General features: G+C 46.3%; 6 protein-coding genes across 6 annotated transcripts; all 6 read left to right on the top strand.

Annotated features, from left to right (window-relative positions):
* Positions 1 to 1,251: 1,251 nt before the first annotated feature.
* LOC122199714 (stromelysin-1) lies at positions 1,252 to 9,336 on the top strand. Its single transcript, XM_042905005.1, has 10 exons — positions 1,252 to 1,356; positions 2,120 to 2,364; positions 2,456 to 2,604; positions 2,729 to 2,854; positions 4,420 to 4,584; positions 4,771 to 4,918; positions 5,838 to 5,971; positions 6,398 to 6,557; positions 7,628 to 7,731; positions 8,999 to 9,336. The coding sequence occupies exons 1-10, from the start codon at positions 1,252 to 1,254 to the stop codon at positions 9,097 to 9,099; spliced, it is 1,437 nt and encodes a 478-aa protein (XP_042760939.1). The 3' UTR covers positions 9,100 to 9,336.
* Positions 9,337 to 27,096: 17,760 nt separating this feature from the next.
* On the top strand, positions 27,097 to 33,783 carry MMP1 (matrix metallopeptidase 1). Its single transcript, XM_042905411.1, has 10 exons — positions 27,097 to 27,204; positions 27,635 to 27,879; positions 27,973 to 28,121; positions 28,350 to 28,475; positions 28,635 to 28,790; positions 28,921 to 29,038; positions 31,077 to 31,210; positions 32,701 to 32,863; positions 33,385 to 33,488; positions 33,674 to 33,783. The coding sequence occupies exons 1-10, from the start codon at positions 27,097 to 27,099 to the stop codon at positions 33,781 to 33,783; spliced, it is 1,413 nt and encodes a 470-aa protein (XP_042761345.1).
* Positions 33,784 to 43,602: 9,819 nt separating this feature from the next.
* Positions 43,603 to 53,362, top strand: LOC122200249 (stromelysin-1-like). The gene is made up of 10 exons (XM_042905724.1): positions 43,603 to 43,707; positions 44,333 to 44,577; positions 44,670 to 44,818; positions 44,922 to 45,047; positions 46,493 to 46,657; positions 46,843 to 46,990; positions 48,301 to 48,434; positions 51,255 to 51,414; positions 52,138 to 52,241; positions 53,262 to 53,362. The coding sequence occupies exons 1-10, from the start codon at positions 43,603 to 43,605 to the stop codon at positions 53,360 to 53,362; spliced, it is 1,437 nt and encodes a 478-aa protein (XP_042761658.1).
* Positions 53,363 to 66,977: 13,615 nt separating this feature from the next.
* Positions 66,978 to 83,059, top strand: LOC122200248 (interstitial collagenase-like). The gene is given in 13 exon segments (XM_042905723.1): positions 66,978 to 67,076; positions 67,488 to 67,617; positions 67,620 to 67,729; positions 67,823 to 67,973; positions 68,423 to 68,548; positions 69,798 to 69,953; positions 70,337 to 70,451; positions 71,865 to 71,989; positions 72,492 to 72,653; positions 73,240 to 73,344; positions 73,510 to 73,608; positions 82,623 to 82,649; positions 82,776 to 83,059. Coding segments are annotated over 13 exon segments (1,689 nt in total).
* Positions 83,060 to 91,188: 8,129 nt separating this feature from the next.
* On the top strand, positions 91,189 to 103,905 carry MMP8 (matrix metallopeptidase 8). The gene is made up of 10 exons (XM_042905927.1): positions 91,189 to 91,555; positions 93,484 to 93,728; positions 94,293 to 94,441; positions 94,529 to 94,654; positions 97,190 to 97,351; positions 99,487 to 99,604; positions 100,343 to 100,476; positions 101,057 to 101,210; positions 102,106 to 102,209; positions 102,364 to 103,905. The coding sequence occupies exons 1-10, from the start codon at positions 91,421 to 91,423 to the stop codon at positions 102,465 to 102,467; spliced, it is 1,431 nt and encodes a 476-aa protein (XP_042761861.1). The 5' UTR covers positions 91,189 to 91,420; the 3' UTR covers positions 102,468 to 103,905.
* Positions 103,906 to 104,755: 850 nt separating this feature from the next.
* Positions 104,756 to 119,225, top strand: MMP27 (matrix metallopeptidase 27). Its single transcript, XM_042906513.1, has 10 exons — positions 104,756 to 107,860; positions 108,668 to 108,906; positions 109,997 to 110,145; positions 110,235 to 110,363; positions 113,302 to 113,463; positions 113,639 to 113,759; positions 115,043 to 115,173; positions 116,223 to 116,382; positions 117,385 to 117,488; positions 118,694 to 119,225. The coding sequence occupies exons 1-10, from the start codon at positions 107,759 to 107,761 to the stop codon at positions 118,927 to 118,929; spliced, it is 1,533 nt and encodes a 510-aa protein (XP_042762447.1). The 5' UTR covers positions 104,756 to 107,758; the 3' UTR covers positions 118,930 to 119,225.
* The last annotated feature ends 23,277 nt before the right edge of the window (positions 119,226 to 142,502 follow it).

The raw sequence follows: 142,502 nt of genomic DNA, 5'->3' as shown, positions 1-142,502 counted from the left end.
GGATAGGCAAGCAGACAAAGGAAAACCAAAGTGTGGTGACAGATAAAATGTGCCCTCAGCCAACGTTTAGCAACTGTGAATTTCGCCCTCTAGGGTTTGCACTCCCTTTCGATAAGGGAGGTGGGTGGGCCGGGGAGAGGGGGCCTGAGGTCTCCCCCTGGGGATGTCTCCTGTCTTCCAGAGGAGCACCTGTTACACAGCCCACGTGAGCAGCCCTCCGCAGGTCACAGAAGAGGAGTGAGAGGAAGGCAGGGGAGGGGAAGGGAGAGAAAGGGAAGAAGAGAGAAAAAACAGGTGAGCACCCTGGGGAGACCATTCAGGGTGGCTTTTGTTTTTTAAGTTCAAACTATCTACGAATTTGAATGGAAGGTGGAGGGAAAGGGATTGGAAGAGAGTAAGAAATGTGTAGGAGATACCGACAGAGAATTCCAGTCCTGCGCAAAGTAAATCATTCGATGCTGCCACTGTTTTTACAGAGCCTCTGTTCCAGGAAGGCCACCTGTCAATAAACGGGGCACAGACCCGCACAGACCAGAAGAGAAGGATACACTCCCTTCTTCGCGATCTTTGTTCTCTCCTCCCCTTGAGCTTTCTCTCCTGAAAAACTCAGGAACCCAAGGAGATACCAATAGCACGTATTTCAAATCAAAGACTCAAAAACTGAACTCTCCCTTCCAGCTTTATTCTAGATCTTGCTTCTTCCGTTTTGACAGAAACGAATACGACTCTAGCTACGGATGCTCAGCTTTGCATTTACTCACATCTCATTACATTTGATTTTAAGTACGTTTTTCTTAAAATAAGACCGCATCTAGAAGTCCTACTCAATTCTGACTTTTTACCGAGTCAGCCTATTTCTCCTCTCAAACACCGCAAACAGAAATTGTCTAGTAAATTCCAGTCACTTTTTCTTTCCAGAATAAAAAAAAAAAAAAAAAAAAAAAAAAAGCCCTAGTTTTCATCTTACGAAGACAGGAAGCATTTCCTGGAGCTTAATCACTGTTTTGATTTGCAAAATTGGAAAGGTTGAGAGAAATTAGTAAAGTAGGTTGTATCATCCTACTTTGGATTTGGAATTTTTGGACAGGGTCCTGCTGCCATTCGGATGAAAGCAGTCATGAGTCAAGCTGTGGGTGACCTAAACCAACACTGTCGCCCTATAAAAGTCAGGGCTCCATTCGGCGGACCCAGGAGAAGGTAGGCAGAGAGGAAAGCACTAAGACGACAAAGAGCCAAGGAGAGCCAGTGGAAATGCAGAATCTTCCGGCTCTACTGCTGCTCTGTGTGGCCGTGTGCTCAGCCTATCCAGTGGACAGAGCCGCAGAGGACAAGGACAGCAACATGGACCTCCTTCAGGTAATTGAAGGACGCATCTCCCACAGGCATTGGCAGGGCCGAGTGGGAACACCACCCCTGCTTTCCATTCATAAACACACGGGATGCTTCGGGCTCACTGTGGAGGAGAAGTCCAGGGACAGGAGGTTAGGAAGTGTGGGATGTGGAGGGGTCTCCCCAGCCTACTGTGTCTCCTTTCATGCAGGAGCAAATAGAGGCCAGAAACCTTAGGTGTTTGCCTAAGATCCTGACCCCCTGGGAGCAGCAGCACTGGGGCTCGAGGGGCAAGAGTACAAGAGGAGGGTGTAATTAAATGCATCTTGCAATGGAACTTCTTCAGGTATTTTAATCCAGGGGAAGTTAAGCTAAGTATTTACATGGCTAGTGTCGTGTTCGGACCCAGAGATCTGTCCAACTTTCTCTCGTAAGTCAGGTCCCCAGGAGAAGCACAAAGTAGAAAGTTGAAGGGCTTGAATCAGTGTAACTGAAACACAAATATGCCCAAAGAAGCCTTTTGGCTTTGTGTTTCTGCCTTAAGTTCATTAGATATTGGTCTCAGCTTCCACGCCATTGTCATTGCTTGGGGTGTAGACGAAGCTCCAGACGTTAGTTGGTTACAGAGACAAAACAGACGCAAGGAAGAATCTGTAATTGAAGAATGGAATGGAATATGTCACTTATTTTGATTTTAGCCAGCTGGAGGAATACCAGAACTAGATGAAGTCTGCAGCTGCAATTTAGTACGAAAGGCTAAAAATCATGACTATACTTACTACCCCACTAGCAATACCTGGAGAACTACTACGACCTCGCAAAGGATGTGACACAGTTTGTCAGAAGAAGGCACAGCGGACCTGTCGTTAAAAAAGTCCGAGAAATGCAGAAGTTCCTCGGGTTGGAGGTGACGGGGAAGCTGGACCCTGACACTCTGGCGATGATACGCAAGCCCCGGTGCGGCGTTCCCGACGTGGGCCAGTTCACCACCTTCCCTGGCCTGCCGAAGTGGAGGAAAACTCACCTCACCTACAGGTAACGGGTCCAAAGAGGTGTTCACGTCACACTGCGATTTTACCAAGGACCATCGCAGGGGAAAATAATGTCTTCAATTTTTTTCTTAAAGGATTGTGAATTACACACTGGATTTGCCGAGAGAGGCTGTTGACTCTGCCTTTGAGAAGGCTCTGAAAGCCTGGGAGGAGGTGACACCACTTACTTTCTCCAAGATTTACGAAGGAGAGGCTGACATAATGATCTTTTTTGCAGTTAGAGGTAAAAACCAAAAACAATATGAAATGCATGCATTTATGTAGTGCTGTTGTGGGGGGTGGGGGTAGGAAGACTCCAAAGGTATTTTAATTACCTATCTTTCAAATAAAAACACTCTCTCCGTCAGATCATGGAGACTTTATCCCTTTTGATGGACCTGGAAATGTTTTGGGTCATGCCTATGCGCCGGGGCCCGGCATTAATGGAGATGCTCACTTTGACGATGATGAGCAGTGGACAAAGGATACATCAGGTGAGTCGCACATCTCTCAGAATGATTTGGGTGGGTTATTTTTGTTGTTTTTTTTAGATTTAGAAAATTCTGAGAGGCTACAAATCTTCGAGAAGTGGTGTGTTCTAGATTTCCCAAATGGCTCAAGAAGTAGAATGTATTTTTGTTTTGATCATCATTGAAAACACTTTCAGATGTCTAAAAAGTTTATTCTCTGTCTTGGTAAGCACGCTTTGGAGGCATCGTTAAAGTACTTCTTTGAGGACGATGGTTCTAGTATGATCTTAGGACCATCCTTAAGAGTATTTTCTCATTGTGTTGAATTGCAGATATCCAAGGGACCACGTGTTGCCTTGCCTCTGTGCTAAAATGGGCCCTTGATAGTGCTTATATCCAAATTGGGGGAAGTGTCTTCTATACTCTTCAAAATGGAGATGGGAGTTAAATTCCAGAAACTGAGGTCCCAGTTTAGGTTTTTCTGGTAAATCAGCCTTTTACTCTCTCTAGGTTAAGAGGAGTTTTTAGGGACTTGTTCTAAAGGGAGACACTAGCCCCCAAATACAGTGCCCAATTTTTTTAGGTAGGACGGTATTTCTCAGTTCATAGCTGTATACTTTGAGGACTGACTTCCAACGTTTTCAAACAACTGGCTAAAACAAATAATACTAACCTCTGAAATTTTCTGGGATTTATAATCAAAATGCAAACAGAATATCTATAGGGAGTACAAATGTGAGGTTAGTGCCGGATAAATTTCTTTGGTTTGATCGAATTAACAACTTCTTCCTGCAAAGTCACAAATGAGGACTTTAGTAGGATCACAAGTTACACAGATAATGCTCGCAAAAGTAAACTTCGCATGTCAAACATAATTACCCAACGATTTCCAATGTCAGCATCCTGGGTTTTTTTTTAATAATACGCGGAAAAAAATATATGAATGCAGCTAGTGTTCGTGTGGTCAAAGTCTCTTTTGTGACAAATGCTGGGCATGATTAGGCATGCTATGTTTTAGACCAATCTTAACAAGCCCTATGACAATTATCATTACTAATATTTCCAGACCCAATGTGTACTTAATAATGATCCTGGGGTTGAAAAATTATGCAGGCAACAGTCTGCATACAAAAGTATGATTGTTTAGGGTTTCAGATTTGAGTTGAATAAACTGTGATTCCTTTAACTGAGACTATAACTGGCAAACATTAATACGTTGAGACAGTGTTTAGCTTTTCATTGACAAATGAAGAGAAATATTTATGAATGTGCTAAACAAGTGGGTTGGTTCCCCTCCGGAGTACAAGAAAGAGGACCTTGTTTTCATGAAGTAAATAGGCTTCTGAGGTGGGAGAGGGCAGTAGGTGAACACACTGGATATTTTGTCTCGAAGACTGATTTCAAGAATGAGAAGCATTAAAAAACGCTAGGCTTCCGTTAAGTGTGTTATCAATCGATCAGTCAACCAAAAAACAAGGCAAAGAAGGCCCTCTGTGCTTCCAGTAAGTAAGCCAATAAAATACAGCTGACTTGTGTGATGTACATGTACTTAAGGGATTAGGAACTATTATTTATGATTTCTTAAATAGGGACCAACTTATTCCTCGTTGCTGCTCATGAACTCGGCCATTCCCTGGGTCTCTATCACTCGGCGGACCCCACAGCTTTGATGTATCCCGTCTACAACCCACGCACAGACCTGACCCGCTTCCACCTTGCCCAAGATGATGTGAACGGCATCCAGTCCCTGTATGGTGAGTGATGCTGGAAAAAGGAGGCATTGGAGCTTTGCAGCCATGGTCTTCGGGAAAGCTTTAAAATGCTGCATAAAGCATTTGCAATTCGTCTCAACGCACTCAGAGAGTGTTTGGAAAGCATAGAAATCGACGGAAGCATCCCATTTCGCCTCATGTTTGATCCCCCACATCTGTTTCCTTTAGGACCTCCCCCTATGTCATCCCCTGATGGCCCCGCGGCGCCCACGGAATCTGTGCCTCCAGAACCTGGGACACCAGCCACGTGCGATCCTGCTTTGTCCTTCGATGCCATCAGCTCTCTGAGGGGAGAAATCCTGTTCTTTAAAGACAGGTCAGACCAGAAGATTCTATTTCCCTATCTATTCTTTTGACGTACATTCTTGGCCTCTCCTTGTTGTTCCTATAAGTCACGCTTGCTTTTCAAAAGTCCAACTTCAGAATCGCAACTTTATCTTTACCTCCTTTAAAAATGGAGTCAGGAGAGTGTTACATTGAATCAATAATTTCCTGTCTGCAGGATACACATGCACTTAAGAGAACATTTCAAGCTGCACAAACAGGCAGAAAGTAGAAAGCACGTCTCCCTCACCACACTAATCTGGGTTCCCTAGGGTATCCCCGTACTCAAGGACCCCTGTACATCCTTCCAGAAGGTTTCCATGCATATACCAAAAAATACTTACACAGATACGCACATGCACACACCGGTCTGTCTTTTCAGAAATGTAGACCACGGGGCGCCTGGATGGCTCAGTTGGTTAAGTGTCTGGCTTTGGTTCAGGTCATGATCTCACGGTTCGTGGGTTCGAGCCCCAAGTCAGGCTCTGTGCTGACAGCTCGGAGCCTGGAGCCTGCTTCGGATTCTGTGTCTCCCTCTCTCTCTGCCCCTCCCCTGCTCGTGCTGTCTCTCTCTCTCTCTCTCTCTCAAAAATACATAAACATTAAAAAAAAAGAAAATGTAAGCCATGTTGTCGCACACACAGCAGTGTGCATGAATTGTAGGTATTTAGAGGTTACACTTGGCTAATTAATTTCGCCACAGGATCACTTTTCTTTGCCAGGAGGTCTGGTGCAGGCTTCCCAGGAGAAAGAAAACATATTTTTCCATTGGAAGTACACCTAATTTCTGCCTGTCATCCAGCCAGAGGATGAGAGAATGCGGGAAGATGGGTGAGGCAGGTCAATGAGAAAAATGTGCTACAGGCGAAGGTCTGGGTTTCAGTTTTCATTTCTTTTTATTCATATTGCAGACATTTTTGGCGCAAATCCCTCAGGACGCCTGAACCTGGGTTTTATTTGATCTCCTCGTTTTGGCCATCTCTACCTTCGGGCTTGGATGCCGCATATGAAGAGACTAGCAAGGATATCGTTTTCACTTTCAAAGGTAATTATTATACGATAATTTCTCTAACTTGTTGAAATAAAACCCTTTCACAGGAAAATTGAATAGGACTTCGATTTTCTCTACTATCACAAATTGTATCTACATTGTTGCTCTCAGGCAATGAACTAACTGGAACGGATGTTATTTTCTTTATGTTTTACAAATGATAGAAATGAACATAGCAAAATACATGGCTCAGAGTTGTAAATTCCCTTCTTTGATTTGTGTTCATTCATTCAATCCACACATTGTTGTTCAATGCCCACTTTGAGCCGGGGATTACATTTTTACTATGAAAACCAAAGGCGCTAACAAGTATTTCTAAAACTCAAAGGCTTAACTTTTACAAATTAAATGCGTTTATAAGTAATTAGGTAAATAATGTAGAAATAATGAAATAATTCCGTGAGTTATTTTTCTTAACAGGAAATCAGTTCTGGGCCATCAGAGGAACAGAGGTACAAGCAGGTTATCCGAAAGGCATCCACACCCTGGGTTTTCCTCCGAGTGTCAGGAAAATAGATGCCGCTCTTTTTGATAAGGAAAAGGAGAAAACGTACTTCTTTGTAGAGGACAAATACTGGCGGTAAGACGCGGTTGGAATGACTCTGTATGCAGCCTGATTAGGGACGTTAGGTTCTTTCCCTGCGGGACCCCCACCTCACTCTCAGCCCTGCTTCCGTCTCACTGAGGAGGTCGGATACACGCCTACTTTCCAACGCAGCAGCGCCTGGTAATCGGCATTTCTTAAGCGCTCCTGCCTTGAGCCCTTGTGCCACAGGCTGGACCTTCCCTCTGCTGTTGCCCCACCTGCCTGGACGGCCTCTTCTCTCCTTCGCCCCTCCCCCAAGCCCACTCACCCTAAAGTCCTGGCTCGAGTCCCCGCCCCCCCTACGGACCTTCCCTGCCGGACTCCAAACCCAGATGGATTTGAAAGAAGCCTCAAGAATCCAGGCCACAGTTTAGCATTCCTTTCCTGTGGACTCACTGCCTCCCTGGGTGTTTGTCTCATCTTCCCAAATTTGCTCTATGATTGTGAAGGGCTTCCTTTAAGCTCCGCCCCTCATTAGTGCTGCCTGTTTAAGTTTTATGGATAGAACCCGGGACTCACACAGAGGCTGATTCCTGGGCCGACCGCCCACACAACTGGGCAGACCAACCAAGGTCCAGCCCCTGAGTCCAAAACACATTCACTGTGATTTCCTTGTCACCACTCTGCCTTTTCCTAACAGGCTGCCGTAGGAAATGCAGATGTGCAGGGTGGGGAGGACGTATAGGAGTCAGGCATGGCAGAGAACTGGAGATGTGTATTTGAGATAAATGAGCCAATTCGCTTCATGTACCTGTTCATACATACCTTCGTGTCTTTGTGGTTGAAAGACGATTAAGGTTCTTTCTGTCCAGGCTTAAGAAATATGGTAACAAACATCTTCCAGATCGGGCTGTTGACTCTGGTCCTGGTGGAGATACAGCTCTAAGAACTAAGTGTGCAGTTCCATTCAAGTCCCATATTTCTGTAGTGCTAAACACGTTTGACATTTATTTGCAGTACTTAGAAAGTTTACTAGAATTCCACATGAAACCAAACATGACTTAAGAATGTGGGTAACGTGGCCTCCGTGCAATGCTGAGCTGTGTTTCTTTGACTGGCTGCAGATTTGATGAGAAGATACAGTCCATGGAGCCAGACTTCCCCAAGAAAATAGCAGACGACTTTCCAGGGGTTGACTCGAAGGTTGATGCTGCTTTTGAAGCATTTGGTAAGAGGGTACTTGCTCCGTTGGCAACGGGCCACTTGGTGTCAGAGGGAAGAGGGCAACTGGATTGATTTGTGATGACGGGTTTCCTTTAACCAATTTCCACCTCCCTCCCCTAGATTTCAATTACCAGGTCTGTACCACTTCTATGACGACTTTATATAGTACGTTGATTTGAATCAGAACAATAATCAACACAAATCCCTATATTTTGTCCTTGTGGATAAAACCAAAGTGCTTGAGAGTCACTTCCTCACCTCTAGACCTGTTATCTTTCAGATTCCCATGTCGTTATAAAACCCCTCGGGGGCGTGGCCAAGTTTCTTAACTGGCTGGCTTTCTCCTCCCCTCCATCCTGCTGGGAGATTTTCCTGAGTAGTCAGCCATTGCCCACAGGGCTCACTTGCAAATACAGTAAAACCTTGGATTGTGAGTAACTTGTTCTGCGCGTATTCCGCAAGACAAGCAAACATTTCTAATACATTTTAACCTGATACACGAGTGATGTCTTGCAATACGAGTAGTACATGATGCCGAATGTCATATGATCGCAACTGAGCCAATGGTCCTTGCAGTTCGGTTTGATGTACGACTCCTTTGGATTACAAGCATGATTCTGGACCAAATTATGCTCACAAACCAAGGCATTACTGTCATTGCTTTTGCGTGTGCACAAAGTTTTTAAAAACTTTTTTTTCCCCTAATCAAAGAGAGATGGCTGGTGGCTGGTGATCCTTCTCGAAAGGTAACCCAAGCACCATGATGCAAGAGCCGTAAAGGGTCCTGTGGTGTTTGGAAAGAGTTTCTGTGCTTCTCTGGGGCCACACGTGACCCTCAGGCTATGAAGCGAGGAAAGGGGAGGAGGGCTGTCAGGAAAAACAAAAGTAAAGAGATCACAGTTTCCACAGAAGCAGAGAGTTTTGTCTGATCAGACCTGATCAGATAACCTGATGACCTGAACCTGGCTTTACTGCCAGACTGCGCTGGAATGGAGTGCCGTCTCCAACCCGCCCAGGGGTGACCTCGGGCAAGCAGATTTTGAGCCTTCACCTGCTCATCTATAGAATGGACTTAGATATACTTCCCTCATAGGATCGTTGCAGAAATCAATGAAAAAACAATCATCTAAAACGCTTATCATCGTCCCTGACACATATTGAAACTCCATAAACGCTTTGTAATTTTCATCATCTACTATTCTGAGTTCTGCATGTTGCCAACTTCTTTTTTTGAACAGATATCCCCTTATTTCCCTTGTCCGTATTTCCAGGGTTTTACTATTTCTTCAGTGGATCTTCGCAGTTGGAGTTTGACCCCAACGCAAAGAAAGTGACACACGTGTTGAAGACCAACAGCTGGTTGAACTGTTGAGGTGTCTAGAAGCACCACGTGGGCATTTGAAACGAAGCCGATGATTCTTCACCTGAGTCTTTGTGAATCGAAACGGTTCACTTCCTGCTGCACATGCACTGACAGAGCACGAGTATAAGCTGCGTGTCTGGCCGGTCAGCCTCACCTATGACGGGCCCTTCGAGCAGGCTGCTCGGCGCGCACTTGGGTCACACAGAGCAGCTTCCCCAGGAGAAGGGAGAACACTAGTGTGCGAGACGACTGACTGTATATAGACTGTTTGCTTGTTATTTAATAAAGACGATCAGCCAGTTGCTTTATTGTTTCGTTTGCTTCGAGAATGACTCGTCCTCACAACCTTGGGTGGGGTAGGGGCGAAACAGAAGGCAGCTGAGATCCTTGGCCAGTGGTGTCAGTACTAGGGTCTCCATGCGGCAGCCTCACCATGAGCCCATCCCGAACTGAAGACAATGTGCCCCTTGTCCTCCCCTGGTGTCCGACGAAGAGGTGTCCCTATGTCCACCCCCCAGACGTCGTATGTGTTCCTGCTATACCCCAGGAGAAGGATCTAGGGAAGTGATCTTGCAGGGAAGGCTCTAGAGAAAATTGTGAAGCGGGATCCTACGGTTAGCACAAGTCACCTCGTTCGTGCACTTTGTTTTTCAGGTGGAGAAAATCCAACACACCCGCTCTTCATCTTTTCCTTTTACGTATCTGTTCCCTCCGTGGAGCCCCTTTGCCTGACCTCGTGGTCTGCTCATGTCCACCCACACATGAAAGTATCCTCTTGTACTCATTTTGTGGCTGTCTGTGCGAGAAGTCCACGGGCAAATGCTTATCCTGAGGTAGATTTGTTGCCCCTAAGTGGCATGTCTGGGCAACCACACAGTAAGAGCATACTCACACTTTAACTTGCTCATTGGGGAATAATTTGTCGATCATATTCCGTGTGCCAGGCACTGTGCTGGGTTGTAGGCATTGGAATCTCAGAAAATGGACATAGCCCTGCCCTCATCAAGATTATAATCCAGCAAGAAAAAATATATGCAGATAGCCACAAACATGTACATGCAATCATCAATGTAATACGAGTCACAAAGGAAAACCATCGGTGTCTTTGACAGAATAATAGGGAGATCTACTCTGCTTTGGGCTGCTTTGAACGTTTGAGGGAATGGCACTGGGGAGGTTTTGAGGGAGGTGTGAAACCAGGTGAGGGGATCGTGGCTGGGACTGAAGCAGTCACACTGCAGAGTCAGACAAGAATACAGAAGAGAGCAGGACTTCACGATGGGGCTGAGAAGAGAAGTAATTCCCAGATGGCCTCCTAGACCCTAAGGACAAATGTCACAGATGGTGGCAGCTTTGCTGAGGTGGGGGACGACTTGGAGATGCACAGCTTTGTGAGGAAAAGGTAAGAATTGGGAAGAGTTGCTTAGGTTTTCTAAGTTTTGAAATGTCTGTGGGATATCCAGGTAGGCCATGACATAAGGAGTCTACATTGGAAAAAGGAGGCACAGTGACTGTGGGAGGTGATGGGTGTGGACCACACCCACGGTGGTGACCATTTTGTAACATGGACAAGTGTGGAGTCTTCACCTCACGCACCTAAAATGAGTACAATGTTGTATGTCGATTGTATCTCAAATGAAAAATAGATCTACCCTATGACCCAGCAATAACACTGCTAGGAATTGACCCAAGGGATACAGGAGTGCTGATGCACAGGGCCTTTGTACCCCGGTGTTTATAGCAGCACTTTCAGCAATGGCCAAATTATGGAAAGAGCCTAAATGTCCATCAACCGAGGAATGGATAAATAAGATGTGGTTTATATATACAATGGAATACTACTTGGCAACGCGAAAGAATGAAATCTATCCATTTGTAGCAACGTGGATGGAACTGGAGAGTGTTATGCTAAGTGAAATAAGTCATACAGAGAAAGATACCATATGTTTTCACTCTTCTGTGGATCCTGAGAAACTTGACGGAAGGCCATGGGGGAGGGGAAGGGGGAGAAAAAGTTACAGAGAGGGAAGGAGGCAAACCGTAAGAGACTCATAAAAGCTGAGAATAAACCGAGGGTTGATGGGGGGTGGGGGAGAGGGGAAAGTGGGTGATGGGCACTGAGGAGGGCACCTGTCGGGATGAGCACTGGGTGTCGTATGGAAACCAATGTGACAATAATTTCATGTTAAAAAAAAAGGGGGAGGTATAAATATACAGATTGTCAGCATTTAGATCCTCCTTAAAACCATGAATACAAAAGAGACTACATGTGAGATTGCATTTTGCTAGGAATTGAGCATTTCTTTATCTCAAAATCACCTGAATTTTTTCAGTTTTCTTTTCTTTTCCTTTTTTTTTTTTTGCAGGGTCCTATGTGGTCACAACACAATTCCAAAAGGTAAAAAACTGCAAAGTTAACCTTCCTCACACCCGTCACCCACAGCTAGTGCATTTTCTCAGAGGCCACCATGGAGAGCTATTGTGACCCGGCCCCTGCCCTCATCGAGATTATAGTCCAGCAAGAAAGAGTGCATGCAAATAACCACAGGCACGTACACGCAGCTTTCAGAACTGTTTTGTAGAGACGCAAACATCAACACTGTCTCTCGAAACCAAAATGGTGGCATGCAAATTCGCACTGCTGTTTGCTATTTTCACTTAACGCATCTTGGCAACCATTCCACACAAGTACATGCTTCATCCTCTCGTTGGCCGCCGTCTATGACATGAACATGTAATTTGTGTATTCAGTCCCCTCTCGGTGACTAAATCAATACTTCAATAAATGCATATATCGAAGAAATGAAATTTAAAAATACAACGTCATCAAAAGTAAAGAAAATAAATGTAGCTGACAGAAATAGAAATATTCTATAAGGAAAATAATTTAATGATATATAAAATATACATTTGAAAAATATATTTGAATATAATTTGTTTGAAATCAAAAATAGAAAATGCATCAAATAAAATTATGTGGACTCTTAGATTATTTTCGGCTGGCGACATATCAGTAGGTTATTTTCAATATTTTACTGTCTTTCCCATACACGTACTTGTGCATCTGGTGAAAAAGTCAGCCTCCAAAGCCTGCGCAGAGAGGGAGGAGCAGGGGGCCTGGTGGGGGTGGGGGTCTCCACCCTGCAGGTCGCTGCACCCCATCTACTCCAGCAGTGCAGGTGCAGCGATGAAGCTGAATGCTGGCTGAAAGGGCACAAACATTGGCAGGTTGGGATGCCTTGGGTTATAGGCAGTAGTAACTGCTGACTGGCTTAAAAATAAGACAGTTTATCACTTTTCTTTTCAAAAGAAAAGTGTTGGTGAGGGTGTGAAGAAAGGGAATCCGTTGTGCAGCGTCGGTGGGGGTGCAAACGGGTGCAGCCGCTGCGGAAAACAGTGTGGAGGCTCCTCAAGAATTTCACAACAGAACTACCCTACCATCTGTACGATGCTACCACACTACAGTCCAGCAAATCCACTTCTGGGTGTGTATCCTGAGGAATGAAATCAATATTTCAAAGAGGTATCTGAATTCCAACCGTCGTTGAAGCACGAGTCACGATAGCCAGCACAGAAATAGCCTAGGTGTCCTCTGATGGATGATTGGATAAAGAAAATGTCGTATGTATACACAATGGGATACTATTTTTTTTTAGTTTCTATTTTGTTTGAGAGAAAGAGAGAGAGCATGTGCACAAGTCAGGGAGAGGGGCAGAGGGAGAGGGAAAGAGGGCGGGCTCAGCATGGAGCCCGACGCGAGGCTCAATCTCACAACCCTGGGATCATGACCTGAGCTGAAATCAGAGTCAAAATGCAAAAATCAACGGACTGAGTTGCTGCTCAACTGACTGAGCCACCCAGGCACCCCCACAATGGAATATTATTAAGCCCTAAAAAAAAAAAGGAGATTCTGCCATTTATGACAACACGGATGAAACTCAAGGACATTATGCTAAGTGAAATCCGCCGGACAGAAAAACACAAACACCGCATAATCTTACTTAGATGTGAAATCAGAAAAAAAAATAATTGTCACCCTCATAAAAGCAGAGAGAAGAATGGCGGTTGCCAGGGACACGGGGGTGGAGGAAATAGGGAGATTTTGGTGATGGGATAGAAAATTTCGGTTATATGAGACGAATAGGTTCTGGAGAGATGAGGTACCACGTGGTGACCACGGCTACTAACTCTGTATTGTAGACTTGAAATTTGCTGAAGGTAGATCTTCACTGTTCTCACCACACAAACCCACAATAAAAGATGACTCTGTGAGGTGGTGGATGTGTTAATTAGCTTGACCGTAGTGATCATTTCACGATGTGTAAAAATATGCAAACACCGTGCTGTATATATACCTTAAATATACATCGTTTTTATTTGTCAGTCATACCTCACTACAACTCGGGAAAAATGTTAAGAAGTAAAACAATGAAAGTAAAAATAAAAGAGCTTGAGGATTCACACTACTTAAAAGCACAGCGGTCGTGGAGATGGTAGCTTCGCTGCGATTGTGGCCCCAGCTCCCTCCCCGCACTCTGCTCCCCCTGCTGGCCTTCGGGTGAGCCGCACCTTCACCCTGGTGCTCCTCAGGGTGGGGGGTGACGCCTGTGGTAGCTCCCTGGGCGTCAGACCTCCCGCCATTAAGCAAGGGCTGACCACAAACCACACTGCTGAGCCGGCCCTGTTTGGATCTTTTGTGATGGTGGGGTCATCCTGGAACGGTCACCGCGGTGAAGAAGAGCCATCTCACCCGGCCACGGTGCCGCAGCAGTGGGGTCGGGGGAGACACTGAGGCAGAAATCTGTGTCCATCCACCACAAAGAGGCTTGCACAGGTGAGAAAGTGGGAGCACTACGTACAGATAATGCTTCGAAGTTGGGCTGGGAGGGAGGGAAACAATATACATGTTCCTTGTCCTACCAGACCCGATTCACATCCTTCTGCGTGTCTTTGCTGGTTTGGGGAACTGGAACCAAGCAACTGTTCATTTGCTGAACGCCTGGATTTTCCAGGCACTGCCCAGGGCTTGATGTGAAGCGTCCATTTAGTCTTTGTAAGGACTGTTGGGTCGGGGCCATGTTTCCATCGTGCAGAAACTCAAGTTGAGAGCGGCTCAGGGACTCTGCCAAGGTCACAGAGCAAGGAGCAGAGTCAGGACCTGATTTCCTTTCTTCCTGGTCCAAAGATCATGTTCTTATTTTGTCTAGAGTAACCGACAATAACCCAGCCCAGATGGCCGTATCTCATTGAGTTTAGACTCCGCTCTGAACTAGACGTTGTGCTCTATCATACCGCACGACCACAGAGAGGAAGCTGATTCTTCCTCAGTCCTACAATTTAAAACTCTCACGGCCCGAAGGCCAAGGTTCTTGCATCTACATCTGACATCTGGCCTTTCTAAATTCCCCTGTGCTATCCGACATTATAACGGACAATGGGGGACCTCACACCTGCTATTGCCCCCCTCTGTAATTTCCCCAAGCAATCTTGTTCCAGAAAGACTGGAGTGTGCTTGTGTGCCCACAAGCCATTTGCTCGTGTTTTTTAACACCAAGCGGAGGCCAAGCACCGGGGGGCAGACTTGTAGCCCATGTTAAGACAAGCCCAGCCCTAAAGGTGACGTGATGCTGAATCCCAGGATGATGTTCAAGAACTGGCTTGATTTCTCTTGCCTTGGAAATTCAGAGTACATTTGCATTACAGGAAGTGAGTCTAGTTTGGGGGATGGGGGAAGGAAAGCAGGACCTGGGAACCAGATTGGAACTTGGCGATAAACCCACAGAATGGTGGATTGAACACCAGTGAGAAAACAAAAGATAAAGAAGTCACAGAATCTCAGCACCTGGTGTACAGATGGTTACTATCCCAGAAGCCCATTGTCAAGGCTAGAGCCACCTCGAGACTGGTCGTGAGCCCAGCCCCTCTGTGAAGAGACTCAGGCGAAAAAGCCCGCTGAATGTTCTCCAGTGCTGCAGAACTCATCTGTGAAAGCAAGAGAGCATTTAGCTTGCCAACCTGGGTTTTGGGTAGAATTAATTCAATTCTTTCCTTTATTATATTAGCAAGAGTTACTTAAATACTTACAAATACTCTGCTTGTTTGATTTTCTTCTGCACAAAAAGATTTGGATTATTAGAAAGAACCAGCTATTTTAAAATCATAATTGTAATTTGAAGTGTTGATGAAAATATTTATGAGTGCAAATAGTATTAAACGTTTAAGGATACTTTAAAATTTTAACCGTATGAATCAATATCAAAGACCCAATGAAAGTGATCATAATTATCTTTATGCACATTTCCTAGATTGATAGAGTAACAAGATTAGAAAGTTGAATTTAAAGTCTTAAGAAACCTTAAGATGTAAGTTTTTAATAAATTGAATAGTAATTATAAGACAAGTAAAACTGTAGTAATGGGCATGCAAAAAATGCTGCCCTCAGACATTAAGGAATCCAGCTGAAAGGCTGACATATATTACTTAATCCTATTTTAATGCAGAAAGGACACAAATACCTTACATATATTATCTCATTTAATTCTCATTTACGAGGTAGGTATTGTTAAACCAATTTTACCCATAGAAGGATTGCTGTCACTCACAGAGGTTAAGCCGCATCCCCAAGGTCGTGCACATGACAAATGGCATAGCCGGGGGTCGAATCCTTCTTGTCTGACCCCAGGCTTATGTTCGATCCTCTCTGCCACCTCTCTTCTCTGAGTGTTGACATGAACTGATTTACCAACATGATTAACAGCAAGGAGAGAGCGGAGCCGAGACTGACAGAGTTAATAGGGCAAGAGTTGGAAAAGAGAGACAAAGGGGCTGGCACTTTATAGCAGGTCAATTCAACAGGGGATGGTCAGACTGATCCACGAGTGGGTATATGATGCAGACATTGAAACGTTTCAAAAGTCAAGGGCTCATAACTTGAGAAGTTCCTGTAAGTTCTGATAAGTGCTGCTCTTTTCTATTTAGATGAGGAATGTTAAGCCGTGTAATGGAGTATTTCGTGTGCATCTAAGTGAGTAGGAATATGGTCTGTTATTAATAAATAAAGCAACTGTTTCATAATTCAAGAGTGTCTGCTCATTTGTCAGTGGATTAATTCATTAAGAAATCACTGCAACACCTGACCCACAGGAAGAGATGTGGTGACTCATAAATCCCCAGCGTGGAGGGACCCCACACTCCTGAAACCACAAGGAGATTTCTGAAGCCAGAGAATATTTCACAGACCAGGCACAGGACCTCACATCAATACCCCTGAGTTCTGTGTCTGAAAATGACAAGTTAATTCTTGTATTTTTTTCTGTACGTTAACTGGTTTTGAACTTCTTTTCCCACAAAGCCCTAATTTGTCACCATTTGACTCTGAAGCAGATGAGTGTTTGTCTCAATGTTCTTAGCCCACATCAGTCCTGTGATGAATCAGGCTCAGATTACACCCTTGTGCGGATGAATGTAAGACAGGAGCCACTGTCACAAGACTGCAGGGTGCGGGCCACCAGGTCAGAATTCTGCTCTGCTAGGCACAGACAGAAATGTTCGCTGCCCTTTTGGGGCTCCCGGTGTGGGGACGGTCGGGCTGATGTGGGGACAAACATAAAGGGCAGACCCTGACGGGAGCTACTCATTTGTTTCTCTGTTCACGCTGCGGGCGATAGCAGGGTGCGGGCATTCTGCAAAGACCTTGCATCCGTCAGGGAACAAAACAGACGAAGACGTTTGGCTTGTTAAGACCGACCCTCGGGGGGAAGGCGGACAAGAACCAGAATGATGGGCTGTAAACACACTGTATCAGACCTTAGGAGAAGTGCGCTCGGGGGGGGGGGGGGGGGGGGGGGAAGAAAAACCACGGAGGGAAGGGAATTGCAAACACAGAGCGCTGCAGGCGGTAGGACTGTAGGACTGGCAACATAATGAGCGTGGCCAACGCGAGCTGTTCCCCCCTGCACCCCGAAGTAGAAAGACGAGACCCGGCTTTCAGGACACAGGGAGTCACCGTAGGCCCCCAGCCGCTGTCCGTGACCTGTGCTGCCCTGCTCCCCCTCCCTGCCCCCAGCACGCTGCTTGTGGAAACTTCTGGGAGCTTTGGGGACGCAGGAAAGCAAACCCTCAGCCGCAAATGCAAAAACGAGCCGTCTCTATGTGGCCGGGAGGTAGCCCAGCCACAGCAGAGACAGTACATCCGTGCTAAAACTCGCAGAGCTGTCCCAGAAGTGAAGACTGCCCTCACATGCGTTCTCAAGTGGCTTTTGCAGGTTGGAAACCAGGCCCCACTGGGTTCATGAGATGGAGACCGTCACCAGAGGGACTGCCCCTGCCGCCCCCGCTTTGTCGCGGGAATGTTAACCTCATGTTTCTGAGGCGAAAACCAGGGAGGGCTGCAGGGGCCAGGACCGCACGTGCTGGGCTGACCACAGCGTGTCGCACGGTGACCTCCTGGCTCTGCTGTTGGTGCCTGTACCCGAGGAGGAAGCTCATTCACACACAGTGCGTGTCCAGGCTCGTGTCCTATGTGCGTGTGCACGACCAGCCCACCTGTACATGCACGGCAAACCCCTCTCCGCATACGCCCCTAACCCTGAGCGACAGAGGCCCCCGTGCCCCTGCTCGGAGAGTCACATCCGGAGACTCATTCCGCACCGTCTCCTTGTTTGCTGAGAATAAATGGTCCTTTGTGTGACAAGGGCACCTGCTGTTTGAACCCGTGACTCACCCAGGAGAGAACCGAGGATGGACGATCGTTGGGTTACAGAACCACTTCCAGCCGGGACTGGAGGGGGGACTAGAAGACACGGTCAGAGGTAAGGCCAGGGCTGGAGCACCTCACGAGGGGGCCGGGGGGTAAAACTGGCTCTAACTCTGAGTGAACCGGCAGGGCATGGGGTGAGGGGGGCAGCGGGTCAGAAGAGTGTCCTCAGGCTGTGCTGGATGTGATTGGAGGGGACCAAGGGCAGGGAACCAGAGCCTGGGGAGGGGGCTCCCGCCTGGGCAGCGTGGAAGTGAAGGCACGTATTTGGCTTTACATGAACAGAGAGCCCACAGGATTAGTGATGGACAGGCTGTGAACCGTGAGAACCAGAGAAGGGTCAGGACGACTAAGCAGTTGGAGGAGAGGCCACCAAGTTGGCACCACCTGGGACGCTGGGGGGGCCGAGGGCAGAGCAGGCTGTGGGGGAACGCCGCGGGCTCACTTTCCGGCATGTGTTATGCTTGCAACGTGTGTGTTCATCCAAGGACAGACCTGAAGCATCACAGTCGTCAATAAAATACAGCAGGTGTATCATAATCTACAATGACAGGCTGCCTCCTCCTGCTACTTGTGAGAGCCCGGGGTTACTGTCTGTACATAAGTGTGTCTGACCTGGAGAGGGGGCAGTTTGGGGCCGGAGCGTGTAAACTCTGAAGGAGCATCCAACGATGAGCAGGTGATGGGGGAAAGAGTATCTCAGTGAGTCTAGGAGAAAACTGGGCAAACGTCAGTGAAGAAGGGAACGGATGAAGGTGACAACAGACAGAATTACGTGAAGAAAGGAGGCTCGATCGGTATTGTAGGAAGTGAGTCAGGAACACAGAGGAGAGAGGTGTCTGCAGAGGACTTTGGTCCAGGGTCCCAGAGCTGAGCCCGGAGACCTGCGGGAGGGTGTGCGTTCCCCACGGACTGGGGGTCAAGAACTCTCTGGCCGGTCCACCCAGGAAGTGAAGCCAGACTTGGCCCTCAGGCCAGAAAAGGGGTACGACCCTGACTTGACTTCTCTCTGTGTCGTTCGTTCAGTGATTTATTCGTTCCTCAAACAGATATTTACTGAATGTCTAAGATGGCCAGGCCCTGGGCGAGGGAGGAATATGCATTCAGACAAGGTTCCTGCTTATCCTCCAGCAGAAGAGACAGAAAAGTGAACGGGTGCTAGAATACCGAGTGGGCGGTGAACACGGACCAGAGCATGCACGCAGAGCTGGGGAGACACACAGCAACTGACCGTGCTTGGGGAGGTCAGGGAAGACTTTCAGAGGAGGTGCTTCTAAGCTGAAGCTCACACGGTAAATACTTCCTGAGCAAAGAGGAAGAGGGTTCCCGTCCAGGTGCAAGGTACATACCCTGTGTGCAAAGGTGTGAAGGGGATGCAGCTCGGCTTTCTATCCGCATCAGCCCCTTAGTATGGCATCCAGGAACTTCAGAACTTCAGGCCTTCTGCCATCTCACCATGTCCCGCCCTCAGCGCTAACCCCAGACAAACCCAACCGCATGGAGTTATCTATGTGAGCTGGTTCCCTCTGGCTCCTCCAGCCCTCCTGTCCCCACATTGGGCACAGGGTCTACAAGGTCATCTCGGGGTGAACCAGGATTAGGACCATGGTAGCTCAAAGTCCTACACAGGCTGATTCATAGGGGAGCAACATCCTTGGAGCAAAGCTGGTCTATGGAAAAAGGAAAAGCAGCAAACATTCAGGCTCAGGCTAAGAACGAGAGGGAGAGACAGAGACAGAGAGGCTGAACCCTCCCATTCCTCAGGAAGGCTGTCCCGAGATTGTATTCCATGAGAGTCCCCAAGCCTCTTATTGTAGATCGACTCGAATTAACCTCCCAACAAAACGATTCTTGGCTTAGACATAAGTGGGAGTGGGCACAAACCACCGACCTTCGGAGAACATGTGGAAATGGTGCTGGGGACCCAGCAAGGCAGAGGAAAATGTCTGGTCAAGGTGAAGCCAACAGCCCTTGAGGGGAGAAGAAGCAGCTGGTTCCACTACTGAAACTCCAGCTGTGGGCTCTCTGAGGGCAAAGTTTTAGGGTCTTGGGATGGAAACTAAAGGTGTCTGAAGTTGTTGGTTACTTCTTGTCATCTAAAGTCTACCAGGAAAGGCATATTTTATGATCCATGTTTCCTTACTGGAAATAAGGGAAAAACAGTAAATAACTCTGTTGCCAGAAGCCCTTCCAGCCTGTGATTCACATTCAAACTATGAAAATATCTAAACGGAGCAACCACAGCACTTTGATCCTCTGCCCTCCTGGGTGTCAGCAGGAGTGGGGTGCTCTCAGGACGATAACAGGACAGGGGACACGGAGAACTTGAGGGCTGGGAGGGACCTACCTGCTCAACTACCCCTTCAAATCTCTTCTCATTATTGCATTTCACAAGATCCCTCAGGTTCTTTAAAATAAACTTCCTCTTAATTAAGTCAGTCATTCTTTCCAATGAAATGGTTCCCCATGAAAACAAAGATGTCATATTCCCAGCTGACTTGCTCCTGAAGATCCAGCTCAGGGATTGCCTTCTCCTGAACACATTCTTTGACCTGCCCACCTTGCCTTCTGGCTGTGTTCAGTCTTCCTCTTATGCGTACCCAGTAATCCACAGTGTGCAGTAACTATCCTCACACATGTCCTACGTTGGACTGTCCTCAGTGCCCAGCACCATGCCTGCCTCTTAACAATTGCTTATTAAGCTTTTATTGAATGAATGAATGAATGAATGAATGGAGTTCAGGAAGGAAGCAATGCTTGATCCTAGATGTTCTTCAGCCAATCGGAGTCTAGCAGGCCAAGCATGGAGGATAAGGGAACAGCACATGCGGTGGTGTAAAGATATGGGGAATGACATACCTTTATCCATTTGGGGCAATCACAAAGAATTGGTTGGACTGTAGCGAAGAAAACATTTTTTTGCCTGAGTCATATTGTAAAGGGAAGAGTATTAAGAATAGCTGAAAACATGGCATTTCAACTAATAAGGGTGACAACAGAGAAAACACTCCTCAAAACATATTAAAACAGGGGCATAGAATCGGGTGATAAGTACTGGGCCTTCCAGACTCACCAGAGAGCTGCTTCAAGATCCACACCCATCCTCCGCTCCATATTGGTCAGTAGGAAAAAAGCTGCTTTGGGGGAAATCCCGCCCTGGGATACGGTCCTGAAAAGTGTCAGGTCACAGAACAAGAGCTGATTCGTAACATAACTGCATTTATTAATAAAAACTCCTTAGCATGATTAAGAGGAAACTGTTTCACTTTCCCAAGATATAACTAAAGGTGAGTATGTAATGACACATGGCTTCCTGGCCATGATTTATGCAACTAACGAATTTGCCGCCTTGCCATTTACTATTCGAATCACATCTAGCCGGTGTCAGTGAAGGTGACGATGACATTACACCTTAGAGTATGGCTGCTTCTCGGGCGAGCTTCCAAAATTAGTAAAGGAGGTAACTCACTGCGTTAGTTTATGTGCAGGTAGCCAAAAATTATGTTGACGTTGATTTGCTGTACGTCACTGCATAATAGCAATTTCTTCAAGAATCATAATTAATTTATAGATAGTTTTTTACTATCAATATTTGGCATATTGACATGTTCTCATCAGGACTCATCATTGCAATAGTTCTGCTTCCAAGAATTAAGACAAAAACGTAGGGGCTCGATTTCCTCGTGTCCAGTGTAAAATGGCCAACGTAGATGATTTTAGGTGTCTTCTCCCTCTCGGAGCAATGAATGCTCAATGGGCAGCTATTACACAGTAAGCATGATGTATATTTGCATTTGGGGATTCACGTATCCCTAAAACCGTCATGGAAAATCATAATGTTGTTGTTTGCATTTTATATGCGAGACAATGAGGTATCAGAAAGGTTAATATGCCTAAGGCCTAAAAAGCTACGAAATTGAGTTTTGAATTCAAATCTGCCTTATGTGGAGATTAGATTTCCTTCACATCACAATGCTGCCGCCGGGTCTGTGTTCTGTGTCTGTGTACATCTATTATAAGTCTACGTTTGCGATCAAGCCGCCTGGAATATCAGTCAGTGGGAGTAAATCGAGTTTGTAATGCACGCATACATTTTGGTTAATATTCTAAAGGCAAATTTATCTTCGTATTTCAAGAAAATACTAACTGCAGACCCAGAAAATGGGTTTCGGGTCTGTGAACCCTGGTTAACTTGTATCACTAGGTAGTACCTGTTGGTGCAGATACTCTCAAAGGTCAGGAGGTAATGATAATTACCATATGCAGTCATTCAATTTACAAAGTACCTGCCTGTTCAATCACATTGTAAAAAAAAAAAAAAAAGGGGCTAGGCATTATAATTTCTTTTTGCAGATGATAACATCCAAGATTGCTCAACTGTGATTCAAACCCATGTCGTTTGAGTCAAAACGCTGTGCTTTTTCTACCACACCTTTTGGAGGGGACCTGAAAGAAAATTCTCTTATCCATACCCTCCCCAAATACAAGGTGACCGTCCACGCTTCCTACAGTAGGAAGCCACTGTTGTGTGAGCAAACGCCGGTGTCGAAATGCACTTTGATCTTGGAAACGGACAGCCACATACTGGTGCCTCGGAGGAGGTGATGTGTGTTTCCATCTCCAAAGTGTGGAAGCATCCAGCCTCCCTGTGGCCACCCACCCCCACCCCAGCAGCTTCCAGGGTGCTGGAAGCCAAGCGTGGGTCTTTACGCCTGGTGGAACTGACTAAACGTTCCCTTTTCCCGTTTAAGGAAACTGCTGTTCTGTCTCATGCTTCCCTCAAAACTGGTTCCTTTCCCCTCTTCGCCAAAGATGCTGTCATAACCTCCCCCAAATGTTCTCAGGTTTTTCCACAGTTGGAAAGAGATATTGCCTTCGATCAAGTCGCTTTTGATTGCAGTCCTGAAGACACCTGTGAACTAGGGCATACAGAGCTCTTGGCAAGGTCAGGGCAAACTATGAGACGAAAAATGCAATTTTACATCCCAATATATTATCCTATGACATCTATTGTCCGTAGAATTGTATGTATATATTCTTTTGCAGGCACTGTGCTAAGTATATCTGTGTATATAAAGTTACACAGGTTTGCATATTTATAGATACCGAGTCACGAAGATCAATATATATCTACACATACATATAAAATATGCAAAACACACTGGTCCCCTTTTATACGGAGACTGTGCTAACCCCGCGGTATAAATGATGATGTAGGCTTGCTTTTGCAACCTTGGCAGAGGACAGAGGACTCCGGGGGATTTGAGGGGCTCTGTGATCTCGGGCTGATCTCCAAGGACAGGGAAGAAAACACCCCAATGCTCTGTTGCGTAGCTTGTAGGATAGAGGCTTCTAAGGGCTTCTGGCTCTTCTCTTTGGAAAATATTTCTCTAAACACCTTTATGCCCTAGTCACCATATCTGTACACATTCTCCCCTTTTGAAAGCTGTATGGCCTGGGAACATCCCTAGTTTCCTTTCCCCAAACCATGGAGGGGAACCATAACATCAGCTTCAGCAAAGAGGGATGGTGCCACATCACCGGCTTTTCAACAATAATTTCCTATGAGAACAAAGAAATGCATCCCAGCATCAAGCATATGAAGAGGTCTGCGGGGATCAATTAAGATTCTCTCAGGCCTGAGGGATTGGGTGGTGTCATGGAGACGTTATCATAGACATGACACAAGTCACGGAACCGGCCTGGTGTCTCACAGCATTTCTCCATTAGGGAGGCCAAGTCTCCATACCCAGAGCGTGTGTGACCTATCCGGTGACAGAGCACTGTGGAGGTTGGTGGACTGGAGTTGCACAGACTCGTGACAGTAAGTGCCTCCAGGTTGATGCGTCCATCATTTCTACCCGGAAGGAAACCATGACGTCTGAAGGAACCAACGGGGGCAAAGTGTCTGTCAGATGTCTGGCACACACAAAGTGATTGTCCGTGAAGCCACCATATGGCCATGGGGAGGGAGAAGATACAGATCGGGGCAAAGCTTTCCCTCATGTCACTCCCAAAACAAAAATTATTAAAACATTAAGCCTCTGGCTAAAAGGCCACTTCAAGACTTGTAGGACGAAAAAAAACTAGAAAAAAAAATGAGACTCAAATTGAATTATAAAATGAAAGAGGCTGAATTTCCAAGCATAAAAAATACGAAGCAAGATGGATATTCCAAGACTGAACTTCATATGCAAAAACACAAACATGCTTGAGTCCTTGCACAGAGCAGCATGAAGTGACCAAGAAAACCTTGGAAATAATTTGCCTATTTGGAAATAGTTGGGAGTCAGCTGACGTGGTCACACTCTCAAAAGCCCTCCTAAGTCTGCTGTTCCCCCCTGGGGGATACACGATGGAGGAATCATTTCCACAAAACTACATCCGAAAGGGGATTATGGGGGGAAAGAAAGCTCCCAGAAGAAAAAAAAAAACATTCAGACATAAAAGCAATAGAATTCTAACATGTCTTGAGCTTCTTGGAAACTATACAAAGTTTTGCCATTGCTAGGCTTTGGGTAGGATTTAATCCCCAGCTTTCTGGTCCCAATTTGTATGTTTTCCTCTCCACTTTCAAATCTCTCACACGCCAGCACTAGCCAAGGAGCTCGTGTGTTCTGCTGTGAATACCTAACTGGAAATTTCAAGATTCAGGACACCATGAGTCTTTGAAGCTGTCTGCTGAACTGAAACTTAATTTAAAACTCGTTGTTATTTTGGGAAGAGATGTAACAAAAAGCTATTTTAAGTGACCAGTGTCCGATCCCTGTCAGCATTCATGAAGTTGGAGGGAAAAACACGGCTTTTACATCGGGAGCTCTGCACCCATACCAGGAGCAGAAGGTTGAGTCCCAGCTCTACGTGCTTCCTCCGACCAGGTCCTCCCCCCACCCCTGTCCCTTCAGAGTCATGACAGCGGGCCTGTGGGCAACCTCCCTGCTGCCCAGGGTCTTGTGGGGAAGACCAGAGTGCTGGGCTAGACCTGTGGTTTTTGAACTTCGTTCCACTGGATCCTCCCTGTGGCACAGACGTCGGGGGCTTTGCTAGTGGAGAGGAGACAGGGGACCAGGTGGGAGTGAGGCAGGTGAGGCTCTGTGTCCCTCAGAGCATTGCTGCTGTCATCTGGTTTATAAGGTGATTTCCCAAAAGGGATTTTGTTTAAAGGATACTGTCATTTACAAAAGTGGGAAAACCTGTAGACCATTGGGTACGTAAGCTCTCGCCACATTGACTGTTTCAGGAGACTCGTCCTGGGTGATATCTTTGTAATGCCTTGCCCAATCCCAGAAGGTCACATGTTCTTGAGTTAACCTCGTGACCCTTGCTTCTCACTGGCCCGGAGGGTGGGGGGCATCCTCTTCACACTGACCAGATTCCCCAGGAGTCAGGGGGGATGTGCCATCCCTTGACTTTGCGAACACAACTCTGATATAAAAGCTTCTTCCAGTATTTTCCTTGCCTGTACTGAAGTCAGTTCAATCGTTGGTGTTCTTTGGTCTCAGCCCCACCCTTCATCTGATGCCCATGAGAAGGAGAGGCTTTGACCTTGGTGAGAACTTCTTCTAATTCCTCTCACGGTCTTGAACTCACACACTAGTCCACTTATGAGGAAGTTGTGGCTAGGTAATTAGGGAGAAAATGAGCCCTTTCACATCAGTCCAAAAGATATTGAAGCGATATTTATACACAAGGTGTTGTTGTTAGTGTGGTGAGGAAAACAGAAGTTGGTACGGTGAGAAAAGTCCAGAGAAAGCTGTCCTGCCAGGGTGGGAAAGGCAGGGGCACCGTCAGGTGCTGGAGGGGAAAAGAGGACCCAGGTGTTTCTCAGCTTCGTATCTCATTAAACACTTTGGAGGAAGGAGGCTGGGGTGTGAGCAGAGGAATCCACAGACTTAGATCAGCTTTTCTCACCAAGGGCCAGAAGGATAGCCCCCAAGACACATATTCCCACATGGACACACAAATGAACATTTTCATGACATAGCCATGTATTTATTTCAATATGCATACAAAACTAATAACCATTAAACGATGATTTTTACAGACACGGTAGCCTATAATGAGGCAAACTATAACTTAAGGAAAAATACAAAAGTAATACGCCAGGTGGCACTAAGATTTGGCAAAAACTATGATAGAGATAGGAGGGTTAGTGAACGGTAGGAAATTTAGGGTTGGACCAGCTCTATAGTCTCGTGCATCTGGCACTTCCTGGTAAATCTAATCTGAGCAGCGTTGTATGGACTTCTGTTAAAGCCACCTTAAGATATCTCATACGATGTCTGTTTACTAATTAACTCCCTCCCGTGGGAACTGGTGCCCAGAAGATGCTGAATACGATCATGTGGATGAATGAATGCAAAGATACGTGAACGAATGCATACATGAGAGAATAATTGCAGCCCAGCCCTAACGAGCATGTGCTCGCATCAAGGGGAATGAGGATGATTAAAAATAAGACAGCAGAGGGGCCACAGGTGGCTCAGTCCGTTAAGTATTGGACTTCGGCTGAGGGCATGATCTCACAGTTTGTGAGTTCGAGTCTAGCAGGTGATGAGCTTGAGACCCAAGCCCCCGACCCATCAGGTGAACCCCACTTCTCTCTCTCTCTCTGCCCCAGCAGACTCAAAATAAGACAATAAGACTTGGTCTTTGGCTAGCCCCTGCCTCCTCTGGTACATTGTGACAGGTTTCAGAGAAGGGTCATATTTCTCCCATGATGCCAATGGGCAGTGTCTGCACAGGGTGGGAGTTATCTCACCAGACCTGTGGACGAGGGCTTCTGAGCCAAGGTTCTCAAATCCTGGGCCCACGTAAAGACGGAGACCTTGGGCTATGGAAATAGTATACTAGACAGTTTGGCAAAGGCAAAAGGTAGCAAAGCCTACCTTTTCACATGATCATGGAATACTTACTCTACGATTTCTGACAAGGCCCTGTTCAAAAAGGACAGACAGGAGCTGGAGAAAACCAATGTGTCTCCTTCACACACACGGACTGTTTGATATTAATCATAAGGTTGCGACACCGAGTGGATCCAAATAATCTGTGTGGCGTCACCATTTCTGATAATTGCCGGAGGTATTCATCACTAATCAAAGAGGATGTTATGCAATGTGAGCCAGCCAGCCTCCAGCTTTCTGGAAACACAGACTATATAAAGAGGGAGCTTTTCCTAGTTGAGGTACTTCAACAGCAGGCAGGTGGAGAGCATCAGAGGCCTTCACCAGAGAAGAAAAGCCAAGGTCAGCATGGCCAGCCTTCCGCTGCTGCTGCTGCTGCTGCTCTGGGGCGTGGGGTCCCACGGTTTCCCAGCAGTGACCTCAGACACACAAGAGAAAGATGTGGAGATGGTCCAGGTAAGTGCTGAATTTCACATGCCAGAAACGCAAGAGCCTTTATCTGCATTTTCCCATGGCTTTATAGAGAAGCAGTAGTAGCATAAAGGGGCTTAAGAAATGAGCTTTATTTATTAATAAATAAAGGGTGGGTTTCTTACAAAAAGAAACTTGTGGTGGGAAGGGTCCTCTCCCCAGAACAGATTCTTTTCCCTTTTCCAGTTGGAGGGAAGCAAGAACTAAAGGAGCCAATTGTAATTCTGACTTCATGCTAATGAGAGGTCGGGAGATTCCTACTCTGAGATTAGTTTCCACCAATAATAAGGACCCTGAAATCCAAACACAATCTTTAGAAGTGGCTCTCCACTTCTGCGAAAACTTCGTATTGTCAATCTTCAGAGATGAGAAAGAGTTCTCATCCGGTGGTTTCAGTACTTTTATCTTTCATCAGAAATACCTGGAAAACTACTATAATCTGAAGGACGATGGGAAGAAAATGGTAAAGCAGAGAAACCATAGCCCAGTGGTTGAGAAGCTGAAGCAAATGCAGAAATTCTTTGGGCTGAAGGTGACTGGGCGGCCAGATGCTGAGACCCTGCACGTGATGCAGCAGGCCAGGTGTGGGGTGCCCGACGTGGCTCCCTATGTCCTCACTGAGGGGAACCCTCGATGGGAGCACACAGACCTGACCTACAGGTAACCAGAACGGGCACCAGAGCGAGGACTCTATTCCCCATCAGAGCCATGACAGAGGAGGTCTGACATGTCTCTGTTTTATTTCACGTGAAGGATTGAAAATTACACACCAGATCTGTCAAGAGCAGAGGTGGACCGTGCCATTGAGAAAGCCTTTCAACTCTGGAGTGATGTCTCACCCCTGACCTTCACCAAGGTCTCTGAGGGTCAAGCAGACATAATGCTATCCTTTGTGTGGGGAGGTAAGCCCTTCTTGTACCAGGAAACTCTTCTCACCTTCCCTTTGCCTTGACCCTAGATCCCTTCAGCTGCTGGAGGACCTTGCTCAAGAGGAGTGTTGCTTTTACAGGCTGAAGGAGGGACTATGCCACACTGGGTGGGAATCTGTTGTCCTCTCAGCAAAGCTGACCCTCCTGGGTTAGCCGGAGTTAGAACCAAGAGGGACACCTGTTGAATTCTGTTTCTGGCAGATCACCATGACAATTCTCCCTTCGATGGACCTGGAGGGAACCTCGCTCATGCTTTTCAACCAGGCCCAAATCTTGGCGGAGATGTCCATTTCGATGAAGACGAAAGGTGGACCAACGACTTCAGGGGTGAGCCAGCTAATCCTGCCTCTCTTGATCCCCCCACCCCTCCTCAGTTCATTGTAATACTGGTTGGCTTAACTAAAAAGGTGCATTACTAGAAGTATGTATTTTTCCACTATGAACACCCTTCAAAGAATTACAAACAGGGTCTATTGGAACTTTTAGATTTCAACTTGTATCGTGTGGCCGCTCATGAGTTGGGTCATTCCCTCGGACTCTCTCACTCGACTGATATTGGGGCTCTGATGTACCCCAACTACATCTACAGTGGTGACGTCCAGCTGTCTCAGGACGACATCGATGGCATCCAGGCCATATATGGTGAGTGTGCAGAACAACACTGGGGACGAGGGGCCGTTAGAGCAGCCGTCCGTGGGGACCTTTAAGAAGCTGGCTTTGTGGTTCATGCAGCTTTCCAGCAGAACTAACTGCAGATCTCTTTGTCCTTTAGGACCCTCCCAGAATCCCATCCCTCCAACAGGCCCCCAAACCCCACAACCGTGTGACAGCAAGCTAACCTTTGATGCAATCACCACGATTCGGGGAGAAGTGATGTTCTTTAAAGACAGGTAGGACGTCAGTTCCTCTTTGTGTTTTGTGTCTGTAACCACAACAACGCTCATGACTAGGGGAACCCATACGTTATACTCTGCCCCACATGTTATTTGTCTTATGCTTACATGCATAATTATAATTTTGATTAAGTGCAAGCAATTACACACATTTGCACAATGTGATGAACTTATGACAACTTTTCCCCCCACATGTGTTCTGTTGTTTGGTGCTCATAAAAAAAAAAAAAAAAAAAAAAAAAAAACATTGAAGTAGAAAATTCAGGAAATATAGTCCCATTTTGCAGATCAGTAAAGTAAGGCAGAGAGAAGGAATGAGATCCTTTTGGCGCACCGAGTGGTGACAGAGAAGCAACTGAGCTTCTGGCTCGTACTGACGAGCTCTCTTTGTTAATGCCCACTCTCGTGATGAGATTCACGTTAGCACTTCGGTAGGAGAAGCCAGTGGTTTCCACAGCACCGTTATGCTGATGGGGGTTTTGTAGCCACCCTTAAATGTCACCCCTCTATCCTAGTAAAGATGCCCCTCAAAGCCTGCGATCCCCAGAGACCTAGGGAAGGACAGGAGCCGTTGTGGGGAAAATCCCCAAGAGTTCACGAGAGCCCTCCCTCGAGCACATATGTGGGGTCACGACATGCTTCTCTCCTCACAGGAGGGTCCTGGACCCCCCAGTGCGGTGTGTGGCCTCAAAACATCCAGGGCTCCCTCCCAAGGAATAGGCCCGCTCTCTGTGTCATCCTGATTCCTAAAGGACCGTGTAAATTTATAACATAGTCCTTTTTTGAACGATGCAGTCCACAGAAAGAACAGCCCTGAGGAAGGACCAGGGCTTTGGCCCAGAAAGTAGGGGTGCTTTGATGGGCTCACTTCTCAGCCGCTCTTGCTAGAGTCGTGTCCGTGCTGTTTGACTGCTCTGTGGTCACATCCACCCCAGAATGCAGGGTGTTGGTCCCAAATGCTTTCCACCCTCTTCTCCCCTATAGATAAGGCTGCATGCAAACCATATAGGGTGTGGCTGAAAGCTAAGGAAGCAGCTGGCTTTAAAGGAAAGCTCTGAATAGAGCAGGACACCCCTAGCAAAGCAAGTGTTTGAGGGATTTCTTCAAGGAACAGGAGTAAGTCTAGGATTTGCAGGAACTCATATACCTGTGTCCTTTGTCATTTAAGTGGCACCAAAGCAGGAAGCTGTGGGAGGCTGGAGATGGTAGCGGATTTGCCCAGGGCCTCACCGCCAGGCAGAGGTGGGGCCGGACCACCACTTGGGCTCCTGACTGCCGGGCCCATAGTTCCCCGTGGCCTGCAGTCCGGAACCTTCTTCTGCGGCCGCGTTACAGTCTATGCTCTTCCATCACCCAGTCCCTGTGGACTATAGGACCGACTGTGTGAGCCACCAGCCTAAGAGGACAACGGGACCGGCGGCCAGCTCTGAGTTTAAACTTGACCTTTGCCTTAGACACCTCCCTTCCCCTCCCTGACCCCTGTCTCTCCTCTGTGAGGTGCGAGCAGCACACTCTCGTAGGGTCTTGTGAGGAAAGGCGTGACGGGGGAAAGGGCCTGGGCTGGCAGGGGCACGGATGTGGCTATGTTCTGCCACAGGCTCCTTGCAGCTCCGACGCCAGCTGTCAGACGGAATTGGTGCAAGCTGGTTGTCAACCACAGCCATTATTTGAGTAACTTAAATCATATTAATACCAAAGCCACTAAAGATAAGTGACACGGATGGTTGTGTAGTCACTGTGCTGCAGTTGACTGTCCAGGCTCCTGAGGTTGTTTGTGCCAGACGTGCGTGGACGGCAGCAATGCTCTGGACTTACCAGTGCGCTCCTGGGAAGCCCCAGGACTCTGCCGTGGTGCTGTCACCGTGCAAGGGAGTGGACACCACGGGCCAGGCTTCCCCACGGCCGCCCGGGCCCCAGCCCGGACGACGGACGTTCAACATTCACCAGGACCCGCTTGGCCAGCAGTAAACTCCCTTAGATGTCAGCCCACGCTTGCTCCCCATTAGCTCAAATCTCTTTACTTTTTAATCATCAGGTTCTACATGCGCATAAGCCACTACTCCCCGGACGTTGAGCAGAATTTCATTTCTATTTTCTGGCCAAACGTGCCAAATGGACTTGAGGCAGCTTATGAAGCTGCAGAGAGAGACGAAATCCGGTTTTTCAAAGGTAATGTTTCTGCGATGGTTCCATTCCGTGGATTAATGTTTCATCCGCTTTGGGGCTGAGATAGAAGACAGTTGTAGCTACTTTCTCTCCATGCACTTCGGGAAATCTTGACGATCTCGCTTCTCACACCGGTGGGAGCTCATCACCGTAACTAAGAACGATACAGTGCAGCTCTGAGTTGTTTTCCATAAAGAGCATGTGACTACAGATATCCGTGTTCTGCTGGTTTATGAACCTGGAATTTTGAAAATGTTTTCTGTGTGGGGCTCTTTACAAATCTCCCCTGGAGGTGCTCAGGAATGAAAACGAGAGACTGAGGCCAAAGTTAGAGGATAGCACAGACACATGAAGGGAGGGGGAGGTATCGTGGACATCCCTGGGGCGTCTGTTAAGACCACAGACTCTCGCTTAGCCTGACATCCTCAAGGTCTGTCCACGTCCTTCAGCTGCCATGTACATTAAGGGATGAGAAGTCCTGAATCATCATGAATTGAATGTGACAAGCTTCTTTGATTCTATCAGAATGAAACGTAATCCAATGATGGGCTCCTGGCTTTGAAGACACTATGGCCAACATCACTATTTCTGCAAACAATATATGCAAACATTAAAGTACTTGATCTAGTCATACACTCAAGGCAAAGGATCGAATGCAGTTTAGGTGGACAGAAAACTTGGAAACCGGCTTTCAGATCATGAAATTAAATAGGAAATCAATTAATTTAATTTAGTTATTTAATTTTTAGAGAGGGTGTGTGTATGTGAGAAGGGGAGAAGGGCAGAGGAAGAGAGATTCTTAAGCAGGCTCCAGGCTCAGCACAGACCCAATGCAGGGCTCAATCTCACAACACTGGGATCATGACTTGAGCCAAAATCCAGAGTCCGATGTTCAACCAACTGAGCCCCCCAGGCTCCCCTTAAGTAGGATGTCAGATGCACAAAGTTTCAAGCTGCTTTTTCATAAGGGGTAAATGAGCATATCTGTGCAATGAGAATAATCCTGGCTTCAAGGGGAAGACCAGTGTTATGTGACATGGGGCTTTTTAAGTCTAAATACATAGATCTGGACACAGCATAAATGAGTGTTTGGAACTGTATTCTAGCCAGATGCAATGGTTTTTGCTGACAAAGGCTGCAAGTCATTATAGACTGTGAGTCATTACAACACTCTGGCCTTTGGGAAGCCATTGGCAGGAACTTTCAGAGTCGAGGGGAAACCGCAGAAGTGAGCCTGGTGTCACGGAGGTGGCGCGATGAACGCTTGGGCCATTTCCAAGCTTGCAGCAGATGCAGATATTTAAAAAACATACTGATTTAATAGACCTTGGTTACAAAATTAGCTTAGGCATCTTGAAAAACCTCCCCGGATGGTTCTAACATACAGGTGAGACAATGCTCTGGCATGTGTGGCTAAGAACTTAGCTGGAAATCAGCCTACCGTCTTCTGGCGCCCTGGATAAGTATTTTCATCTCTGTTTTTTGATTGGCAGGCGATAAGTACTGGGCTGTCCGGGGGCAGGATATGCTGTATGGATACCCCAGGAACATCCACAAATCCTTCGGCTTCCCCAGAACCGTGACGAGCATCGATGCTGCTGTGTCTGAGGAAGAAACTGGGAAAACGTACTTCTTTGTCGGTAACAAGTACTGGAGGTAAAGACCGAGGACAGAAAGTGGTAGTGCACCAGCTCTTTCTACATAGAGGGAACATTCTAGATTGAACCTTGCCCACGGGAGTCTCATACTGCCTTGACTAGCTGCCATTTCTGTGAATGGCTGTAGCAAGTATCCAAGGCTATTCTTAAGAGATCATTGTGCAACACCCCTACTGGGAATCCAGGGAACACGTGGGGCTACATTTGAAAAAGGACACCTAAGAAGGAGGACATTTATCTTCACAGGGCCCTTCCGCCAGTAGAAATGTATCTTTGATTGCAGTTTGCCTTAATGGGATGTCGTGTGGTACTTCCCGGAGAATTAGAATTAGTGGTTGGCGTTCAGAGGGACCTTATAAATCTTTTCCATCCAGCATCCCATATCACCCTCCCCCATACCACACAACATCTCTGCAGTTAAAAGTTCTTAAAACATTCCTGTTGCCAAATTCCCTTTGATGACTTTGCGAAGTCTACACATTTGATGCATTCTGATGCCTCCGATTATTTTTTGACCAGGTATGATGAATATAAACAATCCATGGATGCAGGTTATCCCAAAATGATAGCAGATGACTTTCCTGGAATTGCAAGTAAGGTTGATGCTGTTTTCCAGAAAGATGGTAAGTGAATATATGAATATATTTCCTCTATGTTGTTGTGATAGAATAACATCAGTATTGTTATTTGGGGGATGGCAGATGCCAAAAATATTCTCACAAATGACAGGGTTTTTCAAGAATTCAAGTCAAGCCTAGAAACCATTTGTATAACATAGTAAGTCTCTTTTCTTTTCTTTTCTTTCTAGGATTTTTCTATTTCTTTCATGGAACAAGGCAATACGAATTTGATCCTAAAACTAAGAGAGTTCTGTCTCTCAAGAAAGCTAATAGCTGGTTCAACTGCAGAAATTATTGACCCACTGTTATAGCAGAAAAATATATTTCAGGAGCCTAAGGAAAGTGTCTTCCTGGAGAGCCATTTGTTTAAAAGAAATACAGAGCTGTTAGGTATAATCTTATTTATACCTCATTCTACATGCATTTTTATGCTTTAGAATGCAATGTATTATGTACTGCTGTAATTTAGTTCCACAACTGAGAACTGAGTTCATGGGTTATAGATTCAAATGGGCCATTTCTGCAAAGAGGCTCTTTTCCAAAGTAGAAGACTCTCACCCTGATCTTGGAGTGCAGCTCTTCAAGAACAGAGACCAGAGATACGAGCCTTTGCCAGAGGAAAAGCAGTCCCCTAACATCTAAGCAGCCACTAGAACATCCTTATATGCAAAGAACAACTTTTGTTACAGAAAATAAAGTGTTTTATGTTTGGAATAAGCCATGAGTATCTCTACTGTTTTATAAACTTTCTAGTACATTTAAGTCATTACTTTGTTACTTCCTGGTGATAAAGCCATGCTTACAGAGACTAGTTTTCAAGTTTGAAGTGGGAATAGGCAAACTATTCATGTGGGAAGTGAGGGTGCACAGGAAGGTGGAATATTCTCCCGTTTTCATGGAAGTTACATCATACGCAAGAGGTTAAAACCGATTTCCCGTGTCCCATGTCAAGATTCCAAAATTGGTTTTAGGCAAAAGCATTGACAGCCTGGTAGAGTTGTTTAAGGGCATGTCCCTCACCCTCTGAGCATGAGGGAAGGCTCTGCTTTCCTAAGGTCCCACTCCTTGTAGCCACGGAGGAGGGACGGGCAGCGCCATCTAACTAGTCCTGGCCAGCAGATTGTGCCCAGAAGGGACCCATAATGATGTGGAGAACAAAGGCAAAAAGAATTGAAGATAAAATTAAATTTCCTTATAACCTGCAGCCCATTGACCAATAGTTGGGTCAGGCAGAGTAAGACACTCCTCCAGGAAGTGCCAACTGTCTTCATGATAAAGCTTGGCTAGAGTAAAAACAACCGTAGCTTGATAATATCTAAGCCTCCAGTATTCTGTGAGTCTTTAGCATGTGAAAGTCCCTTTGGAAACGTCCCCTTGCCTTTACCGCCCTCCCCCAATATAATCAGTCTCTCCTCATAATCCCAGGGAAGCTCCTCCTGCCCCTGGGCCCTGTCCCCATGCTTTAATAAAACCACCCTTTGCACCAAAGATGTCTCAAGATTTTGTTCGTGGCCATCGGTTGTGAACCCCAACATTTTCCACATCAAATATCACCTCCAGATGGAAACACAATTGTAGGTGCACATTTCTCCAGTGGTACCCTCTTGCTGTGGTGATCACGAAAGCACAGCCAGAGCATTCACGACATGGAAGAAGCCTGAATTCTCACCACTCAAAGCAATCACCCCAAACCTCAGTAGATTTTGCTTAAAAAGCTTTGATTGTTCTAAACTCCTAAGATTCTAAATTTTGTTCAAGCGGCATAATCTAGTTATTCTTTATGTGGTTTATCATGCCTAATTTGGGAGGGTGTTCATGTAACTAGGAGTCCCACAAGTAGTATCTGAGCCCTGCAAGTTTTACGATGAGCTCATGGGTGTTCATGGTATTGGTGGACTTTCTGGTACGTAGAAGAGGCTTGGGAATATTTTGAGGTACTCATGATTCTGGGGCAGGCAGTTCTCAGCTCAATAATTTGGAAAGAAGTGTAACCTCTCCTTTGCCCAGGTTTCTTTCTTTCTAAAAAACATGTTGATATTGAAGTATATATAAGGTAAATACAGATAAATGCACAAATCCTAAGTGTTCCTATCCGTGAGTTATCACAAAGTTAGCAATTCCATGTAACTCTCACCCAGATCAAGAAATAGAACATCACCAGGTACACAGCAATCAAGACCCTTTGATCACTGCTCAAGTCTGTGTCAGCTCAGTCCACTTGAATAAGAGCCTGAAACAGGAAGACTGGGAGAGAAGTGTTCTGAGGAGAAGAGTGGACACAACATTTGAGAGCGAGGAAACACCTACAGAATATGGTCCCAGATTGCTCCAATCTAATGATTCAAAACTTGAATCACAGCTAATCCCATCTCAAGGCAAAGGGACCAGCTTTTGTACCCCTGTGTCCTCAGTCATCAGCCGAGGTCTGGTTTGGGGGAGGGGGGGAGGGTGCATAGCTCCCAGGCAAGATGACTTCTCTTTGGCAAAGAAATGGGACAACTAAGAATTGCAAGCCACCAACCCTTGAAGAAACAGGAGGATGGGTACACTGGTGCTAATGGGGGTCTGGAGACACGACCAACCATGTGTCCAGTACATTCTCCATTTCCCAGAAGCAACCATCATGCTGACCTGGAACATCTGAGATTAAATCTGCCTGTTTTTGAACTAAATTAGATCCAGTATATATTCTCCCGTATCTCCCTTGCTGTGTTCAACATCATGTTCCTGCACTTCATCCACTGATGATGGACTTTGATTTGTGACCATTTGGGGGCTCTCATACACTACTGCTCTTATGTAGGCACTTCTGTTGATTTTATACCTAAGAGTGCAATTGCGGAGTCATCCAGATTCCCAGTGCAAACACCCTCTTCAGATTCTCCCTTGGCCTCCTGTCTTGTGTTCCAGCCACAGCAGCAGTGACTGGTTCTGTCCAGGTTTTAAAGCAGCTTCTAAGCCTCTAGCTGTTCTCATCAGGCCTCTGCTTTCTGCTCTAGGGCTCCTGGCCTTTCCTGTTGGTGTTGCATCAAGCACTGCTGTGGAACTCACTCAGAACACAAGCAGTCTGTGCGAAGAGCAGTCACTCGTGGAACAATCATTGTACCAGTGCAACAGACACAGATGAGTAAATGGATCTCCCTCTTTCCTCAGTGGGATGTTCCTAAGATGGATTCCAAGTGGGTCCTTAGTGCCATTCTGAGCAAGATATTTCTCATCTCTGCCTGGCTGACAATTCATCTTTGTATTGTCTCTTCCACTTTCCCTGTTTTGCTCTCCCCAACCCTCAATCCAGGCCTCCCTCCACATCACATGCCTTAATAGTCACTTATCTTTAAAATTTTTTTCAAGTTCTGCTTTCTGAAAATACCAGATTAAGTCCATTTGTACTAGAAGTGGGGCAGTGATAACCTTGGTATGTAGTGTCATCACAGTGGTGGAGATTCTCATCTGTGGTTGATTGTGAAGGAATAAAGGTGAATCATGAGTAATGGGTGATCAGTTGGCCATAACACCTGAATGACATGGCAGGAGTGGTGGTTATAGGAAGTGGCGAGCGGGCTGGTTAACCACCCTTGGAATTTGATAAAAAGAAAGTAATTAGTTTGGGGCAGCTAAATGTCAACTGAAGAACCACTGTGAAAGTCAAAAGACATTAATGGCATTTAAGGAAATTCTCATCTATTGCAGGCTGTGCTGAAAATCAACCCCAGATCTAATTGCAAATTTGGGCACTTCCTAGCTGGAATAATGGGGGTACCAATCTGAAAATATGGAACACCTAAATTCTCCTGAAAGTTCCACATGGGCAGCAGTCCCTTTGCCAGAGGAAGGCAACGTCCCCTTGCATAGGGAATCAACAAAGCCCTTACCCGAGTCAGTACCTCACAAGATAATGTTAATCCTCCTCTCAAATTCCTTCCTTCACTAGTTCCCAAGCAAATAACTAGGGTCAGGTCTCAGTATAGTTCAAATTCTAGCTATGGCAGGAAATTGCTTACAAACCAAAGGCATTAGAGGATATGGCCCTTGAGTGCCGTCAGGAACTAGGGGAACATGTGTGAGAATGGACTTTAAAGGCATTAGACCAGGGTGGAAGGATGTAAGCCTGGACTGAGAAGAATTTATTAACATGGTGCACTCATTCTGGGCTCAAGAGTCAGTTTTCTGGCAAGGAAACTGGGACTTTGTCCAATACTCAGCTGACATAAAGTCTCTAATCTTGAATGCAATGATGTCCTACAGTGTATGAGGTAGAGATGCCAGCCCTTTTTGTAGCACAGTGTTAGGGAATGAGCCAGAAGGCACCAGGAGATGGGAATCTTGAATGGATTTATTACATGAGATTGGGGGACCCACCCCCAGATCCTTTCTGGTCCAGATGGCTCTCCATTCATTGAGGCTGTACAGAATGCACTAGTGAGGGGATGTACTGGTGTCTGAGATACACAATGATGGTTGCTCTCTGTGGGCTGGGGTGACAGTATGAAGTGTTGCTTGGAATTGGGCTCTCTAGCATCATAGGGATGCTGTGATTTCAGGATGTGAAGGGCAGGTGTCACACCTAACCATCAAAGGCAAGGTAAACCAAAGCAACTCTCATTAACATGGAGACTAGACTAGGACTAGAAGGCCTTCATTTCCACAGATCATGTGTTTCTAGCAGTAAGTAGATAAGTACACGGTAAAGGTACTGCTGAACTGATATTTTAAAAATTAAAAACTGCCAGTATCAGTTACTGAAACAGAAAAATCCTTCTCAATTTCCAAATCTAAAAAGATTTACAAACTCAAGCTCATTGATTGCAGAGGAGTCTAGGTCTCCTTGAAGAAGGATCCTTCTTCATACTTATGTATTTGTATGGCTTAAACAACAGAAGTTTACTTTCTCATGATTCTGGAGGCTATGATTTTTTTGTTGGTTGGTTCTATTTATTTTTGAGGGACAGAGCATGAGTGGGGAAGGGGCAGACAGAGAGGGGGACAGAGGATCTGGAGCGGGCTCTGCCCATACAACAGAGAGCCCGATGTGGGGCTCAGGCTCACAAACCAAGAGATCATGACCTGAGCCGAAGTCAGATGCTCATGTGACTGAGCCACCCAGGTGTCCTGGAGGCTGTAATTCTGAGATCAAGGTGTTGACAGGGTTGGGTTCTTCTGAGGCTTCTCTCCTTGGTTTTCAGATGACCATCTTCTCCCTGTTTCTTCCTGTGGTCTCTCCTTTGTATGTACTGGTGTCCTAATCTTCTCTTCCAAATACAGACCCCAGTTATATTGGATTAGGGCCACTAATGACCCCATTCTAACTCAGTTGGCTCTTTAGAGACCCTATGTCCAAATTCAGTCCCATCCTGAGGCATGGAGGGGCTAGGACTTCAACATATAAATTTTAGAGACAAAATTCAGCCCACAATACGCAGCCTGTGTGCCTGTGTGTGTGTGTGTGTGTAGTAAATTATCCCACAGAAGGACTTGTGTCCATTGACCAAGGTAACTGTGCTCTGGGGAAAGAGAAACATCCAGATTTTTCAAAAACTGTATACTAGATCTGAACTGACAATGACAAAGAGGTCACAAAACAGCAACTTGATCTTCTAGTTTAGAAAGGAGCCTTATGATACACCTGAAACTAAGAGTATACTGTATGTTAACTAACTGGAATTTAAATTAAAAACTTAAAAAAAACTAAAGAAGCCTTATGAAAGTTTAATGAACAAAGTTCTGACTCAAGCTCATCGTGGGTCCAGTGGGTCCATGGACACATCCTATGGCCATTTTCTTGGTCAAACTTTCCTCTTGGTTTGCTTACTTGTGGAGTTAGAACCTTATTTGGGAAGGATCAAATGAAAGCCTCTGAAACTGCTCCTCCCTAAATTTTCTGGCAAGATGATAACTTAGAAACACCAAAAAAAACAGTACCACATCCTGGAGGATTGCATAGACAGGTAATAACATCAAAGACTTCAAAACAACAAGGAGAGTGGTCCCTATTGCAACTCCATTCGATTTCTCCCTCTGGCCCCGGCACACAGTGGATGGATCATGGTGGGTGATGGCAGACTTCTGTAAACTTAACCGAGCAGGTGGCATGCCCTGTGGCTATTGTATCAGACACAATTGCTTTACTGGAGCAAATCAAAAGAGCCACAGAATCTCAGCATGGAGTGATTTAGGAGGAAGGTCTGAAGATTTCCCTTCTTCTATGAGCCCAGATGCACTTTGAAAAATAGAGTATTGGCTTCTTAGTGTTTTGGTTCGGTTTTAGCCCCAAATCTAACTTTTCCAGTTGGAAGCCTTGGGAGAATTTAGAATTTAGAATTTACCATGATAAGGGGAAATAGTAGCTTTTTTTTTTCTAGACCTCTTCTATGCATGTTGAAGAGGCAGCATTCTGGCCAAGAAATTGCAGCGAAAGCCAGATCTGCTCTGCTCAACTCTCTGTGATGTTAAGCAAATGATCTGGACTTTCTGAATCTTCATTTCCTATCTGTGACAAAAGAAACATAATGCAGGGTTTTCCTGAAGATGGACAAGTCTACGTCACCCAGCAGAGACCTGTCACATAGAAAATATCAAATAAATGAGAACTGCCTGTTCCTTCCCACACCCTCCTAAGCCCAGAGTTTTTCATCACTGTTACTTGCCTCACTAACAAGTTTCTTTCTACCAAAAAAGCACACGATACTAATGACCCAACCCAACAATGAACCAGAATCCAGATTGAAAATACAGTAACATTATTTTGCATATCCAACAAGTATCAATAATAGTGCTTATTATAGGTCACCATGTATAATCATGCCTCTGAATATTTACAAGAGGCACTGAAGCCACAATTCTGAAACTTGTCTAACCCCTGCTTTGACATTTTGCCTCCTTAGCTGATAGTCTTTATCATGTCAGAAACTTGTTATTTAAAATACTTACCTAAATACCAGGAAGGAAATACAATGGGTGAAAATTCAGCAGTAAACTATGTTCCCACTCTGCAACAAAGGCTATTTAAAAGCATGGGAAAGGAAGTGGGCTTCTCATTGTCCTCACCTGTGACCCAGGATGATAACCGCAACCTGTAATAATATCAAGACTTTCCAATGAAATAAGAAGTTGCACATTATTGTAGCTGGTATCATGATACAGCTCATTTAGGGTTATGTGTGTATCTACAGTCTTGGAATCAGAGGTTGCTGGATGTTGAAAATTGATAGGTAACCAGTTTTTCCAAGAACTGGACTGTCCCTAAGTGGGGAGCGTCCTACATTTCTCAGGCTTGGTTACAGGATAAGATGAATCATAGACAGGTTCTATCTGGATGGCATCCGTACAACCCCCACATAAGGGTGCAGGCCACACTGAGTCCATCTCTCGCCCCCCCCCCCCACCAGTGCACAGGTGGCATCCACCTTAGAGAACTACCCTGTGACTGCACCACTGTGCCCCTTGCTTCCTAAGAGCTGGGGATAAGGAGCAGAGAATGGGAGAGAGGAGGGAGGGGAGAATAGCTGTGTGGTAGGGCCGCACAGTACCTACCACCTGGGTCATCCACCCAGCTGCCTTGTCAGTAAGTTACCCTGAATAAAACTCCACGTGAATGGTGCGCAGTGGCTTGCCTTGTTTTTTGGCATTACAGTGACTTCTCAGGCTGGAGGATACATCACTGGCCTCCCTCTGCCTTCCGGCACCAGAAGGTCAGGTGATGGACCAGGTGGACACAGACCAAAGGAAAAGCCCGGATTCACAGGATGGTCAGAGCGTTGAGAAGACAACACAAGCTACGGAGGTCAGTTGAAGGCCCTTTCCCAGGTGTCGAGAATGAGAAAAACCAACAAAAAGTGTACAAAGGTGAGAGAAAGGCATTGGGGGCAGAACAAAGGTTCGAGCCGAAAGGCTCGTTGATGGAAATATAAGTTGCAGTGGTTAGGATTCTGAGTAATCACTTATCACTTGTTTGCTGGTTTACTTCATTTTTCTGATCCTAATCTACACCACGGCATTGTTTTGAGCATGGGAAATAACACACTTTTAGGGCCTGGCATATCCCTAGAAAGGTTTCTCCTTTCTTTAAGGAGCAGTTCTATACTTGCCTGACCATACACACGCTTTAAGAAGCTTGACAAAGCCACGAATGACTTACAGACAAACCTATAGTGCTCTTCCCGCCCCAGGTCATCAATTCCTTCGCAGTGTGGTGGGTGAGTGGAGGACACGGTACACGCCAGCACCGCTCGTGTGAGGCCTGTGCTGTGGTGTTTCGACAGTTGTAATCACAGCACTTACCACCACATCAATTCTCATTGTGTCATGACCACATCGTAAGATCCATCAACAGGACGCTTGACAGCAATAAAATTATGACTCAGATAAAGACGAGGACTCCCAGAGTGTGCCCCATCTGTGCCTGGGACCATTGCCACGGAGCTGTCAGGCCAACAAGCTTTGTCTGGTAAGAGACTTGTTCCAAGCCTAAAACAACCTCCCTGCGAGTCGGGTTACATCCACCCTGTTTCTACAGAGGCCAAAACAGTGGTCCACAAAAACGATACTCTAAGTCCCACTTAGATTGCTCTAAGTCCCACTGACTTTCTCAGAGCCCCATGTCCCTCATTCTCCAGCTGAGGTCCGTTCCATGCCACTTTGGTAGAGCTGACCCTGTGGCTCCATCAGCCACAGGTGGACGGGACTGGCTCAGGGCAACCCCACGCTTCTTCCAGCTCTGTCTGCCTCGGTGGGGCTTAAATGGCAGGTGGGCTGATGGGTGATTCCTGCACACTCATGAACTTAGACTCCTATCATGTAGAGTTAATTTGTCTGTAGCGAGAGAAAATCTTAATTCTACTCTACAAGAATTTTAGGGCTGTCTGTATTAATAGGTTAACTGGGTAAAAATAAGGTATTGCAGACGTATGATGTGAAAAACACTGCGTTTGGCTGAGAAAAGGAAAGAGACAAAGTGCTGTTTGTGTGCAGAGGTGAGTGGCTGCATGGGGAGGGTCTGACATCATTCCCCGTGACATATCTCAGTCCGTCTTCTTGCCCTGTGTACTTGCAGACGAGGAACCGAGGAGGTTTTTCTTAAAGCCAAGAAGGTAGGAGGTATTTCCATTCCAATTTAATGGGTTTTTACGGACTGGTTTCTGTACAGCCTCCATCCAGCACAAGCCAGGCCACAGGGGAATCAGTACGTGCTCCGTCCTCCCCTCTGCGGACCTTCCTTTCCACCACCTGCTTCCTTCCCAAGCAAGCCCCACCCCAGGGACAGCAAATCCATCTGAAAAGCAGCGGTGACTGGGTTTTACGACTCAAGAAATGAAATAGCTCTTCTAATATCTTCTAGATAACAATGCCCACATTTAGACCAAAGTGGTGCCTGTCCTTTATTTCCATTCATCTACTTCTACCTAACCTTCTTATATTTGAGTTTAAAATACAGTCTTTTGTTTTTAACATTTATTTATTTTTGAGACAGAGAGAGACAGAGCATGAGCGGGGGAGGGTCAGAGAGAGAGAGGGAGACACAGAATCTGTAACAGGTTCCAGGCTCTGAGCTGTCAGCCCAGAGCCCGACGCAGGGCTCAAACTCACAGACCGTGAGATCATGACCTGAGCGGAAGTCGGCCGCTTAACCGACTGAGCCACCCAGGCGCCCCAAAATACAGTCTTTTTAAAAGAAAAGGTCACTGCTTCCAAATGTCTCTACATATGATGTGTTACTAGGCTTTTCAGCTACTTCTCAGGAAACACACAGAGGTGAGCAGTTCTTTATTTTTCCTCTTTCCAAACACAGAAACCATTTCTTGAAAATTAATCACGATTACATTACCCAAGTTGAAAAGTTGAAGGGAAGGGAAATTCTGATGTAGACCAAATCACCTTTACCATTTCTTGGAAATTAATCACGATTACATTACCCAAGTTGAAAAGTTGAAGGGAAGGGAAATTCTGATGTGGACCAGATCAGCTTTACATTAAATTTTTAAGAATATTCTTGATGTTCAGATAAAATAAAAACAACACGAGCATGAATCATGCTCTTCGGATATAAGCACCATCACCCTAGAAAGGGACAGCCCCTGGAGGGTAGATACCCAAGCCAATAGTCAAGATATTTTCCTGAGCTATGAAGCATCCTGCAATCCTTGTGCTGTTTTGTCTGCCAGTCTGCTCTGCTCATCCACTGAATGGAGCAGTGAGGGAAAAGGACCCGAGCACGGATCTTGTCCAGGTACATCGTGATGGCGGCCACTGCAGCCACTGGCCAGTCCCCCAGGGAAAAGGAAGCTGCCTGCTTGGTCTTGCAACACAAACTAGGCTGGTTTGATTGTCAGTCACTGTGTTGGACTAAGGTAGCATCGGACACCTCGAGTGCTAGAGGTGGGTGTCCCTACGTTTGAGCAGAGAGGGAAGAGAGGTGCAGGAAGGGAATAGGGACTAGAAGTCTGAGCTCCTCGAGGTTGTATGAACACACTGGCGGCTGCTTTGGCGCTAAGGGGAGGAACAAATGGGAAGTGCTCGAAACTTCTCTGGCTTTAGAATTTCTTTGGTGGAAATAATTAGGGCCGAGGAACATGCTCATTGTGACTTTCCAATAATTTCAGGTAATACTGTTCATGTTGTTACTCATCGTGTTTAGGCAAAAGATTTTATCCCCGTTAAGTCTTGAACCAGGAGTGGAGTAACTGTATATTTCTGCCCCCTTCCTGCCTTTAACACCGTTCCTTTGCTCTAGGTGGACAGACGTCCTTTACACTCCCTAGATGGGTTGCTGACTAACTCATGACCTGTTCAATAAAGCCAGTTTGATCTTTTAAATTACGCAGTGAAGTTTTTGTTGTTTAACATCCCACTAGCAATACCTGGAGAACTACTACGACCTCGCAAAGGATGTGACACAGTTTGTCAGAAGAAGGCACAGCGGACCTGTCGTTAAAAAAGTCCGAGAAATGCAGAAGTTCCTCGGGTTGGAGGTGACGGGGAAGCTGGACCCTGACACTCTGGCGATGATACGCAAGCCCCGGTGCGGCGTTCCCGACGTGGGCCAGTTCACTGCCTTCCCTGGCCTGCCGAAGTGGAGGAAAACTCACCTCACCTACAGGTAACGGGTCCAAAGGTAACAATCACGTCACACTGCGATTTTACCAAGTACCATCACAGGGGAAAATAATCTCTTCGATTTTTTTCTTAAAGGATTGTGAATTACACACTGGATTTGCCGAGAGAGGCTGTTGACTCTGCCTTTGAGAAGGCTCTGAAAGCCTGGGAGGAGGTGACACCACTTACTTTCTCCAAGATTTCCGAAGGAGAGGCTGACATAATGATCTTTTTTGCAGTTAGAGGTAAAAAAAAAATTACATGTATCATCTATCTGGCGCTTACTGGAAAAGGGCATAAAGAAATTCTAAACGCTTGTATTACCATTATTTTTTTTCCCTCTGCCAGAACATGGAGACTTTATCCCTTTTGATGGATCAGGAAACGTTTTGGCTCATGCCTATCCACCTGGCCCTGGTTTAGATGGAGATGTTCACTTTGATGATGACGAGCTGTGGAGGAAGGATAAATCAGGTGGGCACCAGGTTCTCTGGATGGTTTCAGGAACAACGTCTAACGCTATCCAAGAATAGTTAGATCATTCAGTATGAGCAGTAAATGTAACATCCTAATAACTAAAATTTGTGATGGTTTGAGTGCTAACAGCCAGAAGCACTCGTGTTTCAATCATCATTGATGAACATTTTCTAATGTCTGTGTTTGCTTCCTTGCTCCCAACAAGCACAATATGGGAGGCACCATTGAATCTTATTTCCACAGCTCAGGGTCCCATGGAGCTTTTTTAGGATCAGCATGTTAACAAATGCTTCTCATTTCTTTAACTAGCAATGACAAAGGTAGAAGGAATTGCACTGAATTGGTTCCAACCTAAAATGTGCCCTGGGGTTTCTTCTTTTCTTTCCATTTGCCTCCTTTTCTCTTAAAAGATCAGCAAAATGCCAGAAAATAAAGGAAATTGTTAAGTCATCTCTTTAAGGAAACATATAACTATCTTTACATTAGGAGCCTTTTCTTTTTCTAAATTAATTCTGAAAGACTTTACTAAGTTTAAACACAATGACCAAAATTAACTACATTTTTTTTCGAGGGGCTTCTAAAGTTTGGAAACACACAGTTGAACAACTGTTATTTTCAAGGTGGGTCGGGATGTTCGGTGCAAATGCAAAGAGCATCTTTGCTGAGGGTACACACGTGCCGCAAACAACGATCTTACTTTATTGGAACGACCATTCTTTTCTGCATAATTGCTTGGAGACTTGCTTAAATAATTTCTACTATTAATTTCAATAAAAATTTTTAGAAGGTAAAGAAAAGCTGAAGCCAGCTGTGTTTGTGCTGCAGAAAGCTGTTATTGGACATATTTCTATTCTAAGCTAGAGATTGTACCTATCCATTGGCACTGACTGCAGAAGACGTTTGTTAACCACCAAAAATTGTGTGATTATGTTTGAAGAAGAGGAAGGACAAGTCAGATTAAGTCCTCACAGGAAATGACTAGTTTTGTGTAAGAGTGGAGGAACATGGTGAATACCCTGTGATTAATTTGAACTTAGGTTACAGCTGGCACATGTTACTAAATTTGAACAATAACTAACTTTGTATTTGTAGAGACAATGAAGAGTTATCTGTATTGACATGTAGTCTTGGTACCTCCAAAAAATTATTTTGGAAACAATGTTTATCACTGTCAGTCTAGGCAAAATGACCAGGTTTTCCTGGCTGAAGAGAAAACTGGGGAGGAGGAATATGGTGAAACCATCTCTTATTATATTGACTTCAAGTCAACCTTGAAAAATAATTAAATTTCTATGAAGTATGGAATATGCCAATCAACGAACGAATCCACAAATAAGGAGAATAGTACCACGTGGTCCCAAGGATAGTCACTGGCATGTGTTTATACATATGTGTTCACAGAACAGCTTTTCAATTCTGAACATTTATGGTTTTTCAAATAGGAACCAACTTATTCCTCGTTGCTGCTCATGAACTCGGCCATTCCCTGGGTCTCCATCACTCGGCCGACCCCACAGCTTTGATGTATCCCGTCTACAACCCACGCACAGACCTGACCCGCTTCCACCTTGCCCAAGATGATGTGAACGGCATCCAGTCCCTGTATGGTGAGTGATGCTGGAAAAAGGAGGCATTGGAGCTTTGCAGCCATGGTCTTCGGGAAAGCTTTAAAATGCTGCATAAAGCATTTGCAATCCGTCTCAACACACTCAGAGAGTGTTTGGAAAGCATAGAAATTGACGGAAGCATCCCATTTCTCCTCATGTTTGGTCCCCACATCTGTTTCCTTTAGGACCTCCCCCTACGTCATCCCCTGATGGCCCCGTGGCGCCCACAGAATCTGTGCCTCCAGAACCTGGGACACCAGCCACGTGCGATCCTGCTTTGTCCTTCGATGCCGTCAGCTCTCTGAGGGGAGAAATCCTGTTCTTTAAAGACAGGTCAGACCAGAAGATTCTATTTCCCTATCTATTCTTTTAATGTACAATGCTTCGAAAGGAAAGCAGAAACTTGACAGAAATATTTAAATAAGATATTTCCTCTACACTTTACAATCATTCAGATCTGGTTCTTATTGCATTTTATCATCTCCTTAAAGTAGCCTGGATCATTTTTTTTTACAGACGTACGAAGGATGATTCTGGGTCACTAGAATGTAAGCCAGGTGAAGGCACGGGGTTCTCTCTGTGTTGTTCACTCTTTGATCCTGGGGGCCTATAACGGGCCCAGGACATGCAGTGTGTAAGGCGAACAACTGAATGACTAATTGGTGTATTTAACTATCATAAACCAGGTAACTTCTACTTCTGGAAGTCGAGCTGTACCTTGACCTGTGCTAACAAATACTACTATTTAAATTGATTAATTTGAGAAAAAGTGATATATGTTTCTGGCACAATATTAACATAGCACCAAAAGACACAGAAGGAAAAGCGAAATCTCTCTCCCGTCTCTGACCTAGGTAGTCCCTATTCTCCCCGTAGGTTCAACCACTGCTAACAACTTCCTTCGTCTCTTTACAAAGCTATTCTATTCACATACAAACATAAATGGGTATGTTTTTTCTTACTTTTTAAAAAAATACTAATGAGGGCATAATATACATACCATTTTATGGACTTCTAGAGTGGTGTAGCTTATCGATTAAATAAAAGTTACTTAAGAGACAGCCTGTGCAGGAAATAAATCTCCAGGGGAAAAGTGCCGTCTCTGTACCAAGCGGTAAAGACACATCTTCATCCCCAGAGATGGGATGTTTAGAGCCAAGAAGGCTGGGTAAACAACCCTTGCTACTTTTTACTATGTGCTCCCCCAGCCCAAAGTCCGTTGAGGATTCCTTACTAATTAAAGATCCCACAGTTCAGTTCTCCTTGCTCTGTCAATGCCTCACAGATTTATGGTTTCTTTGTCTCGAAACTATGACAATTCCCTACGTCACTCACTTCTCTGGGTCCCAATTTCATTATTGGGCCTCCACATGCACGTAATACAACTTCGGTTTTTTTTCTCTGGTTAATCTGCCTCACATAAATTTAATTCTACCCGAAGGTAGAGCAGAATTCTCCTTCCCTTCAATGGGCACTGAGCTAAGTAGTTATATTACCATGGATTTCATCACCTTGGATCATAGGAAAGAAGATGGCCCAGTACAGACTTCTGAGTTGTCATTGATGGAAAGAGAGAGAATATGTTCTTTTATATATACACTGAAAGGAGAAAAACAATTGTAATTAATTTTTATGTTTTCCAGATATTTTTGGCGTAGATCTCGCTGGAACCTTGAACCTGAATTTCATTTGATTTCTACATTTTGGCCCTCTCTCCCATCAGGCTTGGATGCTGCCTATGAAGTTAATAACAAGGATACCGTCTTTGTGTTTAAAGGCAAATAAGATATAAGAATTTTAAGCTGTTGGAAAAGTTCTCTTGCCAAAATTTCACTGACGTGAATTTTCTCCATTATGTTAAATTTTATATGATTTATTACTGCAAAGACCTAGTGCCAATACTTAGACAAGATGTGTATAAGAACATTCTAAGTTTTACTTTCCATTATTCAATGACACTGGGGCACCTGGCTGAGTGTCCAAATTCTTGATCTCAGGTCAAGTCTTTTTGTTAAAACAATTTCTTTTTAATTTTTTTAATGTTTATTTATTTTTGAGAGAGACAGACAGACAGAGTGTGAGTGGGGGAGGGTCAGAGAGAGAGAGGGAGACACAGAATCTGAAGTAGGCTCCAGGCTCCGAGCTGTCAGCACAGAGCCCGACGTGGGGCTCAAACTCACAAATTGTGAGATCATAACCTGAACCAAAGTCAGATGCTTAACTTTGGCTGAGCCACCCAGGCTCCCCCAAATTTTTTTTAATGTGTACCTATTTTTGAGAAAGAGAGACAGAGCACAAGCAGGGGAAGGGCAGAGAGAGGGAGACACAGAATTAGAAGCAGGCTGCAGGCTCTGAACTGTCAGCACAGAGCCCAACACAGGGCTTGAACCCACGAACAGTGAGATCATCACCTGAGCCAAAGTCTGATGCTTAACTGACTGAGCCACCCAGGTGCCCCTCAGCTCAGGTCTTGATCTCAGGGTCATGAGTTCAAGCCCCACGTTGGGCTCTATGCACTGGGCATGAAGCCTGCTTAAAAAAAAAAATTCAATGATACCTAAATAATAGAAGCTACCCCACGTTCATGAACAGGGAAATAGTAATAATGTAATGTAGGAAACATAGAGACAGTGTAGTAAAAATATCAACTTATCTATAAATACAAGATATTTTCCATTCAAATGCCAAAATAGTTTTCATGGAACTTGACAAATCGGTTCCCTAACTTGCGTGGGAAAGCAAAGGCCGAGAATAGCCAGGGTACAGCTGGAGGAGAATGAGCCAGGGAGGACAAGCCAGGGAGGACGAGCCAGGGAGGACGAGCCAGGGAGGACGAGCCGGGGACAATGGCCGCATGCTGGAACTGGAGTGGAGAACACCGTGTCAGCGTGTTGACACTAACAGGCGGCCAGGACTCTCTGGCCCTTTCTCAGATTTTACACCTGCTGGTTCAGTCTCTTCCACTGTGAATATGCTCTTTGAGTTCTTTAACTTCTGGAGTCAGCGCTGCTAACATATCTTCCTAGGAATGTGTCCATTCTGTCCATTTTCAAATCGACTGGGATGAAGCTTTCTGAGTATTATTTTGTTATTTCACCTATCGCTGAAGTTCTGTTGCCTTTCTCCTTCCTGCTCTTGGGTCTTTGTGCCTCTCTCTTCGCCCATCTCATCGGATAACAGGATACTTAACAATTTCATTCGGCATCTCAGAGGACTCTCAGCTGTGTCATCCCCTCTCTGCATTTTGATTTTCTGTCCACGTCACTATTGCCCACGTTTTTGCTGTTTTTGAATGTATTCTGTTACTGTTTTTTATAACTTCAGTTTGGTACTCCCAGCCCTTTCTTCTTTCCTGGTATAAACATTTATGCCTAAAAATATCCCTGTCTTCTCAACTTTTGTTCCATTCCTACCAGTTTTGATGTGTAGTAGTTTCATTGTGTTCATTTTTAAGTTTTTAGAAATTTTTTTCCATTTTTAATTTTTCCCCTTGCTTCAGAGTTATTTGGGAGTGTTTGTAAACATCAAACTCTGTGGGGATTTTTAAAAGTCAGGTATTTCTGACAATCTCACTTTTATGAGGAAAAAATGAAATCACCTGAAGTTGCATTGGCTACTGTAAATGTTCTCTAACTCTGAGGCGTTGCTTTCACCCGGTAATTTATGTGACACTTATTTATCCTTGCAATGTGCCAGGCAGGGTACTTCTTAGTGTAGTTCAAACCCGAAAGAGGCTCCTATTCTGGAGAGGGCAGCAGGGCTGAAATCGAACGCGTTAGGAATAAGAGCTGGGATTGAGGGGAGCTCGCAGGTGCCATGGGGGACAGCGCTGGCCCTGCATCCAGGGCTCAGCAAAGACCCTGGGACGGGATGATGGTCGGGATGAGTGCTGACGGAGAACTTTGTTGTGTGGGAAAGTACCGAGTGTGTAGAGTGGAAAGGCCTTCAAGGAGGAGGGACAGTCTACACAAAGGCAAGAGTACATCTGGAGCTGCCCAGACAGGTGCAGGTCATTCGGGTGAGGCAAGACAGACACACGACAGACTGTGTTTTAGGTCAGTTACCCTGGCAATAACGTTAGGGAGGGATTCGGGGCATGGCAGGGGGTGTGATGAAGTAAAAGCAGAGAGACTGATGAGCATTCAGTGTCCTGATTCACTCACATTTGGGTGGCTTCCTAGGCTATTCATAAGAAGCACAGTCTGGACTAGTGACCATGTGGGACCCAAGAAAAGTATCCAATAAGTACCTGACTTTGTGATATGCAGTTACAAGAGGGTTCCTAGGTAGAAACTCAGACCAAGGAGTCACCAGCAATTTTAAGAGATGACCAGGACGAGTCACTGTAATTACAAACTGCAATCAACTGTATTATTTATAGATAATAAATATAAGACCCAGAAAGGACAGAGACCAGAGTTAACTACTCATTCATTCATTCACTCATTCAGGGAATGTTTGCTAAATACTATCACCTGGGCGTTGGGTTAGTGGTTGGAACTAAAACCAGAATTTCCTGTTTCCCACAACAATGTGCTAATAGCTTCTCTAAAACCGCAAGGTTTCACTAAAATTTCTTGGCTTCCTTTTTTCAAAGGAAATCACTTCTGGGCCATCAGAGCAACTGAGGTACAAGCAGGTTATCCAAAAGACATCCACACCCTGGGTTTTCCTCCAGCCTTGGGAAAAATAGATGCCGCTGTTTCTGATGAGGAAAAGAAGAAAACGTACTTCTTTGTAGAGGACAAATACTGGCTGTAAGACGCGGTTGGAATGACTCTGTAAGGAGCCTGGTTAGGGACGTTAGGTTCTTTCTTTACGGATATCCTCCCTCCAGTCCCACCCTCTAACTTGGTCTAACCTCCAACTTCCTGATTATGGAGAAGACGGCTTAGAGTTACCCCACTTCTCAGATATAATATAGGGCTCTCAGAATGGCTGGTCCCCGGGTCATATATCCAGACAGCAGAAGATATCACGAGAGGCCACCTGAGGTCCAGACAGCAAGCCACCATAGGAAGCCCAGGTGTATCAGGCTGTAGAGACATGATCTACAGGGCAAGTGTGATAACCAGAGTTTGTTTTTAGCCAAATGATTAATTCACTTCTCATCTTATGTGTATGCAGTCCTCATGCATTTGTGGCAGAAAGGCACTTGGGCTCTGTGTTGAGGCTCAGAAACTTGACCTCAGACATACAAATGGAGCCCCGATGGAATAGCATGATATCCTTGCCTCTGGAGTAAACGTTGGTTTGTGTGCTAAGCTTACGGTCTAGGAAAGTTGCACATTTTTGTAGTCCTGAAAATGCTTACCACTTCTTTACCCTACCTGAGAATTATCTGGGATTCCACACTGGAGCAGTAACATTATTTCCTACTGTTGTATGCAATGGGGCCTCTGCTTGATGTTGATATCATACTGTCGTATGTAATGGGGCCTCTGAACAATGTTGGGCTGTATTTCTTTCACTTGGTACAGATTTGATGAAAATAGCCAGTCCATGGAGCAAGGCTTCCCCAGACTAATAGCTGATGACTTTCCAGGAGTTGGGCCGAAGGTTGATGCTGTATTTCAGGAATTTGGTAAGAAGGCACCCACTTCATCGCCAGTGGGGACACTATGGGGCATTTTATGGAATCAAAATGATGTGGAGAGTCAATCTTCAAATCATTCAGTCTTATACCCTTTATTCTCTCAACTTTTGAAAATTTTAACTTTTAGCTTACATTTATTTTTCCTGGATACTTTCCAAGTCTCTGTTTCATACCTGCACATAAAATGAAAGGGTGCTTCCTCACACCGTAGTCAGTATTCATCAGGTCACTATTTGGTAAAAAAAACACAAGCAAGTATGAGCCAGGTTACTGATGGCAGGCTGCCATTCTCCTCTCTCCCGTCCCATCCCAGGGGGCCTTGTGTGGCCTTGTGTTGAAGTCTGTAGTTGCCTACATTGAGTAATTCATTTGTAAATAAATAGTAGTCTTCCCTTATGCTCAAAATACACAAAATTCAATTCCTGGTCTTGGCTAGGTGGGATGGTGACATGTGTGCTTGTTCTGAAGGCATTTTGGAGGGAGATGCTGGGGCTCGACAGTCATGAGGCGTGTGATCTTATTGCTAAGGTATCTTGACCTTTGTGCATACAGAGTAGGAAATGACCTCCAGTGCTTTGTGTTGTTGGCCTGATTCTCCTGGGTCCAGTTGCCTCCCAACCTGCACTTTAGGACCTAGAGGGGGAAGTGGGGTATTTAAAATACCATAGAATATTGTCAGTATGGAGGCAGTACAATCCAATGTTTTAGAGCCCTGGCTTTGAAGTCAGAAGAGATGGAGTTCTCTCTCCACCTTTCATTAGAGATGTTACCTTGCAGAAATTGCAAAACCTCCCTAGTTCTCATTTTTACCCCCATTCGTGACATCTCACACTTTTTTAGTTAAGAGAGAAGACATAAAGCGTGTAAGCACTCAGCACAGTGGCTGGCGCAGAGTAACAACTGAATAAATGCCGTTCGTTATTAGTTCCCTCTCATTCTGAGCTTTGCATGTTACAAAATTGATTTATTTGAAGAATGTCTCATCATTTTCCTCATCTATACTTACAGGATTTTTCCATTTCTTCAGAGGACCGTTACAGTTTGAGTTTGACCCGAATGCCAAGATGGTGACACGTGTATTGAAGAGTAACAACTGGTTATATGGTTAAGTGAGAAGTGAAAGAGATAGATTCATTTTAAATGAATCTAATAATTATTCACCTATTTTATTTTAAGTCAGAGGGATGAATTTTTCCTGTGTGTGCAGTGGCCAAAGAAGAGGAGCCTTGCAGGCACTTTCACGTGTCATGGAGCATTTATCTGGGCCACTTCACTTGCTGTTGAATTACATTGACTAGAAGTTGGATACATCCATGTGCACTAGTCAGAGAACGTATTTCCGTGGGTGTTTTATTTGCTTCTTAATAAAGATTTTTATTTTTGACCTGTTCCTTCTTTGTAGAATAATTCATTTTTAATATAAGGACCACAGGGTGGACTGAGCACTTAACAGCTGTTCTGCTGGTAGGTGTAATGGAAACACACGCTCCAGGGATGTGGCATATGGTGGTCATGTACCCTCTCCCATTCTCTCCACCAACAGGATCTTTATTTTTACCTCCCAGATATCGTAAGCATTCCTTACACATCTAAGGAAGAAAGAGCTTAGCCCGTAGTTGTCCAGTAGGACTGGGTCTGAACAATGTTGGAAAATAGAATTCTAGAATATTGGAGCTTAAGAACCTAGCAAATCATCTACTGCATGTTATCACTCACAGGCATGGAAACAAAACTAGTTTGGAATCCAGCCACCATTTTTTTTCGACTTTTCTCTCCTCAGAGAGTCCCCCTTAAAATTTCTTGAGGGCTTGTTTAGTGGTCACAAACTCCTTTAAGTTTTGTTTGTCTGGGAAACTTTTTATCTCTCCTTCTATTTTGAATGACAGCCTTACTGGATAAGGAATCATTGGCTGCATATTTTTCTGATTCAGCACATTGAATATATCCTGCCACTCCTTTCTTACCTGCCTTGTTTGTATGGATAGGTCTGCTGTGAACCTGATCTGTCTTCCCTTGTAGGTTAAGGACTTTTTTCCCTTGCTGCTTTCATGATTCTTTCCTTGACTGAGAATTTGGTGAATTTGACTATGATATGCCTTGTTGATGGTTGGTTTTTGTTGAATCTAATGGGAGTCCTCTGTGCTTCCTGGATTTTGATGTGTGTGTCTTTTCCCAGGTTAGGAAAGTTTTCTGTTATGATTTGCTCACATAACCCTTCTACGTCTTTTTCTCTCTCTTCATCTTCCGGGACCCCTATGATTCTGATGTTGTTCCTTTTTAATGAGTCACTGATTTCTCTAATTCTTAAATCATGCTCTTTTCCTTAGTCTCCCTCTTTTTTTCTGCTTCAGTATTCTCCATAAGTTTGTCCTCTATATCACTGATTCATAGTTCTGCCTCATCTGTCCTTGACACCATGGCATCCATTGGAGATTGCAGCTCAGTTATAGCATTTTCTATTTCATCCTGACTAGCTTTTACTTCTTTTATCTCCACAGAAAGGGATTCTAATTCATTTTCAATGCCAGCTAGTATTCTGATTATTGTGATTCTGATTTCTGGTTCAGACATCTTGCTTGTATCTGTGTTGATTAAGTCCCTGGCTGTCATTTCTTCCTGTTCTTTCTTTTGGGGTGAATTCCTTCATTTTGTCATTTTAAAGTAAGAAAAGGAATTAATAAGGTAAAAAAATTAAAATTAAAAAATTAAAACAACACACACACACACACACACACACACCAAACAAATGATGCTAGATCCTAGGTGTGTTTTGGTCTAGGTGTTGAAAGGACTTTGATAGATTGGAGAAAAAGAGGGGTAGGGAAGGAAAATGTTTGAAATTTTGAAAAAATGAATACAAGGAAATAGAATAAAATGAAATGATGGAAGTAAAATACAATTTGAAAAATTGACAAAAAAGTAAAAAATATAGTAGAAAAAAATTAAAGAAAATATTTTTAATAAAAATTGGAAATAGAAATAACCTTTTTCTCTTTCTGTATTCAAAAAAAAGAAAAGAAAAAAAGGAGAAAAAAGAAAATTGAATAGATGGAGTAGGGAAAAGACTGAAATACGATCGGAATTACATCTGTTTCCCCTAGAAGTCAGACTATGAAGTGCTTTATAGTCTGTAAGCTAAGCAGGCAGGAGAGACTCATGTTCCTGAAGAGAGAGGTTGGCCCAGTCAGGCAGGACTTAGTGTAACGGCTCTGTTATCCACTAGATGGCGCTGCTTAGTTTACAGGGGTGGATTGTTATGATGCCTGTAGGTGCATATGCGCATGTGCTGGAGTGGTGAAAATGGCGTCACCCAGCTACCCAGTCTCTAGTATCGGAACTCTGTTCTCCACGACCAGCAATCGGGCACCCGTCCTTTGTCTCCGGCTTCCGTTCACTCCTCGCTTTTACACTGTCCGTGACCAAGCCTTCAGGCTGCCAGGCGGCACCTCCCTCCTGAGTTTTATCTCAGATGCAGCTGTGTTTCCCGCCCCCTCGCTTCTGAGGGACTGCGGCTTTGACCAGCTCAGATCCTCTGCCAGAGGGTCTCACTGAGCAGTGGCTGGAGCCAGGCACCCCCAGGAACATTTTCACGATCCTGTTGCAGCAGCGCCTCAGGGATTATGGAAAATCACAACACGCATCTGGCACCAGCCTTCGCCCTTCCCACCAGAGCACCGCCAGGTATCAGCTGTGGAGTTGCAGACTCTACGCTCCCCCTGTTTATAGTCTGAATGGAATTTAAACCCTCTCCTTTCTCCTTTCTCCCTTTTTAGTTCAGTCCCTGTGTCTGTTCCCACTTTTCCACTTTCTCTGTGGCTGCTTTTGAGGGGGGGCGGTGATTTTCCCAAACTCTCCCCCCAACCCCATCTCCGTCCTCTCTCCACAAGCAGAAACAGCTTCCAGCCCTCTGTGGCTTCTCTCTCCCCCAGTTCACCTCTCCGCACCATGTACGTGCAGAGTTCTGTGGTTCAGGTTGTGCAGATTGTTGTGTTAATCCTCAGATCAGTTTTCTGGGTGTGCAGGACAGTTTAGTGTTGGTCTGGCTGTATTTCATGGATGCGAGACACACAAAAACTTCCATGCTGTTCCTCTGTCTTGCCTCCTCCAGCTCCAGCCACCATTTTTGAACCCAAGTGTTATTTCAGTGGTGCTCCCTGACTGTCCTGGAGACCAGATATCTCATTTCCTTCTCATTCTTTCATTAAAATATTCTCTCATTACCATTTTGTAGCTGGCAGCTCCTGAGCGATAATAGCTCCCATAGACCTGCCAATTGTATGGTTTTGCTGAAGTGGGTTTATCATCACTCAGTTATATGCGTCACACCTTTCCAGGTACCCTACAGAGACTTGGTCATTCTTTTATTGATTCACCTACATGACAGGCACTTTCTTGAGTACAACATGTAGGACAGTGAGGAAAACATTTGACCCAACCTCTTTGAGTTCTGCCTGGTGGGAGTAAGAAATCAAAGAACATGAACACAAATTAATATATAATTATAAATAGTAAAAATATTATTAAAGAAATGACAGAATGATAAGGGAGAGTAATGTTAGGGGTGGGAGGGAGCTACCAGCTAAAGCCCAGTTGTTCCAAAATGTCCCTCTGGGACAAGAACGAAGAAAAAAATGCATAAATTCCGTTGGCCAGGCCAGTGGGTGGAAGGAGATCCAGCATTCTGGGAAGAGAAAATGCACAATAATGTCAAGGCTCCGAGGTGAAAGAATCTTGCCATGCTCCCAGAATTGAAAGAAGGTGGGCGCCTGAGTAGTGTGTTGGAAAGTAGTGTGTTGGGAAGTTGGAAAGTGTGTTGGAAAGTGGAGTAAGAAGGTATCAGGCAGGAAGGAAGGATCCAGTCACGTCTGATGTATTAAAGAGCTGTATTGTATTTTAAGTGCATTATGGATTTGCTGAAGGAGTTTTTAAGCAAAAAACCGACACAAGCCAGTGTGTATGCTGAGTGAGTTCCCTAGCTGGAGAGAATTGGAAGGAAGTCATTTTGCAAGTTGGACAACACATTAAAGGAGGTGATGGGGGACTGGGACATGTGATGGGCATGAGCTGTGTCTTAACATCATCTGATTCAGCAACAGGCTATCCCTGAGGGCAAAGAAGGTGTTCACAGCAACCGCTGGGTTCCCAGCATGAGTACCGGGAGTAGCAGTGACTCCAGGGTAGTTGAGGGGCACTGGGAGGGGAGCAGTTTTGTGAGAGATAGTTAAGAGTGAGGAAGAACCATCTCACTTTCCAAAGTTAGAAATTCCTGTGAGATAACCAAGTAAAGGCATCAATGGGCCATTTGATGAAGGAGTGTGGAGCCCAACACAGAGCAGATGATGCTGTGGGAGATTGGGGTGTCTGTGAAGTCATGGGAACAGGTGGGCATGCTCGGAGAGCTGCAGGGAGGAGAGGGTGGTAAGGGACCAAAGTCCATGGCATGAGTGTCACCCAGGCTAGACCACACTATGCTGTGCTCACGAACAGCTCCCAACTTTCTGCGGGTTAAAGCTAAAAGCCCACCATGGTGTCCTGTTGGGATTTCTACTCCAAGTTGCCTCCTTCCAGACCCAGCAGATGGAATGGCCACCCCCTCGAGCTTTGTCTGTTGCTGTGTGGAGGGAAAGGTTGTTGCTGTGTCTCACCGACTCCCAACTCTGTGCGGATATAACAAACATCTTTCTGTCTGCATTTCATTGGCCAAAGGAAGTTCACTTTGCCTCATCGAATGCCATGGATCCACACATAACATCCTGTCATGCGCCTGAGGGGAGTCGGAAATACTTAGTAATTAACCACAAATCATCACCACAGGGGATTGTTTCGTTCAAAAAAATGTAACATTTACATTTTTTCTTCAAGTATTTCACATTAGACTCTGAACTGGAAGTATAATGGACCAAAGTCCAAAGGAAGAAAGCATATTTATTGAGTATAAAGTTTTTCTCCCTCCAGCTTCCCCAGTTGTCTTTCCCAGCACCGCTCCCGTCATCTGTGCATCTGTTCTTACTCCCGTCATCCGTGCATCTGTTCTGTGCCACTTACTCCATGCAGTGTGGCTGCGGTGTCCCGGGATGGTTTGAGTGTAGACGGATTGGCAGGTCTTAGGGCCATCTCCAGTTGTGGTGTAAGAGTTGTGTCCATTACTGTTTGGTCTCCATGCTCAGAATAACAGCTGTATCCTTCAGGCCGGATTCTCTCGTGGGGCCCAAAAGCCACTGGCCTTATCTTTCCTCCATCTGTTATCTCTGTCCATACCATCTGTGAACTGTGCCTCATGGGCCACGCTACGTCCACCACTGTGGGAAGGAGAGAGGACCCCACACCCGGGACTGGCTCAGACTTGCGAAGGTGGGGGTGCTCAGTCCCAAACTCATCGTGCCGCAGCCAGCGAGCAAGTGAGGGCACACTTGATGTAGAGATGACAACATTGACATTTTCCACTGAGAATGATATGAAGTGAGAAAGTGGAAAGTGGATGCCTATATTTGGTTGAGGGGTAAGGAAAAAGTGGACTTTCAATCTACAGGCCCCATATAAGGTGCTTTATTTGTGCAATCCATTCAGGCTTCATAAAAACAATAGTAAACAGTAATGTCTAACTATTGCAGGAATCAGGCTCTGGGGGATACACTTTCCCGTGATCCACAACTAGTCAACAGTCTCACCGAGATCCTACTCCAGACCTCTGTGGGTCAAACGTCTTGCTCTTCTTGAGGCTAGATCAGAGACCTCAAGTCAACCCACACTAGTTTAGCTTTGTCTCCATCATGTGCTAGTTAACGTCTTTGCTTTTAAAGGCACACAAGTTCATCGAGATTGTGGTTCTCTGAGATAGCTGCACTAAATGCACAGGGTGTTCCTGATTGTGTAGACCTCAGCAGATCAAAACAGGGGAGGACAGTTAGCCCTGAGACAAAACAAGATTCTGACTCACCCTCAGAACTGGCAGACAAGTGTTGGGCTCATGGCCCTTTGTGCCATGTGTGGAACCCTTTAGATTCTTGGAGACAGGAGAGACTTGACTCCTATGGTTCTGCTGTTCCCTTAACACATGTGGCCTTCCCAGGCTTGTTCTTTCTTCTGCCTTCCCTGGTTCAGATAACAGCACAAACTTCTTTTTTTTTTAACTTTACTTATTTATTTATTTATTTATTTATTTATTTATTTATTTAGAGAGCATGAGCAAGGGAGGGGCAAGGAGAAAGGGAGAGAGAGAGAATCCCAAGCAGGCTGTCCACTGTCAATGCAGAGCCCGACACGGGGACTGTTCTGGTGAGATCATGACCTGAGCTGAAATCAAGAGTGTCACACTTAACCCACTGAGACACCCAGGTGCCCCACCACCTTCTTCTTACATATTCATCTTGGAATCTTCTCCGGCTCACAGGCCACATTCCCTCAGTTGCCGTGCCGTCTGGATTCTGCATGTGCCATGTGTAGAGAGAGCAAAATAAAGGGCGTCAGCCAGAGAGTGGCAGATGGGATGGGAGGAGGCCACGTGGGAGATGTTGTTCAGCCTTCGTAATTGTCTAACTGCATGCTGTGCTCATGCTGCCCTGATTCTCAACCCTCTCCCCATCTCTACTTGCACAACACCGACCATCCCTCATGGCCTGGACCGTCTTCCACCTTGTCCATGCTATCCTCCCACGCAATATTAACTTCTGACGGAGATTCGCGCAGTCTTGAAATCAGTTTAAGCATAACCACTCTCTTAGAGCGAGACACAGCTCCAGCAGGTGCCGATGAGGAGATTCAGTCCAGGGCAAAAAACACACATCCAAAAGGGGTATCAAACCGAGGCGGGTCATAACCTAGTCAAGCACGTGAGCTTTCAAGTTGTGGTGGAGACACCGACAGCAGGAGGACCGCTGGGCAGCGCAGCTGTAGGCAAGCGGTACCAGGAAAGCCGGGTGGCAATCAATTAGGACCCCCGTCGGCCAGAGTCCAGCACTGATGTTCAGCTGGCAAGGATTCCCAGAGAGAGGCGCATCGGAGGTTACTGACTGACCTCTGGCCAGTTTTGGTCCAGGCGATTGGAAAAAGGATGGTGGAGAGAAGGAGAGGCACCGTGAGTGGAGAAGGAAAGGGTTGGGATGACATCGTGTAGAACCACGTGAGGAAGTTACACTGGGGCCAGGCCACCTACAAAGTAACCTGGGGGTTGGAGAGGGGAGAGCAGCCTGGGGAGCAGTGTCACCCCAGCCCTGAGGTGAGACAGAAAACCTGGCACGAGCTCTTTATGCCTCACGTACCAGGAACAGAGAGAGTGGAGCTGGTCCACCTACGAAGCCGGCCTTGATTGCTCTCCAAGTGGGTGCCACACCAGGGACACAGGGCACAGAGCACTGCAGACAAGGCTCTGTGTTGTGGATGGAGAAGCGAGCGGTCTGGCTGATCTGGTACCAAGCACCCCAGCCATGATGGGGGAAGCCCATGGAGCTGTGGAATCACCTAGAAGGGGCTCCATCCCAATATCCAATACTGAAGGGTCACTGCAGGTCACCGAGAGGAAGAAACATCCACACGGAAAACCAAAGAGCAAGGATTTAGGAGCCAAGGGGAAGGGTGGTGGCCCAGGTAGGGAGCAAGGAGAGTCTGGGGAGGCGTTAGGACCTCACACTCTGAGGTCCTAACAATACCTGCAGTAAAGGACCAGTTTCTTAAACTTTCAACAAATTACACACCAATATTTTTGTTAAAATGAATTGAAAATGAATTACTAGGAAAGTGAAATGTCAAAGATTTTAAGAGGGCTCAGTTTTTAAACTACTCGATTCAATAGACACAACTCACTGTCGAACCGCGAGAACTTCCAGACACTTGTTCTCCTTTCCTGTGTTTAACGACAGGAGGGTGACCAACAGTTCACGGGCACAAAGAACACTTGGAGCAGCCCTGACCTACGGTTTGCAAGTGAAGAGATGTATCACGGACAGGGGGACCTCGGACTCTCCTGCCGAAAGCACTTCCCGGGTGTAGCCGGTGTTCAGACTCTTGAAAACCAGGTCTGGAAACTACCCATGCACCTGACTGAATCGTCACAGTTGAATCTTCCAGACCCCCACTTGCTAACACCAGGGCAAATATTCTGAGAGAGAGAGTGGGGCCCTGGCAACTGGAACGGGGAGAGTTGGGGAACGAGCTGGAAGAAGTGATGGGGAACGAGCTGGAAGAAGTGATGGGGAACTCACTCTCCCTTTCTACCCCTTCTTCTAAGTGCTTATCACTGGGTGCCATGCAAGTCTTCTGACTGACTATAAACCCTCTTTTGTGCAATGTGACGGACTTGATTAAAAACATAAACAACATAAACTTGATTAAAAACAAAACAAACAGAAGCTCAAACAAACCACAAAGGCTATCCCCACGCCTCTCTCCCTTGTTCTCCACGGCTCAGCTCTGTTCTCCCACGTGTGTTACACACATCGCGCCCAGGGGCTCCTAAAATACTTCTCATGTTCCACTGTAACTTCTTGCCTCAAATTTATCCCATATCAGGCTGCAACCTTCTTGAATTATTTACTACTCTAACCTACTCAAGGGCACAAGGATTGACATGAAGCAGGTGGTCAATACCAGATTGTTGAGTGAATGCAGAAATGGGTCCAAAGGAAATAATGCTGCAGCTTACAGTAGAGACTGGGAGTTGTCAGGCCACAGATCTGAGGGGGAAGGGCATTCCAAGGGCAGGGAACAGTATGAGGAATGGCATAGAGGTGTGAGAGGACATGCCACGCTTGGGGACTCGGAAGATGTTTGGTTAGAGTCCAGAAAACAGTAGGCCCTTTTGATGCACATTGTGGAGATCAATGTTTGAAGCATTCAACTTGTCAACTTATAATTAAGAGCCTGAGATTTTATTCAATATATGAAACAATTGAGTTAAAAGTTTCCACAGAGTTCATGTCTGGCTTTACCTTTTGTTTTCTAGGATTCATTCATTTACCATTCATTTGTTCATTCAATAATCATTTAATCACAGCATCAAACCCATTTTTTTTTAAACAAGCAAAACTTAAGCTGAAAAAGAAGGTGCTCAGCTAGGACACACAGCCTATTCCATTTCTTCAATCCCCCAGTGCACCCACACTATTTTGGTAAGTGTGCGGGGGAAGGAATGGCCTGTCCTCTGAAAGACATGATCAAGGGAGGTCATCTGGTTATCTGTTGTTGTATACAAATAAACACACTCTAGCCTGGGTGGCTCAGTCAGTTGGGCAGCCGACTTCGGCTCAGGTCATGATCTCACAGCTCGAAGGCTCGTGGGTTTGAGCCCCGCGTCGGGCTCTGTGCTGACAGCTCAGAGCCTGGAGCCTGCTTCCAATTCTGTGTCTCCCTCTCTCTCTGCCCCTCCCCTGCTCATTCTCTCTCTCTCTCTCTCTCTCAAAAATAAATAAACATTAAAAATAATAATAAAAAAATAAACACACTCTAAACCTTAGGAGCTTAAAACGACGATCCCTCATGGTTGTGTGGGTTGACTTGCAGCTCCCTACTGCTTGCTCAGGCTCACACGTGGTTCTACTCAGATGATTACTCGGGCTGGGGTCATTGCACGCGTCTTCCATAGCTTGTCCGGTGCCTGCCTGGAAGGGCGGAAGTTACCAGATCCCGCGCCTGCAGCCTCTCTGGCTGGGCTGGGCTCCCTCAGGGCATGTGACCTCAGCAAAGTCACATCTTGTACAAGGACGCTCAGGGCTCCAAAAGCAAGTGTTCTCAGACAAAAACCAAAGGCTACCAATCTCTTACGGCACTGCACCATTTCTGTGTTATTCTGATGGCCAGAGCCACCACGGAATTCATCCAGATTCAAGATCAAGGACACAGACCCGATCTCTCAAAGGCTGGGGTGGAGGAGAGCTGGAATGCTAAAAACTGAAGGCCATTGTTTATCTGCCACACAGATACTTAAGGATTCGTGCAAATTCGATCCCTGAAAAGTCAATAGAGCACACAGCTGTCTGGGGGAGAGTCTTTCCTGGAGCCTGGACTTGATAAGAGATAGATCAGTTGATACCTGAACCTGATTTGTAAATGATTGTATCAGTAAGCTTTCCTGAAAAGATTCGAGGGGCGGCATTGCGCTGTCATTAGCTAAACCACAGGCTTGCTTATGTAAGATACGTGACTCAAGGCACAGTTTATCTCTCTTGGAAGCATGTTATTTTGGAAAGTATTCCTTATTCCTAGTATCGCATTACACTTGTGGTGATGATGGTGACGATGAAGGAACACGTGACCACACGGCTGTTTCTTGGGCGAGGCTCCCAAAGTCATAAAGGAGATGATTCAATGCAGAGTCTGTAATGTGGATACAGCTGAAAGTGTTTTGTCTTTGTTTTGTCTCGCTGCAGAAACAATTTGTTTCAGGGTCACACCTCCTTTAAGGGGCTGAAATCCACCTTGGCCGATCTCACCCATCCCTTGAATCACTTCCAGATCTCAGTTTTCCCTTCTGTCATGTAAGGAGGTTTAACTGGGTTATTTTTTAACAGATGTCTTTCCATTCTAAAAAAAAAAAAAACATCAGTACTCACTGAGCAATGTATCTCAGTGTGACAGGAACTGATACATACACATCACACACATTAGTGAGCGGGACTCTCCCGAAAACCTTTTAGGGAGATATTATTATTCTTGTCTCTGTTCTCCTGCAAAGGAAGCAGGCTTCACAGGAAAATCCGCCAGCCACGTTCTGCATGCCCAGTAGAGAAGACAGTCAGGGTTCACACTCCTCTCTGCCTCTCACCAAAATCTTAATCCTTCCAGTTTATTTTTATTTGAGTACAGTTGTGCACTACTGATGGGAATGAACACTGGCGCAGCCACCGTGGTAAACAGTATGAAGGCTCCTCAAAAAGTTACAACTACAAACACCCTATGATCCAGGAATTACACTACTGGCTATTTACCCCAAAAGTACAAAAGCAGTAAGTAGGGTTACACGCACCCTACTGTTTACAGCAGCACCGTCAACAACAGCCAAACTGTGGAAGCAACCTGAGTGTCCATCGACTGATGAATGGATAAAGAAGATGCGGTGTATACGCAACGGAATATTACTTGGCCATCTTGCCGTCTGCAGCGACGTGGACGTAGCTAGAGAGGATGATGTTAAGTGAAATTAATCCTTTCCCTGTAAAGGGCTGCCTTCCATCCAACATCCCATGAACCCATGATCATGAAATTATTCAGATTTTCAGTGAAGCTACTTAAGGTCTCAATCACTTAAGGGTTGTATCAAACTTGTCCTGTGTTTTCACTACTTTAGTTTGTACTCTCTCTTTTGATGTCAGAGAGATGCTTTGTGAGCAACGCTTCACCTTTGTAATTCCTGATGATAGGGGAAATCTACCAGGGAAATAATAATTATCACAATTTCATCAGTACAACTGAGGGAGGATTCATTAATATAAGTTCGCTTTTAATAACCTGGAGGGAGAAGCGTTATAATTTCCTTGTTTATAACTGAGCATCATAGACGTTAAGAAGACGGTCTGTGTGCTCAGTTTACAAGGGATGGAGCTGGGATTCAAACCCCAGCCCGCTGACTCTCAGCTGGGCTTCATCAAACGTGCTGCTTGGAAGGTATCAAAGTGCCAGCTCCACCCTTACCCGTGCGTGACTGTCTTCAGACCCCAGGTTGTCACTCTAGGGAGCAAACCACGAAAACCAGAAGGAACACTGACTTAGAAATCCATTCATTCTGGTCCTAAATCTCAGGTATGTGTCACCCCAAGGAGGGTCATCTAAGTCCCAATTCCTTGTCACTTGTAGGTGTTTGGGGAGGGATTGTCCTCCCTCGTCATTGTACAGATATCCTCTAGGATCTTGGTAAAAAGCAACGCAGCATGAGCTGAAGTAACAGGTGAATTGCTGAGAGCTCTCTGCAGGACTGCGGCGCCCATGTGAGGGAAACCATGTGCCCTGATTTGGGAGACATTTCAACTTTCGAATATTGTGCTTTATGGTCTGCCTTTGCTCCTGCGGGCTTGACATCACGTGCCTCGATTAGGAGTACACTAGATGGATTCCCTCAAAGCGTAGACACTATCTGCCAGCATCATGCGTTGAGCAAATTCTGGGCCAAACACTCAACTTTATGCTGATTTAATGTGCTCCAAAGAGACTTGAACTTTCAGTCATCTGTGTGGGAGAACAAAAGTAAAACCAGTCAGTTCTCACTAGTCATAGAATACAAAGCATACTTCTAGGTCTGTGTCAATAAAATTAAATAATATAACATCATGGTTTGGTTGGAGGCCCTGTGAATCAATATTTAATAATGATCTATCTATCTATCTATCTACTTATCTATCCATCCAACTATCTTTCTATCTGTCTTCTCTCAGTAACTCATTCAAAAGCCAAGATGTCTGCATCATTCGCTGAGATGTACTTAGAGCTTGGTTGCCTGTTTTGTGTTCGAAAGACCTGGGTCGCAGACCCTCCCCAGCCAGGTGGTGGCTTTGCAACCTCAGGCCTGTCCCCTTAATTATTGTGAGGAGCTAGCTTCCTCATCTATCAGGTGGAACTAACGATATCCACCCTAAGTGCTCTATAGAAGTGTGGCGAAGACGAAGTTAAGCTCACGTTGTAAAAGGCACGAAGCTCTGCGGACGTACGTGTGGTACTTTTCATCCGGTGCGCATTTGACCAAGAGTTGACTAATTGACGAAAAGCAATAGATCAAACTAGTTGGCCTCATAGTAAATTAGGACAGAGGCATGAGTAACCTAGACAAATAAGACAACAATGCATCATGTGAAAATTCCTCTGTCCAAATTGAGGCAAATTCAGCAAAACAGAACATAATCTGTTTCATAATCAGAACCTGATTCACAGAAAAGGGATCTGAAGGCAGGAAATCAACACACATTAGGGAAGTCATAGTCTGGATTGCAGCATGACTAAGAGCCCACAGAGATGCCCCGGGCATCCCCATACATCTCAAACCTCCACGCGGGGGCAGACAAGTGAGGTCCTGGCTCGTCCCCGCCGAGGCTCTTCTTCAGAAGAGCCGCACCTGCCAGAGAAGGTCGGCTCGTGTGAGGGCGGCGCCCTCATCAAGGGTGTGCCCTAACTCGGAACACCTTCCGGATTATTTCATAAGGCACACCCGCGAGGAGACGTTTCTGGCCGCACACGAACAAAGCATGGAGACAGCGCGGAAGCAAAGTGACCTTCCCTCGAAACACCCACTCAGCAGCCACTCGCACTCTCACTGGCGTCTCTTAAAAAATTATTCCTCCCAAGGAGAGTAAAACACACTGAATCTCATCATCCAGGGAAGTGTTTTTGCAGATAATTGAACCTGTGAACTTCAGCTCCTTCGTCCAGTCCACACTTGCGGGTCCTCTCCGAAGGGCCCACGGCGGGAGTGACTGCAAACTGTCCTTGCAAAGGAACCAATAAGAGAACTGTGTGGGGGGAAGTGTGTCTCTGTCGATGTCCTGTTCGATCATAATCACAAGATTGTGAAGACAAAAGGAAAGATGAAAGGTTACCCCGCTTGAAGTCACGATTTTTGAAAGTTGAGCCCACCCGTTGCAAATCAAGAGGATGCGGCTCTTCTGGGTAGATGTGCATCAGCTAGCCTTTGTTTTTCTGGGGCTGCAAGGACCCTACAAAAGGGGGAGCCCTAAGGCGAACACCCTGGAGCAGCAGGAGGTGGGGGGCGTCGGAGGTCTTCCGCAGAGAAGGACAACCTAGGTGAGCATGCCCAGGCTTCCCCTGCTGCTGCTGCTCTGGGGCGTGGGGGTTCACGTCTTCACAGCACCTGCTGAAACACGAGAGCGAGATGACACGATGGTCCAGGTGAATGCTGATTCCCACACGCCATCCTCACGTTTTCCAAGGTCAAGGTCTAGAAGCTCAAGCAAGTCTGGGATTCATTCTGGGGTAACTACTTTCTCTGAAACAGATTCCCTCATAACAAAATGAAACATCTCTTTACACATCTGTAGACATTTCTTTGGAAGAGGGAAACAGAGAGAGAGAGAGAGTCCTGACTACCTTAACACTGACTTCACAGTGTTATTATTTATTGGTAAGCCTCATAAAGGCTATGAAATCATCACAGATGCAGAAAGGTTTTTTCCCCCCTCTTTGCCCGAAATCTTCAAGACAAAAGAACTTCTCTATCCCCACAGTGAAATCCTGAAGATTTTCAGGAAGTAAATGAGAAGGGTTTCACGTTTCGTGTTTCGATATTTGCCTCCTTATCAGAAATACCTACAAAAGTACGACAACTTGAAGACTGGAACCAACAAATCTGGAAAGCAGAGAAACAGCGGTTTAGTGGTTGAGAAGCTGAAGCAAATGCAGAAATTCTTTGGGCTGAAGGTGACTGGGCGGCCAGAGCTGAGACCCTGCACGTGATGCAGCAGGGCTGGTGTGGGGTGCCCGACGTGGCTCCCTATGTCCTCACTGAGGGGAACCCTCGATGGGAACACACACACCTGACCTACAGTTAATGAGAACGGGCACCAGAGCAAGGACTCTATTCCCCATCAGAGCCATGACAGAGGAGGTCTGACATGTCTCTGTTTTATTTTACGTGAAGGATTGAAAATTACACACCAGACCTGCCAAGAGCAGAGGTGGACTGTGCCCTTGACAAAGGTTTTCAACTCTGGAGTAATGCCTCCGTCCTGACCTTCACCAAGTTCTCTGAGGGTCAGGCAGACATAACACTATCCTTTGGGGAGGTAAGCCCTTCTTATCTCCCAAATCCATTCTGGACTTCACCTCCTGATGCTCGCAAGCCTTCTCCACTGGGCTAAGGATGTTCTGGAGGGGTGTTGATTTCATGGGCCAAAGAAAGGAAGCTTCAAAGATCAAGAATAGCTTTGGGGGGCACCTGGTGGCTCAGTCGGTTGAGCGTCCAACCTCGGCTCAGGTCATGATCTCACTGTCCATGAGTTCAAGCCCCGCATTGGGCTCTGTGCTGACAGCTTGGAGCCTGGAGCCTGTTTTGGATTCTGTGTCTCCCTCTCTCTCTGCCCCATCCCCACTCATACTCTGTCTCTCTCTGTCTCAAAAATAAATAATTGTTATTATTATTTTTTAAGAATAGCTTTGGGCTCTTTGTCACCGCCCTCACCTTCCCCAGGGAAGCCAGACATAACGGGGATCCGCCCCTGCTGTCCTGTTCTTCACAGATCATGGTGATAAGTCCGACTTTGGCAGAATCAGAAGCCCGCTTGCTCATGTGTTCCCACCAGGAAGGGGCATGGGAGGAGGTGTTCATTTTGATGAGGAAAAAACATGGACCGATGACTTCAGAAGTGAGTCCACAAATTCTTCCTATTTCCCCCTTTTATGGGTCAGTGTTTTTCTACAAGAATGCCTTTAGTCAAGTGGGCCAGCTTTGTGATCAGCCTTAAATACTTTAGTAAACATAAGCTTTTATTAAAACTATAATTGCTTAGAAAGCCAATGGGAACTCTTTGATCTCATTTATTTTTTTTAAATGTTTTATTTACTTTTAAGACAGAGAGAGACAGAGCATGAGTGGGGATGGGGCAGAGAGAGAAGGAGACACAGAATCTGAAGCAGGCTCTAGGCCCTGAGCTGTGAGCACAGAGCCAACACAGGGCTCGAACGCAGGAACAGTGAGATCATGACCTGAGCCAAAGTTGGACGCTTAACCAGCTGAGCCACCCAGGCACCCCTGGTCTCATTTATTTAAAATAAGGGAATATTATTTCTGCAAGTAATATCATTTTACCCACAAAAGTACGTTACTCTAAAAATGTTGCTGGGATGTTTTATTTATTTTTTTTTTTATTTATTTTTTTTTTCCAACATTTTTTATTTATTTTTGGGACAGAGAGAGACAGAGCATGAACGGGGGAGGGGCAGAGAGAGAGGGAGACACAGAATCGGAAACAGGCTCCAGGCTCCGAGCCATCAGCCCAGAGCCTGACGTGGGGCTCGAACTCACGGACCGCGAGATCGTGACCTGGCTGAAGTCGGACGCTTAACCGACTGCGCCACCCAGGCGCCCCGATGGGATGTTTTAAATCACACTGTCACAGATATTATTACATACCCAAATGGTTATTTTTGGTAAAGTGATTTGGGAGAATTTTTCTTGGTGCTTTCCTATGTTATCTAAATTTTCAGAAGTAGACATAGAAGATAATATAAGATTTAGGAGCAGAAAACAATAATACATTTCAATAGAATCCTATTATTCCTCTAGAATATAACACTTTCTACCTTATTTTATGATAGTTATTAATCAGTGGGATTTTTCTTTGTCAGTTGAGTTTCTTCCGGGAATTATACTAGTCCAATCTCAGAAATTCAGACTTTCCTCAGCCCACCTAAAATTATTAAGACATTCTTCTTTCTTTGACGAAACGTACACACACACGTATACCCCACACAGACATACCACCAGCTACACACCAAATCTGCACAAAGAAAGTCAAAAATAAAGCTTCTGAGGTTTGGATGTTTATATTTCCCTCTTGGGTTCCTCAAAAGTGCATTCCAGTAATTGCAAACATGTTCTGTTGGTCTTTTTAGACTACAACTTGTATTATGTGGCGGCATATGAGTTGGGCCATTCCCTTGGACTACTCCATAGTGATAACATTGGCTCTTTGATGTTCCCCAGATACATCTACTATGGTGATGCCCTGCTGTCTCCGAAGGACATCGATGCCATCCAGGCCATCTATGGTGAGCACAAAGTAAAAATGCTGGACAAACAATTAGGGGTCTAGATGTGGGTTTCAAATAAACAGCTTTCAGCTGCGTCCTTTAACAAAGAGCCTTCGTTCTGTGGGGCAACTGGATGGCTCAGTCAGTTGAGGATCTGACTCTTGATTGTGGCTCAGGTCATGATCTCAGGGTGGTGAGATCAAGCCCTGGGTTGGGCTCTGTGACGAGTGTAGAGCCTGCTTGGGATTCTCTCTCTCTCTCCGCCCCTCCCCTGCTTGCTCTTTCGCTCGCTCGCCCTCTGTCTCTCTAAAATAATAAAAATAGAGGCTTCATTCTAAATGTTTTTGTGTTAACATAATATGCCAACTTAATTTACTTCAGAACTTCTATTTCTTTTTTAGGACCTTCCAAAAATCCCATCCAGCCAAAAGAACCGCCAATCCCACAAGCCTGTGATAGCAAGTTAACATTTGATGCTGTCACCAAAATTCGTGCAGAATCATTCTTCTTTAAAAACATATAAAAAAGAAAGAAAAAAAGAGGGGCCCCTGGGTGGCTCAGTCAGTTAAGCATCGGACTTCAGCTCAGGTCATGATCTCACGGCTCATGGGTTTGAGCCCCACGTCGGGCTCTGTGCTGACAGCTCAGAGCCTGGAACCTGCTTTGGATTCTGTGTCTCCCTCTCTCTCTCTCAGCCCCTCTTCCACCCATGCTCGCTCTCTCTCTCTCTCTTTCTCTCTCAAAAATAAATAAACATTAAAATTTTTTAAAGAGAGAAAGAAAGAAAAAAAGAAAGAAAGAAAGAATTGAAGAAAGAAAGAAAAAAATCACCATTAATACTGATTTATGCTTTTAAGTTGTTCTGACATTTTTGTTGAACGGTCTCTGTTTCTTTAGCAATATATTTTAATTGGTCATTTTAATAGTAGTGCATTTGCATGAAGTGATTTATTCTTCGAAAATTTTTATCACAGATAAGGGGCACCTAGCTGGCTCAGCCAGAAGAGCATACGACTCTCGACCTCAGGGTTGTGAGTTTAAGCCCCACGCTGGGTGTAGAAATTACTTAAACAAAAATAGAAAGAAGAAAAACAAATTTTTATCATAGGTAAGTCATTCAATCACCAGAAAATTCATAAAGTCAAAGGTATTATAAGGCTTCCACTCCACACTGGCCCACAGGCAAACTTGTGGGTTAGGCAGACAGACAGATCACAGGCTTGTCAGTAATGGAGCTGGAACTCGTCTTCCAACTCCTTTCACCAACCCCTGAGATGTGAAACTCCTTTCACGTTTCTGCTGTCTGGGATGATAAACGTGTTAGTGAGTAGGAACAAATAGGTTCTTCCGAGAACACTGCTCAAATCAGATGTCTACACCGCGCTGAGGGCAATGTAGTCTAGGGCCCGAAAAGGAAGGTCCAGGGGATGTCAAGAGCTGAGAGGGACTGATGGGGGCCAGTGCCGACACTGCAGGGGGCTTGGTGGTGGGTCCAGGGACTGCGAGCAGCAGCTGGGCCTGCTAGGAGGCTAACGAGGAGGTTCTTTCCGGGACATGAGCCCTCTGGTCCTTCCCAAGGCTGGTGGCTCACTGTATGCTTCCATTTGGTGTCTATGGTCTTCAGAACACTCCCGTCAGCCCACGTAGGAGCCTGTGCTGAGCTGTCACCCTGGTCCCCAGGACGTGACACAAACGCGGCAAAACTCCCAACCGGAAAACCCTACAATGGAGAAGCTTGGTCGGAGCCTCTCACACCTTCTTTAGCCTCGTCGGTCGGCCTGTGTCATCTGCTGGCATGTAGGATCTCTGTGAGATGAGACATCCCGCACGCAGAGGGCCCAGCATGTGGGGGGCAGACTCGTGTCCAGGGAGAAGAGCTGGTCATCAACCCAGGCTGCCGCGCTGACAATCTTTTCCTCTCTTCTGAATCAGGTTCTTCCTACGCACAGGTGTCTTCTACGAAACAGTGGATCCCGATGTCATTTCTGACTTAGGTAACGGAGTAGACGCTGCTTATGAAGTTGCTAGAAGAGATGAAGTTTTATTTTTTAAAGGTAAAGCTTCCGGGGTTTTTTTTGGTTGATGGGCTTATGAGTTACATGTTTCATCAGGTTTTTGTTGGTTGTTGAAAATTAAGGGGGCCATTTCCATAAGTCAAGAATCTTGAAACAGATCTAACGTGTGTGGAGAAAACAGGAGGGTTTATATACACACGAGGTCTCACGCTGCCTTCTTGTGAGGAGGTCGCGTGTTTGTGCTCATACTGCGGCATCATGACTGATGCGCTGATGTGCTGGAGATGTTAAGCGAGCACATACCAAGTCCTTTGCCAGGAGCTGAGAGGGGTCTCTCGGGGAGACGCCATGGCCGCAGGACCCCTGTGCATCTGGGGAAGCCAGCCGCCTGCACCCCGGACAAATGCCTGGCTCGGGGACACCACACTTGGGAATAAAACCCTGTATCCACCTCTCGTGAATGAGTGTCTGCGGGAAAGCCTGACTACTGTCCTCAGAGCCCTGGGCACAGTGTTTTCATGCTTGGTTTTTCTGTTGACAGGTGGTAAATACTGGGCCATCAAGGGGCACCGGGCACTGTATGGCTATCCCAGGGACATCTACAGCTCCTTTGGCTTCCCCCAAAGGGTGAAGAAAATCGATGCTGCCGTTCACGAGGAGGAGACTGGGATGACGTACTTCTTTGTTGCCAGCGAGCATTGGCGGCAAAGACAGGCAGATCACTCAGCGGAAGGAGTTGCCTTTTTAAAAATCATTCTCAAACCCTGCAGAACCTCCATCCTCCCTTGGTGAATGGACGCAGCTAGACCAAGAGTCACTCGGAAGCCTCTCTGTTATCGTCACGCCATGTCTGTCCTTGCGAGGCAAGGGACCTATAGGATGGAGTTGAAAAGGACGATAGAAAGCGGGAACAGAAAGGAACCTTCTTTCCCACGGTAGTTCTCCTTGATAGGGCAGACAATGGAGTCTGAGATAAAGTTTGAATCAGATTTTAGGGTTGATGCTGCTCTAGTCTGTTCCAGTCTCCCATAACCCTATTGAACTGGGACCCTTGCCAGTTGAAACCTATTATTTCCATGCTGGCAATGCACCCACTCACAACTGTCTACAGCGGTGGTTTTCTACAAAATGAAAATGAAGGCAGCCCCCACCTCTCAGATTTATTGTGAAGAGTTAAGGAAGCAGTATACTTAAACCACTCAGAACAGTGACTTGATACTTAATGCTGAGTATTACTTATTGTTATTAATCACACATTCTGAAATTTCTAATATATTTTTTTTTTACCGGGTATGATGAAAACACGCAGTCCATGGATGTGGGTTTTCCCAAAGAGATAACTCAAGACTTTCCCGGAATTGGCAAAAAAGTTGATGCTGTCTTCCAAGATGGAGGTAAAGATGTCTCCCTTTCGTGGCCATAGAAATGACAAATGTACTGTTCCTTAGATATGAAAGCAAATTGCCTGTGTGGAAATGGATATTTTTTTTCAAGAGTTCATGTGTAAAATCACCATCTATTTGTCTCATAGGATCGTTACCTTTCATTTTCTTCCTAAGATTTCTATTTCTTTCGTGGAAAAAGGCAGTACAAATTTGATCCTAAAACCAAGCAAATTTTGACTGTCCTGAAAACCAACAGCTGGTTCCACTGCAGAAGTAAATGATGATTGACTATCACAAAGGAGAAAAGAAAAAATACCCCTGATGAGCCCAGGGGAGGTGTTTCCCTGAGGACCCAGATATTTCAGTATTTTATTCTTGTCTCTCGGTGATACTGAGGCACAGGCATATGAGTACAATCTGATTTAACCTCGATCTGGAGATAGTCTGGGTTAACGAGATTGTACTCCTTCACGAACTTCCACACCGTAGCTTGACCTGAGTGCTGAGGGTCTCATGGCTGTAGCTCATCCCTAGGTTTACCTACAGAAAAGCTTTTTGTCAATATTCTATGATATTTTAAGTAATTATGCTTCTCAAGATAACACCTTCTCACATGTTGTGTCTGTAAGGCTAGGCAAGTTCACCATGAAGTTTGTGGGAGGACAGGATGTACAGAGTTTCAAGCACATTCCTTTCTCATGGCGGAGGCATCACCTGAGGGGAAGGGGCTGGTTATTGACCCACCTCTCTGGTTTTGATTATAAACTAAGCCTTAGGTCAAATAATGGAAGGGATTGGGACTGCCTGGCTGGCTCAGTCGGTAGAGCATGTGACTCTTGATCTCGGGGTGGGGAGTTCAAGCCCCACATTGGGCATAGAACTTACTTAGAAATATATATATATAAAGAAAAGAAAGAATAAAAATGAGCAGCTTTTTAATAAATAATCACAGTGGAAGGGATTTACTGAGCTTTGGCTGGGGGTCCCGGAGGGAGCCCTGGATTCGGTAGGTTTATGTATATTCCCTCAGCCCTATTGAGGTGACTTCTCTCCAATTTCTCAGTGACAAAGTCCAGAGCCTGAAGCCAGCACATAGCCTCAAATTTACTGCAGAAACATGAGCGGGCTGCTTAGACTTCTCCGCTATCATCCTAGCTATCTTCATCAGGTTAGGAGCTGGTCCCCGAACAGTAGCCTGAGGGCTCTTGTCCTCCAGGGAGTGTTCCGTGCAGAGCACTCTGAGTGGGTCACATTATGCAGATACACTTTGCAGAGGCTAGTGATTGCTGCTGAAAAACAATCGAGACCGTGCAAATCCTCTCTTCTGCTCTTACAACTGATTTCTCTTAGGTTTCCTGATGCTGCTCTGTGCTCAAGGTGCCTCGATTTTATAGTGAACTATTTGTATAATGTTTGTGGTTGAGTATTTTCTTTTTCTGTTTACCAAGATAATAAATGCATGCTCAGTAATTCTGGGCAAGATGGCAAGCCGCCTGCGGGCTCCTTCCTGTGAATCAAAGGCGCAGAAGTAAGGGGAGGCCGGTGAATCCTAGAATAGACGCAAGCGGGGAGAAAGCCTGAGCGGCATGGGAAGAGGAAACAGCACCGCGATGGGTGAGGGACAGCTGCCTCCTTGCGGGGGCGGGATTGTGGAAGCGGGTTCTACTGCTGCCCCTTCTCTCACGCGTTGCTGTGGACCCCACATAGGCACGGCAGGCCTGGAAGGGGCAGGACGAGCGAGAGACGAGGGGTGAGGTCAGGGCAGTGACCCTATTTCACGCTCAGCGAAGGCTCAGGTCCCTACAAGGCCCTCCAAGCCTGCTCTCTCTGCACCTGGTTGTCTAGCGTTCTCCCTCTTGGTTGCTGCATTCCAGCTGCACTGGCTTCTTTGTTATTTGTGGAGCGTGTGACATGTATTCGGACCTCAGTGCCTTTTCACCACGATTCCCCCAAATACTTGCATAGTTGAGTCCTTCACGTCTCCTGCAACTCTGCTCAAATGTCCTTCTCAGGGGGCCATCGCTGGCTGCCTCTGTCACTAGTACAGTGTGCACCACCCCTCCACAGAGACGCGGAGTCCTGACTGTCCTACACCACTCTACAGTGGTCACCTTCTAGCATATTCTGTAATTCAGTCTCTCCTTACATCTGGTGTTTACTGCCTGTCTGCCCTCTACAAAGCAGGCTCGTGAGGACAGGGGCCATTGTTAGTTTCTGTTTGATGTTTGTCATTGTTATAATTCGGGAGCCAAGGAGGTACTCGCAAAAAATTAACAAATTAATACAGAATTGAGGCGGGATGCCAGCGGAGCCGGGACGCCAGTAACAAGGTGTGGGGTCAGCTTGACCAGCTCCTGAAGGACCCGGCTCCCCGTCCCCCCAGCCCGGACACGGCAGCGGCTCCCAGAAATGCTCGGAGCCGGACACAGAATTTCTGAGCGGTTCCTGGTGGGGCGGGACCCACTGATGAGGATGAGAAAAATGAGAACAGTGGAGTGCGGACTGTCTTACCAAACATCTGCCCCAAGCTGCTTCCATTCTATCTTGGTCCAGCTCGCAGAGAACACGCCAGGACCCAGGCCTTAAAACCATCCACAGGGTCCAGGGAGACTGACAGTTTTGTGGAAATACGAGATCACAGGGGAAATGTGTGTTTCTAATACCTACATCTGACCAAGGACTTGGACCCAGTAGAGATAAAAAGTTCCTACAAAGCAATAATAAAATGACAACCCAAGTAAAAATACACAGAAGTCTTTTTTTTTTTAATTTACATCATTATTGCCTATAGTGCAATAATGATTTCAGGAATCGAATCCAGTGATTCATCACTTACATATGACACTGAGTGCTCATCCCGACAAGTGTCCTCCTTAATGCCCTTTGCCCATTTAGCCCATCCCCCACCCACAACCCCTCCAGCAACCCTCAGTTTGTTCTCTGTATTTAAGAGTCTCTTATGTTTTGTCCCCTCCTTGTTTTTATATTATTTTTGCTCCCTTCCCTTATGTTCATGTGTTTTGTATCTTAAATTCCTCATATGAATGAAGTCCTATGATATTCGTCTTTCTCTGACTAATCTCACTTAGCATAATCCCCTCTAGTTCCATCCACGTTGTTGCAAATGGCAAGATTTCATTCTTTTTGATTGCCGAGTAATACTCCATTGTATATATAGACCACATCTTCTTTATCCATTCATCAGTCGATGGACATTTGGGCTCTTTCCATACTTTAGCTATTGTCGATAGTGATGCTATAAACATTGGGGTGCATGTGCCCCTTCAGAACAGCACATGTTTATCCTTTGGATAAATACCTAGTGGTGCAATTACTGGGTCATAGGGTAGTTCTATTTTTAGTTTTTTGAGGAACTTCCATACTGTTTTCCAGAGTGGCTGCACCAGTTTGCATTCCCACCAGCAGTGCAAAAAAGGTCCTCTTTCTCTGCATCCTCGCCAACATCTGTTGTTGCCTGAGTTGTTAATGTTAGCCACTCACATCTAATGTTAGGTGCGAGGTGGTTTCGATTTGTACTTCCCTGATGATGAGTGATGTTGAGCATCTTTTCATGTGTCTGTTTGCCGTCTGGATGTCTTCTTTGGAAAAGTGTCTATTCATGTCTTTTGCCCATTTCTTCATTGGATTATTTGTTTTTGGGTGTTGAGTTTGATAAGTTCTTTATAGATTTTGGATACTAACCCTTTATCTGATATGTCATTTACAAATACCTTCTCCCATTCCGTTGGTTGCCTTTTAGTTTTGCTGAGTGTTTCCTTCACCATGCAGAAGCTTTTTATCTTGATGAGGTCCCAATAGTTCATTTTTGCTTTTGTTTCCCTTGCCTCCAGAGACATGTCGTGTAAGAAGTTGCTGCAGCCAAGGTCAAAGAGGTTTTTGTCTGCTTTCTCCTCTAGGATTTTAATGGCTTCCTGTCTTACCTTTAGTTCTTTCATCCATTTTGAGTTTGTTTTTGAAAAATACACAGAAGTCTTAATCAAATCAAACTCTTCATAAAGGAAGACATATAAATGGCCAATAAACACATAAAAAAGTACTTAACATCATTAGTTATCAAGAAAATAAAATTCTTATAAGGCATTACTACAAAACCACTAAACTTATTGATATGAATGACTGAATACACTCAATGAGGAGCTAGAATATCTATACCTTTCCTACGATATGGAAGTCACTCACAAAGTTAAATATTTACCTACCTTATGACCTCTTCAATATATTTTCCCGGGATAAATGAAAACACAAACCTACAAGAAGCTTGCTTGGGAAGGCTCGTAGAAGCTTATGCATGTAGCCCAAATCTGGAAAGAGTATATTCACATGGTACAATACCATAAAAAAGGAGTATAAATGATCTACGAGTATACACCACCACACAGATGAAGCTAAAAACTATTATTCCAGGCAAAGACTACATATGCTTGGTTCCATTTGGATGACCTTATTGATTAGGAAAAGTAATCTGTAGGGAAAGAAATAAGAACAGTGGTTGAGTCTAGGGAAGGATTCAGATCGGGTGAGAAAGGCCATAGAGATCTTTCTAGGGCGATGGAAATGTTCTAGTTCTTCATGGGGGGGTGGGTTACATGGGCAAGTACATTTGTAAAATTCACTGAATTATGCACTTAAGACTTGTATCCTTCACTGTATGTCAGTATCTCAAAAATATTTAAACCAAAAAGAAACTAACAGAAAAAAGAAGTCTTAATCATTAGATAACTACTAAAATAATTAGAAATAGTGATTTACAAATCTTCCCCCAAACACTGGCCCAGATAGTTCTATGGATTTTTTTGTGCAAAAATTCATTTCAAGGAACAGATGGCTCCAATATTACATGAACTCTTTCAGAGAAAACAGTGTGTATTCTACTATTACACACAGCAAATATGGACACACTTCACTCATTGTCCTATTAAATAAATGCAAATAAGACAAAATGGCCTACATCATTGATGCTTATTCCACATAGTCTTGGATACCTGGCTGACAATTAGGACAAGGAAAAAAAAACAAGAAAAAAAATAACATGAGTTATAAGGATCAAAAGGGAAGAGTCCAAATTACCATTATTAGCAGGTCATTTGATCACTTCCACAGAAAAGCCAAAAGAGGGGCGCGTGGGTGGCTTGGTCGGTTAAGCGTCCGACTTTGGCTCAGGTCATGATCTCACGGTCCGTGAGTTCGAGCCCCGCGTCGGACTCTGTGCTGACAGCTCAGAGCCTGGAGCCTGTTTCAGATTCTGTGTCTCCTTCTCTCTCTGCCCCTCCTCTGTTCATGCTCTGTCTCTCTCTGTCTCAAAAATAAATAAACGTTAAAAAAAAATTAAAAAAAAAGAAAAGAAAAGAAAAGCCCAAAAGATCAAAACTCCTCAGACAGGTCAGACCTTTCAGTGTTCCCAAATATAACATCAACGCATCAAAATCACTTATGCTCCTACACATTCACAATAAACAAGTAGATAAAATATAGAAAATAAAATACTGATAGCTACAGGAAAATCTATAAATCTAGGAAGTAATCTAGCAAAAACAGAGTAAGACCTCAATAAATAAAATTTTCAGACCCCTATTAAAGATAAAACAAGAAAAGCTAAAAAAAAAGAGAGAGAGAGAGAGAGAGAAAGAAAAGAAAAAAAAAAAGCTGATGACCTACTACTCCAAAGATGACCAATTTTCCCCAACTTAATTTGTAAGTGTAATGAAACTTCAATTAAATCCCAACGGGATTCTTTAGGAAACTTGAAAAACTGATTTTGAAGTGTTTACAAAGAAATAAAAGCAAAGACAGAGAGAGTCCCTCCCGCCAGACATGTTACAAAACCACTGCGTCGCCAGGCACAGAATGGATACAGAAGCAGAGATAGAAGGAAGCTAACAGAACCAAATATGAGTCCAGAAACACATCCTTGGTGTGACAGAGGTAGCGTCACTAACTCGAAGGAAAACAACGGATTATTATACGATGCCCTGGAGAAGACTGCATGGAATCCAGGAAAAAACCCAGATGCGTTAGATCTCTCCTCAGGTGTTCATGATTTATACATTTCACCACGTGTTTCCGGTCCTCTCCTGCTGGACACAGGGAAGGGTTACACGTTCCAGCCCATTTGCAGTGTTTTGGGGTCAGATCACTAGTTCTGGACAGTGAATTGGCAGTGTCCACCAATGGCGGACGTGTGAGACGAACCTCTGTTGCTTCGAGAGACATTAAAGAATTCAGGGCTTGGGGCGCCTGGGTGGCGCAGTCGGTTGAGCGGCCGACTTCAGCCAGGTCACGATCTCACGGTCCGTGAGTTCGAGCCCCGCGTCAGGCTCTGGGCTGATGGCTCAGAGCCTGGAGCCTGTTTCCGATTCTGTGTCTCCCTCTTTCTCTGTCCCTCCCCCGTTCATGCTCTGTCTCTCTCTGTCCCAAAAATAAATAATAAAAAAAAAAAAAAAAAAAAAAAAAAAAAAAAAAAGAATTCAGGGCTTCTAATCCTAGAATAATTTAGCCTATCCTCTCTGATATAAACCACGTACAAAATTAAACTTCAAATGGATTTAAAATCTCAACGTGAAAGACAAAACTCTAAAAATAATTGTAAAAAGGATAGGCAATTTTTGCCACCTTAACATGGGGAAGAAGGTCTCCAACAACACCAAAAACGCTGAAGCTCTATGGGGTGGGGCTGATAGGTTCGACCACATCAAAATTTCGACCGTATACCCGGGTAGCCAAGAGCAGGTAAAGGCATATCCAACTGTGCAATCAGAAAAATAGGAAATGTAGACAGGTTGTAGATTTCTACCCATCGAAATGGCAGAAATTGGAAGTTCTGGTAATCCTAAGGGCTCGTACAAACATGGGGGGTGGGGGAAAGATGTTCATTCTAGCTGGTGGCACCACTCTGCCTGAACCCCAGTGATTCCACTGCTGGGTGTTCATTCCGATCACCGTCCGCAGGAGAATTGTCAGAGGGTGACCGTTAGAGCAGGGTCGGTGACAACAGGGAGCTGGCCGCGGCCTGGGGACCTTTGCTGGGAGCTGACCAGGGGGATGGGACACATCCCCGCACGCGATCGAAATATCAGAATACCACACAGCGGTGGGGGGCCGCACACCAAACAGCACCAGACCAGCAGGGACTGACTCGAAGGCCAAGTGTGAGAATGAAGAGCCAAGGCCAGTGCCATTTATAAAAATAGAGAGTTTACACACAAAACGGGGCCATATGCTTTTCAAGAGATACGTGCAAATTTACATGAACCTTTGGAAGGAAACTGGGAGGATATATATTAAATACATTAGGTATTTGGTTTTTGTTCGGTGGCAAATCCTTTTTTAAGTTTGTATTTAAATTCCAGTTAGGGGGCGCCTGGGTGGCGCAGTCGGTTAAGCGTCCGACTTCAGCCAGGTCACGATCTCGCGGTCCGTGAGTTCGAGCCCCGCGTCAGGCTCTGGGCCGATGGCTCGGAGCCTGGAGCCTGTTTCCGATTCTGTGTCTCCCTCTCTCTCTGACCCTCCCCCGTTCATGCTCTGTCTCTCTCTGTCCCAAAAATAAAATAAAATAAAAAACGTTGAAAAAAAAAAAAAAAAAAAAAATTCCAGTTAGTTAACACAGTGTAATACTGGTTTCGGGTGCACAGAACGAGACTCAACACTCTGCACGTCACCCGGTGCCCGTCACAGCAAGTGCCCCCTTAATCCCCATCACCTGTTCCCCCATCCCCCCCCACCTCCCCTCTGGTGACCATAAGTCTGTTCTCTATAGTTAAGAGTCTGGGTCTCAGCTGGCTCTCTGTTTCTTTTATTTCCTTCCATTTGCTTGCCTGTTTTGTTTCTTAAATTCTGCGTACGAGTGAAATCACGTGGTATCTGTCTTTCTCCAACTGACTGGCTTCACTTAGAATAATCCTCTCTAGCTCCATCCACATTGCTGCAAATGACATTTCATTCTTCTTTTTTTTCCTTTTTTTTTTTTTTTTTTTTTTTAGGTAGGCTTTACTCCCAACAGAGCCCGACATGGGGCCCGTCCCGGGGCTGGAACCCACAACCCTAAGATGAAGACCTGAGGTGAGATCAAGAGTCGGGTGCTCAACTGTCTGAGCCACCCAGATGCCCTAACTTCATTCTTCTTTATATCTGAGTAATATTCCATGGGGGGGGGGGGGGGCGTGTTTTAGGTGTGGTGTGGGTAAAGAAGAAAACAGTGATAAAAATAATAAAAGGAGTAACATAGACTAGTGAGGATAGTACGGCCTGAGGAGGAGAAAAAAAACAGAAAATAAGAAAATGGAAAAAATGGAAAAGAGAGGGGAAGAGGAGAAAGAAAAATTGAAAGAAAACTTTAAAAGCCCTAAACATTCCAAAAATAAATCATTTATAACGTTACCACCCAATGTTAAGCACCGTGAATATTTTGGCTCATAAACTTGTACTATTTTGATGCTTACGTTTTTCTTTATGAATATGAAAACACATTGTACCCAGGTTTCTATCGCCTGGATTTTCCTCCTAGCAAATGTCATGATATCAAGTAGCCTCTATATCATATTAAGTGAAAAAAGTCCTTACTGACCACCTACTATGTGGATGCTGCTTTATGCGCTTCGGCGGCATTGGCAACATAGCGAGAGCTGTCTTCATGGGGTTCACACTTCTGCTCAGGGAAGACAGACACAGAGTCAACGTAATTTAAAAAGAAAGCCTGTAGGAGGATGATACACGTTAAGGGGGAGCACGCAGGACGAGGGAAGGAAGAGTGTTGGGCACGGGGGTCCGCCGATCCCCGTAGCGTCGCAAGCAATAGGGTGAGCACTCACAGACCAGGTGTCCCTTGAGGGGAGACTCGGAGCACAGGAACGGGGCACTGATCGCCTGGGGGAGCTTGCTTGGCACAGGTCACCAGCCAGGGGGGACGCCCCAGGAGGGGACAGGCACCCCGGTGCACGTGAGAGCCGCGTGGCAGCGTGGCTCCGGCTGAGCGAGGAAGCCAGGCGTGGGAACTGAGGCAGCAGACGGGCCGAGCGGACAGGTCACCGTGGGCCGGTGTGAGGACTTTGACTTGGAACCCGGACGCCAGGAGCCAGGAGCACGCTGACCAAAGCAGTGCACGCTCACTGCTGCCGGAACACACGCCGCGAGGCACCAAGAATACAAGCAGGAAGCCGGGTGTCCGGGCACGAGATGACTGCGGTTCAGACCATGGTGGCAGCAGGGGACACACGTGACAGAAGGCACTTGTAGGTGTCCTGTTCTCCTCACAGACATCTCTTTTCTCGCAGGTTCTACTGGGCCCTGTCCTATTGGTGGTAGGTAGTTACTAAGCCTTCAACTGTTATTTGACGGACAAAATGTTTTCCTTTTACCATTTCCAAAGCAAATTGTGACTCACTGGGCCTCTGGGGACCTGCATATGAGGTCCACCTGTGAACCAGCATCCACTGCATTCGCTGAGCTGCTCTTGGTGAGAAAGCTGCGTGGCTTGGCAGCTGGGGGGACAGCCTGTGTGCCGGCCACCCCGTCACCCGGAGACCTGGCCCGGCAGCTGGGGGGGACAGCCTGTGTGAAGCACGTTCAGGCACTGAGTGCTGGCCACTGCGTGACCACGTGTGGCCTCTCAGTGACCTTGTACAACTGCTACCTGCAGCGTGACATCAAGAAGATGCTCTTCAGTCCCCGAGGGACAAAACTGCTTCGGGACTCCGTGGCTGCTCCGTGAATTCCCTGCTCTGTGTTCTCACCCACAACAAACTGCGTTTGAACGAGCTCTGGCTGAGTCCCTAGTGCCCAGTCGTCCAGCTACCCTGCCTTGTTCAGAGCCTGGCCCGTCCTCCCCAAATGAGATGGTGGCGGTCTGTGCTTACGTTCCCATTCAGGGGCTGCCCGAGTGGACTCTGGGCGCCCTCTCCTGGCCTCGCACGGGCGTGACCAGCTCCAGCCACACCAGGGGGTACTGGTGTCCGGCATCCAGGTTTCCATGGCTTCCACGAGCCCAGCTCCGGGGTGTCTGGCATTTTACACTGGATACACCGGAGTCCTGGAAGCTTCTCCCGTAACTCATGGCAAGCTCCCGTATGTGCCACGAACACACAGAAAACTCCCTGTGTGGAGAGAACAACGCGATGACAGCCGTCACCTCTGGCGGAGGCTTAGGAGGATCACACTGATCTGTCGTGCTTAGGAGTGTTTGAAATTGCTTTTCACAGAAACGTGTGTGGTCCTGTATTACTAGAATATTTTCAACGATTTTTTGTGAGTCCTGTGAACTTCAGTTTATGACCTGCTTTCCATCCGCTGCCTCTAGGACGCACGGCTGTCCTGGGAGATCGTCTCTCACACGACTGACAGAAAACGGTCACTCTCGCTCCGGGTGCCGGGCGGTGGGCTGAGCGCCTCCCGTCACACCTGCACCTGCCTGGAGTCTTTACAGCGTTCCGGCCAGGGGGGCACCACTGAGGAGACCCAGGCTTCGGGATGGGACCCCGCGGCAATAAGTGGCTCATCAGGGATGTGAAACCGAGGCGCAGAGACTGAGGAACCTGTCCAAGGTCAGGTGAATGGAGGTGGGGGGTGGCGAAAGGTCAAACCCAGGCCTCCAGACCTTGGCCCCACCTGCAAAAGAGAGACTGGCCGCCTGTGAGGACACCAGGCTCTTCAGTTCGGGCTCCACCCCCTTGCCCTAGGCAATCACACTCGCAGAACTGGGGAGAAGGAAGAGCCAGAAGGTCCCCGTGGGGAAGGTCCCCATGGTGACCTCAGTACACCATTTAAACAATCCTGAGATGACAGGTCAACTCTGGTCCGTGACTTCGCTGAGCTCCAACAGAAATAGCTTCGGAGGGGGCGTTATAAAACCAAACCTGGGCCCCCAACTCCATTTACCTGTTAGCTGGGTGACCTTGAATCACTCGCTTAACCTGTTTACATGAAAGTGACTTTGCAAAGGCTCTGAGGACAACCCCTGACCTATAACGGGTGTCCAGTAGACATTTACGTGGCACAGTCTTCCTATCCAAAGTCAAACTGAGGACCGGGGTGGATGCAGGTGGTCCTGGGATTTTAGGACATAATCTCCTCAAACCCCAGGCCAACCCACAGATCCTCAGGCGCAATCACCCCACACAGTTACTAACCGCCTCCCGCTGAAAATGTTCCCTTTGAAAATGATGGCCTGCGGGAGGCGGACAAGAGCCCCCAAACGCCCGAATTCCAGGATGCCTAATCCCTGAAATCTGTGAACACGTTTGCTTACGTGGCTGAGCAGACTTTACAGGTGTGAATAAGGTTGAGGACCTTGACGTGGGGGAACCGCCTGGGTTATCCAGGTGGCCTCAATCCAATCGCGCAAATCCTTAAAGTGGAGAAACCCTTGCTGGTCGGGGCAGGAGGTGAGGCAGGGAGAAGAGGTGGGGAGAAGCAGGCTGGCTGGCTTTGCAGCCGCAGCAAGGGGCCACGGCCAGTGCAGGCCGCCCTGGAAGCTGGGAACATCTCCTCTGGAGCCTCCAGAAGGGACCGGAGCCCTGCTCACAGTTGGGTTGTAGTCCGGAGAGGCCCCCAGCAGATCTGTGACCACAGAACGGTGAGATGATCCAACGTCTTGTTTCAAGGGCACCGAGCTCGTGGGTAACTTGTTAAAGCAGCCAGAGGAGGCTGGGGCACTGCCCGGGACACACCAGTCGTCAGGGGGTAGGCTGTGTTTTTCTGGTATTTTAGGCAGAAAAAATTAGTTGAGATTCATTGACCCAGACGAGAACAGAGTCTAGTGGGGACTTTGCAGGTGGGAGGCAGAGCTAGTCCAGAGGGGTTCCCCTCGACCCAGGCGGGGACGGGCTGGGGGGCGGGGGGCAGGGGGTGAGGAGCAGGGGTGCCGTGTGATGGTGTGAGGGTGTACGGAAGGGGGCGCACGGAGCAGGGGCGCCGTGTGATGGTGTGAGGGTGCACGGACGGGAGTGCACGGAAGGGGGCGCACGGAGCAGGGGCGTGGTGTGAGGGCGCACCGAGCAGGGGGCGCTCAGAGCAGACCCTAGCCCCCAAGGAAGGCTGACCGCAAGGACAGGAGCTCGGGGGAGGGGGGGGGGGGGGTTCCGCCCCAGGGGACACCCGCTGCTGGCAGACAAGGACAGGCCGTGTGGCAGGGTGCCTGCTGCTGCAGAAACGCGGGCACGTCCGCGGACACCGCGGGGCGGTTCCCAGGGTCCTGGGGTGACGGGCGTCACAGGTGACGTCATCTCGCGGGATAGCTGGGCGGGAGGCTGGACACTAGACGGGAGAAGCTTCAGGAAAGACTCCGCTCCGGAAAAAGGAAATCAGAAACCGCAGCCACAGGCCAGGCCGGCTGACGGGAGGAGAGGGACTTTGGGGAGATCCACTCAGCGGCTTCCTGCCTCCAGCAGAGCCGCCTAGAGAAGTGGCATCGTGCCCTGGTGGGGACAGGTACTGACCATCCGTGCGGTCTCACCCTCCCCACGCTCCGCCTGGGAGGAAGCACAGGCTGGAAGACCGGGCAGGGGTGGGGGTGGGGGGCTCCCGCTGCCGCCTGCAGCCATCCTGCACGCGCATGGCCGCCACAGCTGCTCCTGTGCCCCACCTGTCACCCGCGGGACCACCCCCTCACTCATCGGGGCCCTGGATGTTAGCGGTGTGGACGCCCCAGGGCACGTGTGTGACGCGATGGTACCTCCGGCCTCCTCCACGTCCTTCCTCCCCATCCAGCCTGCCCCCCAGAGCTGTGTCTCCTCGTCCTGGAGGAAGACCCAGGTCACCATGCCCCTCACCCAAACTCCATCCCCCCCGGGTCTGCCCTGGAGGCTGTGGCCAAGGTTACCTGCACTGACTCGGCTCAGGAACCGACGGCGGCGGCTTCTCAGCGGCCTGTTGACGCTCAGTCCTGTCCCTCCACCGCTGGGTTCCAGCCACCACTGCAACTTGCTTGTCTTAATAAGCTGGACACACATTCACCAGGAACCGTGTTAACCCCCTGGTACAACCCAACCTTCCTCCTCTCTCCTCCCTAACCCACCGCAACCCATCCACCCCAGCCTCCATCCCAAAATCCAGCCCACGTTCAGAATTCACCTCCTGGGCTTTGCTGAGCTCCCCAGTAGGATGTGACTGTTCATTCTTTTCAGCCCTGGAGGTGTGATGGTCCCCTCTCTTGTCACATGTTCTCAATCCTCTTTGCAGCAAAGATTTTTTCTTTTCTTTTTTAAGTTTTTTATTTATTTTTTTTTTGAGAGAGAGAGAGAGAGAGAGAGAGAGAAAGCACATGTGGGGGAGGGGGCAGAGAGAGCGAATCCCAAGCCAGCTCACTGTCAGCACAGAGCTTGACCCTGGGTTCCCGCTCCCTGAGAGCATGACCTGAGCCCAAGTCGAGAGTCGGACGCTCAACCGACCGAGCCACCCAGGCTCCCCACCGCAAAGGTCCTGAACTCCTTTTCTGAGTCACCCGGGATGCTCTCTAAATTGGCACATGCCTGGGAACCTCCCCAGAGACTCGGGCGCAGCAGCTGGAGCGGGGTGCACCTATCTGAGTTTAATGCACATCCTGAGGGTCAGCCAAGAGGGAGAACGGTTACCTCGTTTTGAGTTTTTCCTCCCTGGGAGCAAAGGGGAGAGATGCTTGGAAGGATCCACAGAAAGGCCCATTTGGTGGCATCTCTGAACCTCCTTGCCCTTAACTTTAAGATAAGGATGCCAACCCCTACTTCCTCGGGTGGTTATGAAGCTTACGGGAGGTGAGAGAGACTGAACACCCGAGACCGAGTCCAGACGCCCCACGCACACCTTTACCTCTGCCAACGGCAAAGACCGCTGGCTCGGCACAGGGGTCATTCATGATGATTGGAGTGATTTCTATCCTAACCACTTGTGCTCTGCACAAGGAGTTACCACATGTCCTCTGGCTGCACCGGGCTCTGGACACGGACAGAAACTGCATGGAAGTTATTTCGTCACTCGGTGGCTTAACCGCGAACACTTCTCTTTCTGGAAAAGAGCTTTTCGACACTGCGACCTCGGTTCGCAAAATGGAAGCGCGGCCACCGCGTTCATCCCCCAAAGAGGACACCGCCCTGGAGGGTGTCCACAGGTGGTCACCTGCAGCGTCTCCTCTAATCGTCCTGAGGCCGTGCGAGGTGTCCAACGTGTGGAACTCACGACAACAGGAGAGCTGTGAGGAGTTGCACGAGTAGGAAGTGGCAAAGCTCAAAGTCGAGCCCACTGGGCACAATGTCAAGCGCAGTGTTGTTTACGCTTCACCACAACCGACCCCAACAATCACCCTGCTAACCGGCTCACGTGTGTAGACCTCCATCCTGATCACAGAGTTAAAATGCGTGAGGCACAGGACGCGTTCCTTGGCTGCTATGAAGCAGATTAGCCGTGTGCCACGCGGGGTATACTTCCAGGCTTGGTGACCTTGTTTCCTACCCCAGATCACGTTCCTGTTAGCAAACTCCCACTCCACCTCAAAATTCAGGCACACATCCACATGTCCGGCTTTCCCTGCCACCTATGCCCATCCCGGCTGCCTGGACCCATTTTTTTTTTTTTTTTTTTTTAATTAAACAGAAAACAGACTAAATCTTGCAGTTTCGGTTCTTTGGGGCTAAGATGCAAAAGCGAACTACAACAGTACAACTTGCGGTCGCTGCTGGGGGACAGCATATCGGATCATCAGACGAGGTTGCTGCCCAAGACGGAAATAGGGAGACCCACCATTGCCTTGGATCGTCTGTCCAGAACTTAATTTCCTCCATCTTCTTACTCAATCCCAAACGCCTCTTCTACAGAAGAAAGCCTTCATTTTCTAACAAATTGTTTGCTTTTTTTTTTTCCAAGTAAGTTGACTTAAAAGGCAAATAGCCCCTAAATTCACACTAAAGTGTAAATGACTGACAGTCGACCTTTCCACGTAGTACATTTTCTGAGGGTAGAGGGCCTGAAAGCAGTGTGGGCTCCAGGCATCAGAAGGGGTGAGACACGGATGGCAGGCAGACAGGCAGTGGTCACGTGTGAAGGAAGGACTCAAAACCTGGAGGCCCAGAAAACTTACGTCGTCTTTTCCACCTCTCGTCGCAGCTCCAGAAGCGTAGGTGACAAACGACAGGAGCATCTGGTGTAGAAAATCATGATTCTACAAGTCCACACGTAACCATGTGTTCACGGCATCGGGCCCTGCCACCCTCTGTCCCCACACAAGGTCGTTACGGTATTACTGACTGTATTCCTCACCTGTGCTTCCCATCTCCAACTTATCTCTTTGATAACCATGGGTTTGTATCTCTTCCCCCTTTACCCACCTCTTCTGTCTCCCCGTCCCCTTCCCTCGGGCCACCCCTCATCCTCCATATTTGAGTCTGTTTCTGTTTTTGTGGTTGTTTGTGCATTAGGGTTTTGTTTTTTTTTTAAGGTTTAAGGTTTTATTTTTAGGTAATCTCCACACCCAACATGGGGGTCGAACTCACGACCCCACGATCCAGAGTCACATGCTGCATTGACTGAGTGAGCCAGGCACCCCTCATTTGGTTTTTTAGATTTCAAATATAAGTGAAATCATATGGTATTTGTCTTTCTCTGTCTGACTTATTTCACTTAGCATAATACACTCTCGGTCCATTCATGTTGTCACAATGACAAAATTTCATTCTTTTTTATGGCTGAGTAATATTCTATTATATATAATTATCCTATTATATATAATTTTTCACTATATATTATATATCTGTATTATATATATCCCATCTTCTTTATCCATTCATCTATCTACAGACACTTACGTTGCTTCCATATTTGGCTGTTGTAGATAATGCTGCAATAAACATAGGGGTGCATATATATATTAGTGTCGTCCTTTTCCTTGGGTAAATACACAGAAGTGCATTACTAGAACATAAGTTCCTTCTATTTTTATTTTTTTGGAGAATTCTGTCTAGCATAACCTTTATACAAACACCACAAGTTTTGGATTCTTGCATAAATCACTGACCAGGATGTTCAGAAGAAAGTGCCTTTAGGAACCTTGTAAACAAGCCAATGCATCAAAATATCTCAACACAGGGTAGACCAGTGTTCAGGAAACCTTAGTGGGCAGAGGATTTGTCACTAGAGATCTAAACTGGGGGAAGCGGGGCACCTGGGTGGCTCAGTCGGTTAAGCGTCCGACTTCGGCTCAGGTCATGATCTTGCGGTCCGTGAGTTCAAGCCCCGCGTCAGGCTCTGTGCTGACAGCTCAGAGCCTGGAGCCTGTTTCAGATTCTGTGTCTCCCTCTCTCTCTGACCCTCCCCCGTTCATGCTGTCCTCCCCATCTCAAAAATAAACGTTAAAAAAATACTTTAAAAAAAAATAAACTGGGGGAAGCTACATCCTGATTAAGTTGTGCGCCTGGGACGGTTGACATGATCACGACCTTAGAACGGCTTGAAAAACCCGAGGAGGTTGCACACGCATTCAGGGCCTGGGCTTCTGCAACTGTGCACGTTTGCCTCGTGTTTGCCCTTCAAGGTCCAGTTCTAGCTCGACCTCGTCCATGAAGCCTTCCTTGATTCCACCTTCCCCCACCATGGCTTTGTCCTCCAGACTCCCATAGCATTTCATCCCAACCCCTCTGACCTTCTCTCCCATAATCGAGTACCCGTCACAGCACCTGGCATATGCTGGGTCACAGGAAACATTTGGGTGAATGCAGGAATCTACACCAGGAGCCTTAATCTGCTGCCCAGATATGTTCTAACCTGAGACGGATTTCTTTGGATTTTTCCAAAGCTCATGAGAAACTTCTAGAGGGACCCGAACTAAGTACTATATAGCATCCCAAACAAAAGCCTATTTCCATATCAACACATGTCCTATGTCGTAAACATTGGTCATGTTGACAAACACATTTATACACCACACACCTGTCCTTGCAGGATATATGTAAATATATGTAAATGAACACACGCAAAGACTGTCTAGTGACATGATCTACATGTATATGAGAATAACTGTGACCAGGTGACATGATTTAAAACCTGCCCAGGGGCCCCTCAAAACCAGTGCAGCCCATTTGCAGCCACAGGGGCTGAAAATCCTCTCCCCACGTCTTTTCCCTGGGGGCACACGCACACACACCGTCTCGTCCTCCTCGGTGAACACAAGCCAGGGTCCCCCAGTTTGTTGCAGGCCTGGACCGGGTGCTCATCGTGGGGCAGCCGGGCTCCCAGGTGTGGCTGCTGGAGTGCCTGCCCGCTCGGAGTCTCAGGACCCATCGCTTGGATTGAGTCCGAGCCACCTCCCACCCCCCTCACTCAGTGCATGACGTACAAGTTCTCTTCTCCGGATCTGATCTCCTCTGCAAAATGCAGGACATGACAGCATCCCAAGGCCGTGCGAGGATGGCCGGACACAACAGATGTACATCAGGTACATGTGGGACGTCGTACGTACTCAACACACTGTGTACGCTTATCATCATCACTATTGCTTTCTTTGTCCCTCCCATGGAAAATCCAGCTTGCAGCCTGGGGATTCTCTAATACACTGACGCCCAACTCCATCTCCCAGAAGCTGCTCCAGGACCCCACACGGGCCCTGCTTGCTGACCACACGCCCAGCCACGCTCTCCTCACATCCAGAGAGTCTCTGGGATCCCCGGCCCCAAGATAACTACCATGAATCCAACAACACCCCTGCATAAATTAACCCGGCCCCAGCATCTGCCACACCTAGGAAATGGAAACCCACAGGTAACTGCTGTTCTCGAACTTCAGGATCAAGCTTCCCTTCCTTCCCCTAGACCAGACAGCTTGGCAAGAGTAAATCTCTGACCAAAAAACCCCAAGAACAGAGAAGAGCAAGTTGCAATTGTTTTTCTGTTGCAGGACACCGCCAGCCCACCGTGGAGTCCCACATCACGTTGTGGCCTTGCACAAGTCTCCGAGCATCATTAACCCGTGTTGCTTCATGTTGCTGATGGGGCAATTGTTCAAAACACAGCTTTTATAAGAGACCAGAAGAGGACCGTGAGGGACATCCGATCCGCTGAACTGGAGGGTACCCAGGAGGGGAGGACCCTGCCCCAAGGGCCAGAGCAAGGCCAGGATGGCGGTGCTTGTGGGAAAGGCCATGTTCAGTCTGACGATGCTTCTGCCTCTGCTCTCATTCCTCCTGCACCTCTCCAGGGCCTTTCCAGTACGTTGGGAATCCCCGGAAGAGGAGACCACGCAAGTCGTTCAGGTAAGTTGACAATCCGGCAGGCGCGTGGTTGACGTGCTGCTTATTAGGAAATCGTGTGGGTTGTTTCTTCTTTCTAGTTAAATCAGCCGGAATGGAATTGTGCAGTTGCTTTGTTTGAGCTTAAACGTCTCGTGTCAGGGGTTTGGAGGGCCCCAGGCGGGGCTCTTCGAACCCAGGAAAAATATTGCTGTTGGGCTCCCTCCGGCTGGGGAGCCGTTGAGCAGGAACGGTTTTAATTGCAAGACTGAATGATATTCTTTCTCGCAAACCTAAGATTCCCCCGTTCGCTTATATGCAGCCCAGTGACTCCATGTCCGGTGTTGTCTGTACGGACTTGTCTTCGCAGCCAAAAATCTCAGGGGGACTAGAGAGCATGAGGACAGGAAATCAGAAGGAACTAGAAAGCAAGGCGTAGTGCAGTGAGACTTTCTACTCCAGATTCTGAGGCTGTCTACGAACTATTCCGGGCACCATCAAAGCCAAACCCATAGCTTTTCCCCTCATCCCACAGTACAAGAGTCAGACCACATTTTGAAGAAGCACCAGGAACGCTGTCACCGATTTGTCACGTGCAGTTTTCTTAGCGTTGCAGTTGTAGAAAAGCATTCTTTCTTTTGCTTTTTCCCTTTGCTTTGTTCTTGAATATATCTTGCAGTGAGAATACTAAGCCCCAGGCTAATAGCTAGAGCTCACGGAGTGCTTACTCCACACAAGACACCCCGCTAAGCGTTTCTCCAACACTATCTCATGTCAACCTCACTGCAGCCCTACAAGGGGGGATTATTGTTCCCACTGTGGACACTCAAGTGAGTCTTGAATGACTTCTGTGATGCACCCCAAAACTCAGTTAATCTAAGGCAGAGCTAGTATTCGAACCCCAGCCTCTGTGAATCCCCCCTTCCCCATTTCTGTGCTCTGTCATGTGCCCCTGGCCCCTTCCAGAGGATCTGCGGTGGATAAGAGGCTAATGCCGATGATGGTGCCGTTGTCCCAAACCTATCCGGAGCTCTCGTGAAACTGTCTGTTCTCACTTGTGAAGCATCCAGAAGGTCTGGGACTTGAATGGGCGTCTCGGCAATTTCCCTCCACGCACGCACTTGCCTTTCTTAGCGACAGGGACTAAACCTTCTCTAGAGGAGCAAAAAGATACGTAAGAGAGACTCTGCATTGATGCAACTGATACCTTAAAACATCAACAAATGCGGGGGCACCTGAGCGGCTCGGTCAGTAAACGTCCAATTTCAGCTCAGGTCACGATCTCGCGGTTCGTTAGGTGGAGCCCCACATCCCACTCTGCGCTCACAGTGTCAGCAGCGTCTCGTTGGGGTTCTCTCCCCCTCTCTCTACACCCCTCCCTCCTTTTGTCAAAATAAATGAACTTAAAACACTTCAAGAAATCAGGAAGGCCTAGCCAGTCTCCTGACTGCATACGAGCATCTTGCATGCGGCCTTGGACCTCAACCCTTACAGAATACCTGTTTTTATGGTTTTTATTTTTTTTTTTTAACGTTTATTTATTTTTGAGACAGAGAGAGACAGAGCATGAACAGGGGAGGATCAGAGAGAGAGGGAGACACAGAATCTGAAACAGGCTCCAGGCTCTGAGCTGTCAGCACAGAGCCTGACGGGGGGCTGGAACTCACAGACCGCGAGATCGTGACCTGAGCCGAAGTCGGCCGCTCAACCGACTGAGCCACCCAGGCGCCCCATACCTGTTTTTATGTATAAACATTCCCGGGAGCTCCGAATGGAGGGGCCGTGCTGACCAAGGGACAGCGTTCTCTCAACGCCGGGCTGCGACTCTGTGTTTGCTCCCGTGACTACCAGCTTGTTAGACGGTTGGGAGTGACTTAGGAAGGACGCCGGGAAGCCCGGAGCACCGACGGAGGTGACTGAGCGAGTCCCCTCACGTGTGTGTCTCGGCCCAGAGTTACCTGGAGAGGTTCTACCAGCTGCCGCGGGGCGAATACCGGTCCGGACGGAGCAACGGCACCAGTGTGGTTGTGGACAAGCTCAGAGAGATGCAGCGATTCTTTGGCTTGAACGAGACGGGGAAGCCAGATGAGGAAACGCTGGAGATGATGCAGAAGCCGCGCTGCGGGGTGCCTGACAACGGGGACTTCATGGTGACCCCGGGAAACCCCAGGTGGAAACATACGAACCTGACCTACAGGTGAGTTTCCCGAGCTTCGGGACGCGTTAGGGGTGTTCGCGAGCGTGTGTGACACGCCAGGCGCTGCCCCAGGACACGGGACCCACGGGACCCCGTGTCCCCACCCCGGGGAGACCAGAGTCTAGTGAGTGAGGCCAGGGGGGAAAGAGCAAAGGCCCCACAGGCTCTCCTCACCCCAAAGCCTGGAGTTTTCGTGCTCCTCCTCCAAGTCTAAGGGACGATGGCCACATCAGACTGTCCCTCTGTGAACCCCCTTCAGGCCCCAACAAAGGCTTAGTCATTACTCCCCGCGTATCCCGATGAGAACGATCTCCGTCAAATACCACGATCTGCCGAGTCCCGAGTGAAAGGCCCTACATGTATTGAATCCCCCAACAGCCCTCTGAGAGGGGAGCTGTGTTACGATCCTCCTCTTAGGAACAAAGACACCGAGTTTGAAGATACGGAGGGACTTGTCCGCAGCCCCGAGCCCTCATTAGACCCTGTCCAGGGGCAGCGCATCATGTCACTGACCCCCAGGTGGATGAGCTCAGTGTGGTGACACCCCTTGTGCTCATTTTGAAGGATCCTGAAGTACACCACGAAGTTGTCCCAGGAAAAGGTGGAAACTGCCATTAGCACAGCCTTTCAAGTATGGGCTAACGCATCACCCTTGACCTTCACCAAGATCTCGCAGGGAAAAGCGGACATCGATATCGCTTTTTACGAAGGAGGTAGGCCCTCCGCCCTCGAGCTCAGTTTTACTTTCACGAGCTAACTTGAGACTCGGCAAGGACCTGATACGGGTTGTTCTATTTCAGATCATGGTGACAATTCTCCATTTGATGGACCCAATGGAATCCTCGCTCATGCCTTCCAGCCAGGCCCAGGTATTGGGGGAGATGCTCACTTCGATGAACAAGAAACATGGACCACAAATTTTGAAAGTAAGTTAACCAAGGGCATGTCCACATGCAGCTTCTGAGTGAACTTTGTCATGTTAGCAGCACCACGTAGATACATACACACATCCAAGGGGTTTTAGCATTTCAAACCCACACAAATGGACCTTTTTAAAATTTCCCTACCTCATATTAGGTCAATTTAGGTTTTTGAAAAGCCTAAGGCTAAGTACTGACCTTGTTTCCTAGGATAGAAATCAAAAGGCTACAGACGACGGGTAAATCCAGCCAGTCCTGTTTGTATAAAGTTTTATTGAAACAAGGCCCCCTTGTTTATGTACCATCTATGGCTGTTTCCATGGCACAACAGCAGAGTTGAGTACCTCCTACAGAAGTACTCACAGAAATCACAAAGCCTAAAATATTTACTATCTAAACCTTTACAGAAAAAGTTTGCTGACTACTGCTTTAGGGTGTATCTTTCTTTTCATATTCTGAAATTTAATGATGTTTGGAAAAGGCCCCTATTTTTGGAAATCCAGAAACAGTTGGGTTCATTTAGAAACCTATCCCACTTGGAAATGAGCCGCCATCTTTCTTGTCAAGTTATGTCATCTTTGTGGAGCTCTTCTTCAGTGGTGTGTTCCTGGGGACAAACCAAACCTTTCGGGAGAAGACTCATGATAAGAGTCAGATCACCTGAAGGGAAGGATTGAGAATAAGGACAGGTGTATCTGGACCATGTGGTACTTCACAAGGCCACAAGTAACAGTACGCCACAGAACACATTCTAGAAAGTAGGAAAGGAACCTTTTATCCTTGCTTGGGACCTGTTCTTCCCACCATTTTCTCAAAGAACCAAGTTTCTCCCACCAAGTTCTCAAAGAACTTATTCTACCCAAGTCCCTGTGCTAGGAGCTGCCTATACCCTAAGACAGATAACACTCTCTGCTACTTAGAATTCCTAGAGCCCTCCTTACCGGTCCACATGGTCATTCCCTCTTAGCTGAACTAAATGACACAGGTTCCCACCTGGGCTCTTTACCTCAAGTCTCTGCTCCCTCTAATTTTTCCTAGCACGGCAGCAAAATTTATATTTGGAAAGCCTATCTTGGATTACATTACTCTCCTACTTAACCTTGCAGTGTTTACATTTTCTGCAACAAATAATATCCAAATACCTTTCCTTGGCATTGAAGCTCTCAGTAGTTTTACACCCTCATCTTTCATGGCTGTCTTCCTGTGTCGCATGCTGCAGCCACCTTGTGCATTCACCGTTCCCACATGACAGTACCTGCTTTCCAACCTCCCTACATTTGCTCACATTGTGCCCCAAGCCCCCCCTTTCAAAGTCTCTTTCTGTGCTATGTCACATGCCACCCCTCTGTTGTCTTGCAGCTGGAAATGAGGACATTCTCCTCAGAATCCCAACAGTCTTCGTGTCTCTTTCTCTAGCTGCTCTCCTCACTGTTTGGTGCTATCCAAGTTGTTGGCATTCATCTCTCCTTCTAGACTGTGCATCATGACAAATCCCCCACATCTGTTTGCCATTCAAGGCCCAACACTCAGAGATGTTTTTGGAGATGCATTCATGATTGCAAAAATACAAGGACGTGATGGTCAAGACAAAAATGTCTCGGAGCATGGGTAGAATTAGTGTAGGCTAATTGTCAATAGGAAGTTGAACGTTGTAGTTGGAGAATGGGGCTTGCCCTTGTACCTGGATTTGACCCCAGCTCTACCACTTATTATTGCAAGACCCGTAAGGAGATACCTGAAATCTGTGGGATTCAGTTCCTTTACTATAAAAACATTTCTAACAATACTTCATACAAATGTTGTGAGGACTAAATAGTATTATACTTCCTAGCATATGGAAAGTACTCTACAACCCTAGTTACTAATGTATAAGAGATAGGTGTGTAACAAAATGCTCAGCCTGTCTGTGAGATGGCCAGACTGAGAGATTCACATCACGAGTCAAATCCTCATGTGTCTGCTGGGCAAGTGAGGAGGTCTTGGACTTGGCCAAGGAACTTGGGTGCTAATTGCCAGGAGCGTGAACCTTGGAATTTTGGGTTCCCAACTGGCAAAGGCACTGTGCTCCTGGAAGTTAGAGATGGGGGAAGGAGCAGTGTTTGTCTGTTTCTGGAGGGGAATCCTTGAAGCTGCTTCGAGAATTCAGAATCTGGGAAGAGCTGGTGCCCGCTGAGACTCTACTGAAGCTGAGGGCTTGGGAGGCTGGAGAGGGCTGCTGAGCATCAAGAGACCATGGTGGCCCTGCCACCATGGTCTCCCAGCCTCAGGTCCACACTCATGGAGTACCAGAATCAGAATAAAGGCAGCTTTTCTTGGCCCTAAGGTTTGATGCAAAGCTCACTTAATCTGAACGTGTAACTCCTACCTTGACTGATTCCAATCTCCATTTCTTCAGAAGCCTGCAGGGAAAATGCAAAAGAAGGCTTGGGCAGTGCTCTTTCTCCAGGAGCTTTTGGCTTGGAAGCTGCATTCCTTGAGATCAGAATTTCCTCCACCCTTGGATCCACTTGGAGCCATTCACCACATGTGCTTGCATTGCAGATTATAATTTGTTTCTTGTTGCTGCCCATGAATTTGGCCATTCCTTGGGGCTCTCTCACTCCACTGACCCGGTTGCCTTGATGTATCCCATCTATGCTGCCCGTGAACCCAGCACCTACACCCTCCCTCAAGATGACATCAACGGCATTCAGGCCATCTATGGTAAGGTTATCGGAAGAACACTGTGGTACACGGCGAGGTGTGGCACATCAAGGATGTTCTTCCCGGTCTTGTCTGTGGTGGTGGAAGTTGGAGGGCTCCTGGGGTCTGTCAGGAAGAAGGTACTGGTCAAATTTGGTGGATGTGCGCCATAGACTAACGCCAGGAAGGGACACCACTGAATTAGAAGTGCGTGTGGCAACAACAGATATGGGTCTTCAAAACTTTGTGCTTCGTGGAAAAAAAAAACAGAATGATGCATATCACACAGTGTTTAAATTACACAGTATATGATTCCACATACATTAAAGTGCATATAGGCAAAGAAGGCATTTCAAGAAACATGCCAGCAAGCAGATACATATTGCCCATAATAAAAGTGTTGTCTGTGGAGAACAGAATGGGAATAGCAGTGGAGGATGCAGAGAAAGAAACATCTTTTAAGGACATGGCTGATGCTCTCAGGGAGGGACACAGACAAGCCCAGATCTTATACGTCTCCTCCTGCTGCCTTCCTGGTCTCTAGAGGCTGTAAGAACGAGAAACCCATGAGAAGGTAGGAGGGTCTGTAAACCAGTGTGGAGCAGAGTTGGGGACAGCAGCACAGAACCAGGCACACCAGGAACCCCAGCTCGGGAACCTTCTCATGATGATAGAATTTTCCAGAAGGACGAGACCTGCTCTATCCTCCCCAACTCCTTTCCCCAAAAAACACCTCCTTCCTTTTCCCATCAGTGTTTTAAATTCTCTCAGCTACTAGCATAGCCCTTCATTCTACAATGAAAAAACACATGAAAACACAAATACCCATAGGAAAAAAATACTGCTAAAATATGACTTAGGTTTATGCTACAGGTTCAAGGACCAATACCAGTTCCCTTCCTGAAGGTGGGTTTGGCGGGGAAGCAAGAAATGGATCCTGGGTGACAAAAATGTGGAAAGAACCAAGAAGGGGGAAAGGATGGGATTCGGATTTTAAAGTGGAGGGCGGGGAGGGGGAGACATAGAATTCAAATTGTCTTACTTCACAACTTGACCTGGACCTTTCTCTCTAAAAATCACCATGGTTGTTTAAAATAATGATAATAACTTTAAGAGGGCCGAATGTACATTCCCTTCATTGCCTTGTGAGATAGTCTGGTAGGGTTTCTCTTCATGCGGAAACCCTTCCCCTTCTGAGAAGCAATGGGGTACTCCAAGAGCCACACTGGATTGGGCTTTAAAAAGCTGCTTCTCCTTCTCCTCCTTCTCCTCCTTCTCCTCCTCCTCCTCCTCCTCCTCCTCCTCCTCCTCCTCCTCCTCCTCCTCCTTCTCCTCCTCCTCCTCCTCCTCCTCCTCCTCTTCCTCCTCCTCCTCCTCCTTCTCCTCCTCCTCCTCCTCCTCCTCCTCCTCCTCCTCCTCCTCCTCCTCCTCCTCCTCCTGTTTCTTCTTCTTCTTCTTCTTCTTCTTCTTCTTCTTCTTCTTCTTCTCTTCTTCTCCTCCCCCTCCTCCTCCCCCTCTCCTCCCCCTCCTCCTCCCCCTCCTCCTCCCCCTCCTCCTCCCCCTTCTTCTTCTTCTTCTTCTTCTTCTTCTTCTTCTTCTTCTTCTTCTTCTTCTTCTTCTTCTTCTTCTTCTTCTTCTTCCCCTCCTCCTCCTCCTGCTGCTGCTGCTTCTTCTTCTTCTTCTCCTTCCCCTCCTCCTCCTCCTGCTGCTGCTGCTGCTTCTTCTTCTTCTCCTCCTCCTGCTGCTGCTGCTTCTGCTTCTTCTTCTCCTTCTCCTTCTCCTTCTCCTTCTCCTTCTCCTTCTCCTTCTCCTTCTGCTTCTTCTCCTTCTCCTTCTCCTCCTCCTCCTCCTCCTCCTTCTTCTTCTTCTTCTTTTTCTTCTCCTTCTCCTTCTCCTTCTCCTTCTCCTTCTCCTTCTCCTTCTCCTCCTTCTCCTCCTTCTCCTCCTTCTCCTTCTCCTCCTGCTGCTTCTGCTTCTTCTTCTTTTTCTTCTTCTTCTTTTTCTTTTTCTTCTTCTTTTTCTTCTTCTTCTTCTTCTTCTTCTTCTCCTTCTCCTCCTCCTCCATCTCCTCCTCCATCATCTCCTCCTCCTCCTCCTCCTCCTCCTCCTCCTCCTCCTCCTCCTCCTCCTCCTCCTCCTCCTCCTCCTTTTTTAAGGACCTTCAAGCAACCCTGTCCAACCAACCGGACCAAGCACACCCACAGCCTGTGACCCCAGACTGACATTTGATGCCATTGCCACACTCCGTGGAGAAATCTTATTCTTTAAAGACAGGTATGCCATTAAACTGCTTCTTCCTTTGACTTACTTTCCTGGCATAACTTAGAACTGGCTTCTAATCAAGTCCCACTTTGCACATTACTCAGCTTTTCCTTTGAATTCTGTGCACATGCCCCTTATTGGAAAGGACTGTGTTTTCTGGGTCACTCGAAACATCCAGGAAAATTTTTTAAAAAAGAAACCCTCCAACAGGCATAAACATTCATGTGTTGGTGGTAGTATCACAGACATGGGCTCCACACATGGGTTTACTAGACACAAAACCTCACCCAGTCCCACCCACCCAAATTCAGGCCAGTAAGTGGGAGCTATCCCTTCATAAGCTGAGGGCAAATCATCTCCCTGGTTGAATTTTTCAATTTTCCATTGGCTGCTTTGTGATTGCATAACCACAGGCTGGGCCTACTTGTACCACTTTTGCTGGAATACTCTAGATATTCTCAGTCATTTCTGTAGGGACAACGAGACTAATACAATGAGACTTGCCAGGGTGTGAGGAGGGGACAGGACAAAATGTAATCAGATAAGGTCATGCCTGTGACCTCCCCTAAACACTGAAGCGCCCCCCCCCCACATGAATGACATCCTGTAAAGCCCCGACCCTGTGCTGGTCACCGTGCTGGGAACCGTCCCACCCTCTCGGGGACCGGGTAGGGGCTGCACTGGTGCAGGACCCAGAGAAGCTGCCTACTCGGGCCACCGCATGCGGTCCTGTCCTTTGTGCTCTGCCAGGTTCTTCTGGAGAAGGCACCCCCAGATGCCAGAGGTGGAGCTCAACTTCATCTCTCTGTTCTGGCCAGCCCTGCCAGACGGCATCCAGGCCGCGTACGAGGACTTGGACAAGGACCTAGTTTTCCTATTTAAAGGTAACTGCCTAGGGTTTCATCTTATTTAGGTTGTCCCTGCAGGGAAGGGAAGGCTTCTCTGCAGCTCCCCCCACCCCCACCCCCACCCCCACCCCAGCTGAGAGGAGGTGAGCCGATGACAGCAGGTTATGCTGGCCAGACTTGTGTCAGGAGACCCGGGTTGGGTCCAGTTCCTGCCGATAACCACTGTGTGCACTTGAGCAGCTGTTCCCTCCTCAGGCCTCAGTTTCCCCATCTACAAACTGAGGAAACCTTACTAGACCCCCTGAGTGCTCTGTCAGCCCCATCCCCAGTATAATGTTCTCAGAGTCCCCAAGGCTCTAATACAGTCTCTGCATAGGAGTGTCAGGACGTAGGAAAGACCCAGCTGTGAGGCCCTGAATGTCAGGCTGAGATGCTGGAAATTTTGTAGGTGCTGGGGAACCACTGAGGCTATTACAGCCCAATGAACTTGACCACCTTTGTCCGTTAAAGACTATTGTTCCCTTGCTGTTTCTATGATGATTTTACACCAAGAGGTGGTATCGATTTTAGAGGAATCGAAGAACCCTATCTAACATAAAACCTGAATCATTGGCAGGCAGCCAGTACTGGGCTCTGAGTGGCTATGACATTGAGCCAGGTTATCCCAAGGACATCTCAAACTACGGCTTCCCAAGCAGTGTCCGCGCAATTGATGCCGCTGTTTACTACAGGGGAGAAATCTTCTTCTTTGTAAACAACCAGTTATGGAGGTAAGGTAAACTATTTTTTTTGGTTAGAGGTTGAAATCTGTATTTACCTTGTCTATAACCACTAACAACCAGCGATCTGAGGATTTAAAAAAAAACCCAGGTGATCTTTCATAGGCATTTTATTTTCATAAAATCATCAGTGTTGCCATGGCCTTTGAAAATGTCATTTTTATAAAGTCAAAAAGCTTCACAATGGTATTGAGGATTCTATGTCAGGGAACAGAGCAAACCTTAATATGGTTCCAGGAAGGGATGCAAAGAAAAAGGCTAATTCTGTTATGAGTTAATTCTAACACACTCAAGAAAATGCTGTTTGGATGGCCTGAAAAATGTGCTGTCCACATTGGACTTATCACCTCACTACTGGGGGGAAGGGGGGAGGAGGAAGAGGAGGAGGGAAGGGAGGAAGGCTGGTTATGCACCAATTAAGTAAATCCACAGGGAATACAAGCTTCTCTTTTTGAAAATCAGGTCGTGATCTCACAGTTTCTGAGTTCGAGCCCCACGTCGGGTGCTGTGCTCACAGCTCAGAGCCTGGAGCCTGCTTCAGATTCTGTGTCTCCCTCTCTCTAGCCCTTCCCCCAGTCACACTCTGTCTGTCTCTCTCCCTTGAAAATAAACAAACATTAAAAAAATAAAAATAAGTAAAAAAGAAAATAACATTGTGCTAGCAATCAAAACCCTGTTTTAGAATTAATGCGACCCACCTATTTTCTAAATAGGAATGTGCCCTTAGGTAGAAAAAAGTTAACCATTCTTAGGCCCAGGAAATAAGACATAACAAAGACTGAATGAGAAAACATGGGTGAAGGCACTTTGTAAAGTATCTGTACTTTAAATAAAACTGTTATCATTACATACTATATTGATACATGGGACATTTTTGTTTCATCAGATACGATAACCAAAGAGAATCCATGCAAACGGGTTATCCCAAAAACATAGCAAGCATCTTTCCAGGAATAGAAAGTAGAGTTGATGCAGTTTTCCAGCAGAATCGTAAGTAGAAAAAAAACCCTGATAATAAATTTGTTTACAGTCGTAAAATAGCACGTTTACGTTTCAATGTTGTATGGGAACAATTTTAATTGAAAATGTCTAAGACCTTCTACAAGCTAATTCAACCCTTGATCTTTTTTTGCTTTTTGGGCAGACGTCTTCCTCTTCTTCATCGGACCCGCATATTATGCGTTTGATCTTAGCGCTCACAGGATTACTAGGGTTCAAAGAAGCAATAGATGGCTTAACTGCAGATAATGCTGAAGCAAAGTCACACGTGTCTGCATCAGTTTCCTGCGAATGGAAGGAAAGTCTAGTTTGCAAATTCATTTTACTGTGTCCTATTTATACTTTTCTCACCCATAAGTAATGTCTGCTGTCACTGTCCTCACTGGGCCTGTCTTCCATGAAAATGCATTTGGAGTAGTCCAGCGTCTACAGGGCTGATTTAGTTCTCACCTATTCCAGCTCAGGAGAAGAGATGAAGCCTTCCTGGTCACCTCATTGCTCACTATGTTGTTACTTATCTGACTTCTAGAATGCTCGTGTATACCTGAGGCTCCTTAAACATGTCTTAATTATATCTGCTATGTACCGTTCAGCACTGGGTTCCAGTGAGACATAGAGCTCATGAACAACGTAAACAGAACCTCTTGCCTTTACTGAAAACGTGGTGCTATTTTCCAGTCTTGGAAAAAAATCCTGTTGACCCATGTGGTGGGTTGAATTGTGTCCCTCCAAGAAAGAGATATTGAAGTCCTAGTCCTAGGTGCCTATGAATGTACCCTGTTTGAAACTAGAGTCTTTGGAGATGCAGTTAGTTAAAATGAAGTTATCCTGGAGCAGGGGGGTCCCGGAAGAAGAGGGTCCCCGCACACACTGAGGGGGACGGTCACGTGAAGGTAATACAGGGCCTGGAATGATGCATCTACATGCCAACAACGGCCAGCACCCATCACAGGCCAGCAAGAGGCAAGGAAAGATCCTTCTCAGAGCCTTCAGAGAAAAGAATTTTATCCTCCTAACACCTCAATTTTAGACTCGTAGCTTCCAGAACTGTGATAGAATAAACTGTTTTTTAAGCAACCAAGTTTGTGATGCTTCCTTCTGGCAGCCCTAGTCCGTCCAGCAGCCAGGACAGAACATCTGCACTTGAGAAAATGAGTCAACACAAAATGACAAAGTTGATTATTGTCACCTTCCCCCGGAAAGGAGCAAGAAGGGCAGTACCACTTCCTCCTCCGCCTCCTCCCTGCTCTGTCCTTTTAGATTCCAAGCAAAAGGGCTAGTAGTTGGATTTCTTCTTCCCCATTTCTTTTTTTCCAGGGATACTCTGGGGGGCACCTGCTACCAGTAAGTGGGATTTACTGCACCAACACAACAGTGCTGGGCACAAAATACTGTGAAGCTCACTAAATTAAACTGAGCTTGGATGCATACATTTGATAATGGTTCTTTCCCACCAAGAACTGTAGGACTTCAGGGACCATACTGGCCAACCAAGACATCAAGATCATTATAACACCATATCGGCAGTTGTTAGAACGTAATGCAGATTATCACACGTTAAATGAGTGCATTGTAAACTATATTTATTACCAGCACATTCTATTTTCTTATTCTGCTAGTTTTTAAATCCCGCAGATAATTAGTAGAATTTGGTATCTTATTCTGGTTCAAAAATTATTAAATGCATTTAAAATAAATATATTAAATGACTGACTTGTGATCCATAATTTCTTAAGATGCTACCACATGGTTCATATAAAGTATAAAAAGGAATAGCAGATTTTATATTTGCAGGCACTTACTGTCTTACCAGAATTATTACATTGACATTAATCTTTCAGATACCCTTTTCATTTACAAAATATTTTGTAAAGATCCGATTTTCTTTACAAATTCCCTCAAATATGTCAGCACATTTTTCTCAACTTACTTTCCGAGATGAGAAAACAAACTAGGATGTACTGTCATTCCATTCGTTCATTCATTCAACAGTAAGTAATCGCAGACATGCCCCAGGTACTGTGCTAGGGGAAGTGAGAGAGAGAAGAGTAATTCATTGCGTCAATATAACAAGTGCAAAAGAACCTGTAAGAACAGAGTATTTCATTTTTTTTTAATTTTTTTAAAAGTGTATTTATTAGGGGCGCCTGGGTGGCTCGGTCGGTTGGGCATCCGACTTTGGCTCAGGTCATGATCTCACAGTCCATGAGTTCGAGCCGCACATCAGGCTCTGTGCTGACAGCTCAGAGCCTGGAGCCTGCTTCGGAGTCTGTGTCTCCCTCTCTCTCTGCACCTCCCCTGCTCATGCTCTGTCTCTCTCTGTCTGAAAAATAAATAAAAACATTAAAAAAAAATTTTTAAGTGTATTTATTAGAGAGCAAGAGCTGGGGAGGGGCAGAGACGAGGGAGAGAGAATCCCAAGCAGGCTCTGTGTTGTCAATGCAGAGCCTGACGCAGGGCTCGACCTCCCAAACTGTGAGATCATGACCTGAGACAAAATGGAGACTCGAGCGCTTAATCAACCGAGTCACCCAGAACAGAGTATTTCATTTTTAACATTAGAGTCCATTTCAGACTATCATATTTCCTAAGACTTCTTACGTCTGTTTTTTCAGGCATGGAGGTAGGCGCTTCCTCTCAGAACACCTGCTTGTTGCGCTAACTAGTTATGAGAGGTTCTTGGCCCACCTATACATTTTTGAGAGCAGAACTGAGTTCCTTGTTATTTCTTTAACCATATTTCACAGAGTCCTAGGAAGTGAACAGCTATAGGAAGTGAAACAAAGAATTCCAAAATTGCTTCTCATTTTATAGTTCTCTTCTGGACAATATGTGGTATTTTCTGGCTGTTAAACTGAAGTTAACCTAAGAGCTGCCAGAATCTGAGCTTAGAACTTAATGCGGTTATTTTTTTATCTCCTTTAAATTTCTTTGAAACCAAAGCCCAAGTCCAGATGTTGCTGCAATTAATTCACTGGGGACGTGGTCCCAGGAAGCAAGAGTGGGGAGGCAGGCAGCCTGAGGTGGACGAGAAAAGCCAGTACAAATACGTGTGATCAAGTTTCCTACGATGGGCATTCTGGGCTCGATTCCAGCTGGACCCCCCGAGAAGCCAACCCAATCCCTTTTAACTGTTCACATCTCGAAGGGCTGGGAGGCTGGCGCACTCCTCCTTCACTTCCCTCCCGCACAGGCGGCTCCTGGATGTCATGTGCCCTGGGAACTAAGCAGAAAGGGTCCCAGAGACATCTCCTACATCTGTTGGTGGGAGCTTAAAACGATGGGAAATTGGAGAAGTCTTCTCTGGAGAGATGTAACAGCCCAAGAAGGAAGCTTTATAGATTGTGACACTGTAGAAATCTCCAGGTGGCACATGTTGCTAACAGCCTACGTGACCTTTCTCCGCCTCCTAAGACCCCACTTGGATTGGAGGCAGCAACGCATTCAGCTAAAAGACCAGATGCCATGGTCTTTATAGCCACATGGGGCCAGTGTTTCACGTCTTGCCAAAATGCATAAGCAGATTATTGCATGGGCTTCTCGAAAGAGACGGGGACCCTCCTTTCTCTGCCATCCTCCTTCCTGCTCCCTGTAATGCGGACGCAATGGTCGGAGCCTACGCAGCTGCCTGGACCACGGAGCGCTGCACGGAGAGAGAAGTGTCCTGATGTGGATGCTGCCTGCGTCCTCGGGGTGGGGACTTGTCAGACAGGTCCTGCCCTTCCCAACCCGGACTGCTGCTACGTGAACGAGAAATAACTTTTATTTTATGAATCATCTGTCACCTTGAGTTCTCGTATGTTCAACCAAATCTTAGCCCAACTAATGCATCACACGAAGTGTCTGGCGCACACCCCACCTCCCCGCAGGGAGGGTCATCGGTTCGTAAGTCCTGGCCGTGCTCCCAGAGCCTCCCGGCCGCTCTCTGCTCTCTCGTTCTTGAATAGATGGCACAGCACAAAGGATCCAAACACGGGAGAACATTTTCCAGTGTTAAACACAGACAGCCAGAAAGAAACGTTGAAGAAACAGAGGCAATTCTGGGAGTAAAAGAAGATGTCAAAATAAACTTAAAAATACTATAAGTTCTCAAAAGATAAGCCATATTTTACATCCAAACACCACTTAAAAATGTGAGAAAAAGAAAGAGTAAGTAAAATATTCAGAGAACATTGGAAACTAAAAATACAGCTGAAATAAGAAACATAATTGTTGGGCTGGGAAATAATGTTGACAGAAAACGGTAGTAGATATATTAGGAGCAAAGAGATTCAATCCAAGAGGTCCGATAGATATATGGATTCCAGAACGAGGAAGGAAAATCGGGTTGGAAGAAACTATCAAATAACATAGGAAAGTGCCCTTGAGGTTTTCATAATGACAGAACTGCTTACGCCCAGCAATGTTAACGCAAAAAATAAAAGAGAAAAAAAGAAAAGAAAAAAGGAAAACCACATCAAAAGACATCATTATGAAATTTTAGGATATCTGCATAAAGAGAATATTTCCAACATTTTTCAGAAGCAAAAATATCAAGAATCAGAACAAAAGACTCCCCAGCAACAATAGCACATTCTAGAAAACAAGGGAAGACTACCTTCCACGTTCGAAAGAAAATTTATTTCAGCCTGAAATTCTACAGACACACCCTCGATCAAGTGTCAGGATAGAGTGAGGGACATTCTGAGGCATGAAAAGATTCCAAACATTCATTTTCCTTGCACTCTTTCTTAGACCAACCACCCCCATCTCGCTTGGCTGTCTACACATATATTTGCTCCCATTGGCCAGATTTCCTGCGCTTCATTTCTGCTGTGCTACCTGCTTCCTATGGCCTCCCTCCACACATCCTCTCTGGGGTTCAAATCCTACCCATTCTTCAAGATGCAGCGGAAGCCCCACCTGCCTGTTGCAGCCAGGACCTCCATTAACCGCGACCCACTCCCCCTACCCTTCTCAAGCTCTGGAATCTTCCCTGTACATTTTGCCACTTGCCTGTGTCTGGCATTCACGTCTGTGTATGTCTGAATTCTCCAACGAGATTGGAACAGTATCTTCTTCATGCTTCCATTTATGGTGACGGGCAAATACAGGTGCCCAACGAACATGTGAAGTTTGTCCTAGTTAATTAGGGTAATCTGATTCCTGAGTCCCGTGTCCTTTCACGACCCCTTTCTATCCAAGATATTCGGAAGGTTCGTTCAAAAGAAAATTATAAACTCTCAAGAATTTCGAACATAGGAAAACCTCCCAACTTCACAAGGACAAAAGTAACTTGGAGGCCGACTTGGTGTTCTATTCAATTCAGTAACGAGCAATGATTGTGTTTACTAAAAAAAAAAAAAAAACAACTGCAGATCATGATTGCAAAATCAAGTCAACCTAAGGGGAAAAAAAAGCATATCATGACACATTTCATGGCAAGTGGTCCTTGCCTGTTACGAATTAAATAACGATACAAGCCAATTCATGCCACGTCTCACTGTTGTTTTCTAAATTCTGTGGCAACAGAGACAGGCTTCAACTGAAAAGAGAGAGGAATGAAGAGCCTTCTGCTTCTGTTTTTGCTCTGTGTAACATTTTCCTCTGCGTTTCCTACAGCCCGAAAGATGGACCCTGAGGAGAACATGCACCTGGCACAGGTACTGTCTCCATAAATGTTGATGTCGGCTATCTGTAAAAAATGAATTGTACCGATTGTCTTGGAACCTAAAAAGACAGCACATTCCTCCAAAAGATTCCTGTACTTTCCCCCAGCTCCAAGGACACCAAGTAACCGTGTGCGGGGTGGGATGGGGGTGGGGAAGGAGATTTGCCACCATTTCTCATGACGGTTCCAAGTAAAGACAGAGGGAGGAGCAAGAGGGTGGCCCTGGGAGAAATGGACATCTCTGTACAACCACGGGGGCCCAGCTCTAACTCTAGACCGCTTACCCCCATATGCATGAAAAAGACATTGCCTTGGACATTACCTCTAAAGATCAGTCCTGTGAATTTGCCATGTTTGGTTACATTAATTAAATTTGCCAAATGAAAAACCACGTATCTCTTCTAGAATTTGTCCCAAGGAAACAAAATTTATAGGGAGTATAAGTGAAAGTAACAGCAGAAATGGGTAAGATGTGTGGTCATTTACCAAGCAGAAGAAGCTGATCGTCCTCTGTGGGGATTTGGAGCATGACAGGCTGTGTGCTTTGGAAGGTTCTGGTCGCACACAGCTCGGCCACTTCTTGAAAATGGAAAACACAGGGTGACTCTCTCCTTCCTTCCTTTCTTCTTTCCCCGTCTGGCTCCTTCCTTCCCTGGCTCCTTATTTCTTTCTCCCCCCACCCCCCACCACTGCCCAAAAGGGTTTCAGGCAATTTTGTTTTATCCTGAGATACAGATCTGCTGTCTTGTAGTCTGTGCCTTTTTTTTTTTTTTTTTTTTTTTTTTGTCTCCTTGGCCAGGCATATCTCAACCAGTTCTACTCTCTTGAAATAGAAGGGAGTCATCTTGTTCAAAGCAAGAACAGGACTCTCATAGATGGCAAAATTCGGGAAATGCAAGCATTTTTTGGATTGACAGTGACTGGACAGCTGGACTCAAACACTCTTGCAATCATGACGACACCCAGGTGTGGCGTGCCTGATGTGGGTCAGTATGGCTACACTCTCCCGGGGTGGAGGAGACACAACCTCACATACAGGTAATGACTCCGCCGACTCACTTCCCCCTAAGCCAAGACCTTGGGGTATAATGTGCGAGGAACAATAACAATACGAGTTTATTCTACCAAGCACCTGCTAGGTACCTGGCCCTTCCCAGATGTCACTTATATCAATTCTCCCCACAAAACTGGGACGTCGGCACCACTCTGAGGACCACCTCAAACAGAGACACTGAAACAGAAGGTTGTTTGCCATAGTCAGTCTTACCAGCAGACTGGCTCTGACAGATTTGCTTTTGTCTCTGGCCTCGGCTGCTTCCTTGGCGGGACCAGAAGCACCGCCATCTGATTGCAGATGGCTGAAGGTGCAGGTGGAGTATGATCAGGAGAGAATGGGAGGAGCCTGGGGCACAGCCAGTTCATGTCACGGGTGGGTTAGAGCCTTCGGGTCTCAGATGGACCCCGGTGTGAAGTACGGACTTTGCCCTCAGGCATGTCGAGGAAAGGGGGCTGCTCATTGGCAGGAAGAGGATGAAGCGTGCTTCTGACATGAGTCAGTGGCCTTGACTTTGCTCTAGGGCCCTCTTGATAGACCCTAGAGAGGATTAGTTCTTCCTTCACTGTATTGGGTCTTAGGAATTAAAATAAAACCAGGTTTGGCAAGATAGGGAGTATAAACAAGAGGAAAATCTTTTTCTGAGTGAGTAATTCTTTAAGGCTCTCAAGGGAGACTCTTGAGACACATGCTGAAGGCTGATTTCCACAGGCATCTGAGAAAACAAACCTCCAATCTGTTTAAAATGTTTGTGTAATACACCCATGTCCACAGCAAGCACAGACATGACATTAGTGCTCTCCCACTTCGGAGGTGATCTTAAGGACGTCATTTAACCTCTCTGAGCCCCATTTGTAAAGTGCTAGAAGACTAGCTGATCAATAGGGCAGATGGGAGGACTGGGTTGTGTAGCTTTTGTGAAAGTAGAAAAGTATGATTATGATACACGTGCAACAATAGCACAATACTAGAAGTCACTGCAGCATACAATCGATAAGAAATGATTTTCTTTGTGTCTGTGTGTGCCTATGTGCATGTGTAACCACCAATTGGTCTATTTTTGAAATTTTTAAGAATCGTAAACTACACTCCAGATATGTCACGAGCAGACGTGGACGAGGCTATCAGGAATGGCCTAGAAGTGTGGAGCAGGGTTACTCCACTAACATTCACCAAGACTTCCAGGGGGATCGCAGACATCATGATTGCCTTTAGGACCCGAGGTAAGGGTACAGCAGACAGAAAAGTATGCCTATTTTCATCTCTGGAGATTTGAAGAGGCTGACCTTCTCCCCTGTGAATTGTGTCTCAGTCCACGGTCGGTGTCCTCGTTACTTCGACGGCCCCTTGGGGGTCCTCGGCCACGCCTTCCCTCCCGGGCTGGGTCTGGGTGGAGACACTCACTTTGATGAGGATGAAAACTGGACCAAGGATGGAGCAGGTGAGTCCCATCTTCTTCCTGAACAAAAATTTTATCATTCCGCACAATCCCTGGAACGAATAGCTGTGCAATTAGTTGCTTTTTACTTCTCAATTCCACCCCCTCCCACCCCAGTTTCCCATATTCCAAGATGACATTGATGAAAGTATTCAGTATCCTTTCAGACAGTTGTGCTTGTACAGGTCAGGGCCTTATCCACACAACACGCTCCCAAAGTTGCTCGTCCTGCTGTGATCAGCGCATTCTTCTTGTGCTCATACATCCATTCATACACTCACAACGCCTGAAGGTCCACTATGTGCCTGGAACTGTGCAAGGCATCGGACGGACCACAAAGTTGTACTAGAAAGTTTCCAGCCCTTCAGAGGTCATGATGTTGTGTGGTGCGAGGCCCAGACCACATAACCACCCCACAAGGCACAGTGTGCTGTGTGTTATACCGATAGTAGAAGTCATCTGTGGCTTCCAGATTGAAGAAGACTCTAGGGAGGTGGTCATCTTGAGTTAGTCATCGAAGGATGGCGCGTGAGTTCATGGCCTGTACAAGGTCTATTTAAAAGCATGAACTTCCTTCCTGCGAAGGAAGTTGACCCTAATCTTTACATTCAAACTATTCCTTCAGAGCAACTGTGTTGGTTTTATTTCTTCAAAACACCTGCCTGGTACTAAAATAAGAAATATTTTATTACTTTTCAAACAAACACTAAAACTTTACTGCAGAAAACGTGCGTGCATCCAACAAAGGAGCAGTTCTCCGTAAACTCTCAGATTCTCCCCGTTGTTTTCTGTCATTGACTCCAGTCGCCTTGGTCTGGTGTCTGGTTTCCAGGGTCCCAGGAGAGCAAGGCTATGGCTCTCTTTATGTGTGGTATACAAGATCACAGTTCAGTCCTGACCAAGTAACTGCAGATAGTCTGTGGGTCAATTTCATAGTTTGTTCAAATCAGCACATGATAGATGCAGCACATGTTTGGTAAATGAAGTCAATCAAAAATCCCTTACTCCACACCCACTATGATACAAATGGAGTAAATGTTAGTGTGCAAGACACAGACCCTGCCCTTCAGGGGTTTACAGTCTAGGGGACACACACTGTCAACTGGCAATTAAAATCAGTCTGACCAACACTGAGATAGAAGAAACAATGGCAATGTAGTAGGAGCATGTAAAAGAAATTTGAACCCAAACACAGAGGTCAGGGGAGGAAGTGATACCAAGCCTGCACTGAAGGCTAAGCAGGAACTCAGAAAGCAAAGTGGCATAGAGAGTGTTCTGGACAGAATAACCCAACCAACTCATGTACCAGGATTGTGGCAGAAGGCCAGGCTGAAATGGTGAATGGGACACAGACAACATAGTGTCTGAAAAACCAGGAGAAAGGTTTGGAATTCATTGAGATGACCTGAGTGTGAGTTATCTTTTCAATGAGTCACTCGTCCCGTCTTGTCCAAAAGCATACCCAGTGACACTGCCAGCCAGATAAGAGGTGCCAGCAAAGGCCAGAGCACAAAAGCATGAAGAACCATAAGAGAATTCTTGACCGGTCCAGGTTTGTTTTGTGCAAACATCATTGGACAAGGCTCCATCATAGAAGGCTCAGCCTTTTCTTTAGGATCCATAGGCTTGATTGCAAGTCCAAGGACAGTGTTATCTTTAGAACCTTACAGACCAGTGGGAGAGACAGCAGGATAAAAAGGCAATTTCACCATGCATGGAGAGCCCTCTAGTATGGGGAAGTACGGGGGATGGGGGGTGATGCATTGTGCAGGAGCTCATCTAAACATTCTTTCATGCAAACACCTGGAGATCCAGCAACCATGATTAAGCACCTGCTACTGATAGGTAGTTTAGTAACCACCAGTAGTAAAAGGCTGTTAAGACACAGTCCCTGCACTGAAAGTTTGCTTCATGCAGTCCTGTATGTGCTATGACACAATTAAACACTGAGTCTATGGAAACACTGGATAGTAGGTGGAGGGATAAGAGAAACCTCATGAAGGAGATGACTCTAGTGGGGCTTCCTGAGCAACAAGTAGGAGAGCTAGGCAAACAGAGGATGGGGGAGATAATATTCTGGGTAGACAGAATGTAGGTGGTAAAATACAGAGATTTGAAGAAACATGCCCGGGGGGCTCAGTCGGTTAAGCATGTGACTCTGGATTTCAGCTCAGGTCGTGATCTCATGGATCATGATTGAGCCCCGTGGCCCCCCTCCAAGTAAACATTTAAATAACTTTTAAAAATAAGGACTATGGCACAAATGAGACATGCAAATGATTCAGTATGGTTAGCTCATGAAATATGAAATAAAATGTGAGGCCGGAAAAAAGGCAGGGACTAGATCATAAATGGCCATTTAAGATCTTTGGACTTGATCCAACAGCAGCAGGGAACCTCTGAAGGATACAAGTAGGAGATACGTGATCCCATACAGTGTAGCCCAGCAACAAACAAAAACTGGTGGCTTCTGTTTTTTTAAGTTTATTTATTTATTTTGAGACAGAGAGTGTGCGTGTGTGCACATGGTGGGAGGAGAAGAGAGAAGGGTAGGGAGAGAATCTCAAGCAGGTTCCGTGCTGTCAGTGCGGAGCCCAAGGTGGGTCTTGAACCCAACTGTGAAGTCATGATCTGAGCCGAAATCAAGAGTTAGATGCTTAACTGACTGAGCCACCAGGCGCCCCTCTATTTTCTACATAGGGTCCATTTCTGATACTCTTGCTTCCTGCCATGTACTTGCTCTGGGTCATATCTCTCCATGATATGACTAATACCAATTACTCGTATGGAAACATTTCCCAGATACATCATAGTGCATATGAGAATTATCCCCACAATGGCAAGCCTTTTCTTCTTTCCCCTCAGTTACTTCCTAGTCTCAGATGTAACCCTTCTCCTTTTGGTTGACCCATATACCTATGTTTTTCCTGTTTTTGTTAAGGATTCAACTTATTTCTTGTGGCGGCTCATGAATTTGGCCATGCACTGGGGCTCTCGCACTCCAATGATCAGACAGCTTTGATGTTCCCAAATTATGTCTCCCTGGATCCTAACAAATACCCGCTTTCTCAGGATGATATCAACGGAATCCAATCCATCTATGGTGAGCAACATCATAAATCTGAATATACGTGAACTAAATAGGAAGCTTTCCAGAAGGGAAGTGAAAAAATCACTTCTTGAAATATCACCATGAAGAAAATACTTGAGTAAGATCCTTCTGTAGGTATTTCCACACGCCTTCTTAATTCACTGTGGTGTTTCTTTTCTCATCAAAGGGAGTCTACCTAAGGCATCTGCTAAGCCAAAGGAACCCACTGTCCCCCATGCCTGTGACCCTGATTTGACTTTTGATGCTATCACCACTTTGCGCAGAGAAGTAATGTTCTTTAAAGGCAGGTAAACCCTTTCCCTTAAACACCTCAACTTCCTGTGAATATTTTTCTTTCCAAGAGATTTGGGGATGAAGAGAGAATCACAGATAGTGAGAACACATTCCTCCTCCTTTACATTTTATAACTGCCCATAGCACTTGAATGTTTTATGATGTGTATTTATCTCTTGCTTGTTTGGTAAGTTAATTTTTAAGTGTTCGTAAGCATTTTTTTTTTCATTGCCTTTGTATAAGAAGGTGTGGTAGAGTCACTTCCAGAGACTTCTTAGCTCAAATAGTACACCAGTCTCAGCGGTGCTGAAGCTGACCTATACCATTTCAGGAGCCAATCGTTAAATTTTGGGGACTTTTGCAAACCACTTCACCTCACTTTGGTAGCTTGAAACTGCCCATGGTTGGAGTATTTACCCCCTGGAAATCACCAAATGATAAAAATTAGGTCTTTTTCCTACTTAGGGAGGCAGTTGTTCACACTGTCTGAGTAGACCATTCCTTAATGTTGCCTCAGTGTGGTGGCTATAGTAGGAAATCTCTCCTCTCTTCTCTTCTCTTCTCTCTCTCTCTCTCTCTCTCTCTCTCTCTCTCGCCGTGCTTAACTTACTGGACTTGAATTGCAACACAGTAAGTCAGCTGTGTGTACCGTGACTGTATTTCCAGACCAAGCATTGGGACATAGACCATCTCACAAGGGTATGGGCACAATGGCAGAGTATCTGAGATCTGTCAGCCTCCACCCACAACTACACAGCACTCAGATGACATGCTCCTCACAGCAGAAGCTGCAGCCACCTGGGGGTCTCAGGGAGGGATCACCAGTGTGGGAAGGGAAACAGAATGTCAGGGCTTTGTGGGTCTCCTTCGTAGACTCAGAGCTTTACAGCCAGAGGGGAACATCTGAGAAAATACCATAGCATGCACTGATAACATTTCTTCATTCTAGCAAACATCAGACCCATGAGTTCCTCTTAGAATGCTTGGTGTTGCCTTCAAATCTTGAGTATTGCTGCTTTGGCAAAAATGAGGCCATTGATCTGTCAGAATTGACATTTCTGTGGGTAGGTTGCTACTCTAAGCACCCAGGAGAGTGGGCACAAAGGCATGTCCTGACCTTGACCGTCCAAAGGGTAGAACTGAGCCCACACCCACCTAAATTTGCCAAGGAAAATTGTGTTCATGCTCTAAATTACCTGATGAGAATGCTAGCCAGTTAAATAAGAGACCAGCCTAGGTTTACAGTGTTTTCACTGCAGTATAGGCTGCATGTGTAAAGTGGTTTTGTTTCACACAGGCACGTATGGAGGATCTATTATGACATCACTGACGTTGAATTTGAACTAATCTCTTCGTTCTGGCCATTGCTGCCAACGGATATTCAAGCTGCATATGAGAACCCCAAAGATAAGATTCTAGTTTTTAAAGGTAACGTTGCCCATCACGGTTTGTGTCTCTGGATGCCTGAACTGGTCAGTGGCTTTTCTGGTACCAGGAACATAATATTCATGCACGGGCCAAAGGGAGAGTGCTTCTGCCGTGACGTTGGGTTCCTGTTGTAAAGAAAAACTACCCAGGGGTTCTCGGTGACTGTGAAGACAAACATCATCCCAATTGCACGGGAGCTAAAAGAAACCTGCATGATAAAAACTAAAAACTATCTTTTTTCTACCAAATGAAGGTAACCCACTTCCCTTTTATATTCCCTTTCCACTACAGTCGCCAGATTTGGCAAATAACAGCACAAGATTACTTGAATTTCAGATAAAACACATAATGTTTTTAGTAGAAGTATGTCCCTTGCAGTATTTTGAATATACTTTTACCAAAAATTAGTCACTGTTTTTAAAAAAAAATTTTTTTAACATTTATTTATTTTTGAGGGACAGAGTGCTAGTTGAGGAGGGGCAGAGAGAGGAGACACAGAATCCGAAACAGGCTCCAGGCGCTGAGCTAGATGTCAGCATAGAGCCCAACACGGGGCTCAAACCCACGAACCATGAGATCCTGACCTGAGCTGAAGTTGGACGCTTAACCGACTGAGCCACCCAGGCGCCCCCAATTAGTCGCTGTTTATTTGCAATTCAAATTTAACTGGAATCTTATATTTAATTCAGCATTGCTACTTTTCATCTGGATTTCATCAGATTACTTGCCTTTGAGAATCCTTGGAGGCTGAAATTTAGGAGAACATGTGCAAACATAGTTGTCAGAGTTAGAGAAATGATCAATACAGTGAAACCAGTTGACATGCACACTCACGTGCATGAACACTATTAACTGTAGATGGATGTTATTTGTGTAAAACTAACGATTAAAGCAGCTCATGAAAGCAGTAAGAATAAATGGAGACATAAGATCACTAAATCTCTAGGCATTGAGCCTGAGAGATGACACATTCATTATTTTCAAACTGCTTTGGACAGCTCTTTTTCCCTCTAGGAAATGGATAAGATATTCACGTCCTCTCTTCCTAGATGACAACTTCTGGATGATCAGAGGATATGCAGTCTTGCCAGATTATCCCAAATCGATCCATACACTTGGCTTCCCAAGACATGTGAAGAAAATCGATGCGGCTGTCTGTGACCACAGCCTAAGAAAAACCTACTTCTTTGTGGACATCTGGTGCTGGAGGTCAGTTTACAGACAATCAACCCCTTCATTTCATTCTGCAGAAAAATATCCACATAGCCTCACTTTAACACAGGCAGAAATAGAACTCACCTAGAGGCTTCTTAAAGCCAATTATGTGGGTGGCTGACATTCACCAAACAAAAGAGTGTGTCAGTGAGTCTGAAGATCTTTCTCCAACTTAAAAAAAAATAAATAAAGATAAGATGAAATAATAAAGCTTGTGAAGCCAACCAAATTGCCAATAACACAAACATATCTAGTGAAAACCTGTGAAAGCTCCAAGCTGAGTCCTTATTTGTTTTTTTTTTTTTGTTTGTTTGTTTGTTTGTTTTGTTTTAATTCCGGCTTCCACACATCACCCTGTGCACATCACAGCAGGTGCAATCCTTAATCCCCGTCACCTCTTCTCCCATCCCCCACCCACCGCCCCTCCCCTGGTGAACACCAGTATGTTCTCTGTAGTTATGAGTCTGGTTTTGTGGGCCCATACGTTGATTTAATAGTTCCCCAGCACAGCATCATTCTGCCTAATGATGTGGCTTTTATCCCTCATCTTTTCTTGTTTTCAAGACAATATAAAAGATTCAGCCAAACATAATTTTTGATATATTTTTAATTATAATTATTTTCAGAAAGAGAGAGAGAGAGAGCTGGGGAGGGACAGAGAGAGAGAGAGAGAGAGAGGGAGAATCTGAAGCAGTCTCCATCCTCAGCACAGAGCCCGATGTGGGGCTCAATCCCACCACCCTGGCTGGGATCAGGACCTGAGACGAAATCAAGAGTCAGATGCTCAACCAACTGAGCCACCCAGGCGCCCCGACATGTTTTTAATTATTTTAATTGTAATTATTTATTGTAGTTATTTTAATTATTGACCTGATAGTTTTCCTTTACTAGAGGCTACTTCCTCTCCACATCCCAATTTGAGTCCAAGCAGTGAAGGATTAAGTCCTCCCCACCAAGCAAAGATCCCCTGTAAACCTTTCAAACCCATGCATCCAGGTTTGATGAAGCGACCCAAACCATGGACAAAGGGTACCCACGGAGGGTGGTGAAGTACTTCCCAGGAATTGGTCTCCGAGTTGATGCCGCCTTCCAGTATAAAGGTAAGCATCAATGCCTAACTTTTAGGATACTTGGAAGACTTTACTGGATGTGAAAGAAGGTAGCGCAGAAACGTAGGTGTTTCCATTTTAATGTAATTTTACTATTCTTTTTTTAAATTTTTTTAACGTTTATTTATTTTTGAGAGAGAGAGAGAGATATCACAAGTGGGGAAGGGGCAGAGAGAAAGGAAGACACAGAATCCGAAGCAGGCTCTAGGCCCTGAGCTGTCAGCACAGAGCCCGATGCAGGGCTCGAACTCATGAACCATGAAATCATGACCTAAGCCAAAGTCAGATACCGACCAAGCCCCCCAGGTCCCCTGTAATTTTACTATTCTGGATCGCATGTAATAATAAACTCTAACCAGGCAGACGTTCTCACAAACTGAATTAGTAAGTCCTAAATGATATTCTCTATTATACTATTTCAAATCTATGCATAAAGTACCAAAATTAACTTTACTTACCATTGATCCAAGATAGTCGCTAAAAGACACCCCCTGAAGAGTTTGAAAAGCTCTACGTGTTAAAAATGACTAAGCACATGCACTGAACAGTGACTCTCAAACTATTTAGTGCATAGTTTAACGTGCACACTTGGGGTTTGTGTGAGAAACTACAAATTCTTCAGAGTTTCCAAAAAAGATCTAGAATTGCGGGTAAGATCCAGAAATCTACAGTTTTAAATGAACCTTGCACAATTTAACGTACCATTGTAGCTGGTATATCTTCAGACTTTGACGATGAACCATAACCTAGAACGTGGAGTGAGCAGGAGTCTACATTTTTTCTGAGTGACACCATCTTTTATTGCAGATAAATCTAACATAAAACTTTAATACTTAAAATGGAGCAGAATGACTCGAGGAAAATGAGGATGTAGGGCCCAAGGCCACATCCACAGGATATGTGGCTCGCTAAGACACTGTTTTGAAACCTAGTTTGAGAACCTTTGGCATGAACCACAGTCTGGCTAGAAAGGTGGTAACTCCCTTGACATTCATGTTTCATACCTTGGCGTCTTCCTTGGGAAAATAAAAATAACGTTTTTCATGTGACAGCAGTAAAATAAAATATATCTCTATTATTGTAGAAGGTTCTTTTCTCTCCATAATGTCCAATTATTTTATTCTATACCCATTCAATTAAAAAGTGTGGAACCATTATATAGTTGTGCAAGGTAACATATGATCCCCTCTCTCTAGGATTCTTCTATTTCTTCCGTGGATCAAAGCAGTTTGAATATGACCCTAAGGCAAAGAACATTACCAGAATGATGAAAACCAATACTTGGTTTCAGTGCAAAGAACGATTAAACTCATCATCTGATTTTAGTGTCAGTGAGGAAGAAGTACACTCCGGAGGAGTAGAGATGTTTTATCGTACGAATGTAAACTTGCTTATTTTCAGTATTGTTCATGTGCTAAAAAAATATATATAGTTATCAATAAATTCATAGACCTAAAATAAACCTCAAGAGGTCTTTTCGTCTGAACTCTGCTTCACAGTGGAATAGAACTGTTGTTGAATGTAAGCTGCCCAACCTGGTTCTAAATATCTATTGCATAAAGACTCAACACATAGTTTGAGCTGCCTGATTCTTTTTACAGGAAGTTATGATGTATAAGCAAAACTCGCACTGTATCGTAAGCCTACTTTGTGTTTGTGGACTTGGATAAGTAAGCCATGTGTCTTATAATAACTAAATACTACAGACATTTATTAAACCAATCTTTAGCATCCTATTTTGTCTGGACCTTTGCAGTTGGAGAGGCCGCATAAACTGCAACCCTCGTCTGTACCCATGCTCTGAACCCACTGAGAAATAACGTTCAATCCTAAGAGCAAAATGGCACCTTTTTTACTGATAGAGCATATGTTAGCAACTGTAACTGTGGGCAAGCTAGCTTTCTAATATCAAATTCTAGAATAAGACATAGACTCAAGTCATGGGAAGAACTGGAAAGAAGCACATCCCCACAAGAATGTGAGCCCTCTATAGGCTGCATGGAGCCCAAAGAGAAAGAAAGAGGATGGAGCCACACGTGCCCAGTTTTTGCCCCCAAATTCACTAATAAATAAGTTATTCCACCTGCCAAAGAGGAGTGATCGCCTAGAGAAACCCAGGAGGTGTTACACAACAGGTGCTCCCCCAACAATTAGGAAACTAGAAGAAGCAGGAAAGTGGTGTTCCAGCCAACCACCCAAGCATAGGCCAACGCATGTAACCATTCCTTAGAGAGCTTAAAATCAGATTTTACACACACTGATCTCATGTACAAGAAATTTAGAGATTTCCTCCCTATGTTGAAAATCTATCTGTCACCTGAGCCTAAACCTATAAGTGGAAAGCTCCTGTCCTCTCTGCTACACCACTTATTTGTTGAGTTTCTAAATTCTTAATGCTTAGATTTTACCTTTACACCCTCAAAACTAAATGTTTGAATAAGCTCTTAATGAATTTTCTGACCCAGAAGATGAGAGGATGTCAGTTGAATTTGATTCTGATGAGATGATAGATTAAGCAGATACCAGCTGATAGAAAATATGCAGAGAAAATCTCAGGAATTACTACAACCACATTCCACCCCCCCAACTTGAGTTCATTGTTCCCAGGTCCCTATTAGAAAAGGATATAGAAAAGAGCTATCACATGTTCAAAATAGAAAGAAAATTTTAAGAAGTATAGCTTAATACCTAGAATATAGTAGATACGAGGCTAGTCTTGGTGAAAACTAGTGCTGGAATAATCAAATATCCATATATACAGACAAAAAGAATCTCAATCCTTACTTCACACAGTTCACAAAAATTAATTCAAAATGAACCACAGATTTCTAGTAGAAACTTAAAGCTTCTAAAACTTCTAGTAGAAATATAAAACTTCTAAAAGAAAAAAGTTTTAAAAAAATTTTTGTGGCCTTAGATTAGGCAGAGATTTTTGGATAGGGCACCAAAGGCATGAGCCATAAAAGAAAACATTGATGAATTAAATTTCATCAATATTTAAAACATTTGCTCTTCCAAAAAATATTAAAAGAATGAAAATTCAAGCCACACACTGGGAGAAAATATTTTCAAAACATGTTTCTGATAAAATACTTGTATCCTGAATATTGAAAGAATTCTTGTAATTCAAAAAGAAGAAGACAAACAGTTCAGTTTTTTAAATGAGCAACATATTTGCTTTATGAGTGGCAAATAAACACATAAAAAGATGTTCAGTATCTTAATCATTTAGGAAACACTAATTCAAACCACAGTGAGACATCACTACATACCCAACAGAATGGTTCAAATGAAAAAGGCTGAAAATACCAAGTTCTGACAAGAGATAGAGTGACTGGAACTCTCTTGGAGTTAGAATAAAAAGTTGTATAGCCACTTTGGAAACTAGCTGGGCTAATCCTTATAAAGTTAAACATTCACTTACCATGTGACCTAGAGACCCCACTCCTAAATATTTACCCAAGAAAAATGAAAACACAGTCACATAAATGGAAGTACATGAAGTTCATGATTGCTTTATTTATGAGAGCTAATACTGGAAACAACTCAAGTGTCTATCAATCGGTAAACGGGTAAAGAGTGGTACATCCAGAGAGTGTAAAACTCACATGCAACAACGTGGATGAATCTCAACAGCGTTTGGAAAATGAAAGAACCCAGACACAAAAGATTACATATCATATGATTCCTTTTATATGAAAAATTACAAAAGGCAAAACTGAAATGATAGAAGCTGATTGCTGCCTGCAGAGGCTGGAAGTAGGGGAAGGGACTGAACACAAAGGACCATAAGTGACAGAGATGTTCCATGTCATGAATATGGTGATGGTGACACTATGGAGCATATTTTTAGACACTCAGCATAAAATTAGTGAATTTTATTATATGTTAATTCTGCTTCAGTATCACTGATTTAAAAGAGTGGTGCAGGGGCGAGGGGGCTGGCGCCTGGGTGGCTCAGTTGGTTAAGCTTGGTTAAGCATCCGACTTCAGCGCAGGTCATGATCTCATGGTTCACGAGTTCGAGGCCTGCATCAGGTTCTGTGCTGACAGCTGAAAGCCTGGAGACTGTTTCGAATTCTCCCTCTCTCTCTCTCTCTCCCTCTCTCTCTCTCTCTCTGCCTCTACCCCACTCATGCTCTATCTCTTCCTTTCTGAAAAATAAATAAAAGTTAAAAAAATTTAAGAATGGTGTGGCATACTGCTTAGTGGAATCTCAGATGTTGGTCAAGCTTGTTTTGTGTCCTTGCACCTATTCTCAGATCAGTGATATATTATTTGTTATATTATATGTGTTATATATGTTATATTATATATGTTATATATATGTTATATATAGTATAATATTATATATTATATATTAAATTATAGATCCCATGATATTATAATTTGGGAATCATCAGATTTGCCTGTAGGTAGTTACTTTCTCCTTGATTTTCAAGAAAAATATTGGTCCACAGGTGAGAACAAGACACAACTATAAAAATAATCCTGTTTTAAACCCAACGGAATATCTAAAAGTACAGTTTTCCAAGGAATATATATGACTATTAGAATTATATTAAACATTTATAAGAATAACCCAGAGGTCAGATGATATCACTCAGTCTTTGAAATTGAAATATACTTGACTTCCAAACTCCTATGGGGATTCTAAGACCATCCACCAAGCAACTGGGGAGAAACCATTCTAATTCTTACTGTCCCTTGGCCAAGCCACTTCTGGGCACCCAGCCCCTGCTCCTCTGCCTGACCCCTGCCCTGTTGTGCTCTATGAGGAACCCACAATTCTATTATTTTTTTCTTTTAAGATGTAAAGCAGTGAAGCTGTAACTTTGTTTTATTATCTCTTAAAGGTGCCATTAGGGGCTCCCCTTTCTTGGCAAAGCGATTTATCAAGGTATGTTTCTCTCCTAGAGAAGAGAACCAGAATACATGTTCACTTTACTCCATAAAGAAAGCATGTTAATTTCCCTTTGCTAGATTGGAGGCTGGACAAGATTCTGGGCTCTGGAGCCAGAGTGCTTAGGCTCGCGGCTCAGTTCCTCCACTTACCAGCTGTGGAACTTGGGTCCAGTTACTGAGCCCTCTGTTTCTCAGTCTCTCCATCTGTGAGATGAAGATAGTAAGAGATCCAGGCTCAGAGTTGTCAAGAGTGTCCACAATTGGTACAGCATGCGGCATCAGGAGTTGAGGCGAATCAAGAGCTTGGTAAGTGTCAGCCATCAGTATTTAGTTAGATGAGTTGAATAATTTGTCCCAAACAGTTTGAAAAACAAGAAGCCAATCTCAGAGTTTCTCAAAACTGGAATAAAATATGAACCAATTCTTTCCCAGCCGTGCCATCCGCTTACTGGGAACAAATTAACTGGAACTACAGACTTTGTTCCAGTTTGCTGTGTCCTGACAGTTTTTTCAAGGGTCTGTGATCAGGTCTGGAAACAAAGAAACAGCTTAAAAAGCAAGCATGAACAAGACCGTGTTGACAGGGGTACTCGTTTTGGAGATCTCAGCCGCTGACAGGGAACAGATGTGAGTTCACACGGAGAGAACATATTGGAATTTTCTCTTGCCCAGAGACAAAGAGGGAAGTCAACATGACCTTTCCCTTGTTGGCCATGAGCAGACTCTCCTAAGACATTCACCTGAATGAGTCACTTGTTGGAGAAAAATGGGGAGGTTTTGGTTGTGGTTTGCTTTGGTTCTGAAGATACTTTAAACACATGATGTGTCTTTAGGCTGAAATTCGGTCCCTTGTTGGTCTTCAGGTACAAAGAATCTTAAAAAGGAAGATCAGTAGTTATATCTATATCTATATCTATATCTATCTATATCTTTAATATACTTAAATTGGTCATGGAATCGTAAATTTTAAGTCTATATTCACTCATCCAGACACCATCATCCATCCAAAGTTTCCACAAGGAAATAAAAATCCAGCTTTTCCTAATATGAACCACTTAGAATTCGATCTCTATAAGAGATCAGGAAAATATGAACAGAAGAGTCAACACTGAATTTAAGACTTCCTTAAAAGTACAGAGTTTCCAGAACAGAGAAATGTTTCTGTCTGACTGCTCTTGAGAGTTTCATGCAGTTTTTATTGCTTCCTTGACCATAAAGCCAGATTTGGTGTTCATCTCAAGACTTAATCAACTATTTTTGTCTGTTTCTGAACTATAGTGTTCAATTTTATTGGTAATAAATAATATAAGATTTATTTTCAATCTTGCTTATTTTTTTTTTACAAACAGTTCAGAGTTTCAGGTTTTCTATTCTATTTTTAAAACTCAAAAAGCAGAAAGAATCACATAGGGAGGGTTTCTGCTGGACAGATATAAAGATGAAATAGAAGGTAAAGGAGTCTAAAAGCCCTCTGGAACTGCGATGCCCGAGATTTGAAGGAATCACATATGAAAATGCATCCTAAATTGCAGGGTTCTTATAATGAATGTGATCTTGCCAAGAATCTTGTGTTAGAGAATCTGTTGAGATGGCTTTCAGTGAAGATGGCACCTTGTTATTTTTCACATAACATTTACCTGGTTGTATAATCGTGAATCAACGTCATTTATTTAGTATATATTTATTCAGTGCCTGCTGTAGGCCAGATGCAAGTCTGTTGAGGCATATTCTTTCATTCAGCAAACATTTACTGAGTGCCTGCTGGATGCCATGGACTGTTTTAGGAGCCAAGGATATAAAAGTGTACAAAATAGCCAAGGCCCTGACTTTGTAGGCCCTGTATTCTGGTCAAAGTGAGAAACCACAAATAAAAACAATTATAAACACGTCAAGCACGATCAACGCTCGGGGCCTCTGTGGGCGGGAACAGGGTGCTGGGCACTTCCCCTGCAGGGTGAGCCCACAGCTGGGTGCCATCATCCAGTGGGGGGCAGGGAGAGGCCAGGACCTGTCTCCCCTCCCTCTCTGCAGTCTCCATCATCTGCTCCAGTGGTACAGCCCCACCCTAACTTCTGGGTTGCTCGTTGTCCCCTCTGGCTTTCTCAGCTTCTCCCATCACTCATACGATTAATTTGCCGCATTAAATCCCTCCTCCCCCCACCACCCACCCCCCCCCCCCGTTTCAGATACTCAGTGATTTGTTTTCCCACTGACTCATGACTAATACTTTGAGTAAGCCATGGCACATGTGGGGTGTTTGGGGACAAACTGCCCAGAGCCCTTCGTGAACACCTGAGCCCAAAATCTGAAGGAGCTCAGTAAGCAAACCATGTCTCTGGAAAATAACGCTCCAGGAAGAATGGTTCAGTGCAAAGGCCCTGAGGCTGAGTTGAATAGTGAAGGGGCTCCTGTGACCAGGGAGAACCTGGGGTCAGAGAAGGAGATTGAGGCAAGGAGACGAAGTTGTAGAAGCAGCAGGGAGACAGATCTTATAAGGTCTCATAGCTCACTATAGACTTTTAGAGTCTACAGAGATTTAAGAGGAGAAGCAACATTACTATTATTTGACCTGCATTGGCTGCCCTGTTACAGTAAACTGTAGGAGCCAAAGAGGAGAAGCAGGAGGCAGACTAGGAAGCTCCTGCCTCAGTCGAGGATCTTGGTGGCCGCGAGACATAAGCTGAGGGTGTGTGATTGGAGGGAGGTGATTGCATGGGAGGTGACTGGATGTGTAGTGTGCTATCAACACAGGAGTCACGTATAACCCAACTTTTATTTCCAAACATCTGGAAGAACGGAACGTCCCCTCACTGGGGCCACGAAACCCTTGACGAGAAAATCAGATGCTCGGTCTGAAGTTCGGAGGCAAATCAAATCCTGTCTCTGTGTGCAGGCACCGGGTTGGATTAGGTCCCCTGGGCAATGACCCACAGAGAGATGAGAAGAAATTGCAAACTGACCCCTGGTCATTAACAGATTAAAGAGAAATGGTGTGGGACATCCCAACCCCCATGGCAATTGCACTTAGCACGTGGGCACATCCGTCCTGCTGGGGGCTCATTCTCCAGGCGGTGTGCCCAGAGCCTGCCTCTCATCCTGCGTGACATACCACGGCTCTCGAGCCCACTGGTGGACTGTCCACGTTAGCATGGGGGCACGTCTGTAGAACAGGGATGAGGACCAGGGCAACACCAGCCCCCAGCTTCCCAGATTTAAACAAAGCAGAACTCTCCAAAGTACACGAAGTCATTTATGTCAACCATGTATATCTTGGTTTTATTTAGTAAATTTATGAAAACATAAATACATTTTTCATTAATCTGGAAAAATTTGCAAAACGATCAAGCTTCCCTCGTGCCATGTTGAGGAGAGAACTGTTGTCCGTGCAGTGCAGGACCTCTGTCCCGTGCGTCCTTGGTAAACGGTCTAAGAGCCCAAATTCTGGCCCTGGGAGATGACTGAGACTTTAAGAACTATTGTAAACTTGACTGACACTTTTTCTTTTTCTGTAAGAATGGATTTTTTTTTAAGAAACCGCAAAAAGAATCAATTCAAGACTTTACAATTAGAGGCAACGTTTCTTGAAAAACAAGAAAGCAAAATGAACCTGACTCCGCCGTTTTCCACCCCAGTCTCTGCATTCGAGTTAGAGAAACCGCTGGTCTCAGACCCCTGTCCCGAATGGCAAGAACAGTGGGTTATGGGAGTCACACACCTGCCGTGCCTGGTCACTCACTCACTGACCACTATCTCTAGCCAGTTCTACAAAGACTAAGTGATCACAATAGTGACCGTTGACCAAACACAACATGCTATTTGCTTTATGGCGTCTCGCTCGTCCTCACAGTCCCGTGAGAGCAGATGTTGTTGTGTTCTACAAATGAAGACATAAGGCTGGGAGGGGTCACCTTTCCCACCCAAGGCCACATGATAAGCATCAGGGTCCAAATCCGGCCCCATCTACTGGCCATCTTCTCCCAGAGTATGAGTGTCCCAGCACCAGGCCTGCCCCGTTCCCCGAAACAACAGAGTCCCTTACGCACGCTCACTCGCGTCCCCTTCAGAACGGGAGTGTCCTCTTCGGCCCGCACTTAGCACAGCCATCGGCAGGGGCTCTCGCAATGGGTTTCCGGGCTTTTCTGCAACACGTTTCACCAAAGTCTGATTTCACGGTTGCTGTGGTTTCTTTTCTCAACGCGTGCAAAGGAAACAGAAGGGGGCACAGGACGTTCCCCATTGAGCAACCCACCAACACACAGGCGAGAAGCGCTAGAAAACTGGGCTCGGCCGCACGGGCCCCGAAGACCCGCCTCAGACTGTCAGGGACCGTGGGGACCCCGTCCGTGTCTCAGCCGGCCCGCCTCTCAGCCTGGGCCCCCTTCACAGCAATACAAGGATCTAACTATACTGGTTTGCAAGCTGTTTGCCTCGAACTCCGTAAGCAAAGGATGACCACAGCGACAATCACAAGTTTGTACTTCACTGCCCGCTGTCACGTCCGTGATCTTGTCTGGTTCTCTGGACAACCCCGAGAGGTCAGGGGGAGAGTAGGTCCCTTGCGCGAAGAAGGAAGCTGAGACACCATCGTGTGCTTTGAGGCTTCGCAGGTGGAGTCCCCGTCCAGACACCTGGCTGGCACTCCCGTGTTCTTCTCCCTGGAACCTTCTTCCCGGCCGTCGGCGCCAGGAGGAGGCCCCCCGCCCTCTGAGGTGCAGGTCCCCGGGGCTGGGCTGGAGGTGAATTCAGAAGGCTTGGCTCCCTTTCACTCCCCGTGTTGGTGTTCCGTTCCCGGCTAGCAGCTCCAGTCCCTTGAGGGCACCTGAAGTGCCAGTGGCTGATGGCACCGCGCACAACACCTGGCCACATCCCCGGGACCCACCCTCCCCACAGAGAGACGTGGCACCAGTCTGCCGAGGAACATCACCTATGCCTCTGACATCTGCGAGGAGGGCACCATCTCCCCTCCTGGAAAACACAGAATGCACTTCCCGATTTCCGGCTTCGACGGTAATTCCCAACCTTAGACACTCGCCCCGCTAACGACGACGCTTGACGGACGGGGCGCGTGATCGGCAAACGTGGATGGTTCCCGGTTGTGGGGGCTGGGCGACCAGGGGCCCGCACGGCCGCGTCCCGCTGACAGTTCTCTTCCTGGTCCTGCCTTCGTGTGAGCTTTCGGTTTCTCCAAGGGCAGTAACCCCATCGTCAGGGCACCTCCCCCATGACTGGTCTCATCCTAATTACCCCCCAAAGGCCCCACCTCCCAGTACTGTCACACGGGGGTTAGGAGTTCCACACACCAATTGGGGGTGAGGGACACACACATTCAGCCCATAGCAATGCACAACTAGAACCGCCCTGGGAGCTTTGAAAATCGCCAACCGCGAGGCCCCTTTATGCCAGACCGATCTGGAATCTCGGCCAAGGCGGCCTGCGATTCTGCGTTTCCAGCGAGCTCCCGGGTGACGCTGGTCCAGACTGGTTGAGTAGCACTGACTCCCTGACTCAGCGGTTCTCGATGTCACTGCTATGGGAATTACCTGGAGGCTGCGTCACAGCACAGGTTGTGGGGTCCCCACCTCCGGACCTGCTGATGCAGCCTGTCCTGCACCGGCCCGACTTCGTCATTTCTAACAAGTTCCCAGGCATTGGATGCAGCTGGAGACCACACTCTGGAAACCACTAGAGTGTGCGTAGGTGGCCCACCCACCCACCTCCCCTCCCACGGCCTCCTGGGCCCTCCCTCCTGTGCTGTCCTGCTAACCCCATGCTGACCACGGCCCTGCCGCCTGACAGCAGAAAGCACAACCATGGGAGGCAGGCAGAGGCCCCCCCCAGGAGCGCTGGCTACCCCGGGGTCCGTCTTGGGCCTCCAACCTGCTTTTGCCCTGCAGTGACCTCGCAGGCCGGAGGTCAGCATAGGCCCCGACCGGGTGTGGGGAGGCCTGTCGTGATCGTCCCTAAAGGGTGCACAGCTGGCCCCACTTTACATAACTCGTTGGCTGGCCCTTCACCTAACTGTCTGTGACCTCATCACCATGCTCCTCGCCCTATAAAAGCCAGGAAGTAGGAACCTGATCCGGCAGAGGAGAGGGCTGGGGGGTGTCGCGTTGGACTACTCTCGTCCGGTCGTGTCATTTTTGGGTTTCGAAGGGCCTTCTCCATGTGGACGGTACTTTTCTGTTCCTCCTCCGCGTCCCAGCAGCTCTTCCCCTTGGTCTGCTCCATCAGTGCCTCCTCGGGATGAGGGATGAAGGTCCGGGCAGACGGGGATCCTTTGTGCCCCCACGGTCCCTCTGTGGGCGCCCCCAAACAGGAGCCAGATTCGCATATACTGGCGCTTCCTAAAGAGACAGCGTTCTGGCCGGCCCTGGGGTTGGGACAAGGGAGCGAGGGAGGAAAGGTGGTTGTGAGGCGTCTTTCCGAGAAAGGACCAACACCCACCTGAACGCTGAGGGCTCAGAAATCTGTTTGGAGCGTCAGGACCCTCGTTCAGTCAATTTGACGACCTTCTTGGAAAGGAAACTTGCTCACAAAAATCGTCTGAGGATAGAGGCAGAACGTTCCTTTCCGACTGGGGCGGGGCAGGGGGGTGATTCCTGATTGATTCTCCTGGCCCAGGGAGCCTGCCAGCGGTCACCCCCTCTGATTTTGCACAGACACACCCCCCCCCACCCCCGCCTGGCTCTGAGTGACAGGGGGAGGGTTCCAGCCCAGCCCAGGGTAACCAGCCAGCAGCCGCTGGCCCTGGCTCGGACTGGGCCCGTGCTAGCGAGGGTGATCTTCTCACGTCTCTAGAGCTCGGCTGCAGCCGTCGGGTTCTCCTCCTGTCCACGGGGTCATCGGGAAGAAAAGGGCAGGTGCAGCCAGTGAGGGGAGAAAGCCAGGTGATGGGAACGGGCATCCTGGGACCACTCCTGGGAAGCACAGACCTGCTAGCTCTCTCTGGACCTCGCTCTACCCTCCCCGCTGAGTAACCAGCCCATCACCTTCTGCATTCAAATCTTTGAACCTTCAGCATTGTTTGCAAATCCCCATGTGCCACCTAGTGAGAACTTCCGTGAGCTGAAAATGTGCTCTTTCCTCTACCCCCAGGGTTGGGCGCCGGCTGAGTTAAGGGAGAAATGCAAACATGTGTTTCTCCTATTTCAATCTTCGTGGGAACTACAAGGGGAATTTGATAAAATGTGGATTCTGCTGCAAGATGGCCAAGTGTGGGGCCTGCGATTCCTGGAAGAACGCTGCGTGAAAAGGGTCTGTTCTCCAGAACTGGTGTCGTGTGTGACCCTCACAAAGCACCAAGAGCGAACATGGGAGAAGTTTTAGAAACATTTTTTCCTCTCTACACAAGACACAAGCCCAGAAATCAAAACGGAAAATCTGAAAATGTGATGAAATACAAATTTAAATTTCTCCAGGGCAACGGGACTATAAACAGGAGACAACAGAAAAAATTTGCATATGTGAAGGGATTGTTTCCTTTATTTAATTCTGAAAGCTCTCTTAACATAAGTAAGACAAAGACCTCAAGGGGAAAATGGTCCCACGACCCCCCCCCCCATCCTTTCTGGCCAGTGGAAGGAGGGCTTATGTATGAGCCTTAGCTCAATCTCACTCATAATTAACGAAATAAGAAAAAAAGAGAAAAGCACTGACATACTTTTTTTTCTACCTCTCAGTCGAAATCCTTTGTTTGCTTGTAATACCTTAACATATAATGTTGACAAGAGTATGGGATAAAAGCTGTTCTCAGGTCCTGCTAGTACAGATGTAAGCTGTCCCAATGTGCTTGATGGGCAATTAAAATAACACATTTTTCTTGGGGTGCCTGGGTGGCTCCGTTGGTTAAGCATCCAACTTCGGCTCAGGTCATGAGTTCGAGCCCCGTTTGGCTCTGTGCTGACAGCTCAGAGCCTGGAGCCTGCTTCAAATTCTCTCTCTCCCTCTGTCTCTCTGCCCCTCCCCCACTCGTGCTCTCTCTCTCTCTCTCTCTCTCTCTCTCTCTCTCAAAAATAAATGATAAACATTAAAATTTAAAAAAAAATCTTTTCCTAAGTGTTGGTCAAGAAACTAATACCAGAGCTACCTCTGGGCAGGGGAGTTTGGGGGAAATCCAAGAGACAGACACTTTCAAACCGAAAAGAAGGCTCCAGGGACCGCAGGGGCAGAACTGGACAATCAGAGCTCGTGGTCACTAATAGCAAGGACTCAGTAAACGTCGGCTATTGCTGTTTTTTCCTCTTTATTTTTTTATCTTTGTGTGCAAAAAAAAAAAATGTTTATGGTAATGGGGGACTAAGTTATTTGTATTGGCCTTCATACTGGAAATGAATGGATAAACTAGTTTTAAAATGTTGTCAGCCCTTGGGGCGCCTGGGTGGCTCAGTCCATTAAGCATCCACCTACAGCTCAGGTCATGATCTCAGGGTTTGTGAGTTCGGGCCCCGTGTTGGGTCCTGTGCTGACAGTTCAGACCCTGGAGTCTGCTTCAGATTCTGTGTCCCCCTTTCTCTCTGCCCCTCCCTCCCCATGTGCATGCTCTCTCTCTCTCAAAAATAAACGTTAAAGAAAAAAATTTTTTTAAATGTTGTTAGCCTGTCAAATACATGATAGGACATCTCTTAAAACACCTGTAAATTTCTCCGTGGCCAACAAACCAAATGCTACAAGGCCAGGCAGGTAAGGTAGACATATGGGTGGGGGCATGTGTATTATTTGGGACATGGGTGACATTGTGAGAAATTGGAAAGAACTCCTGGACGAGGCAAACATTTACGAGACGCAGCATGGGCTCCCAAAGGTAAACTTCGTTCTCCCTTCACAAAGAGATCGAGGTGTTGGCCACTTCTCCTAATTCATATTAAATTAAATAGAGAATTCTAAGTGCTCAGAGCTACCAGGCAGGCGACGTAGCTCAAGTTTGTCCTCAGACAAATGAGGGCTCCATGCAAACTCCCAGGTTCAAGCTCCCAGACCTTGGAAAAGTGATTCAGTCTTTACATGTCTTCATATTCACGGTGAAGATCATAAAAACACCCCGTCTGCTGAGCTGCTGTGAAGGTCAATGGTAGAAACCTGTGAAATGCCAATATATGGCAAAGAAATGGTATCTTCTGTCAGAAAACAATGGTAATAGAAGTTATTTGGGGCTACTTTTCATTGTCCTTCCATTTTTGTGACAGTGGAAAATGGGCAAGTCTTCAGAAGGAATTTTGTACCCCAGGAGCCAAGGTGTCGCCACCCGGCTTTCCATCCACCAGCTGTGTTTCCTCGCTTTGCCACCAGATGGCAGTGGCCTCCCAGAACGTTTGAGCTGGAAGGACGTGAAGTGGTGACTCTGGTGTTACAAATCCAGCCTAGAACCACGCCACATTAACAGGGTGGCACATCCAAGAGAAATCGTTGCCTTACTAGTTAAGAAATTCAGGGCCCCTTCCTGAAATTCAAGGCCTGAGGGGATGATGTCCAGAGCAGTTCATGATTTTTTCCATAGAAGTGCTCACTCAAGTGAAGTGAGCTTGCTCCTACCACAGGGCCTTTGCCCTTACAGTCTGTGTTCCCAGATCCTCTCACCCCAGGCGCCGGTGCAGGTGTTCACTAACGGAAGTCCCAGGGGAGAGGGGTTGGCTCTGTCCCTACCGCTTCCCCAACCCCAAGAGCTTTGCCTCTTATACAAGAAACGTTGTCTCGATAAATCGCCTTCAGATGAAAGTTACACAAATACCTGAGTTCTCAAAAGTTGCTCATCCCCCAGCTGAAAACACTTCTGCTTTTCCTCCAGAGAGCAAATCCAAGTGAAGAGAGACTGTCCACCAGCCTGGGGAGGGGAGGGGGGGAGGGGTTGCTGCAATTGCTCCCCACCCCTTACCTGTGCGAACCACATCTCGCCTCCTACCATCCCTTGAGCCCCCAGTGACGATTGCAAGGCTAAACTAACAGGAGATAATGGGGTGAAGTCGGGACCCCTTTTTCTCCTTATCAGTAACATGGCCTTTAATGGACTCATCTTGGAGAGAAAGTGGTCACCGAAACCAGATGTCTCCTTCGTGGGGTCTTTTATCTACATCTGGATATCTTCCAGATGCTTCCAGCGCAGCTGACTTCACTGTCTTCTTCCAGAAACCGTGCCTGCCTTCAGCACCCCCATGACAGGCCCTCAGGTCACCGCCCTCTTGGGATCTGCTCACTCAGAGTCACCGCCCACCTCAAGCATGTGTCTGTCCTTGTCTCCGCTCTTACCGCCATCACACAGCCTCCTGGCCCCACCGTGTTTCACGTAGACTTCTCCCACAATGTCCAGTCCTCACCACAGTGAATTCTGAGCCAGCTCCAAGGACCAGAAGGTCCTTGAGGGCCGTACATATCTTACTCCTTTGTAGGGATCTTTTTTATGCCTGGCCCTGAAAAATGGATCTGGAGCATTTTGATGCCATAATTGGTCCCCATTACCTACCAACCAAGTAAATCCCAAGCCGACTTCCCTGTCCTCAAGGTCACCAGCATGTCCCTTAATTACTTGCCTACATGTCCCATCCACTCCCAGCCTGGCTGAACACCCTGGGTGTCTACCTCATGCCCCTGGAGAAAGGCCCTTGAATGATTAATGCATGAGGGTAGATTGTACTTAAAATGTTAGAGTATTAGTTAACAGGAAGGTTCTAGAGCCAGACTGCCTGGGTTCATATCTCCCTCCCTCCACTGTCTCCAAGGCTGTGTGACTTGGGAAAGCATTATTTTACCCTCTCTGTGCCTCAGTTTCCTCACTGGCAAAAAGACGCTAATAATGGCACCTTTCTCTTAGGTTTTCATTTATTTTTGGAGAATTAGGTTAACATGTTAAAGCTCTGGAACAGTCCTGACACACAGTAAGCGTTCAGTTGATTTCTAAGTATTACTGAGTGTGTGCTATGTGTCAGCGTTGATGCTAGAAATGACGGGTGGTGCATCTCATCCTACAACACCGCGGGAGGGAAGCAGGCCACGTGTTCCCACCTCCCCATGGTCGGGAAGCACGGAGCACGGACTGGAGTCCAGGGCTGGCCCTTTCCGTGATGCTCCCACTTTCCAAACCGGTCCACGGCCACGCGTGAACCACCATCCTATAATTTGGCCCTTTTACCTTTAAGTAATAGCCACATAAATGTAAACCTCATTTGCCTGCCACAAATGAGATCGAAAAGTTGGCCAAGTCTCCTACTTTGTATTAAACTAAATAGAGAATTCTTAAACATTTGTTATCTGCCCTCTAAAAATTCTGACCATTACACAGGACTGGGCAAACAGTATGTGCCACACTGCTTAGCCTGTTTTTTCTTTTAATTTTTTTCAATGTTTATTTATTTTTGAGAGAGAGAGAGAGAATATGAGCAGGGGATGGGCAGAGAGAGAGGGAGGCACAGAATCCGAAGCAGGCTCCAGGCTCCGAGCTGTCGGCACAGAGCCCGACATGGGGCTCGAACCCGCGAACGGTGAGATCATGACCTGAGCCGAAGTCGGACGCTCAACCGACTGAGCCATCCAGGCGCCCTGGCCTGTTTTTATCCGTATGAGCTTGACCAGAGTAAAGTCATTGGTCTGCTGTGTAACGACAGCGCTATAACAATGGGCACAGTAGTTAACAATACTGGACACTTAAAAAGTGGTTACGAAGGTGGCTCTCATGTGATGAGATCTTTGCCACACCTAAAACAAGAGTGGCAAAGCAAAATGAAAAAGAATAAAAAGTGCAAAACAATAAAAGTGGGGCAGGGGAGGAGGGCGCCAGAACGGTGTGGGTAGGGAACACGGGACTTGGTGCGTCGCACCTGCCTTCTAGGCTTCTGTAGCTTTGCGGATTCACCGAAATCCCTCACCTACGAATAAAGCCACGTGTTCCTCCTCTTCTCCCTCCACACTGGAGGAAGAATAAAATTATCAACTGTGGAGATAAATTGTGAGAAATGGACTCTACACATCAACACTTTAATTACTGTTTGAGGAAATTAATCCTAACTTGCATTCCTACCGGAATCTAATGGTAACAACGCCGGACCCCTCCGAGAAGGTCTGTTGTTCAATTCCAACCCGCTCACTCCTGCCCAGGGACACCGTGCTTCCTCGTAAAACTGCAATTTCCTGGACGGAGTTATTCTCCAGAGAGGCACAGGGTTCCTCGTTTGGTGGGCACATACTTCGGTGCAGAAGCAGTCCGGAAACTCTTCTAGGAATGAAAGGTCGAACGCTTCCTCCTGTGCAGACTAGAAACGAGGGGGGCTTGAGGGAAGGCCAGGCCTCCCCTTGCGGCTTGCAAAGTCCCACATGCTGAGAGTTTTGGGGTGTTCCCAGGGGTCAGCCTGGTCCCACACAAAAACAGGCGCTTGTGAGGTGCACGTTGACCGAGACTTCACGCGGGATCAGCGAACGGCCTGCACACAAATACAACCCAGGACCGCAGGCGACGGTTACGTCCGCTGTGAACTCAGGCGTTGACTCACATCCGTGGCGTCTCCTTGCCGAGGAAGGGCGTTCGGCACCACTTCTGTCCAGCAAGCTCTGCTTCCCGCTTTGTGTAGCCAAGGTGATCTGGGATGTTTGCGGTGCAAATACCAGGAGGGTTTACAATCTCTGTCCACCTAAGGGAAAGTCAAGCACAGAATACGTTGTATGTTTTCTTTGGTCTCCACGTATTTCTCTGTCTCTTCTTTGGTCGCTTCATGGACACTTTCGTTGTTTGGTATCATGCTGTTTAGACTCCACGTGTTTGTGTTTTTTCCAGTTCTTTTCTTGTGATTTATTTCTAGTTTCATACACTTGTGGCCAGAAGAGAGTCAAGACTCTGGAAAGGCCATTTGCTTCCAGGAAGAAGCCGGGGGAGCCAGGGTGGTCGTCTGGAATGCCCCTGCGGCAGGCCCAAGACAGGAGGCCGTGATGCTCTCTGCCAAGGGCGCAGGAGGCCGGGCCGGGGGACCGGTCACCTGTCTGCCAACCCTCTCAGCTCCTCGGAGCTCATTCCCTGCTAACTCGTCCTTCTCACCACCCTGGCTCCCTTCCGGGAGAACCCGGGCAGCCAGGCTGTCCCCAAGGAACAGAGGACAGAAAATGGAGCAATGGTACCGCAGGAGACACACAGGGGACCAGAGCCATTGGGAAGGCAGCTCGAAGGGCTGCGAGACGCTGTGCGTGTGGGGCGTTCAGGTGCAGAGAGAAAGGACCATCTTTTCTCTTTTTCAGAAAGTGCGTAAAGGACCTGCAGGGAGAGCATTAACTTGGCAGCCTTAGAAAGCTGTGCAGCACGGCTGGCCGTCGGCTGGCTGGCTTCTAGAAACTTACATTTTGGAAGGATTCCCTCCATTAATGGATAAGAAAGGCCCTCCGGGCTGGAACCGTGCGAACAGCCTGGCTTACGCGGAACACCCGCTTTCCTTCTGGGATTTGAAAGCACGCCTGGCAGAGGCAGGCAGAGGGGGCTCGTCACCCACTCTTCCAGGAGCTTCCCGGGTCGACAACACGGCACGCGTATTGCGAGGAGATTCCAGAGGGTATTATGGGACTCCACCGGGAAGTACCCTTGCAAACGTGCACCTGGCTCCCCCTGGACGTGGCCTTTCCACCTTCCCCTGTGCTGACTTTTCTCTGGAACAAATCACAGCCATGAGTACGACTCCGAGCAGAGCCCCGTCCCTTCCCTGCGACGCGTGGAGCCTGGGGGTGGACACGGGGGTCCTCCGACCGCCTTGCTGTGCTCTGGACACGCAGGGAGGTGCTCATGGCCGTAAAACCAAGTAGATCCGAGCTACGAATCTGCAGCTCAGGTAGAAGGCTTGGACTCCACACATCAGCCAGACCGTTCATCTATGTCCCGGGCATGTGAGGAAACAGGAGGAACGTTTGTAGCAATTGGAGAAGGGGTGTTTTGCCCTTGAAAAGCACCATGTAGTGTATGATCCAGTCTTAGCCTCAAGCAAAGAAAGTTGCTGCATAAGTTAAATGCTAGTTACCAGAAATGATTTTCCCGGAGGTAGAATCAAAACTAGAAATATAAGGTTCCTCCTTGCTTTTTCTTTTTCTTTTCTTTTCTTTTTTTTTTTTTTTTTTAGTCCCTGCCTGCCTGTTAAAAGGCATTTAGTAAAACTTGGAGTTAAAAGGGTTCTCAGGGGCCATTAATCTCCTATCCCTATAGTAATACTCTAGAACATTCCTCCCTTACACTCAGGGCTTCTCACATGTTCCCTCAAAGCTCCCTAAGGAAATATCTCTAATTGACAAAGAAGTAGTTACAGATGTCGTACAAATGAGATTTGCGAATATAGATACCTCCAAACAGGCCTGGTTTTGCTTAAAAATTCCTCTGAGTTTGGCTTTTGATTGCATCGTGTGTCTGTTTTTCCTTAACGTAAAAACATTATAGATTCAGGCCTAACCTGGCGCATGTGTGTTGCTGTGGGGGTATTAATAAGCACAGTCTGAAGTAAGATACATTCTTGTAACATTTTTCCTAATTAAAAACTACATCAAAGTACAAAGGAAAAGGAAACAGTCCCACATAAACTCTCCCAGCTCTCGTGGTAACCGCATCTAATATCTAGGTGCCTGTCCTGGAAATTCTTTAAAGAAAAAAAAAACAATTATAATATATAGTGATACGTTAGGGGCGCCTGGGTGGCTCAGTCGGTAAAGCGTCTGACTTCGCTCAGGTCGTGATCTCATGGTTTGTGAGCTCGAGCCCCACATGGGGCTCTATGCTGACACCGCAGAGCCTGGAGCCTGCTTTGGATTCTGTGTCTCCCTCTCTCTCTGCCCCTCCCCTGCTCATTCTCTCTCTCTCTCTCTCTCTCTCTCTCTCTCTCAATAATAAATAAATGTTAAAAAAAGTTTTAAATATATAGTGATACATTCTAGTTGTGAAAGAAAGAAAAAGAAAGAGAGGGAGGGAGGAAGGAAGGAGAATTACAATTTCGATGGAAGGAAGGACCTGGAAATCTAACTTTGGAAGACCTCAAGATGGGATAGACAGAAGATTAGATATAATAACCATGTTTCCATTGTAAAACACACCTTTCCAGTAAGGATCCCAGTTCTTTAGCTACAGCATGACAGAGTCTAGAACACTAAGAAGGGATGTCTGCACAGTTATCACCTCGATGCCTTGTTAATGTCAGGTTAGGCGTCCGTATGCTCTTTAGTTAGCCTTACTCAGCGGCTGTCAGCAGTCATCGCACAGGTGAAGAACACAGTTGGAAATTTATTTTCCACTTCTACAAGCAGGTCTTTCCAAGGGACTCGTAAGAAAATAATTGTGCCTGCGAGACTATTCAACTCTGTGGTTGGCCACATAGAAGACCCTGGAGGGTTTCAAGGGCCAGAAAGAAGTGAGGGTTACACACGCACACACACGTGCACATGTGCGTGCATGCACACAGCGAGTAGAACCATGGGGAGGGCGAAAATCCTACTGGACAACAACCTTCCACCAGACATCTGGCTTATGGGCCAGAATTTACTCCAATGCTGGACGCCTGCAGGTAGCAACAGTGCTCGAAAGACATGGAATGTTTGCCATGGAGAGGTCCAAGCTGTACTCATGGTTCTGGTATTCAGCAACGGGTGAGCGTTTGCAAGCCACCGCTCTAAGCCTGCTTTCCTATCAGGAAACTAGGTATAACAATGCTCACCTAGAAAGACTAAAGTTATATTTTAAAATGCCTGGAACATAATAAATACTTAATATATGATCGCTCAGAGGGTTGTTATGCTGGTAAATAAAACAGTACACGTGAAAGCACTTTGTGATCTGCGTAGTTATCTGAGGCTGGGAAGAAGCCAAATCTTGCCAGAATGCTAATGTTTAGAACTAAGAATTACATTGGATAAGGTCCTCACTGACTCAGGAAGGCAAACAGATTTCTCCCGGACGAACAACTCCAGTCACTGAGGGGCTGTTTCCTGGAGTGCTGCCTTGTGGAAAAAAATCCTGAAGTCATGTCCAGACACAGAAAGAAAGGGTTTTGTGAGAAATCAGTTATGTCTTCCAACAACACAGAAGGGAAGAGACTTACAGCATTCGCGTCCGGCCCTGCAGTGTCAGACCGTCTCGAGGAACATGTTGGACCTGAAGCCTACCGCCGGCGCCCACGGAAAGGCACCCGCCTGCACCCTGGCCCCTGATCTGCAGCTGCTCCACTTTGTGATGCAGAGAAAGTTTTCATGAACAGAAAACGGCAACCATAAACATCAGACCTGCAAGGTGCATATGCTGCACGAGAAACCCACGATATTGCAACCCTTTCAGGTTTTTCCAAGTGTGTAATCTCCACCCCTTCTTTTCACTCCCTCTCTACTCAGATCCTAATTTTTTTCATTAAATCAACAGTTTACATTTTTTATTATGTAATGATCATCTACTTCCAAGTCAAAATAGTTTAATGTGAGTAACTTTCCATTTACATACAACTTTTGTTCCTAAAAAGGTTTTTTTCTAAAAGTTAGTTGTTGCTTTACTTTTCATTGCTTAGTTTTCTATGTGCCCATTCCAAGTTTTTTCAAATGTGCCAGCCGATTCGATGTGTGCCTATTGACAATTATCCAACTCAAATCTTATCTAACCCTTTAATTTAGCTCTACTTTTCCTCCCTGAGGTTGAAACTGCCCATACTGACCTTAATGGTAGGTCTCTAGCCTTAATGCTCAGCTCTTTTTCCCTTCATTTCTCTTCTGAGTTGGCTCCTCTACCTCACAGATACCATTTCTTTCTCTTCCTTTACTCTATCAATTCACTGAACCATATTCTCCTGTAACTTCCTGAGACAGGGAACTCCCTCCCTCTACCATCCTGTCCCCTTTACCAGGCCTTCTCCTTCACGTGCTTTAGGGCACCAGACAGCCCCTCCTCCGGGAAGTTTCTTGATTCCCACAGCTAGGGTTTCCCCCCACGTTCCACTCCCTTGGCACAGTGACTGGTACTTGTATCATCACATTTATCAAAAGTCTTTCTCAAGACAGGAGGCCAGGAAGTCCACAACCAAGTGATCAGAGTTGGCACAATCTGTGTGCCTTGAGGTGACAACCAGCTCATACATGATGTTGACCTTCAGCATCCTTTGGCCTTGAAGAGTAGACAAAAAGGAACAGCCCTCCTCCACTGTGTCTGAGAAGAGGACAAAATGAGTAAGCATGAAAACCTAGAAACCAGGTGGGAAACAACAGAGCCTTAAAGACAAGAATGATCTGGCAGAGTTTGCAAATGGTGGTGTTGGGCAAATCCCAGGAACCGAGTCACCAGCCCTTCCAACCGCCCATGAACGCTACCATTGGGCCTTTTCTCATGCCCTGTCATCAGATCTGGGTCTACATCCAGATGGGGGATACTGACCTGAGCAGAGGACCAACCAGAGAGGAAACATGAGCATGTCATGGTTCTGGGAAGGAAGCACTATGTCGAAAGAGTGAAGGAGCAGATTTGTTTATATAGAAGAGTGCATGAAAAAGTAATGAGATGAAGAAAAACCTCGGTCGCCAAAATCCCTGTTAGGGAAAGCACTACATTCGTCCTGGAACAAACATCTTCAGCACAGCTGAGACTCACCCTCAACCTGTGGGCACACGTTCCAGAAACAAGAACTGATTGCTTGGTTGCTGTGTATGTAGAGAAGCTAGAGGTTTAAAGTTCCCTTCCAGGCTCATGGGTGACTCGGTTAAACGTCCAGCTTCAGCTCAGGTCATGATCTCACGGTGCGTGAGTTCGAGCCCCGCATCGGGCTCTGTGCCGACAGCTCAGAGCCTGGAGCCTGCTTCGGATTCTGTGTCTCCCTCTCTCTCTGCCCCTCCCCTGCTCGCGCTCTGTCTCTCTCTCAAAAAAATAAACATTAGAAAAATTTTTTTAAAAAGTCCCCTTCAAAAAAAGATTCAGAGAACTCCCAAAAGGGGCAAGAAAAGGAAGAACTGAGGAGAATCGTATATCAGAGGGTTACACCATAACCAAAAAAGACTTTGATAAAATACTATTTATTCACAACATTATAACTAGACATCTGTACCTCTTAATCCCAGACAGCATAGGGAATATAACCAATAATATTGTACTGATGCTGTTTGGTGACGGATGGGGATGACATTCGTCGCGATGAGCCCTGAGCAATGTATAGAATTGTTGGGTCCCTGTGCTGTGCACCCGAAACGAATGTAGCATTATATGTTCATTGTACTTGAATTTTTAAAAAGGCGAAAGAAGTGGACCTCTATGTGTCCTCCCTTTTCCTGGGTATTTTAGAAGAAAACTGTAGGGTAAGCAGTTGTTTGCCAAAGTTTAAACTCCTGTCTCCTTAGAGACGTTCTGAGACCTTCTGAGTCCTGTGATCCTCGGCCTTTCGTGGGACCAGGCGCGTGATTACACCTCAAGAACTATAATAACAACAAGCGCGAGACATAATTATAAACCCAAAAGTGGCGGCTTCGTCTCTGCTGCTGGGGCTTATATTCTTCGCCCAAATTGCTTCAAACTGCAAGTTAGCGTTTTAAAAAAGATCCTGGGTTCTCCAGGGGGAAAAAGCAAATATTTCTGGGTTCAGAACACGATTCTGGTTCTAAGGCAATCTTTTGGCTGCTATAGTTGGATAGAATGAGTATTTGCTAAACTGCTCTCTGCATTCATCTTACAGGGGTGGCACAGCAAAGGTGAGTGAAACGTGATTTCTGCTTTTAGAGAACTCATAATCTAGTTTGGGGCTCAGAAATACAATCAATAACCCAAGCAGAATGGAGATAAACGTACTGAAACAGAGTTTTGTGGAAAGGCTACCTGATAAGACACATTTGGAAAAACACGTTCACTGCAAATCTGAAGCCTGTCTCCTGGGTGCTAGTCTATCCTGTTTTCTTCCTATCAAAACACGAGGACCATATCAGCAGGCTTGTGGAGAGAAACAACCTTGACAACAGATGATGACTCCCCAGAGAGGAAGAATAAGGCCGGGACTAAGAGGAGGAGTAGGACTCCATAGAGGCGACCAGCCTGGAGGTCAGATGAATTTGCAGTGGAAGCCAAAGTGTGGCCTCACCCCTGGAGAGGTCACAGGGGGTCGGAAGACACAGCAGACCCCAGAAAGTGTCCCTAAGGAGGCATCTCTCGCCCCCACCGCCAACATTTCATGCGGGTGAAATCAGGTTCAGATGAACATCAGGGAAGAGAAAGATGTCATCAAGGGCAATTTGCCTCTTTCTCGGGCTGTGCGTTGGTGTGATGATGATGGTCCTGGGGACCAACCCGGCAGGGCGCTGTAAACGCAGCCTCCGAGGCCGGAGGTGAGGCGCACACGCCAACAACTTCTTTCCGTCCCCGAGGGCTCCAATTTCTCAGGAATGCACAGCTTCAACAGAGCCAAGGTTCTATTCTTGGTACTAGAAACACAACAATAGGTCAGTACAGGAAACGTCAAGAAACGAAACCCTCCATGTTTATCCCTCACCTCCAAGGTCAAGTTCAAGCGCTGCCTGGTGTGCTCAAGACTCCCGCCATCAGGCTGCTGGCCTCTTCTGCCTTGCGTCCCACTGCTCTGCTTGCCCTGTGGCCTCGTGAATTCTGGGTTGTCACGTTCTTGCACCACCTCATTCTGTCCTCTCCTTAGCCTGGTTCCTGCTGCCCGTCCCAACACGCCCAGGAAGGCTTCCCCGACCTCTGCGACAATCCCACGACAATAACAGCCCGCATCCACCCTTGACTCCGGTTTCAATTGCCCTTTTGCAGGACCACCTGTTGGCCCAGCTCTTGAGCTGCTCCCCTGCAGAGCCAGGTCCTGTTTACCACCTGTGACTGGTGCCAGGCAGGTGGTAGTTAAGTGAATGAGCAACTGGGGTATTTGTAAACTTCAATCAAATATTCTCTCACCCTTCGTTTTGGCTGGCATGAACATCCCGAGCACCAGGGACTGTAGGGACACCCAAGAGAAAAGACAAAAGAAAAAGTGAGCCCATATCCTCAAAGAGGATGCTTCTTAATTGTGCCGTGTGGGTGGGTGGAGGCAGGAGAGAGAAATTTAGAGTATGTTTGGGTTTTTTTTAATGTTTATCTTTATTTTTGAGACAGAGAGAGACAGAGCATGAGCGGAGGAGAGGCAGAGAGAGAGGGAG

Source organism: Panthera leo, chromosome D1 (genome assembly GCF_018350215.1).
Source record: "Panthera leo isolate Ple1 chromosome D1, P.leo_Ple1_pat1.1, whole genome shotgun sequence".
NCBI classification, from domain to species: Eukaryota; Metazoa; Chordata; class Mammalia; order Carnivora; family Felidae; genus Panthera; species Panthera leo.
The sequence above is the reverse complement of the archived record's forward strand: the minus strand, read 5'-3'. Positions and strand labels throughout refer to the sequence as shown.

Bases quoted from the DNA above. Each gene is read 5' to 3' on its own strand.
- LOC122199714 (XM_042905005.1), top strand. From the start codon at position 1,252: ATGCAGAATCTTCCGGCTCTACTGCTGCTCTGTGTGGCCGTGTGCTCA. The intron at 2,605-2,728 runs GTAAAAACCAAA...TCTCTCCGTCAG, and splicing joins GATCTTTTTTGCAGTTAGAG to ATCATGGAGACTTTATCCCT. The intron at 4,919-5,837 runs GTCAGACCAGAA...TTCATATTGCAG, and splicing joins ATCCTGTTCTTTAAAGACAG to ACATTTTTGGCGCAAATCCC.
- MMP1 (XM_042905411.1), top strand. From the start codon at position 27,097: ATGGCCAGCCTTCCGCTGCTGCTGCTGCTGCTGCTCTGGGGCGTGGGG. The intron at 28,791-28,920 runs GTGAGTGTGCAG...TTTGTCCTTTAG, and splicing joins TGGCATCCAGGCCATATATG to GACCCTCCCAGAATCCCATC. The intron at 32,864-33,384 runs GTAAAGACCGAG...TTTTTTGACCAG, and splicing joins GTCGGTAACAAGTACTGGAG to GTATGATGAATATAAACAAT.
- LOC122200249 (XM_042905724.1), top strand. From the start codon at position 43,603: ATGAAGCATCCTGCAATCCTTGTGCTGTTTTGTCTGCCAGTCTGCTCT. The intron at 45,048-46,492 runs GTGGGCACCAGG...TTTTTCAAATAG, and splicing joins GTGGAGGAAGGATAAATCAG to GAACCAACTTATTCCTCGTT. The intron at 46,658-46,842 runs GTGAGTGATGCT...TGTTTCCTTTAG, and splicing joins CGGCATCCAGTCCCTGTATG to GACCTCCCCCTACGTCATCC.
- MMP8 (XM_042905927.1), top strand. From the start codon at position 91,421: ATGGCGGTGCTTGTGGGAAAGGCCATGTTCAGTCTGACGATGCTTCTG. The intron at 91,556-93,483 runs GTAAGTTGACAA...GTCTCGGCCCAG, and splicing joins AGACCACGCAAGTCGTTCAG to AGTTACCTGGAGAGGTTCTA. The intron at 99,605-100,342 runs GTATGCCATTAA...GTGCTCTGCCAG, and splicing joins ATCTTATTCTTTAAAGACAG to GTTCTTCTGGAGAAGGCACC.
- MMP27 (XM_042906513.1), top strand. From the start codon at position 107,759: ATGAAGAGCCTTCTGCTTCTGTTTTTGCTCTGTGTAACATTTTCCTCT. The intron at 107,861-108,667 runs GTACTGTCTCCA...CTCCTTGGCCAG, and splicing joins AGAACATGCACCTGGCACAG to GCATATCTCAACCAGTTCTA. The intron at 116,383-117,384 runs GTCAGTTTACAG...CCATGCATCCAG, and splicing joins GTGGACATCTGGTGCTGGAG to GTTTGATGAAGCGACCCAAA.